The sequence below is a fragment of the Capra hircus genome, chromosome 1, assembly GCF_001704415.2.
Source record: "Capra hircus breed San Clemente chromosome 1, ASM170441v1, whole genome shotgun sequence".
Classification (NCBI taxonomy): domain Eukaryota; kingdom Metazoa; phylum Chordata; class Mammalia; order Artiodactyla; family Bovidae; genus Capra; species Capra hircus.
Window position 1 is genome coordinate 40,993,112 of NC_030808.1, and position 121,896 is coordinate 41,115,007.

The window sequence follows — 121,896 nt, forward strand, 5'->3', positions numbered from 1 at the left end:
TGGACCACTGCCACTGCAGAGGGTCCTGAGAGCAGATACGAGTTACTGTCCCCACATTCCTGGGAGCACAAGCAGCCCACCACCAACAAAGGTCCCATGATACAGCACTGATAACTGTCCTCATCTCCCTAGTGCAGCCAGCCGCCTGCACCAAGGGACCGCCAACTGGGAGCCAGCTGCTGCCCCAACCTTCCCAGGGGCATGCGCATGGGCCGTGCACCTGTGCACCCCTTATCAAGGGGATAACAGCCAGCACATGCTGAAAAAAGAGACAGCAAAACCAGCCCTCACCCCTCCAAAAAATTAAATCCACACATGCTACGAAGGGATGCTCCCACATATACACAGTCCTCCAAGACTACAGTAGATTGGTTTCTCCTAAACTCACAGAGGAAGAGAAATATAAAAATGAAGAAGCAGAGGAACCACTCTTAGTTAAAAGATCAAGAGAATTCCCCTGAAAGAACAATGAAACAGACTTCTTCAGTCTAATAATGGAAGTAATGAAATACTGAAAGAATTAAGAAAGGCTATCAACAGAAATGCAGATAACTGTAAAAAGGAACTAGAAACTATAAGGAAGAGCCAAGAAAAATTAGACAACTTATTTGCTGAGATGAAAACTGAGCTCATGAGAATGAATAGCAGGATGACAAATACAGAAGAAAGAATAAGTGATCTGGAAGATAGAATAATGGAAATTACCCAATCAAAATAGCAGACAATTACCCAATCAAAATAGCAGACAGAAAGTCAAATGAAAAGAAAAAAATGAAATATAAGAAACCTACAGGATGATGTGGGCTTCCCTCTGCCACTGCAGAGGGTCCTGAGAGCAGATACGAGTTGCTGCCCCCACGTTCCTGGGAGCATAAGCAGCCCACCAACAAGGGTCCCGTGACACAGCCCCGATCACTGTCCTCATCCCCCTGGTGCAGCCAGCCACCTTCACCAAGGGGCTGCCAACTGGGAGCCAACCACTGCCCCCACCTTCCCTGGTGGCTCAGACAGTAAAGAGTCCATCTGCAATGCAGAAGATCTGGGTTTGATCCCTGGATTCAAAGACCCCTGGAAAAGGGCATGGCAACACACTCCAGTATTCTTGCCTGGAGAATCCCCATGGACAGAGGAGCCTGGTGGGCTACAGTCCATGGGGTCACAAAGAGTTGGGCAAGACTTTGAGTGGCTAAGTACAGCACAGCATTTGGGATAATATAATACAGGGTAATCTACGCCAACAGGTATTCCAAAAGGAGAAGAAAGAGGAAAGGAGATTGAAAACATATTTCAAGAAATTCTGGCTGAAAACTTCCCAAACCTAAAGAAGGAAACAGATATCCAGAACAGGAAGCACAGAGGGTCCCAACAGACATCAAGACATAATAAAAATGGCAAAAGTTAAAGAGAGGATTCCAAACCCAGCAAGAGACAAGCAAACAGCTAATTACAAGGGAACCTCCATAAGGCTATCAGTGATTTCTCTATGGAAACACTGACAAAGATTTCTAGAGAAAAGGGAGCAGCAAAATATATTCAAAGCATTCAAAGAGAAAAATCTGCAACCTAGAATATTCTAGCCAGCAAGATTATCATTTAGAACAGGAAGAGAAATAATTTCTCAGACAAGCAAAAACTAAAAGAATACTAAGCCTATTCTAAAAGAAATATCAAAAGGTCATCTCTACAGAAAAAAGAAGCAAGATGATATTTGAAAGAGGAAATCACAATTGGGAAGGAAATTATTTAAATCAGCCAGTATACAAATCAAAAGCACTTCCCAGCTGGTGCTACTGGTAAAAAACCTGCCTGCCAGTGCAAGAGATATGAGACCTGGGGTCAAACCCTGGGTTGGAAAGTTCCCTTGGAGGGCATGGCAACCCACTCCAGAATTCATGCCTGGAGAATCCCATGGACAGAAGAGACTGGCAGGCTGCAGTCCATAGGGACATATAGTTGAACATGATCGAAGCAACTTAGCGCACACACACACACACACACACACACACACACACACACACACAAAGAAAAAAGAAAAAAAAAAGTATTTGTGAAAGCAATGATAACACAAGGACCAGCAAAAGGATAAACATGAAGATGTAAAATAGGGACATCATAATCATAAAATGTGAGCAAGGAGAATAAGAATATGCATATTCTTTTTCTTTTTTTAGAACATGTTTGAGCCGGTATGACTATCAGACTAAAGCAAGCGGATATAGGAAGGGGACCACCTGACCTGCCTCTTGAGAAACCTATATGCAGGTCAGGAAGCAACAGTTAGAACTGGACATGGAACAACAGGCTGATTCCAAATAGGAAAAGGAGTACGACCAGGCTGTATATTGTCACCCTGCTTATTTAAATTATATGCAGAGTACATCATGAGAAACGCTGGGCTGGAAGAAGCACAAGCTGGTATCAAGATTGCCAAGAGAAATGTCAATAACTTCAGATATGCAGATGACAGTACCCTTATGGCAGAAAGGGAAGAGGAATTAAAAAGCCTCTTGATGAAAGTGAAAGAGGAGAGTGAAAAAGTTGGCTTAAAAGTCAACATTCAGAAAACTAAGATCATGGCATCCAGTCCCATCACTTATGGCAAATAGTGGGGAAAAAGTGGAAACAGTGACAGGCTATTTTGGGGGGCTCCAACATCACTGCAGATGGTGACTGCAGCCATGAAATTAAAAGATGCTTGCTCCTTGGAAGACAAGGCATGACCAACCTAGACGGCATAATAAAAAGCAGAGATATTACTCTGCCAACAAAGGTTCATCTAGTCAAAGCTATGGTTTTTCCACTAGTCATGTATGGATGTGAGAGTTGGACTATAAAGAAAGCTGAGCACCATAGAGTTGATGCTTTTGAACTGCGGTGTTGGAGAAGACTCGAGAGTCCCTTGGACTGCAAGGAGATCCAACCAGTCCATCCTAAAGGAAATCAATCCTGAATACTCATTGGAAGGACTGATGCCAAAGCTAAATCTCCAATACATTGGCCACCCGATGCAAAGAACTGACCCACTAGAAAAGACCCTGATGCTGGGAAAGATTGAAGGCAGGAGGATAAGGGGACGACAGAGGATGAGATGGTTGGATGGCATCACCAACTCAATAGACATGAGTTGAAGTAAACTCCGGGAGTTGGTGATGGACAGAGAGGCCTGGCATGCTGCAGTCCACGGGGCTGCAAAGAGTCGGACATGACTGAGCAACTGAACTGAACTGAAACAATATGCTACTAAAAAACCAACGGGTCAACAAGAAAATCAAGAAGGAAATTACAAAGCAACAAGGTAGTACATATTAGGTTCATCCTGCCTCTTGAGAAGCATGTATGCAGGTCAGGAAGCAACAGTTAGAACTGGACATGGAGCAACAGACTGGTTCCAAATAGGAAAAGGAGTACGACAAGGCTGTATATTGTCACTCTGCTTATTTAACTTCTGTGCAGGGTACATCATGAGAAACGCTGGGCTGGAAGAAGCACCAAGTGGAATCAACATTGCCGGGAGAAATATCAATAACCTCAGATATGCAGATGACACCACCCTTATGGCAGAAAGGGAAGAGGAACGAAAAAGCCTCTTGGTAAAAGTGAAAGAGGAGAGTGAAAAAGTTGGCTTAAAATTCAACATTCAGAAAACAAAGATCATGGCATCTGATCCTATCACTTCATGGGAAATAGATGAGGAAACAGAGGAAACAGTGTCAGACTTAATTTTTTTGGGCTCCAACATCACTGCAGGTGGTGATTGCAGCCATGAAATTAAAAGACGCTTATGCCTTGGAAGGAAAGTTATGACCAACCTAGATCACATATTAAAAAGCAGAGACATTACTTTGTTAAAAAATGTCCATCTAGTCAAGGCTATGGTTTTTCCAGGAGTCATGTATGGACGTGAGAGATGGGGTGAGAGGTTGGGGTTGGCAGATATAAGCTATTACATACAAAATGGATAAATAAGAAGGTCCTACTACATAGCACAGAGAACCAGATTCTGGTATATCCTGGTATAAGCTATATTGAAAAGAATATTAAAAAGAATGTATCCAGTGACTGAATAACCAAACACATATATATACATATATATGTATAACTGAGTCACTTTGCTGTATGGCAGAAGTTAATACAGCATTAAAAACTAACTATACTTCAATTAAATAAAATAAAGATGATGGCCATATTAAAGCAACTAACCACACAGAAAAAAATTCTGCTTGGAAGTCAACAAAACCCACTTACCTCCTCAACAGGAATCCTGCTAAGACTCTCAAATTTCAAATTTGGAAATAATTAGAAAATTTAAACAAAATGCTAGCTCCAAGAATAACCCTTTTATTTTCCTTAAGGAAAACAAAACTTTAACCTGGGGTTGAAGGGTCCTATGATCTTCAGGATTCAGATCAATCCTCCTATCAATTTCTCTCTCTTCATCCCTTGCCAAGGTGCTAAGTCACTGCACACTTGATGCACCCAAAGTACTGTATCTCTGTGTGTTCCTGTGCTTAGTCAGTGAGCCATGGAAAGGCAGAAACAGGATTTAATGAGCGTTGTATCACTCAGCACTTAACATACTGTCTAGCACAATATGACTGCCCAGTGTATGTATGTGTGTGTATATATAAATATTTGTTAAATAAAGGAAATGTATTTTTCCTTTTTTCTAAAGCTGCCTGAAAGAACAATATTAATGAATGATAATCTTAATTATGGTGATACTTTCATTTTAGGAAAACAATATATGAAACGAGTGTTACCTATATAAGGAGGAAATAATTTCTCACCAACATTCAATTCACAAAAATTAAATAAAGAACTTTCTGATCCTTTTATTTCAGATTTTTTGGGTTATCATTGTGTGTGGTTTTAAACATTCCTAACTTAACCTACAAAATAACAGGAACAGAAAATTCGAAAAGGGAGAGCAAGCATGTAAAACATAGAGGAGGCCACTCTTAGGTAGAAGACTCGATAAATATAAGAGAGTCCATAGAAGAAACTTGAACTGTGGCCCGCCCAGCACACACACACACACACACACACATCCTGCCACCCAGACAGGTCAAGAGCCTGAAACCCCAGGTAAGGGAGATGGAGAAAGAGGGAGACAGACAGCAAGAGGACCACACAGGCTTCCCATCCCCGGCCTCCACACCCTGCCCCCTCCTTTCTGGGTATCCACCTGGCCCCAGTCGGCCGACCACACCCTCGCCCACCAACACACTCACCCTCTGGCCAAGGGGTGGGGGCTAGGTCTTGCCTTAAGTAGCAAAGCCGAAGGGAACCTTTGAGACCTCTGCTGTGAAAAAGTCTTGGGGACCCCACGGGTAACTGCCAGCCTCGCTGGGGCCGGGCCCAAGGCTGACTCCCCCTCCCTTGAAGAAGCTGCTTCTTCTGCATGGCCTCTCTCTGAGATGTGTCAAGATCTGCGCCAGTGTGTCTGTCTCGGATCGGATGCCATGCTCTCTCCCGTGTCCGTCTCCAGTTTTCTGTCAGTCGCTCTGTGTTTCTGCCTCTCCATCTGTGCCTCTCTGTGTGAGTATGCGTGTACGTGTGTGCACGCGGACATGTCTGTCTGCCTGCATCTCCCTCTCGCAGTCTTCGAGTCCGTCTCTGAACCTTCGTCTCTTTCTGCCTCTGCGTCTCCCGTCCCTTCCTCTGGCCCCGGCCTCTCACAGGTGCTAGGACTCTGGCTCTGGTTGATGAACTTGCCCCGGCCGGCTGCCTCACCTGGCGTGGGTGAGTGCGAGTGTCTGTGTGTCTGTCCGTGTGCCTGCCCGTCACTCATCTGCTCTCTCGGGAAGGTCCTGTACTTGGCAGGCGGCGTGGGCCCAGGGGGTCCTCGGTAGGGCGAAGGGGCGGGGCTGACGCTCTCCGGTCTACTGCGCTGGTAGCTCGGGTTGCATTTGGGCACCGAGCAGATTCTGGGCAGGATGGGCGCTCCAAGCCCGGGCTGGGCTGTGCCTAGGCCCGGAGGAAGCTCAGAGGACCGCGGGCCGCAGGCAGCAGCAGGCCCCGAAGCCAGGCACCTCCGGGGCCACATGGTCCTGAGCAGAGAACAGGATCGGGGGGTGGGGAGGAGGGAGCCGCCGAGCGAGGCGGGCCTGGATAGGCCCAGGGTGGGAGAGCGCCGAGACCTCCTCGACCCACACCCCAACCCCAAGCCCCGGCACGCACGCATGCCCGGGCGCCCGCCTGGGGTGCCGGGAGCCCTCCTGGGCCAGGCGAGTGCTGGCCAGGGGTGGCGGTGTGCAGGGGCGGGGCGGCGTCGGCCGGCCCCCGGGCGGCCGACCCTGGCCAGGCGGAGTCGGTCGCGGCTCTTGCGGCTCAGGTACAGTGCAAGGCCTGTTGAGAGGTGCGACCGGCTGGCCCAACCGGCTGGCAGATCTGAGCGAAAGGGAGGCGCAGAGCAGGGCTTTTAGGGCGCCTGGTGATAACCGCCTCCGTCTATGGCCATACCACCCTGAAGGCGCCTGATCTCAGAAGCTAAGCAGCGTCGGGACGGGTTAGTACTTGGATGGGAGACCGCCTGGGAATACCGGCTGCTGCAGGCCTTTTGCGTCCCCTCTCCTTTAGCCCCGGCCCCCCAGTGCGGCTGGCGCCTCAAGCCCCCACCAGTGCCTGGCCCCTAGCACCCCACCGCGCTCAGAGCGGTCGCCTGCCTTCCAGCCGGCGGCCCTCGCAGGCAGCGGCGTCCCAACTCTTGGGTCCTCGCAGCCCCAGCCCCTCCCCGGGTGGGTGGCCGAGCCGGACTCCCGCCGCAGACCTGGGTTGCCTCGGCGCGGCCAGCAAGCCCCTCCGCATTCAGCTTCCAGGAACCCAGATGACCATCTTGTCTCCGTCTGAGGCTTCCTTGGCAAGCCTCAGGCAATCCCGGAGGCTGCCCCACCCCCAGCCCCACCCCCAACCCCAGCACCATCCTCGCAGGCACACACACCCCGCCTCTGAGATAGGTCAAGAGCCCGAAACCCCAGGTAACGGAGGAGGAGAAAGAGGGAGAGACAGACAGCAAGAGGACCACACAGGCTTCCCGTCCCCCGACCTCCACACATTCCCCCCTCCATTCTGGGTATCCACCAGGCCCCTAGTCGACCCGACCACACCCTCGCCCACCGACACACTCACACACACACTCACACTCACACTCACACTCTGGCCTGGGGGCGGGGTCTGAGTCTTGCCTAAGGTAGCCAAGCCGAAGGGGACCTTGGAGACCTCGCCTGCTAAGAAGTCTTGGGGACCCCACAGGTGACTGCCAGCCCCAGGGCACCACATCCTGCCGGGGCCTGGCCCAAGGCTGATGCCCCCTACCTTGGGGAAGCTGCTACTTCCACATGGCCTCTCTCTGAGTTGTGTCACCGTCTGTGTCAGTGTGTCTGTCTCGGATCGGATGCCATCCTCTCTCCCGTGTCTGTCTCCCGTATTCTGTCTCTCTGTCACTCGCTCTGTGTCTCCCTGTCTCTGTCTCTACCTCCGAATGTGTGTGTGTGTACACACACGTGTGTGTGCACGTGCATGTCTGTCTACCTGTGAAAGGTTGTTGCTGAACGAAAAGACGCTGGAATTCTTGGCCTCAGGAGGAGAATAATTCAATTTGGGGCTAGAGACAAGGCTTGATCGCTCAGGGCATCTGTGTAATAAAGCTTTAATAAATATAAAAGAGGTAGAGAAAGCTTCTGACAGGCATCAGAAGGGGATAGAAAGAGTACCCCGCCCCCCCCCCCGCCCCGCTAGTCTTCAGCTGGATGTTATACAGTCACTAGCAGACTTTTAATGAAAGAAAGCAATGTCTTAAAACTCAAAATGGCACCAGGCCCCTCATCCATAAAATGTATTTTGGGATAATCTCAGCACCAGATGGTTCATCCTGGGCCATAAAACGATTGACTTGAAACTTGTAGAAGGGCAGATTACTATGCAAATAGTTTCTTTTACATAGATTAGGGGAACAATGTCAGAGTATAACATACTGGTTTGTCAAGTTTGCCATTAGGCAGAGCCGACTTGAAGACAGTCTGGGGTAAATGCATAGTACATTAACATAGCTTTAAGACAAACGTTTCCATAAGAAAAATGCATTGGTTAACTCAAGGTTTTGAGAATAGTTAACTTCAGGTGAAACCAGATGTCATTATGGCAACAGTATTTTAAGAGACACCTCCTTTTAAATTGGAATAGAGAAGGAAAAAAATATCGCTAGTTTGTTTCCTTCTGCCGCACTTGCAGGCTGTTTCCTCCCTTTGGAGACCCCTGGCCTTCCTGCCTGTTACTCTCTCACCTGCCTCTCCCTCTCGGTGCCTTCGAGTCTGTCTCTGAACCTTCCTCTCTTTCTACCTCTGTGTCTCCTCACACCCGGCCTCCCATCCCTTCCTCTGGCCTGGGCTCTCACAGGTGCTATGGATCTGGCTCTGGCTGAGGAGCTTGCGGCAGCCGGCTGTCTCACTTCGCGTGGGTGTGTGTGAGTGTCTGTGTGTCTGTCCAACTGCCTGCCTGTCGCTCCTCTGCTCTCTCACGAAAGTCCTATGCTTGGAGGGCGGCGTAGGGGCAAGTAGGTCCTCAGTAGGGTGAAGGGGCGGGGCTGACGCACTCTGTTCGACCTAACTTGTGGCTCCCGGTGGGTTAGAGCACTGGGTAGGTGCCCGGGCAGGAGGGGCGCTGAGGGCCCCGGCTAGGCTGTGCATAGGCCCGCAGGAGGCTCCAGGGACCATGGGTGGCGGGCAGCGGTGGGCCCCGAAGCCACAAAACTCCGAGGCCAACTGGCCCTGAGCAGCGAAACGGATGGGGGTTGGGTGCAGCCCAACGGGGGCCTGGCTCCAGAAGCCCAGGGTTGGAGAGCGCCTAGACCTCTGCAGCCCTCAACCCAACCAACAGCCCCCGCACGCACACACGCCCGGCAGGCCGCTCAGTGGTCCCGGAAGCCCTCCGGGCCGAGGCCGGGTCAGGCGGGTGCTGGCCACGGATGGTGGTGTGCGGGGGCGGGGCGGCTTCCATTGGCCGCTGCGCTGCCGGCCCTGCCTGGCCCGAGTGCAGTCGCTGCGCATGTACAGAGCTTGGTCTGGGGAGAAGTGCGCTCGGCTCTCCCAAGGGGCAGGCCAGAACCAAAAGGAGGGCTCTTAGGCGCCTGGCAGCAGCCCAAGCTAAGCAGGGTCGGGACTGGTTAGTAATTGGATGAGAGACCCCTTGGGAATTACGGGTGCTGTCATCTTTTTGCCTCCCCTCTCCTTTAGCCCCCGGCCCCCAGGCGTGGTTGGCGACGCCAACCCCACCTGCCCCTGACCATGGCACCCCACCACACTCAAAGTCGTCGCCTGCCTTTAGGTTGGCCAGCCAGCCAGCCGGCGGGCCTCTCAGGCACCGGCGTCAAAACTGTTGGGTCCCTGCAGCCCCTGCCCCTCCCTGGGTGAGTGGCAGGGGCCCTGGCTCCAGACAAAGACCTGGGTTGCCTCCAGGCAGCACACGAGCCCCTTCACATTCAGCTTCCAGGAACCCAGATGACCATCCAGTCTCTGTCTGAGGCTCCATTGGCAAGCCCCAGGCAATCCCGGAGGCTGCCCCACCCCCAGCCCCACCCCCAACCCCAGCACCATCCTCGCAGGCACACACACCCCGCCTCTGAGATAGGTCAAGAGCCCGAAACCCCAGGTAACAGAGGCGGAGAAAGAGGGAGAGGCAGACAGCAAGAGGACCACACAGGCTTCCCGTCCCCCGACCTCCACACATTCCCCCCTCCATTCTGGGTATCCACCAGGCCCCTAGTCGACCCGACCACACCCTCGCCCACCGACACACTCACACACACACTCACACTCACACTCACACTCTGGCCTGGGGGCGGGGTCTGAGTCTTGCCTAAGGTAGCCAAGCCGAAGGGGACCTTGGAGACCTCGCCTGCTAAGAAGTCTTGGGGACCCCACAGGTGACTGCCAGCCCCAGGGCACCACATCCTGCCGGGGCCTGGCCCAAGGCTGATGCCCCCTACCTTGGGGAAGCTGCTACTTCCACATGGCCTCTCTCTGAGTTGTGTCACGGTCTGTGCCAGTGGGTCTGTCTTTGATCGGATGCCATCCTCTCTCCCGTGTCTGCCTCCTGTTTTCCATCTGTCAGTCGGTCTGTGTCTCCCTCTGTCTGTCTATGCCTGCCTGTGTGTGTGTGTCTGTGTGCGTGTGTGTGCACGCGTGTCTGTCTCCCTCTGCCATCTTCGAGTCTGTCTCTGAACCTTCGTTTCTTTCTGGCTTTTTGTCTCCTGACACCGGGCCTCCCGTCCCTTCCTCTTGCCCCGGCCTCTCACAGGTGCTATGACTCTGGCTCTGGCTGACGAACGTGCTCTGGCTGGCTGTCTCACTTGGTGTGAGTGCGTGCGAGTGTCTGTGTGTCTGTCCGTGTGCCTGCCTGTCGCTCAACTGCACTCTCAGGAAGGTCCTGTGCTTGGCAGGTGGCATGGGGCAAGGGGGCCTGCTTAGGGCGAAGGGGCGGGGCTGACGCTCTCCAGTGGACCACGATGGTGGCTCCCTGTGCATTTGGGCACCGGGCAGGTGCCCGACAGGAAGGGCACTCTGGGACGCGGCTGGGCAGCGCCTAGGCCGGCAGAGGCTCACAAGACCTTGAGCCGCGGTCAGCTGCAGGCTGTCAAACCAGACACCTCGCGGCCTCATGGCCCTGAGCAGCGAATGGGAGGTGGGGGGCTGGCCTGCAGAGGCCCAGGGTGGGAGAGCGCCCAGATTTCCGTGCCCCTCACCCCATCCCCCAGCCCACGCAGGCGCGCACGCCCAGCCACCCGCTTGGGGTCCAGGAAGCCCTCCGGCCCTCGGACCAGGCTAGACGGATGCTGACCGGGGGTGGTGGTGTTGCAGGGCGGGCGGCATCGGCTGGCCACCGGGCTGCCGACCATGGCAGGCCGGATTCCGGTCGCGGGTTGTGCAGCTCAAGTACAGCGTGCGGCCCGTGGAGAGGTGCAGTCAGCTGGCCCGATCGGCAGGCAGGTCTGAGCAAAAGGGAGACGCAGCACAGGGCTCTTTAGGGCTGCAGCCACCTCCGTCTACGGCCATACCACACTTAACGCGACCGATCTCGTCTGATCTTGAAAACGAAGCAGGGTCAGGACTGGTTATTACGTGGATGGGACACCGCCTGGAAATACCAGGTGCTGTAGGCTTTTTGCCTCCCCTCTCCTTTAGCCCCCGGCCCCTGGCAAGGCTACCTCCGTAAGCCCCACCTACCCCTGGCTCCTCGCACCCCACCGCACTCAGAGCCTTCGCCTGCCTTCCAGCCAGTGGCCCTCGCAGGCAGCGGCGTCCCAAGTTTTGGGTCCCCGCAGCCACAGCCCCTCCCCGGGTGGGTGGCTGGGGCTCCAACTCCTGACGCGCGGCCCACGAGCCACTCTGTAAGCCATTCGGCTTACAGGGAACCAGATGACCTTCTGGTCTCCCTCCGAGGGTCTCGTGGCATGCCTCAGGCAATCCAGGGGGCTGCCCCACCCCTAGCCGCAACCCCAGCCCCAGCCCCATCCTCACATAGGACCGCATACTCTGGCGTGCACGCACTCACAGCCAGAGAAACACACACACACACCCAGAGAAACACAAACACACCAATCGGCGCCAAGACAGGTCAAGAGCCGGAAACCCCAGGTAAGGGAGATGGAGAAAGTGGGAGAGAGAGAGACATCAAGGGGACCACACAGGCTTCCCACCCCCGGCCTCGACACCCTTCCCCCTCCAGTCTCTGTATCCACCCGGCCCCCAGTCGACCGACCACACCCTCCACCTCGGACACACTCACACACACACACACTCTCACACACTCACCCTCTGGACTGGGGGCGGGAGCTGGGTCTTGCCTTAGGTAGCCAAGCCGAAGGGGACCTTTGAGACCTCGTCTGCGAAGAAATCTTGGGGACCCCACAGGTAACTGCCAGCCGCAGGGCACCACATCCAGCCGGGGCCCGGCCCAAGGCTGACGCCCCCTCGCTTGGGGAAGCTGCTTCATCCCCATGGCCTCTCTCTGAGGTGTGTCACAGTCTTTGCCAGTGTGTCTGTCTCGGATCAGATGCCATCCTCTCTGCCGCGTCTGTCTCCCGTTTTCCGTCTGTCAGTCACTCTGTGTCTCCCTCTCTCTGTCTATGCCTCCCTGTGTGTGTGCTCACGCGTGTCTGTCTCCCTCTCGCCATCTTCGAGCTTGTCTCTGAACCTTCGTCTCTTTCTGGCTCTGTGTCTCCTGGCAGCAGGGCCCCTTCCCTTCCTCTGGCCCCGGCCTCTCACAGGTGCTATGATTCTGGCTCTTGCTGGCTAACTTGCTCCGGCCAGCTGTGCTTCTTGGCGTGAGGGCGTGCGCAGGTCTGTGTGTCTGTCCGTGTCCCTGCCGGTCGATAGTCTGCTCTCCCAGGAAGGTCCTGTGCTTGCGGGCGGCGTGGGGCAAGGGGGACCTCGGTAAGGCGATGGGGCGGGGCTGACGCTCTCCAGTCGAACGCGCTGGTGGCTCCTCGTGCGTTTGGGCACCGGGCAGATGCCGGGCAGGATGGGCGCTCCAGGACCCGGCTGGGCTGCGCCTAGGCCCGCAGGAGGCTCAGGACCGAGGGCAGCTGCGGGCCCCCAAGCCAGACACCTCCGGGGCCAAGTGGCCCTGAGCACAGAATGGGGTGGTGGGGGGCGGAGCCGCCTGGCGGGGGCGGGCCTGGAGAGGCCCAGGGTGGGAGAGCACGGAGACCTCCGCGCCCCTCACCCAAGCCCCTAGCCGCCACAAGCACGCCCAGCCTCCCGCTCTGTGTCCCAGAAGCCCCCCGGGCCCGGGTGCTGGCCAGGGTAGAAGTGTACAGGGGCGGGGCGGCTTCGGCCGACCGCCGGGCTGCCGGCCCTGTCTGGATGGAGTCCATTCGCGGGTTGGGCGGCGCATGTGCAGCGCGCGGTCCGGGGAGAAGTGCGCCCGGCTCTCCCGACTGGCAGGCAGGTCAGAGCGAAAGGGAGGCGCAGCGCTGGGGTCTTAGGGCGCCTGGCGGCAGCCGTCTCTATCTGCAACCATACCACCCTGAACACGCCCGATCTCCTCTGATCTCCCAAGCGAAGCAGGGTCGGGCCTGTTTAATACTTGGATGGGAGACCGCTTGGGATTACCGCGTGCTGTCGTCTTTTTTGCCCCCTCTCTCCTTTAACCCCGGCCACCAGGCACTGTTGGCGCCGCCCACCCCACCTGCCCCTGTCCTCTGGCACCCCACCACACTCAGAGCCATCGCCTGTCGAGTCATATAGGCATTCCTGAAGCATTTGGTTGGAGTCACTAACAATTTGTTGAGGGGCTCACTGCAAAATGGAGGAAAATAAAGAAAATGCATTCAAATGATACTCAGTTGGCGGTATTTACTGTAAATTAAAGACAACTTGTCTGAAATATGAACATGACTGAGCACAATTAAGTCTCAGAACCCAAGCACCCACCTCACACAACTTCTGTAACAGTTCCAGCTTGCACCGAATTGAGCAAATGCTTTCTGAAAATGTGGACTGAAAAAGGATGCCAAAACACTCGCTCTGAAAAGTTGGGGATTAGTGACAGTTCATAAAGGAACCTAAGGAAATAATGCCAAGTTAAGAGGAAAAAGCTGGAAACAAGATTTCCAGGAGAAATATCAATAATCTCAGATATGCAGATGATACCACCCTTATGGAAGAAAGTGAAGAGGAGCTAAAGAGCCTCTTGATGAAAGTGAAAGAGGAGAGTGAAAAAGCTGGCTTAAAGCTTAACATTCAGAAACTAAGATCATGGCATCCGGTCCCATCACTTCATGGCAAATAGATGGGGAAACAGTGGAGACAGGGGCTGACTATTTTTCTTGGCTCCAAAATCACTGCAGATGGTGATTGCAGCTATGAAATTAAAAGATGCTTACTCCTTGGAAGGAAAGTTATGACCCACCTAGACAGCATATTAAAAAGCAGAGACATGACATTGTCAACAGAGGTCCTTCTAGTCAAGGCTATGGTTTTTTTCCAGTGGTTATGTATGGATGTGAGAGTTGGACTGTGAAGAACGCCGAAGAATTGATGCTTTTGAACTGTGGTGTTGGAGAAGACTCTTGAGAGTCCCTTGGACTGCAAGGAGATCCAACCAGTCCATCCTAAAGGAGCTCAGTCTTGGGTGTTCATTGGAAGGACTGATGTTGAAACTGAAACTCCAATACTTTGGCCACCTGATGCAGTGCTGACTCATTTGAAAAGACCCTGATGGTGGGAAAGATTGAGGGAAGGCGGAGAAGGGGACGACGGAGGATGAGATGGTTGGACAGCATCACCGACACAATGGACATGGGTTTGGGTAGACTCTGGGAGTTGGTGATGGACAGGGAGGCCTGGCATACTGAGGTTCATGGGGTCGCAAAGAGTTGGACACAACTGAGCAACTGAACTGAACTGAACTAAGAGGAAAAAGACGATGCACATAAGCATGTTCATCCTCACACCATTCATGACACTGATGCACAGAAGATACTTCATTTTCCCAATGGAAAGGGCCCCCTATGACCTGCATGCTGCCCATGGGGCCAACCGTGTGCTTACTTCTCAGCTTTGTCCAGAGACTTGGCGCTTTCCTTGTCTTTGGAGGACTGAATATGATTTTCACTTTTTTCCAGTTCAGCTGACTGTGCTCTCTGGAAAAATAAAAACCAAGCAGTTTTTAGATAATGATCTTAAATACAGCAAAACTCTACATATTTTCATATTTCTTAGCATCTGTTTGAGGTAAAGCTTGACTTTATTCATGAGGTATTTTAAAGTGCATATGTGTAATACAAACCACATCATCTCCAGGTCTTCCAAATATTATGCTATCAAAATGAAAGTAAACTCTCTGTGTTTGATCTTTTGACCATCTATACAGTCCATGAATCTCCAGCCAAATATTACTCTTCTAAGAAGAACCTCCGGCGATTCCCACTGAGCATCAGGACCATTATTTATTAAAATATTATTCTACATGTAAATCAATATAAACTTTTATAATACTTCCTCCTGGGAATGGCCAATAATTTTTACTCTTAAATAAATGGTATTTCTTATTCAGAAGTTAATCACATTAAATTTGGAAGGAATTTGATCCTAAAGATGGTATAAGATTTTTAATATAAATTTATTTATTTTAATTGGAGGTTAATTACTTTACAATATTGTATTGGTATAAGATTTTTAAAAGAAAAAGTACCTATTTACCCTATTGCAATCATTGTCTATGCCTATCTGCTTTGGAAGAAATAAAAATACAGTTGAATTATTAAGTCATGGAACAAAAAATAAAAGATTTTGATTCTCCTAAATTTTCTTTCTGATACAAAAATAGCTCCAGGCTTATTTTCTTCCCAAGTGTCTTCTTTTACCATTGAAAATCTCAAGCTAAACATTTGTAATTCTAAATTTCTGTCTTTATGGGAGAGGATTTTCTACATTTTGACATAATATAGAGAATTTTATGGGCTAACCAAAACACAAACTTATGCTTTATGGAGAATCTGGATGATTTTTATTTTTTATTTTAATGTCTCTATCATTCACAAAGATGTTTCAAAACAGCCTAAATACTTCATTTTCTAAGTGTATGAAGAAATTTGAGTAGATCACCCTTTCTTGGGTTTCAATCTAGTCCTCAGAAGGTAAAATCCCTTCAAGATTATTTGTTGTTTACACAGAAAAGCAGCCAGCCAAAAACTGCTGTACATGACAGAACCTGATCAACTTTTAAGCGAAGGGATGGTTCTGTTTTGAGCTCACTGATTATTCTGAGAGGCAGGTATTTCTGTTGATGGGATTAATTAGCCAAGACTAGTTCCTCCAAGAAAACTTCTTTTAGCAGGGAAAAATGATTTGATGACAGATTGGTCAATCTTGAGGGTTTGATAAATTTTGCTTTTGGAATATGATACAACAGAAGAATACTAACAAGTAAAGATACAACATCTGCTGCAAAGCCTATCTTGCCCATCTCAACCCCTACTCTAACCAGTCTCTCTCTAACCAACATAGAACCTTATATTTGCTCTGTATTGTGCCACACATACCACCATGTCTTACTGGTGATGTGCAGGCATGTTTACAACTTCTGTAAGAGAAGGGCCACGTCCTGTGTATCTCTGTGGTCCTGGTGACTGGTATGATTCATGATGTGGTCAGCCCTCTGCATCCTGGGCTCCAAATTCAAGGATTCAACCAAATGCAGATCCAAAATATTTGGGGGGAAAACTCCATAAAGTTCCCAAAGGTAAACTAGAATTCACTGCACTCCAGTAATCATTTATACAGCATTTCCATCATATTAGGCATTATAAGTAATTGAAGTGATTAAAAGTATACAAGAGGGTGGGGTGGGGTGTTCTATGCAAGAACTGTGTCATTTTATTTAAGGGACTTCAGCACCTTTTTTGTATCAATCCTCCCTCCTGTCCCCCTCCCTGCAGATATCCAGGGATGACTATAAAGCTGTTGTCCAGTTGCTAAACCATCCCCACCTCTCTGCGACCCATGGACTGCAGTATGCCAGGCTTCCTTCACTATCACCCTGAGTTTGCTTAAACTCATGTCCACTGAGTCAGTGATACCTTCCAACCATCTCATTATATGTCACCCTCTTCGCCTCTGGCCCTTAGGTTTTCCCACCATCAGGGTCTTTTCAAAAGAGTCAGCTCTTCACATAAAGGGGTGGAAGTATTAGAGCTTCAGCTTCAGCATCAGTCCTTCCAATGTATACTCAGGGTTGGTTTCCCTTATGATTGACTGGCTTGATCTCCTTGCATTTCAAGGGATTTTCAAGATTCCTCTAGCACCGCAATTCAAAAGCTTCAGTTCTTTAGCACTCAGCTTTCTTTATGGTCCATCTCTCACATCCATACATGACTACTGGAAAAACCATTGCTTTGACTAGATGGACCTTTGTTGGCAAAGTGATGTCTCTGTTTTTTAATATGCTGTCTAGGTTTGTCACAGCTTTTCTTCCAAGAAGCAGGCATCTTTGAATTCCGTGGCTGCAGTCACTGGCCACAGTGATTTTGGAGCCCAAGAGAGAATATCTGTCACAGTTTCCACCTTTTCCCCATCAGTTTGCCATGAAGTGATGGGACCAGATGCCATGATATTTGTTTTTTAAACGTTGAGTTTTAAGCCAGCTTTTTCACTCTCCTCTTTCACCTTCATCAAGAGGTTCTTTAGTTCCTCTTGGCTTTCTGCCGTTAAAGTGGTATCATCTGCATATTTGAGATTGTTGAATTTCTCCTGGCAATCTTGATTCCAACTTGTGATTCAACCAGCCCAGCATTTCGAATGATGTACTCTGCATAGAGGGCTTCCCAGGTGGTGCTAGTGGTAAAGAACCTGCCTGCCAATGCAGGTTATATGTAAGAGATATGGGTTTGATCCCTGGGTAGGGAAGATCCCCTGGGGGAGGGCATAGCATCCCACTCCAGTATTCTTGCCAGAGGAGAATCCCATGGACAGAGGAGCCTGGCAAGCTGCAGTCCACAGGATCACACAGAGTTGGACACGACTGAAGTGACTTAGCATGTATGCGTGCACTCTGCTAAGCAGGGTGACAATATACAGCCTTGACATACTACTTAGCAGTTAGTAAATTCTTAAAACATTGAAAAATTGAATCAGTCATCCGATAAGAAGAAAGAAGGCCTCCAAGTCCAGAGAGAAGACAGAGGCAAAAGGAGGAAAGATAATGACAGGGCACTGGAAACAAGAAATGGGACGCAACGGCATGCAGAACATGCCAGCTGTTTACTGTCACCTTAAGAGCACAGTGAGAGTCCACGTGAGGTAATGTGGATCCAAAATATACACCTGAGCATGCGTGAGACAAAACTAGTTATTTCAAGTGTTAGGACGCCAACAAGTAGATGAAGAAACAAGAAAGTTACACTCAGCAAAAGCACCTGTGAATTCACTCATCTGTATATTCATTCAACATCACTCTCTCATGCAGGAATCATCAGCCTGTTATGCAGGAATATGTGTATAAAGCTGTAAGGAGTAGGACTAAAAGGGATGGCCGGGTAGCACAGTGGTGAAGAACCTGCTTGCCAATACAGATGATGCAAGAGACGTGGGTTCAATCTCTCAGTTGGGAAGATCCCCTGAAGTAGGAAATGGCAACCGACTCCAGTATTCTTGCCTGGAAAATTCCATGGACAAAGAAGCCTGGCAGGCTAAGTCCACAGTGCGGCAAAGAATCAGACATGACTGAGTGCACGCGCGCGCACGCACATGCACTCAGGACTAAAACACCATAGATTTTTAAGCAGTATTCATCAAATCTACAAATTTTACTATTCATCATTAAACTAAGACCAACTGCTTCTTCTAGCCCATAATGCCAGTTTTCTCCTTGCAAAACTTGTGCAAAACTTAGAGTCAGTTATTTTCTACCTTTTTAGTTCAGTTCAGTTCAGTTCAGTTGCTCGGTCGTGTCCGACTCTTTGCGACCCCATGAATCGCAGCACGCCAGGCCTCCCTGTCCATCACCATCTCCCGGAGTTCACTCAGACTCACGTCCATAGAGTCCGTTATGCCATCCAGCCATCTCATCCTTGGTCGTCCCCTTCTCCGCCTGCCCCCAATCTCTCCCAGCATCAGAGTTTTTTCCAATGAGTCAACTCTTTGCATGAGGTGGCCAAAGTACTGGAGTTTCAGCTTTAGCATCATTTCTTCCAAAGAAATCCCAGGGTTGATCTCCTTCAGAATGGACTGGTTGGATCTCCTTGCAGTTCAAGGGACTCTCAAGAGTCTTCTTCAACACCGCAGTTCAAAAGCATCAATTCTTCAGCACTCAGCCTTCTTCACAGTCCAATTCTCACATCCATACATGACCACAGGAAAAACCACAGCCTTGACTAGACGGGCCTTAGTCGGCAAAGTAATGTCTCTGCTTTTGAATATGCTATCTAGGTTGGTCATAACTTTTCTTCCAAGGAGTAAGTGTCTTTTAATTTCATGGCTGCAGTCACCATCTGCAGTGATTCTGGAGCCGCCAAAAATAAAGTCTGACACTGTTTCTACTGTTTCCCCATCTATTTCCCATGAAGTGATGGGACCGGATGCCATGATCTTAGTTTTCTGAATGTTGAGCTTTAGGCCAACTTTTTCGCTCTCCTCTTTCATTTTCATCAAGAGCCTTTTTAGCTCCTCTTCACTTTCTGCCATAAGGGTGGTGTCATCTGCGTATCTGAGGTTATTGATATTTCTCCTGGCAATCTTGATTCCAGCTTGTGCTTCTTCCAGCCCAGCATTTCTCATGATGTACTCTGCATATAAGTTAAATAAGCAGGGTGACAATATACAGCCTTGATGTACTCCTTTTCCTATTTGGAAGCAGTGTGTTGTTCCATGTCCAGTTCTACTGTTGCTTCCTGACCTGCATACAGATTTCTCAAGAGGCAGGTCAGGTGGTCTGGTATTCCCATCTCTTTCAGAATTTTCCACAGTTAGGCCCCAAATTCTCTTTCTTATCCGCAACCATCAACTATGTCAGACTAGTGACTACCAATCTGTACAAGAACCTAAAGGTCATCCGGGTAATTCTGACTCTCTTTGACCCCCAAAGTGAAGTATCAAGGGTTCTTCACTGGTCCATCAGTTTAAAGTCAGGCTTTAAAGAGAACGAGTATTAGGGATTTATTCATCCACCTATTCAATTAAAGGCCGACCGATTACTAAGCGTTACACAAGATACTGGAGATAATATATATATATTGGGCTTCAAGTTCTAGGAAAATCCCACCACACTACATTCCGTGCTCCTCATAACACCATTCTTATTTGCTCAACCTGCTACAGCGATCTTCTGCTGCTTTTTTTTTTTTAATTTTTTTATTTTTTTTTTAATCTTTATTCTTACATGCGTTCCAACATGACCCCCCCCCCCTCCCCCACATCTCTCTGGTCATCCCATGCACCTGCCCAGCAGCTGCCCCTACGTCAGACATGACTGCGATTCAATTCTTACATGACAGTATACAATTAGAATTCCCATCTCCCATCATCCCCCCTCCCTCTCCCTCTGGTCCAAAGTCCTTATACATCTGTTTTTTTTCTGTTTGCTACATCTCATTCTTTTATTATATTTTTTTTTTTTTTTTTTCTTTCTTTCTTCATCTGTATATTGCTCGTTTCATTTCATCAACTGTTCAATGATTCTTTTTCTGTATATTTTGTATATGTACACTTTCTTATCCATTCATCTGCTGATGACATCTAGTTGTTTCCATGTCCTGCTATTATAAACAGTGCTGCGATGAACATTGGGGTACATGTGTCTCAGAGACCTCTTCCGCTGCTTTTAAAACTGCATGTAACTCTTTCTACATATGAAGGAGGTGCTAGTGAGCTCACTATCATTCCAGAGTTTCTGCTGAAATAGGTTCTTATGGCCAAACATATGGACAATGCAACTACACATTCACATATCAATTAACCACATAAAAGAATTTCCAAGTTTCAAACATTCAAATAACAAGCCCTCCCTCTCCTAGTCTCATGAGACCAAATTGTTTCAGTCTCCAACACAGGGACTGCGTACCCCTTCCTACTCCCACCCCAATTATCTGCAGGTTTGTTCCAGAATTTCTTTTTCCCATGATTTCCCATCTGCCTGAAGATGAACTAGACCTATTGCTGCTAAGTTAGAGGCTTTCACTAATTACTCACTAGTTTCACTAGTTTTCACTTTGCTACTCACTAAGACTCATGGCGCCTAACACCACAGACACAACTCTCACCCAACCACTGGCCAGAATAAATGGAATTCCTGGCTGCCAGGAATCACCAAGTATTCTGACCTCCACAGTCCTAAACCAACATACCCTGCAACTGATGGCTGCTCTTCCAACTCCTGAGAGAAACTGTAGCTCCCAGAGAGGAGAGGCGTGGGAGCAGGTACGCAGAGGGAGGGGAGGCTGTCGAGAGAGACCATGTGCTTTTCTGTGGCTAAGTCTATTGACAGTGCCCAGCCAGTGTTTCTCAAGTGGGGTTCCGGGGAACATTGACTTGTGTCCTGGGATTCATTAAGAATTGCTGGATGGTACATACTATAGTAATAAGGGGGTTTCCCAGGTGGCTCAGTGGTAAAGAATCCGCCTGTAATGGAGGAGACATGGGTTCAATCCCTGGCTTGGGAGGATCCCCTGGAGAAGAAAATGGCAACTTGCCCTGGTATCCTTGCCTGGTGACTCCTACGGGCAGAGGAGCCTGGCAGCTGGGGTAACAAAAGAGTCAGACACAACTTAGTGACTAAACAAAGACATGCTAAATAAATACTTTCAGAAGTATTACGTTGTTGAAAGAGCTATTTCATTTTAACAACAATCCTCATAATTAATTGATTATAAAAAAGTGTGTGTGTGTGTCAGAAGGAGACAGAGAAGATGTGATAGAATGCTCCTGAAGAGCCAGGTTTCCAAGGGATGCAGGTGGCAACACTGTGCAAGCCAGACTTTCACCAGCTCCCTCACTCAGTCTCTACCATTTTCTCAGTATTTTATACTCAATCTCATCTGTAAATCTTTGCCTTGATCCTCAAAGGGCATAAACTCTCACCCTCGTTTCTGCCGCCTAGTGTTGCTTCCTTCCATCACAGCATCACACCCTCGGCCCCTGGACTTCCCCTCACCCCCACCAACCCCCCTCACCAGACCTGCATGCACCCAACCACCCAGGACAAATCTCTTCAGCCTGTGTTTCTGTCATCAGCTCCAGTTTTCCCTCCACATCCACACAGGCAACTACTTTCTAGGCATTTTCATCTTAGACCAAAAAAGTCTAAAGATAAGCTCATGTCTTCTTCAGTGGTCCTGATGACAGTAAAGTGGGAACGAGTTGCCCAGCTGGAAGGTGATGAATTGCCAAGTCTCGGAGCTGCTCACTGTCCTCCACTCCCACTGCTCTGCCCTCTCCATACCAACAGCCTCCATCTACCCAAGACGCGAGGGTCCACCTGGTCCCCCACCATATCCAAGGCCTATACATGTCCTAAGTGGTGGGCAGCTTGGCTGTAAAGATATGGATCTGAGCCTGTGCTCCACATCGACCTCACTCTTACCTGTGTCACAGTATCCTGTGGAGGATTACTATCCTCACTCTTGGATCCACAGAGACCCTGGGCACATGTTAAGCTCCCAGTGCCTGCCCGCTTCCCTGCACCCGTGTCTGTGTCCTGCCCCCTCCTGCTGAGCAAGTCTGTCCTCACCAGCTTTCCTTCAGTTCCTCATCCACAAACGCCACATCCTTTGTCTAGAACATGCCGCACACATCTCACCCTGGCAGCACCCACAGCCACCTGGCTTCAGCTCTAGCCTCTCTGCTCTGGGGAGGCCTCCCTCACCCTCCACCAGCTGCATCCCCCCTGTATCATGGCAGCACTAGAGGAATGCGCATTTCCTTCCAGCACACATCACAGCTGTGAACAGATATGTGAGGCCCAGTGCCCAGAGCAGAAAGAAACTGACATAAGCACATGGATAATGTCCATTTTCTCCTCACTGCAACCAGAGCAAGTGCCTGAAATAAAGCAGATGGTTAATAAACACAAGATGAACTCATAATAAAAGAATGGAGCTTATTATGCATATAAATTACTGCAAACTCACTCCTTTCTTTCTAATCTCTTGTCTCCTTCCGTCTCTTTCCTCTTCTTTACACAGTGGAAACAGTAACCAGCCAGGAGTGGAAACAGTGGGTGTCTGATTTTGGAGAAGCAGAGGTCGCAGGATGTGGCGATGTCAGCCAGGCATGCAGTCCTGGGCTGCATTCGGCCTGAGGGGCGCCTGCACCGGCCTCGGGGTCAGTGTCTCTGGCTTTGCTCCTGTGCTACTCTGACAGCACCAGCCACGCTGTCCTCTCCCTGTGATTTGCCTGCATGTCTCCCTTCTCTCTCCTCCCCGTCAGCTTCTCCTCCTGTCCTGCCTGAGCTTCAGACTTCCTTCTCCCTCTTTCACAGGCCTCTCTCTCCTTCTCCAGCTCAGAATCTCAGAGGCAAACTGACTCCCCTCACCGAGTGCTTGGTAGTTGAATCCCCATCATCTGGCTTTTGTTCTTCCACTAAGCTCAGAAATGATCTCCCTGGAGCCAAGAGTCTCACCTATAGAAGAACAAGAGCTCCTGCTGTTGAGCCCTTAGTAACAGGCAGGCATCTGCAAGGTATCCCGTGTGTACAGTGTCATGGAACCCTGACAGACAGGCGTCATCACCAAGAGGGCCACCCCCAGTGTATGAAGACAATGCAGATCTCGGGCCTTGTCCACTGAGGACAGGCGCTGAGGCCCAGGCCCTCACCCGTCACCTCCTGACATCAAGGGCCAACATCAGTGTCTCTCCACAGGAGCTCTACTGAGCCCCAGGCTAGCTAATGAAGGGGTCTGGGGCCTTAGACACCAACAAATATAGGAAAGCCATGAAAAATGCAGGGAAGGTGACCAGGCAGGAACTTCACAACCTGAGGAATGATGTAAGCTCCTGGGTTTTCTTTCCTTCTTCATCCCTGATGGGGTGCTAGAGAGGCCTGGGCCCAGCACCAGCTCTACACAAAGGACTGGGGAAAGGATGTCTGGTAGGAAAAAACTTCATTTTTAATACTTGTTGACCAACCAAAAATGAAAAGGAAAACTGACCCCTCTTGGAATCAGTGTGTTAAAGTGGAGAACCAAACTTTCCCCCTGAGGAGGGGGCAGATGGCACTCCTACCTGCTCCCCCAGCAGCAACAAGACAGAATGAGGTGGCTCAGAGGGGTGATAGTGAGCCTACAATCTAACAAGAAAATGGGCAAAAGACAGAGACTTCACTGAGAGAACACACAGAAGATAAACATATGCAAAGATGGTCATTTTTCTTCCAGTAGTCATGTATGGATGTGAGAGTTGGACTATAAAGCAAGCTGAGCACCAAAGAATTGATGCTTTTGAACTGTGGTGTCGGAGAAGACTCTTGAGAGTCCCTTGGACTGTGAGATCCAACCTGTCCATCTTAAAGGAGATCAGTCCTGGGTGTTTATTGGAAGGACTGATGTTGAAGCTGAAACTCCAATAATTTGGCCACCTGATGTGAAGAGCTGACTCATTGGAAAAGCCCCTCATGCTGGGAAAGATTGAGGGCAGGAAGAGAAGGGGATGACAGAGGATGAGATGGTTGGATGGCATCACCAACTCAATGGACATGGGTTTGCGTGGACACTGGGAGTTGGTGATAGACGGGGAGGTCTGGCGTGCTATGGTTCATGTAGTTGCAAAAAGTAGGACATGACTGAGCAACTGAACTGAACTGAACTGAAGATTGCCTTTTACCATTAGAAAATTGCCCATTAAAATCACGAAGAGATATTGCCATACATCCATCTATTACAACAGCTAAAATTTTTAAATGGTGTTAGTAGCAGCGATGTAGCAAAATTAGATCTTTCACATATTGCCTCTGAGAGTATTAAAATGGTACAGCCATTCTGTAGTTTTCAGTCCGTTTGCCCTCTGATGGAGAAGGATAAGAGGCTTATGAAAGCTTCCTGATGGGATAGACTGACTGTGGGGGATACTGGGGATACTGGGTCTTGTTCTGATGGGCAGGGCCATGTTCCGTAAATCTTTAATCTAATTTTCTGTTGAGGGGTGGGGCTCTGTTCCCTCCCCGCTATTTACCTCAGGCCAAACTATGGTGGAATTAATGAATGGATGGATGGTATCACTGAATCAATAGACATGAGTCTCAATAAATTCTGGGAGTTGGTGATGGACAGGGAGGCCTGGCATGCTGCAGTCCATGGGGTCGCAAAGAGTTGGACATGACTGAGCGACTGAACAGAATTAAGATAATGGTGACCTCCCTCAAAAGATCCTATGCATGTACTGCTACAGTCCATGCCCCCAACCCCATAGCAGGCCACCACCAACCCATGCCTTTGCCGGAGACTCCCGGACATCCACAGGCAAGTCTCCTGTGGGGTCACTGTTTCTTTCTCCTGGGTCCTGGTGCTGACATCACCAGCTGAACTGAACTGAACAGCCATTCTGGAAAATAGTTTCAGTTCAGTTCAGTCGATCAGTCGTGTCCGACTCTTTGCCAGGCCTCCCTGTCCATCACCATCTCCCGGAGTTCACTCAGACTCAACGTCCATCGAGTCCGTGATGCCATCCAGCCATCTCATTCTTGGTCGTCCCTTTCTCCTCCTGCCCCCAATCTCTCCCAACATCAGAGTCTTTTCCAATGAGTCAACTTTTCACATGAGGTGGCCAAAGTACTGGAGTTTCAGCTTTAGCATCATTCCTTCCCAAGAAATCCCAGGGCTGATCTCCTTCAGAATGGACTGGTTGGATCTCCTTGCAGTCCAAGGGACTCTCAAGAGTCTTCTCCAACACCACAGTTCAAAAGCATCAATTCTTCAGCACTCAGCCTTCTTCACAGTCCAACTCTCACATCCATGCATGACCACAGGAAAACCCATAGCCTTCACTAGACAGATCTTAGTCGGCAAAGTGATGTCTCTATTTTTGAATATACTATCTAGGTTGGTCATAACTTTTCTTCCAAGGAGTAAGTGTCTTTTAATTTTATGGTTGCAGTCACCATCTGCAGTGATTTTGGAGCCCAAAAAAATAAAGTCTGACACTGTTTCCACTGTTTCCCCATTTATTTCCCATGAAGTGATGGGACCAGATGCCATGACCTTCGTTTTCTGTTCCCCTGGTATTTCTGATTTTCTTGAAGAGATCTCTAGCCTTTCCCATTCTGTTGTTTTCATCTATTTCTTTGCATTGTTCACTGATGAAGGCTTTCGTATCTCTCCTTGCTATTCTTTGGAACTCTGCATTCAGATGGATATATCTTTGTTTTTCTCCTTTGTCTTCAGCTTTGCTTCTTTTTCACCTATTTGTAAGGCCTCCTTAGACAGCCATTTTGCCTTTTAAACATCCCTCGTGTTGTTGGAAGATGATGTTTGCTATGATCAGTGTGTTCTCTTGGCAAAACTCTGTTAGCCTTTGTTCTACTTCATTTTGTACTCCAAGGCCTATTACAATTGTGTTTTCCATCTCTTTAATTTAGTCATTTTGAAAGCATTATATAAATGGAATCATATAGTATGTAACCCATAGCCTTTTGATACTGGCTTATTTTCACTCAGTATAATTCTGTTGCAATACCACCAAGTGTTGAGTGTATTGAAAGCTCATTTCTTTCCATTGCTGAGTAGTATTCCATGGTGTGAATGCCCCATGTCCAAGGGCAAAGGAGAAGCCCCAGAAAGATGATAGGAGGGGCAAAATCATGTTTAGAATCAAACCCCATACCCACCAGAGATGCTCAGATGGCTCAAACAAAGCCTTGTGCACACCAGGACCCAGAGACCCCACAGAGACTGAGCCAGACCTGCCTTTGAGTGAGTGAGTATCACCTGCAGAGCTATGGGTTAGCAGTGGCCAGCCATGGGGCCACGGACTCTGGCTGTAGCAGACCTGGGTCATGCAGTGTGTGGCATAAGCCCTCTTAGAGGAGGTCACCATTCACGCCAGCATAGAGCCGCTGAGCAGGTGACCCACAAACCGCAGAACAATTATACCCAAGAAAGTCTCACACCGTTAAGAAAGTTCTAGGACCCACAATAGATTTCCCAACCTGGGGATCTGGCAAAGGGCCTGAGAACCCACAGGGAATTCTCTTTGGAGGCCAGTGAGATTTGATTCCAGAACTTCCACAGGACTGGGGAAACAGATTTGGAGTACATGGCTGCTTGTACAAATAAAGTACAAAACCAGGAGCCAAGAGATAGGAGCAGTGTCCCCACAAGAGACTGGGCCAGACTTTCCTGTGAATGTCCAGGAGTCTCTGGTGGAGGCATGGGTTGACAGTGGCCTGCTGCGGGGTCCAGGCACTGAATACAACAGTGTGTGCACAAGTCCTTTTGAAGGTCACCATTACCACAATTACCCCTACCACAGTTTGCCTCAGGCCAAAAACAGGGAGAGAACACAGCCCCGCCCACGAACAGAGAGTTGGATTAAAGATTTACTGAGCATGGCTCCGCCCATCAGAATAAGACCTAGTTTCCCCCACAGTCAGTCTCTCCCATTAGGAAGAGCTTCTTATTCCAAGAGCTTATTCCAAGAGCTTCCTATCCTTATCCATCAGAGAGCAGACAGAATGAAAACCACAATCACAGAGAACTAACCAAACTGATCACATGGATCACAGCCTTGTCTAACTCAAAGAAACTATGAGCCATGCCATGTAGTTCACCCAAGACGGACGGGTCATGGCGGAGAGTTCTGACAAAATGTAGTCCACTGGAGAAGAGAATGGCAAAGCACTTCAGTATTCCTGCCTTGAGGACCCCATGAGCAGTAATGAGAAAACTTATATCAGCACACAAAAAATATGTATACCTATGGCTGATTCATGTTGAGGTTTGATTAAAAAAACAGTAAAACTCTGTAAAGCAATTATTCTTCATTAAAAAAAAAAAAACTAAAACAAAAACAACTTAATGTATGTAAATAGTCACAGGCCAAACTGTGGTAGGGGTAATTGTGGTAAAAGCACTTGTGCACACACGGTTGTGTTCAGGGCCTCTGGCCCCGCGCAGGCCACTGTCGACCCATGCCCCTGCCAGAGACCCCTGGGCACTCACAGGCAAGTGCGGCTCAGTCTCTGGTGGGGACACTGCTCCTATTTCCTGGCTCCTGGTGCTCACAAGGTTTTGTTTGTGCCTTTTGAGAGTTTGTTGGAGGAAGTCCTGCAGAAGTTCCATAATCACACTACAGAATCGGGCAGTAAATAGCCCAAACCTGAAAGCAACACAAATGTCCCTCAATGTATAAAGCAAATGTTAGAGCATTTACACCATGGATTATTATTCAGCAGTGGAAAGAAATGAGCTTTAGATACACTCAACACTTGGCTGGATCACAACAGAATTAATACTGAGTGAAAATAAGCCAGTATCAAAAGGCTATGGGTTACATACTATATGATTTCATTTATATAACACTTTCAGAATGACAAAATTAAGAGATGGAAAACAGAAAAATAACTGTCAGAGATTAGTAATGGGGAAAGGGATCTTTGCAGAGGTGGAACAATGTGGGTTTTTTTTTGTTGTTGTTGTTTTTGTTTTTTTTGTTTTTTTGTTTTTGTTTTTGTTTTCAGTTGGCTTCATGACTTGCAGCATCTGTCCCTATCAGGGATTGAACCTGGTCCCCGGAAGTGAAAGCTCTGAGTCCTAACCACTGGACCACCAGGGACTTTCCAACAATTCTGTCTCTTGATTGTAGTGATGTTTACACAAATCAGCACATGTGATAAAACTGTATACAACTACACACACAAACATGCATGCACATACCCTCATTCACATACACACATAAGTGCATGTGAAACCAGCAAAACTGAAAAAAAGGTCTCTAAAAAACACCAATGTCAGTTTTCAGGTTTTAACATTGTACTATACTTCAGTAAAAAGCAGAGACATTACTTTGCCGACTAAGGTCCACCTAGTCAAGGCTATGGTTTTTCCAGTGGTCATGTATGGATGTGAGAATTGGACTGTGAAGAAGGCTGAGCACCGAATAATTGATGCTTTTGAACTGTGGTGTTGGAGAAGACTCTTGAGAGTCCCTTGGACTGCAAGGAGATCCAATCAGTCCATTCTGAAGATCAGCCCTGGGATTTCCTTGGAAGGAATGACGCTAAAGCTGAAACTCCAGTGCTTTGGCCACCTCATGCGAAGAGCTGACTCATTAGAAAAGACTCTGATGCTGGGAGGGATTGGGCGCAGGAGAAGAAGGGGATGACAGAGGATAAGATGGCTGGATGGCATCACTGACTCGAAGGACGTGAGTCTGAGTGAACTCTGGGAGCTGGTGATGGACAGGGAGGCCTGGCGTGCTGCGATTCATGGGGTCACAAAGAGTCGGACACAACTGAGTGACTGAACTGAACTAAACTGATACTTCTGTAAGATGTTATCATTGTGGAAAACTGGGGAAAGGCTACACAGGATCTTTGTGTACTATGTATGCTGTTTCTTGTGAACCTGTAAAATAAAAACTTAAAAGAAAAAACAAATCAACAGGGCTCATTGGTCATCTGTTCCTTAATGTCCCCAAACATGTACCTCCTTTGAACACCCAACACTGGCACATGGCCATCTGGCCCAGACACTCAGGAAAGAAGCTGACTTCAGTCTCTCTCCTCCCGCATCCAGTTAGGTACCACTTCCTAGATCGATCAGCCCTGATAGAAATCTCAGGAGCAGATTTCCCCTCTCTTATCACTGCCGATCCAGAGTCATCTGACCACATCCATCCCTGTCAGTCTCAGCCTCACCCAAATCCAATTTCAACTCTCCTGTGGGTCAACTTCACCAACACAGAATTCCTCACCCCAAATATTGTAATGTTTCTCTCATCTGTGCCTTTCAGCAAACTTTATCCCGCCTGCTGGGAAAGTCCCCATATCCTCTCTTAAACTCATAAGAACTTTTACAAGTGGCTTCGAATCTTGCCTCATAATGAAGAGTACTCCAGGTCCCCCAAGACCAAGTAATTGTCACCTCTTCAGCAACTACCCTGTTCTTCTCACATAATTATATCCTAGCACTTGTCACCTTAACCTGTAATTACTTCGTTGTGTGTTTGAAACACACCTCCTAATTTTGCAGTCATCTCATCTTATTTGAATAAAAAATATGCATGTTGGACTTCCTGATGGTCTTGGGGTTAAGAATCCACCTGCCAATGCAGGAGACACAGGTTGATCCCTGGTCTGGGAAGGCTGCATGTGCCATGGAGCAACTAAATGCACTAGCCACCACTCCTGAAGCCCACGCACCCTGGAGCCTGTACTCTGCAACAGGAGAAGCTGCTGCAGTGGAGCCTCAGCGCTGAAGCTAGAGAGCAGCGCTTGCCTGCTGCAGTTAGAAAAAGCCCCCGCAAAGCAACAAAGACTTGGCACAGCCAAAGTTAAAAAATAAATACAACGCAAAAACGATGTGTGTTAAGTACATTATGAATGGAACAGCATTTTCTGTGTTGGACTGAGGACTTCTCAGCAATTTCAAGCAAAAATCTTTCTGTATTATTAAATGACTACTTAAATAGACCTTTAATACATCATACATTCCAGAGTTTATAGGTGGTCTCTATACTACTTGTTTGCCTGTGTTTCCTCTAAACTTGAAAACTGGCTTTTCAAGAAGTATATTCTTCATAGTCCGCAGACTAAGATACCACAGTCCCACAAATCTTTCCTCCCCAGGTAGAACGAACAACTGGAATGTTGTTAAATGAGAAGGGCTGAGGGGAATTTGCAAAATGGTAGTCATGCACACACAGCAATGGTGAACAGAGACACACAGCAATGGAGACACTGATAATAGCTATGGTGAACATATACGTATCGTGATGGTGGACACTGACACACAGCAATCTCAAACTGAATGGCTATTCAGGACTCCTGAAAATATCACAATCACATATTGGCAAATCATTGTATACTGGTGAGTAAACAAAAAGTTCAGAAGTGAATACAGATCTAAAATCATTCAATTTCCTAAATAAGTAATCGACTGGAAAAAAAAAAAAGCACAACCAGGATGTATAGAAGTTTTTGCTGAAAAACAAAACAAAAAACATGTAGTCAAATATCAAGATTACTGCTAATCACAAATAAGCCAAGATCTCAAGTTAATGATTATAGTTGCCTTTCTGTGTATGGGTAGATGCAAGAGTCTGGGCTCACTGAAATCATTCCTTTGATATGCATGTTAAAGGGGTTATGTCTGGGGCCTGCATCCTGTTTCTCTCCACCCCAGTCCCTTAGGTACACCCTTAGGGGCAGCTGCAGTGGCCAAGAGCTTAATGGCAAGCAACATTCTTTGTTTAGTAAAATGGCAGGCAACATTTTTTGTCCAACATTCAGTGAAGGAAAACATAGGAATTTTATATTCTTATAAAAGCATTTGACTATTCCCTTCATTGACTAATTGCCCAGCAAAACATTAGTTGTTGCAATCATGGGTGACAAGGAGGGGAGGGATGGATGATGCATCCCTCAAGAAGAATCTTAAAATCATCAAATGCTATTCCTGTTCATGAATAATTACCTGTCAGGACTTCGTTTTGGTAGTAGCTAAAGCCCTTAGCAAAATTCTCCAAGCCAGGCTTCAGCAATATGTGAACCATGAACTTCCAGGTGTTCAAGCTGGTTTTAGAAAAGGCAGAGGAGCCAGAGATCAAATTGCCAACATCCGCTGGATCATCAAAAAAGCAAGAGAGTTCCAGGAAAACATCTATTTCTGCTTTATTGACTATACCAAAGCCTTTGACTGTGTGGATCACAATAAACTGTGGAAAATTCTGAAAGAGATGGGAATACCAGACCACCTGACCTGCCTCTTGAGAAACCTATGTGCAGGTCAGGAAGGAAGAGTTAGAGCTGGACATGGAACAACAGACTGGTTCCAAATAGGAAAAAGAGTACATCAAGGCTGTATATTGTCACCCGGCTTATTTAATTTATATGCAGAGTACATCATGAGAAACGCTGAGCTGGAAGAAGCATAAGCTGGAATCGAGGTTGCCGGGAGAAATATCAATAACCTCAGAGACACAGATGACAGCACCCTTATGGCAGAAAGGGAAGAGGAGCTAAAAAGCGTCTTGATGAAAGTGAAAGAGGAGAGTGAAAAAGTTGGCTTAAAGCTCAACATTCATAAAACGAAGATCATGGCATCTCATCCCATCACTTCATGGGAAATAGATGGGGAAACAGTAGAAACAGTGTCAGACTTTATTTTGAGGGGCTCCAAAATCAATGCAGATGGTGACTGCAGCCATGAAATTAAAAGACGCTTATCCCTTGGAAGGAAAGTGATGGCCGACCTAGATAGCATATTAAAAAGCAGAGATATTACTTTGCCAACAAAGGTTCGTCTAGTCAAGGCTCTGGTTTTTCCAGTGGTTATGTATGGATGTGCGAGTTGGACTATGAAGAAAGCAGAGTGCCAAATAACTGATTCTTTCGAACTGTTGTGTTGGAGAAGACTCTTGACTGCAAGAAGATCCAACCAGTACATTCTAAAGGAGATCAGTCCTGGGTGTTCTTTGGAAGGACTGATGCGAAAACTGAAACTCCAATATTTTGGCCACCTCATGTGAAGAGTTGACTCATTGGAGAAGACTCTGATGCTGGGAGGGATTGAGGGCAGGAGGAGAAGGGGACGACAGAGGATGAGATGGCTGGCTGGCATCACCCACTCGATGGACGTTAGTTTGAGTGAACTCTGGGAGTTGGTGATGGACAGGGAAGCCTGGAGTGCTGCAATTCATGGGGTCACAAAGAATCAGACACGACTGAGGAACTGAACTCAACTGAAAGCCCTTAGCAGGTAGATGCAACCACAAATACTTGATTCCACAGAAATACCTCTGCCTTAGTCACAAGAAAAACCAGATGGTCGTCCACATAATCTATTACATTCCTGCATCATCAGCAGAATGGTGGTGGTGTTGGTGTAGCCACTAAGTCATGTCTGAGTCTTGCAACCCCATGAACTATAGCCCGCCAGGTTCCTCTGTCCATGGAATTTCTCAGGCAACGATACTGGAGTGAGTTTCCATTTTCTTCTCCAGGCGATATCCCTAATCCAAGATTTAACCTAAGTCTCCTGTATTGCAGGTAGATTCCTTACAAACTGAGCCACCAGGAAAGCTTTAAAGGGATTTAAAGAAGGTATAGTGAACATTCGTGGCACAAGGTTGGAAGCATTCATTTCACCTGCTAGCACCATTCCTCTAACGTCTGCCTGCTACCGTGGACAATTACTGTGGAAGGTTCAGTACATGTATGTCAGGAGAGACTGTCTGTCCAGGAGAGTGGAATATAGTTAATAAATAGGGGAAGGGCAAAAAGTACTTGCTGTACTCTATAATTTGTTAATGTTCCCAAAGAGAGAATCTAGAGGTAGATCACAGAACAGAATTTATATAAAAACAGTCACTGGTAGAAACAGACAAATATTCTAAACTACTCAACTCTACACACGAGGATGTGCAATTTGTGTTCTTCCAAGGTGAGACTTCCAGATTGATGGAAAGAAACTGCAAGAAAAGCAGAAGCAAACAAGTGTTCCCATCATCAAATATAGCTTAGGTTTAAAACTAAAACATGAGAAAAAAAATAACAGTAGGGATCAAAGCTGGTGTGAAACCAACATAAAGTCATTCCAAATTTTTAAAAAATTACTAAGGATTCATTCTCCATGGACTTTTAAAAATTTATTATAGTGCTCATTTTGTTCTCTATTTTGAGAAAAGTAATTATAATTTTCCCAAATCTTTCTTTATTTTAATTGAAATACAGTTTATTTATAATGTTGTGTTAGTTTCAGGTGTACAGCAAAGTGATTTAGTTACACACATGTATATGTACCTATTTGTTTCAGATTCTTTTCCCATATAGGTTATTACAGAATACTGAGAGGAGTCCCCTGTGCTGTACAGCATGTCTTTGAAGATAATCTATTTTATATATAGCAGTGAAAAGAAAGCAAAGTCGCTCAGTTGTGTCTGACTCTTTGCGACCCCATGGACTATAACCTACCAGGTTCCTCTGTCCATGGGATTTTCCCATATATGTGTACATGTTAATCCCAAACTCCTAATTAGCCTCTCCCCCTTTCCCTTTTGATAACCATAAGTTTGTTTTTTAGATCTGTAAGTCTATTTGCTTTGTAAATAAGTTAATTTGTATTGGTTTTTAGATTCCACATATAAGTGAAGAATTTGAGGACAGCAGTATTAGCAGATCTTTTTTCTTCTCTTTTGAGAAATCTTGGGTATTTTTTAATCACGTGATTACATATTAAAAGACAGCCCTGTGATTTATAAACAGGTCTGTGGTTGGAGCAGAATTTCTCAGGGAAGTGTGAACACTGGAAAGGCACAACAAAGCTCCATTTCGGCCTTTCGAGCGATGTCTGTGCTCCCAGCTCTAGACGGGTGCCACACATCCCCTCCACAAACCGACTGCCTTCACCATCTACTCCTTGTTTTAAGGGGATGGGACTTAGAGTGCGCTATGATATATTTTGTGTTAAATTATTATCTCATTGAATGTTATCCCATTGGAATACTTTCGTGATTATTAAAAATTTATGCATATTTTAACCTCCCAAAGTATATCCTCTTTGCAGGGGGTGGAGGGCAGAAACAGGCATCCAGGATATTTTCTAGAAGCATTGTATAGACAAAGCATAAATTGGAACATAAAACGTGTAAGTATAAATTATTTTTCAGAGCATTACTATTGTTGTTGTTCAGTCGCCAAGTCGTGTCTCTTTGGGAGACCATGGGCTGCAGCACGTCAGGCTTCCCTTTCCTTCACTATCTCTGAGTTTGCTCAAACTTACGTCCATTGAATTGGTGATGCCATCTGACCATCTCATCCTCTGCCACTCCCTTCTCCTCCCGCCCTCAGTTTCTTCCAGCATTAGGGTCTTTTCCAATGAGTCGAGTGTCCACATCCAGTGGTCGAAGTGTTGGAGCTTCAGTTTCAGCAACAGTCCTTCCAATGAATACTTAGGGTTGGCTTCCTTTTGGATCAACTAGTTTGATATCCTTGCTCTCCAAGGGAGTCTCAACAGTCTTCTCCAGCACCACAATTGAAAAGCATCAATTCTTCAGTGCTCAGCCTTCTTTACGGCCCTACTCTCACATCTGTACATGACTACTGGAAAAACCATAACTTTGACTAGATGGACCATTGTCAGCAAGTCATGTCTCTGCTTTTTAATATGCTGTCTAGGATTGTCAGAGTATATACTATTTCCATATATATTATTTTAAACATTTAATTAAATATCCAATACAATATTTTAACATGCACAATATACAGAGCTTTCCAGAAGTGGAATTACCAGTCACATCTAAGGAAAACCTTACCTCAACTTCACCAAGTGTTCACCACTTTGGAATATCTTATAAATGTATGTAGGTTTTTATCTATTAATTTCTTCTCAGAATGGTAAAGGAAATGTGGGCAAAGAATGTTGATGAAATTTCAGTAAACCAAGGATGTTGTTGCCTTCAGCCACTACAGCCACTTCCTGCGTGAGCCTTGAGAGGATCTGGGAGGGAGTGAAACAGGACGCTGGCCCTAAGTAGTTAAGGTGCACATCAAAGGGATGTTCCAGTGAACCCAGCCTCTTGCATCTTCCTATACACAGAACACCACTGAGGTCATTTACTTGAGATGTCTGTTTTTGTGATTAGAAGTCACCTTTTGATGTTCAACTACATGTTTTTGTTTTTGTTTTTTTCCCCTTTTATATATCCTTACCTCTTTGGGACAGTCACTCAGAGCTCTCTGAGAGGCTGTATCCCAGGCTTACATCCTCAGAATGTCTGCCAAGAAAAACATAGTTCTCAACTTACAGGCTGTACATATTTTTCAGCTGACAATAACATATTTCTTAGGAAAAGGAGGCATCGAATGGATAGGATTGAGAATTAGCAGTCTGGTCTAAGGATTATCCATCTGGGATGACTCATCCTTCTGCAGGAAGCTCACTCAATAAAGAGACTCCAAAAGGAAAGCAAAGTGGTAACACTGGAGCTTCAGAGGCAAATGTTGCAACATGGAATGATGCAGTCAACGTCCAGGGATTACTTCCTGAGGGTGCCTGGTCATTTAAAATGAGAGAGGGCAGGAGGGAAAAAGGAGAAGGTCTGGAGCAGAAGGAAGCTCCATAGAGCCAGGAGTACAGTCTCTCTTCAGGCCCCTTGGGGATGCACAAGGAAGCCAGTGATTGTGATGCACTGGAGAAACACAGCAGGTCAACCCAGGCAGCTCTCAGCTGTGCTTTATGTGGGGGACGTAGTGCCAGAGACCTGACTTCCTGTCATGATTATGAGAAAGTGGGAGTATTTCATTTGTCAAAGTAAAAACTGATCCTCAGATTACCTTTGTGGAACATCTGATCACAGTTCCTCTTTCTCCTTAAAGTATTTGTCATCACTTAAGTAATGATCAAAAGCTTGATGTTTTTAAAAACATTCTAATTAAGAGAACATGTCAAAGCTAGTGTTATGTTTACTATCAGTAAATGCATTTATTTGGTAAATATTTCTTTGGGATGCTTAGTGGGTTCCCAGTGGGAATATGCTACTAAGGAAAAGAAGCAGACATGGAACTTACATGATGTTGGAGGCGATGACAGTAAACGCTGGGGCTGTGTGTGGAACATCCAGGCTAAGTGCTCTAAGGGTGAGGTTGCTCTGAGTTTAAAATAGGGGGGTCTTTGACCTGGAAGAATGAATGAGGAGGAAGGAGGGAATGAGAAATGCTTCCGAGGAGGAGATGGTGAGCAGAAGCTTCCATCTGAGAGCAGCTTGTCAATGGAGTTCTAGGGGTGGACAAGGAGGTTCTGAGAAGCAGACACCAAGTGGCTAGAGGGCAGACAGCTGGGAGAGCTGTTCTCCAACATGCCTACCCTTGGATTTCACCAATCAAATTAGAATCTCAAGTTAAAATGAGGGAAAAAAGTATGTGAACATACCTATGTCATTCATTTTCAGTGAAGCCGGGTTATCATTCTAACTTTCATTTTCCAGGAATTCCCTGGAAGCCATTTATCTAAAAGAAGCACAGTTATCAAAACCTCAGTCACCACCTTCATTGCGTGGCAGGTGATGTCATGTCTCAGACGGAGTAGAGAGAAACGTAATGTCTGGATTTTACGAAGTCCACAGCATCGATATGTTAAGTGATCTGAGATCAACAGGCTTTCTGTTTTAATTCTGACATTAACTTTAATCACGTTCATACTTGAAAATGAGGAACACGGATTCCAGGAACCAACCCAAAAAGCAAAGAAAGGCAAGAGTGTAGTTTTCAAGAAGCTCTGTGGGGAATTTAATTTCCTTGGGCTCCAATATCACTGCAGGTGGTAGCTGCAGTCATGAGATTAAAAAAAAAAAAAAACGTTTGCTCCTTGGAAGGAAGGCTATGATGGACCTACATGGCATATTAGGAAGCAAAGACTACTTTGTCAACAAAGATCTGTCTTGTCAAAGCTATGGCTTCATATGGATGTGAGAGTTGGACCAGAAAGAAGGCTGAACACTGAAGAATTGATGCTTTTGGACTGTGGTGTTAGAGAAGACTCTTGAGAGTCCCTTGGACTGCAAGGAGATCAAACCAGTCAATCTTAAAGGAAATCAATCCTGAATATTCATTGGAAGGACTGATGCTGAAGCTCCAATACTTTGGCCACTTGATGCGAAGAGTTGACTCATTAGATAAGACCCTGATGCTGGGAAAGTTTGAAGGCAGGAGTAGAAGGGGATGACAGAGGTTGGATGGCATCACTGACTCAATGGACATGAATTTGAGCAAGCTCTGGAAGATGCTGAAGGATAGGGAAGCCTGGTATGCTGCAGTTCATGGTGTCACAAAGAGTTGGATGGGACTGAGTGATTTAACAACAACTATGGAGAACATCAGTAATCCTATTACACTTTTTTGAAGAAACTAGTGATTAAATGTTTCATAAAACATCAATCCAGTAAAGACCTCTAGGAAGTGATGGGAACAGATGGTCAATCTAGTTCATTTTTACTAAGGTACCACAGTGCACACCTTTGAGGATGCTCTGTCCTCTGCTTTGTGCTGGCTCCTTTTCCATACTGAGGTTTACAATCTGTCAATCAGGACACTAAGTAAAGATCACTCCAACTATGAAGGTTGCCTGTGAAATCCAATCTTGAAAAGTGTAAATTTAAACCTCTAATTCTTTCTACTTTCCCTTCTTTCCCCTCCTTCTAATTGGATTAGTTGTTTAATTACAAAGGGATCTAGATTTTTTTCCCTTTTCTTTTTAATATCTTTTCTTGGACTAAAATTCTAATAGGACTTACTTCCAAGGTTTGCTTTTGTCTTACTATTTAAGATTATTTCTGTTTCTTGAATATGAAATAAAGAAAACTGAACCATTCTCTGAAAAAAATATACAAGGACATTTTTACAGGCACATTTCTGACTTTATGTTAAGTATTTGATTCACTGAAAAAAAAAAAAAAAAAGATTCTACCTCAACTTCTCTCCCATTCTCCCAACCTCTGTCCACCACTTCTCACTGGGCCATATGAACAGTATGTACTAAGAATTAGAATCAATAGATATATTGAAGAAGAAGTGAAGTGAAGTCGCTCAGTCGTGTCTGACTCTTTGTGACCCCATAGACTGTACCCCACCAGGTTCCTCCGTCCATGGCATTCTCCAAGCAAGAATACTGGAGTGGGCTGCCATTTCCTTCTCCAGGTGAATCTTCCCAACCCAGGGATCGAACTCAGGTCTCCCGCATTGCAGGCAGACGCTTTAACCTCTGAGCCACCAGGGAAGCCCCAATATATACATTGAACCATCCATGAATACTGCACAGTTTATGAAGAGATATTACTCTCAGAACTCAATGGCAGTCAATAACCCAAAGTTAACTGTAAAGATTTTTGCTTTAAAAAAAGTCAATAGGATATACTGTATTTAGAATCTCTGGATTTGCTAGGATTTAATTCCTCAGGAAACAGGTATTGGGCCCTCAAGGCTGTGGCTTTTGAAATTGTGTCGTGTTTACATCTGGAGAGAAAGCTCCCTGCCAAACATATGCCATCAGGGGAAAACAAAGATTACATTCTCAGCAAGGCTGCATAACAAGAGCATCCGTCTGTTCCACAAAGGTCACACACAGCTGCTGCAAAACATGCCAATGATCTGGAAGCCTCTGGCAAAATGCAAACATGGATTTACAGCAAAGGATTCAGGCTGGCTATGGGTGCTGCTCTCAAGGACCGAGACTGCAAAGACAAGTAAGTGTTCCATGTACCCCTGAAACAAATATAAAAATGTAGGTCAATTATATTTCAATAAAAAATGAAAAGGAAAAAATAAACCACTAATTAAAAGATCATTTATCATATATTTAGTAGCAAAAAATGAGTTTAAACATTAGTCTATTTTCTACTAGAGAAAACTTAAATAGCACTTCAAAATACTGTTATTACCTGAGGGGAAGAACAAGATTGTGGAGGAGGAGGTGGGCGTGGAATACATCTCTCTCCATGGATACATCAGAATACACCTTCAGACACATAAGTGTATGCAGAACACCAGCTGAGAGCAGACAGGAATACATGACCAGTAATAAAGAATATATAGAACCATGCAAAACTCAAGATCAAGCCCTGAGCCTCTGCAGTGGGAGCACTGAATCTAAGATCCTAGGCTACCAGGGAACTAACCCTAGGGAGTATCAAATAGCAAGAACTTCCACAAAGGAAACTATTTGAATACAAGACCGACCAACACCCAACCACCAGTAGAACAACAAACAAAACAAAAATACAAACCCAATCATCAGCAGAGATTACCACCTCACTCAGCCTTGCCCACCAGAGGGAAAAAATAACTCAGCCCTAATCTCACCCTAAACAAAGCTTACACAAACCACTAGATCAAACTTAGGAGGGCAGAAACCAAAAGGAAGAAATAATTCAACCTTGAAGTCTGGAAAAAGGAGACCTCAAACACAGTAAGTTAAAAATAAACAAACAAACAAAAAGACGAAAAGGCAGAGAAATACTGCACAAATGAAGGAACTAGAAACACAAGTGCAAATAAATGAAGAGGAAACAGGAAAACTACCTGAAAAAGAATTCAGAATAATGATAGTAAAGATGATCAAAAATCTTGACGACAAAATGAAGAAAATGCAAGACTCAGTTAACAGAGACCTAGAAGAATTAAAGAACAAACCTACAGAGACAAACAACAAAATTACTGAAATTAAAAATACTCTAGAAATAATCAATAGCAGAATATCTGAAGCAGAAGAACAAATCAGTGAGCTGGAAGATAAAATGGTGGAAATAACATCTGAAGAGCAGAATAAAGTAAACAGAATGAAAGAACTGAGGATAGTCTCAGAGACCTCTGGGACAACATCAAATGCACCAGAATTCGAATTATAGGGGTCCCCGAAGAAGAATAGAAAAAGAAAGGGCATGAGAAATATTTTGAAGAGAATATAGCTGAAAATTTCCCCAACATGGAAAAGGAAATAGTCAATCCAGTCCAAGAGGTGCAAAGAGTCCCATACAGGATAAACCCAAGGAGAAACATGCCAAGATACATAATAATCAAACTAACAAAGACTAAATACTAAGAAAGAATATGAAAGGCAGCAAGGGAGAAGCAACAAGTAACATACAAGGGAAACCCCATCTGCTTAACAGCTGATCTTTCAGCAGAAACTGCAGGCCAGAGGAAATGGCAGGGTATATTTAAAGGGAAAAATCTACAACCAAGATTACTGTATCTGGAAAGTATCTCAATCAAAATTCATGGAGAAAGCAAAAGCTTTCCAGACAAGCAAAAGTTAAGAGAATTCAGTACCACCAAACCAGCTTTACAACAAATGTTAAACGGACTTATATAGTCAAGAAATATAAGAGAAGAAACAGGTATACAAAATCAAACCCCAAACAATTAAGAAAATGGCAATAGGAACAAATATATCAATAATTACTTGAAATGTAAATGGATTAAATGCTCCAACCAAAAGTCACAGACTGGCTAAATGAACACAAAAACAAGACCCATATATATTCTGTCTATAAGAAACCCACTTCAGGCCTAAAGACACATATACATTGAAAGTGAGAAGATGGAAAAATATATTCCATGCAAATGGAAAGCAAAAGAAAGCTGGAGTAGCAATCCTTATATCAGACAAAATTGACCTTAAATTAAAAGAATATTACAAGAGATAAGGAAGGACACTGCATAATGATCAAGGGATCAATCCATGAGGAAGACATGACAATTGTAAATATCTATGCACCCCACATAGGAGCACCTCAATACATAAGACAAACACTAACAGACATAAAAGGAGAAATTGACAGTAACACAATAATAGTAGGACACTTCAACACCCCACTCACACCAATGGACAGATCATCAAAACAGAAAATTAATAAGGAAACATGAGTCTTAAATGATACATTAGATGAGAAGGATCTCACTGATATCTTCAGGACATTTCATTCAAATGCAGAAGAATATACTTTCTTCTCAAGCACATACAATACATTCTCCAGGATAGACCACATCTTGGGTTACAAGTCAAACTTTGGTAAATTTAAGAATATTGAAATTATATAAAGCATCTTTTCTGACCACAATGCTATGAGACTAAGTATCAATTACAAGAAAAATAACTGTAAAAAACAAAAACACGTGGAGATTAACCAACATGTTTGTATATAACCAACAGGTTACTGAAGAAATCAAAAGGGAAATCAAAAAATTTCTAAAAACAAATGACGATGAAATCATGACAACTCAAAACCTATGGGATGCACCAAAAGCAGTTCTAAGAGGGAAGTTTATAGCAATGCACTCCTACCTCAAGAAACAAGAAAAGCATCGAATAGACAACCTAACTTTACACCTGAAACAACTGAAAAAGAATAAAAATCCCAAAAATTAGCATCAAGAAAGAAATCATAAAGATCCAAGCAGAAATAAATGAAAAAGAAATGAAAGAAAAATAGTAAAGATTAATAAAACTAAAAGCTGTTTTTTTTTGAGAAGAAAAACAAAATTGACAAATCTTTAACCAGACTCATTCAGAAAAAAAGACTGAAAATCAAATCAACAAAATCCGAAATGATAAATGAGAGGCTATTACAGACAATGCAGAGATACAAAGGCGTAAAAGGGACTATTACAAACAACTATATGGCAATAAAATGGAAAACCTTCAAGAAATGGACAGATGTTTAGAAAAGTTCAATCTTCCAAGACTGAGCCAGGAAGAAATAGAAATTATGAACCACCCAATTACAAGCACTGAAATTGAAGCTGTGATAAAAAATCTCAAAAGAACAAAAGCCCGGGACCAGATGGCTTCACAGGAGAATTCTATCCAACATTTAGAGAAGAGCTAAAGCCTATCCTTCTAAAACTCTTTCAAAAAATCGCAGAGGAAGGAAAATTTCCAAACTCATTCTATGAGGCCACCATCACCCTGATACCAAAACCAGACAAAGGCAACACAAAAAAGAAAACTACAGGCCAATATCACTGATGAATGTATATGCAAAAATCCTCAACAAAATTTTAGCAAACAGAATTCAGCAACACATCAAAAATTTCATACACCATGAGCAAGTTGGGTTTATACCAGGGATGCAAGAATTCTTCAATAAATGCAAATCAGTCAATGGGATACACCATGTTAACAAATTGAAAGATAAAAATCATATGATCATTTCAGTAGACGCAGAAAAAGCCTTTGACAAAATTCAGCACCCATTTATGATTGAAATTCTTTAAAAATGGGCATAAGAAGAAACATACCTCAACCTAGTAAAGGTCATACATGATAAGCCCACAGCAAGCATTATTCTCAGTGGTGAAAAACTGAAAGGATTCCCCTAAAATCAGGAACAAGACAAGGGTGTCCACTTTCACCGCTATTATTCAACATAGTTCTGGAAGTCCTAGCTACAGCAATCAGGGAAGAAAAAGAAATAAAAGGAATCCAGATCAGAAAAGAAGATGTTAAGTTCTCACTCTTTGCAGGTGACATGATACTGTACATAGAAAACCCTAAAGATAATATCAGAAAATTACGAGAGCTAATCAGTGAATTTAGCAAATTCGTAGGATGCACTATCAATACGCAGAAATAACTTACATTTCTATACAGTAACAATGAAGAATCAGAAAGAGAAATTAAAGAATCAATCCCATTCACCACTGCAACAAAAATAATTAAATATCTAGGAACAAACGTATCTAAGGAGACAAAAGAACTACACACAGAAAATTATAAGACACTGATGAAAGAAATCAAAGATGACATAAACAGATAGAGAGACAGTCCATGTTCCTGGGTAGAAAGAATCAATATTGTAAAAATGACTATACTACCAAACACAGTCTACAGATTCTGTGTGACCCCTATCAAATTACCGAAGGTATTTTTCTAGAACTAGAACAAAAAAATTCACAATTCATATGGAAACACAGAAGACCTCAAACGCCCCAAGCAGTCTTGAGAAAGAAGAATGGAGCTGGAGGAATCAACCTTCCCGACTTCAGATTATACTACAAAGCTACAGTCACCAACACAGTATGGTAGTGGTGCAAAAACAGAAATATAGACCAATGAAATAAGATATAAAGGAGGCAAGAATATACAATGGGGCAAAGACAGCCTCTTCCATAAATGGTGCTGGGAAAACTGGACAGCTACATGTATAAGAGTAAAATTCGAACACTTCCTAACACCATACAGAAAGATAATGGATTAAAGACCTAAATGTAGGGCCAGAAACTATAAAACTCTCAGAGGAAAACAGAGGCAGAACACTCAATGACATAAATCAAAGCAAGATCCTCTATGACCCACCCCTTAGAGTAATGGGAATTCAAAACAAAAGTAAACAAGTGTGACCTGATTACGCTTAGCTTTTGCACAGCAAAGGAAACTATCTGCAAGTTGAAATGGCAACTCTCAGAATGGGAGAAAATAATAGCAAATGAAACAACTGACAAAGAATTAATTTCCAAAATATACAAGCAGCTCATACAACTCAATATCAGAAAAACCAAACAACCAAATCAAAAACTGGGGGAAAGGCCTAAACAGATATTTCTCCAAAGAAGACATACAGATGGCTAACAAGCATATGAAAAGATGCTCAACATTGCTCATAATTAGAGAAATGCAAATGAAAACTACAATGAGATATCATCTCATACCAGTCAGAATGGCCATCATCAAAAAGGTCTACAAACAATAATTGCTGGAGAGGGTGTGGAGAAAAGGGAACACTCTTATACTGTTGGTGGGAATGTAAATTGATACAGCCACTATGGGAGATGGTATGGAGATTTCTTTAAAAACTAGTGTTAAAACCACCATATGACCCAGCAATCCCACTCCTAGGTATATACCCTGAGGAAACCAGAATTGAAAAAGACATGTGTGTCCCATTCATTGCAGCAATAGCTAGAACGTGGAAGCAACCTAGATGTCCATCAACAGATGAATGGATAAAGAAGCTACTCAGCCATAAAAATGAACATATTTGAGTCAGTTCTAATGAAGTGGATGAACCTAGAGACTATTATACAGAGTGAAGTAAGTCAGAAAGAGAAAGATAAATATGGTATACAAATGCACATATTCAGAATCTAGAAAAATGGTACTCAAGAATTTATTTGCAGGGCAGCAATGGAGAAACAGACATAGAGAACAGACTTATGGACAGGGGGAGAGGGGAGGAGAGGGTGAGATGAAGGGAGAGAATAACTTACACGACCACGTGTAAAATGGATATCCAGTGGGAAATTACTGTATGGCTCAGGTAACTCAAACAGGGGCTCTGTGTCAACCTAGAGGGGTGAGATGGGGAGGGAGATGGGAGGGAGGTTCAAAAGGGAGGGAATATTATGTATACCTATGGCTGATTCATGATGAGGTTTGACAGAAAACCACAAAATTCTGTAAAGCAATCATCCTTCAGTTAGAAAATAAATAAAATTTTTTAAAGTTCATTATTAAACATTATGGCAAATTTAAGGCTCTATTCAGATATATTTCCAATACTGTTTCAGACCTGAAATAAATATTTACAGTTATATCACACAATAAAGTTTGAAAGATTTCCAAGAAGATCCCAAGCCAGATCCAAGTGCACAGATAAATTTTTCCTTCCAGAGGCACCTTCATATGAGCAATGCTTGAGTCTTACAGAGTCACAAGTGACATGGGACTTATACGCAAGATAAGAACAAACCTTCCAAACCTCAACCCTCCCTACTGTCCATGCCAGTTATTGACTCTCAGCGCTCAATTTACCCCACTGACCCCATTCTTCACATAGTGGACAGGCCTTTCAGCATCTTGCCTTTTGCCCTGTGAACACAATGTTAAGCTCTGCCAGTAGCAGGCGCTGGAGGGACACAGCTGACAGAAAGGTGCTCTTCCTGATTCGGGCGCGCAGGGGTCGATCTATTCTTTCCCCACTGCTCAGGTGATTCGCTCAAGGGAGCCACCTGCACAGGTGATCCAAAATGCGGGTGTGTGAGAACATGGGGGTCCTCCGGCCTCAGCTGTAGCCACAAACCAGAGCACACAGAGCCCTTTCAAACTTCGCAGGCCTGACTGAGGCCCAGTGACCTCTTCAGCCCCATGCGGACGCCAGGCACTTGGCACCTGTGCCAGCCAGGGCTCACCTAATACTCCCTGGCATCTGCCTTGGCATCCTGCTCCATGACAACGGCCCCCAATGCTTCAGCGTCTTCGAGGAGCTGGTACTTCCCCACATCTCTGATGACCTCCAGCTATATTCCCCTCGCTCACACCGTTTCCTTTGAGCCTCCCTACTGGTCCTTGAACACATCAGGCTTGCTCATACCTCAGGCAGGAAATCATCCCTGAAATATCCACGTGGCTTCTCTTCTCCCTCTCCTGAAATTCCTACTTAAAATGCCATCTTTCACATGGTATTTATAATTGTACATATTATCCTAGGCAATCTTCATTCTCTTGAAGGACAACTTTGCTGGAGAGAGTATTTCTGGCTGACATTTTTTATCATTCAGTATTTTAAGAACGTCATTCTGCTCTTGCCTGGCCTGCATGGTTTCTGCTGAGAAATCTGATGATGGCCCAATGGGAGTTCCTTTGTAGAGTTCCTTTTTCTTTTTCTTGCTGCCTATAAAATTATTTGTCATTGACTTCTGACAGTTTTAAGATAATGTGTGTTGGAGAAAGTCTTTTTGTGTTGAAGTAATTAGGAGTTCTCTTAGCCTCATGGACTTGCTTATCCACTTCCTTCCCCTGTCTGGGATGTTCTCAGCTATTACTTCTTTAGACAGTTGCTCTACTCCCTTCTCTCTCTCTTCTCCTTCTGGGTACCCATCACTCTGTTGTCCCTTATAAAAGAATCGGAGAATTCTTGTAGGATTTCCTTACTTTCTAAAGATTTTAATTCTCTATTCTCTTCTATCTGAATCATTTCTAGATTTATATCTTCAAGCTCACTATTTCTTCCACACGGTCTGCTCTATTTCCAGTACTTTCTAACGAATTTTTCATCTTCTTAATCGAGTTCTTCAGCTCTAGAATTTTTGTTTGTTGGTTTTTTAGAGCTTCAGTCTCTTTGGTAAAGGATTCCTCCTGTACAATAATATTATTCTTGATCTCATTGTAATGCCTTTCTGAGTTTTCCTGTGCTTCTTCACAATGGCCATTTTGAATTGTCTTTCATTTGGATAATACTCCTTAAGTGTTTTGTTTTTTTTTTTCTGGAAGACTGTTGATTTCTTTTTGAAACACAATGTCGCCTGGTTTTTCATGGTGCTGGATGAGCTGTTCTTCTGCAGGCACATGTGAAGTAGGCAACACCTTTCTTCTTTAGGTAAAGATTTTTTTTTTTTCAACTTGATTCTAACATTTAAGGGAAGGGAATGTTGCTCAGTCATGTCTGATTCTTTGTGACCCCATGAGCTATACAGTCCATGGAATTCTCCAGGCCAGAATACTGGAGTGGGTAGCCTTCCCCTTCTTCTGGGGATCTTCCAAACCCAGGGGTTGAACCCAGGTCTGCCACATTGGCGGCAGATCCTTTACCAGCTGAGCCACCAAGGAAGTCCAAGAATACTGGAGTGGGTAGCCTATCCCTTCTTCAGGGGATCTTCCTGACCCAGGAATTGAACTGGGGTTTCCTGCATCACAGTCAGATTCTTCACCAGCTGAGCTGCTAAGAGCTAACATTTTAAAAGGTCTGTAATTAGAGCGCTGTCTTCGATTTCCAGTAGGTGGCGCTGTGGCATACATTTGTGTGTCTCCACCTGCGTGGCCTCTGCAAGTGCTGCAGGTGACCTGGGTACTGCTGCTGGTGTTACTGGGATGTGCGTCACTTCCACCACATTCCGGGGCCTCCTGCATATCCAGGGTGTGGGGTCCACAGGCACAATCCTGGGGGGTCAGGAGGCAGGTGGCTGGAGTCCCTGATGCCCAGCTCCCATGGCCCAAGTGTTTCAGTGGTCAGGAGGCTGGAGTCCTATACAAGCTGCCTGACCAGTGCTGCCAGGCTCCCCGGGAATGCGGGCTGAGCCCCCAGCCAGTCCAGGATCACAGGCAGGTGATCCAGGATCACCTTCTCTGTCTCAGGCTCCTCTTTCTCCACGTGCCCTACACACCCGCCTTCAGATGCACAGATCCAAGGAACTCTCCGGAGACCTGACATGCTGAGCAGAGGCATCTTTGTTGAGTTATGGATATTTTACTGATTATATATTGAAGGGGAAAGAGACAGAGATCATCTCATTCCACTCTGATGCTGGACATAGTTAAGATGCCATTTTCACATAATAATTCTTGGTAAAAAGAAACATAACTGGAAAAAGTTCAATTATTTTGTAACAGGTAAAGACTAACAATATTAATTTATAATTATATAATAGACACTTTCCTTGACATTTTATAACAGATAAATTTCTGAAAGCCTGGGTTTATTTCAACTGTAGCACAGTAGTATTTTCCAAAGTATATAATTTGTGTACTATCTGTTCTTTTTTATGGCTGAGTATAGAATTTTTTAGATAAAGAGGAAGTGGTGGTGATACAGCTGCGATGGGCTGGGCATGCTCCAGGAAAGGCGAGGGTTCGGGGGTGGACACACTACAAGGGCCAGGACGTGTCACTGAGCTGGCCTTGTTTAGCCTGCCCACTCGCCCTCCCCACACCTTCAATAGTGCAGAGGAGACATGAAATGTCCGCTGCAGTTCCACTGGGTTGGGGTGGGGCCCCTTATAATACATGATGAATGAGAAGTGCAGCTGGAACCCCGGTGCCCTGGGGACTGGCACGCATACTGGCCTCACGTGGCTGGAACCACACCTTCTGCTGTGCCTTGTGTGTAAGGGCAGGAGAAGAGGGTTGGTTCAGGAAAGTCACCTCATCTCAGGCAGAAACAAAACTTCAGCCTATTTAATGCAGCTCCACTCCACCTGTAAAGGCAGGAGGGGGAGGGACATGGGAAGGGCCCCAGAGGTCCACCCAGACACGTGGTCACGTGTCGGCCACCTCATTTCTGTGAGCCGTAGGTAAACACAGAGTCTTTAACAACTGAAAAAACGTGGAGAACTGTGTTCTGCACTGCGTACAAAATAAATAAACTACAACTGGGTTCAAGTCTTGGCTTCACCTTGGGATCAATGAACTGGGATGAGAAAGTTCGCACATCCAGTCAATCTACTTGGCATTCAAAGGTCAAGGCAACCTGGGAAAAGGGAAAACTTCCTCCAGCAGCTCCAACAGCTTCTGAGGTAAAAGCCTCTGAAACTGCATTAACAAGAAGGAAACGACCATACTGAGGCTGCCTAAGACAAAACGTCACTTACTAAATTTAAAACATTGAAAAAAAAAGCACACAAAAATCCGATGAAGTATTTCTGAGTTAGTAATGATTAACTTCTATTCAGGTAGTTATCAGTTCTGAATCTTTGAATACATATTTCTGAAATTATATTTAAGAAGGCAACATTACTTTTTACACTGATCTTTCAGAAAAGTACAGTATTTGAAATAGTGACATTTACCAATTTCATCTCCTTCATTGATGAAACCACGCCAAAAGCAAAAAATAATACAACTCTCAGATCATTCTTTAATTAACTAGTAATTATTATAATATACATAAACCATCACGCTAAGCATGGAATATGAAAATCCTACTGGCAAGGAATTTATAAGGAAAACAGTGGACACAGTGGCTGACTTTATTTTGGGGGGCTCCAAAATCACTGCAGATGGTGACTGTATCCATGAAATAAAAAGATGCTTGCTCCTTGGAAGGAAAGTTATGACCAACATATTGAAATATGTCATTTTAATTATTAAAATAATTTAAAAAGCAGAGACATTACTTTGCTAACAAAGGTCCATCTAGTCAAGGCTATGGTTTTTCCAGTAGTCACGTATGGATGCAAGAGTTGGACTACAAAGAAAGCTGAGCACTGAAGAATTGATGCTTTTGAACTGTGGTGTTGGAGAAGACTCAAGAGTCACTTGGACTGCAAGGAGATCCGACCAGTCCATCCTAAAGGAGATCAGTGCTGAGTGTTCATTGGAAGGACTGATGTTGAAGTTGAAACTCCAATACTCTGGCCACCTGATGTGAAGAGCTGACTCATTGGAAAAGGCCCTGATGCTGGGAAAGATTGAAGGCAGGAGGAGAAGGGGATGGAAGATGAGATGGTTGGATGGCATCACCAACTCAATGGACATGAGTTTGGGTAAACTCGGGGAGTTGGTGATGGACAGGGAGGCCTGGCGTGCTGTGGTCCATGGGGTCACAAACAGTCGGACATGACTGAGCAACTGAACTGAACTGAAGGAATTTATAGTTAAATTGAAACATAAGACATGTACACAAATGATAATATAAATCAAAAAAAGGCGTGTGACCAAGGAAAGGAAGACAGAAAGGACGTCATAAAGGAGGTTACTGGAACAACCATCAAAACAATGGGATCTGAGGATTAGATGACACTAATATATCAGTGTCAATTTCATGATATTGCTGGCTGTATTATGATTAAGTGTCTGCTACTTTGTATGAAATACACACTAAAGTATTCAGGGACAATCAGGCATAATGTTGACAATTTATTTGCAACCAATACAGAAAAAGAACAGTCGTGCATAGTGACCTGCAACTTCAGTGTATCTCTGAAAATGTTTTAAAAAATAAAATATAAATTTTAAAGTGAAGATTGTAAATAAAGTGGTATCATTCTAAATTTGACAATTTTTTTAAAAGAAGTATTCCCTATGAATTCATGTTGCCTATAAATACACAGATATTTATTCTCCTTCATTCAGCAAAATCTTCAGACCCTTGAGGAAAGGTCCAGTTTTAAGATCCATGGTGCACAACTTTCGCTATCTTCAATGCTACCAGTCTTAGACAGTCACTGTCGTTTGACAGTCTTAGTTATTTTCAGTTCTATGCTCATGCTTATTTTTATTTAAAAGAAAAGCATAATAGTATTGAATAGTCCAGAAAATTATCTTTATGTCCATTTGACAGTGACAAAAATTGATGTTTTTATAAATTATTAGACACCCCATTTAGAAATGGGGAAATGGAAGCTGAAGGAGCATCAATAAAACACTGGAGGCAACCATGAGCTTCTGCTGCTGAAACCTGGGCCACATTCTCACTTTTCACCCCGAGTTCCTGCCACTACACAGTGTGCCTCACCTCTTCCCAGAGGGTCCTGTCCAGTGCTCTTCAAGAATCAGGAAATTCTGTGCTTCAGAGGATGGTGCTCAGAGACCAGGGTCACACGCAGCAATGAGCTGACTACCTCTCTGGGTCAGTTTTCTCTTTTTCTAACAATAGTACTTCTTCTTTCTAAGTTGGATGTAAGTCACTTGCAGGATTAAATGAAGTAACACATGTAAGATGCTTAGAGTGGTATCTGGTACATAATATGCATTAAATTACTACTAGTCTAAAACTCAGATACCCTGATTTTTAAATGATCCTAGCTCTTTTAGGAACTTAAACAAGTCGAATGAAGATTTTGAACAAGTGTGTTTTTCACTCAGGGGATATATAGCTCAATTTTCTCTTCAGTTAGGGGGAGTTTCTTGCTTTGCTAAAAGTACATTCATCACCTAACTGGGGAAGCCTTCATCCACAACTGTTGTCTGACACCAAGAAAAAACAGACACAGCCTCAGCCCATATCCCTAGAAAACCAAAGAGCATCACATGCCAACAAGTCCCGGAAGTCTGACCCTAACGACCCAGAATTCCAAAAATATGTAACAAATCTACCTTTTTCATTTACCCTTTTCAAAGTTTCAGCCGTTCTGCTCCTCACCACGTTTTGTGCAGATCAGGTTACAGTAGGCTATCCACAGCCTCCCAGAAAGAGCCTCTCATTATCGTTCATGTGCAGTTTCATTATCAACAAAGTAAAGAGGGCAAGAATCAACGTTCAATATGGATCCTTATTCATGATGAGTATCAGTGTGAAGAGGCAAAATGGACCTGAAAACTATATGACAGAAAATCCAAGAGGTCATAAAACCAAGCCTACCAGCAGAGTTCACTCAGGAATTCATACATATATTCAAAAAAGATGTCCTTTTCATCATAGGGGACTGGAATGCAACAGTAGGAAGTCAAAAGATACCTGAAGTAACAGGCAACTTTGGCCTTGGAGTATGGAATGAAGCAGGGCAAAGGCCAACAGAGTTTTGCCAAGAGAATGCACTGGTCACAGCAAACACCCTCTTCCAACAACACAAGAGACAACTCTACACATGGACGTCACCGGATGGTGAATACCCAAATCAGACTGATTATATTCTTTGCAGCCAAAGATAAAGATGCTCTAAACAGTCAGCAAAAGCAAGACCGGGAGCTGACTGTGGGTCAGATCATGAACTCCTTACTGCAAAATTCAGACTTAAACTGAAGAAAGTAGGGAAAACCACTAGACCATTCAGGTATGACCTAAACCAAATCCCTTATGATATACAGTGGAAGAGACAAATAGATTCAAGGGATTAGATCTGATAGACTGTCTGGGGAACTATGGACAGAGGTTCATGACATCATACAGGAGGCAGGGATCAAGACCATCCCCATGGAAAAGAAAAGCAAGAAGAGCAAAATGGCTGTCTGAGGAGGCCTTACAAACAGCTGAGAAAAGAAAAGAAGCTAAAGGCAAAGGAGAAAAGCAAAGATATGCCCATCTGAATGCAGAGTTCCAAAGACTAGCAAGGAGAGATAAGAAAGCCTTCCTCAGGGATCAATGCAAAGAAATAGAGGAAAACAACAGAATGGGAAAGACTAGAGGTCTCTTCAAGAAAATATACATACCAAGGGAACATTTCATGCAAAGATAAGCACAATAAAGAACAGAAATGGTATGGACCTAACAGAAGCAGAAGATAATAAGAAGAGGTGGCAAGAATACACAGAAGAACTAGACAAACATATTTCAATGACCCAGATAGTCATGATGGTGTGATCACTCACCTAGAGCCAGACATTCTGGAATGCAAAGTCAAGTGGGCCTTAGGAAGCATCACTATGAACAAATCTAGTGAAGGTGATGGAATTCCAGTTGAGCTATTTCAAGTCCTAAAAGATGATGTTGTTAAAGTGCTGCACTCAATATGCCAGAAAATATGGAGAACTCAGCAGCAGCCACAGGACTGGAAAAGGTCAGGTTCAATTCCAATCCCAAAGAAAGGCAATGCCAAAGAATGCTCAAACTACCGCACAATTGCACTTGTCTCACATGCTAGCAAAGTAATGCTCAAAATTCTCAAAGTGAGCTTCAACAGTACATGAACTGAGAACTTCCAGATGTTCAAGTTGGATTTAGAAAAAGCAGAGGAACTAGAGATCAAATTGCCAATATCCACTGGATCATTGAAAAAGCAAGAGAGTTCCAGAAAAACATCTACTTTATTGACTGTGCCAAACTCTTTGACTGTGTGGATCACAACAAACTGTGGAAAAATTTTTAAGAGATGGGAATACCAGACCACCTGACCTGCCTCTTGAGAAATCTGTATGCAGTTCAAGGAGCGAGAGTTAGAACCGGATATGGAACAATGTTCTGGTTCCAAATAGGAATGGAGTATGTCAAGGCTGGATATTGTCACCCTGTTTATTTAACTTATATGAAGTGTACATCAAGCAAAATAACAGGCTGGATAAAGCACAAGATAGAATCAAGATTGCCATGAAAAATATCATTAACCTCAGATATGCAGATGACACCCCCTAGATGGCAAAAAGAGAAGAGGAACTAAAGAGCCTCTTGATGAAACTGAAAGAGGAGAGTGAAAAAGTTGGCTTAAAACTCAACATTCTGGTCATATCACTTCGTGGGAAATAGATGGGGAAACAATGGAAACGGTCACAGACTTTATTTTGGAGGGGGCTCCAAAATCACCGTGGATGGTGACTGCAGCCATGAAATTAAAGGATATTTGCTCCTTGGAAGAAAAGCTATGACCAAATGGACAGCATATTAAAAAGCAGAGACGTTATTTTGCCAGCAAAGGTCCATCTAGTCAAACCTATGGTTTTTGCAGTAGTCATGTATGGATGGGAGAGTTGGACCATAAGGAAAGTTGAGTGCTGAAGAATTGATGCTTTGAACTGTGGTGTTGGAGAAGACTCTTGAGAGTGCCTTGGACTGCAAGGAGATCAAACCAGTCAATTCTAAGGGAAATCAGTCTATTCATTCACTGAAGCGGAAGCTACAATATTTTGGCCACCTGATGTAAAGAACTGACACGTTGGAAAAGACCCTGATGCTGGGAAAGATTGAAGGCAGAAGGGGAGGACAGAGGATGAGATGGTTGGATAGCATCACCGACTTGATGGACATGAGTTTGAGCTAGCTCAGGGAGTTGGTGATGGACAAGGAAGCCTAGCGTGCTGCAGTCCATGGGGTTGCAAAGAGTCAGACATGACTGAGCAACTGAACTGACCGACTGATCCATTTAACATTTACTGAATATTTCCTATGTGCCCAGTACTACCTGAATCTAAGTGCTCTGGATGTTGCTGCGGATAAAAGAAATAGTTCTGCCTTCTTTGGCCTTGTATATTAATGGACATGACTCAGGAATTAGTATGAGTTCTGTTTGTATACAAGGCATATATTATTACACAAGGCATCTCTTATTCATACAGGGTGCCTTAAGTTCCTCTATTGAAGACAGTGATCAAAACAATCCAGAATATTCCCAACTAAACCAGTATCACTATGAACCACTCCTACCACAGACTGATTGTTTTCCTGACACAGTGAAAGTCTGAACCATCAGATTTAATGACATCAGCAATATAAAGAAAACCACAAATGTAACTAGTTCCAGTTGGTGCTGGTTCTCCTTTCATGGAGTACAATGGTAAGAAATTCTGGGTAGCTATCTGGCTTGTCTATAGTCAGAAATTTCTATTTTGTGAAGTTACTTTACTTTAAAGGCAAAAATCTCCCAAAGGAAATACTCTAAATCACTGCAAAATAAAGTCTCCTTATAAATACAGTTGTCCCCAATGTTGTTGTTGTTGTTGTTTTTCTGTATATGTTTATGCACATGGATATAGCAGCTTAAAATAAAACATTCATGCCTTCATATAATGTACAGACATATACACTATGTATCTGCAGAAAGACAGGTGCATAAGTACATTGAATATGTGCCTGAGACACAGTCACACATATACCAATAAGTCTGACATGGTTACAATCTGTTCAAGGCATTGTTCCCCCTGGTGCTTCTTTGTTTCTTCCACATGGTTCTTGGTTGAGAGCAAGTTAGCAGGAAGGATGAGGGAAATGAAAGCTCTGTATACCTCTAAACAGTTCCATTTTTTCCAAGTTTTCCATCATGTAGTGACCACCAGGTAACAAAACACTCATGCTTTCCTCTCCAGTTCATTAATGAGTCACACACCTGGGCCCACAGTGGGCACCAGGTGACAGCACTGCGTCCACCACAGCTGTATATTTCGCCTGTGGACTGGATGATGCTTCATGAGAAATACGTGCCCGATTCTAATATGCCGTCAAGGTTGAAAACCAACAATCAAGCCCACCACTGAGTTTTCAGATGAAAGACTTGAGACAGACAATCCTTAGCCACTCCCCTCTGCTTCCCAATCCCATCCATTCATTGCTACTGTCCAGCTTCTGATTCTCTGACTGGAACGTCAAGCTCTATCCAAATGGTACAAGGCCCATCGTCACCATGGTGGCCAGCATGCCCCACTCGTGACAGTGTGTGTGTGTGTGTGCTAAGTCTCTGCAGTCATGCTGGACTCTGCAACCCCATGGACTACAGTCCACCAGGCTCCTCTGTCCATGGGATTCCCTAGACAAGAATACTGGAGTGGGTTGCCACGCCCTCCTCCAAGGGATCTTCCCAAAACAGGAATCAAACTCAAGTCTCCTATGCCTCCTGTGCTGGCAGGCGGGTTCTTTACCACTAGTGCCACCTGGAAGAGAATCCAGGAAAGCCCCTCAAGGACCATGAGGCAAGAGGGCAGCCACCTTGCTGTGGTCACCATATCCACCTCAATTTCCAACACACACCCATGACCTATGGAACCACAAACTGGCCCAGGCTTTGTAAAGTGCTACCCAAACGCACTTGGTCACTTTATTGCATCATCCGTGGTAGCATCACCTCAGGAACCTGGTAAAAGTGTGCACTTTGCCCACTCGCCCATTTGCTTCCTATTACTCATGTTCTTAGGCATCTTTCTGCTGCTGTTCTATTTTGTCATTATCACTGCACAGTTTACAAAAGTAAGACATATTTTTTTCTTACTTTTTAATTTTTGTGTATTCTGGTATCACACCCAATACAACAAATTCTTTTTTCCCTTGCTTTAGCCAGAAAAAAAATGCCAAAATAGACACCAAAATGGCTTGCTCAACACCTGAACCAACACCAAATAACCCTAAGATTTGGGACCAGTCAGCTGCAAACAAAAGTTGAACAATTATGATGGAGGCAAAACATCCTGCTGCTCTGTCTCTCCTAGAATTCTAGGCACCTCTCTAATCCATTTCTCATTCCTCTTGTCTCCAATCTTGAGGGATCCCAAGATCAATAGGAAAAGGAACCCCACAAACAGGCCTCTACACCTCCGCCTTGTCAAAGATTTAAAATCAAGAAGCAAATAACCTTGGTAGAATAACCTGTGTGATTCTTTTGCTTAAGTGTAGTCCACACTGTTGGTAAATTACGTGCAAGTGTTTCAGAGACTCCTATGTACCTTTCAAATACGTTGGCATATGGTATGACCAGAAACAGGGCTTCCCAGGTGGCGCGAGTGATAAAGATCCTGCCTGCCAAGGCAGGAGTCATGAGAGATGCAGGTCTGATCCCAGGGCTGGGAAGATCCCCTGGAGGAGAGCGTGGCAACCACTCCAGTATTCCTGCCTGGAGATTTCCACAGACAGAGGAGCCTGGCGGGCTGCAGTCTTAGGGTCGCAGAGCTGGACACAACTGAAGCCACTTAGCACACGTGCACACGACCGGAACAGCCGGATGGGACAACCCTGCCCAGGGCTCAGCAGCAGGTCTGGGCTCTGGGCCTCCCCCCAGGTCACAAACCTCAACCCTGGGCATTTTGTGTGTGTGAAACTCAGTCATGTCTGACTCTTTGTGACCCCATGGATTGTAGCCTGCCAGGCTCCTCTGTCCATGGAATTCTCCAGGCCAGAATATTAAAGTGGGTAGTCATCATTCCCTTCTTCAGGGGATCTTTCCAACCCAGGGATCAAACTCAAGTCTCCCACATTGCAGGCAGATTCTTTACTGTCTGAGTTACCAGGGAAGCCCTAGCTGCAGCCAAACTCAGTTTTTGTGTCAGTTCTGTGGGCTTCCAGAAAGAATTCAGAACTATAACGTGAACAAACATCCTCTAACTGATCCACCTTAAGTAGCCAGGGTTTTGTGAATTACATGTTCTTAGGATGATGCACACCTTGGTTCTCTTAACTGTGAAAGAAAGGTTGGGGTTTTTTTTTCCAAAGCCTAATAGCGAACCACTGGAGGTGGGGAAGGAGACCTGTGGAATGTTGCCAAGAGTTTGTTTCTGTTCAGTTATCTGGTCAGTGAAGGAAGGAACCTGGACCTCACCGTACAAGTTGTGTGTGTGTGTGTGTGTGTGTGTGTGTGTGTGTGTGTGTGTGTGTGTGTGTGTGTGTGTGTGTGTGCACGCGCACATATATGGGTACATGAGTGAATGAGTGTGTGTGACTGTATTGCATGAGTGAGTATGCTTGTGTGTGTCTATGGGGATGTGCGTGAATGTTTGTGTGTTTGTGTTGCAGGAAGGGGGATCCCTTCCAGGCCATGAGAGTGGGCTCTCATTTACATTTCTGAGTCTAACACTCAGAAATGAATTGTCCAAGGAGAACAGGTGTGCTGACTAAGCAAGAGATTTTATTGGGAAGGGGTGCTCCAGTGGAGAGCAGCAGGGTAAGGGATCCAGAACTGTTCTGCCACATGGCTTGCAGTCTTGGGTTTTATGGTGATGGGATTAGTTTCTGGGTTGTCTTTGGCCAATCATTCTGACTCAGAGTCCTTGCTGGTGGCGCACACATTGCTCAGCCAACATGGACGCCAGTGAAAACGATTCTGGTAGGTGGTCAGATATATGGCATTTCCTTTTGACTTTGCCTGAATTCTTCTGATTGGTGGTGGCTTGTTAGTTCTGTGTTCCTCACCAGGACATCCTCTCATAAAATATCTCAAGCAGATGGTTACTGTGGTACCTGGTCAAGGGGGATGGTTTCAGTCAGTGTGTCTCTCCTAACATTTGAACAGGTGTGAAAGAGTTCTGTGAGCATGCTGTCAGTGTGTATGAACATATGTGAGTGTGTATGTACATTAGTGTATGTGTATGAAGTATGTGCATTTGTGTCTGTCTGTGGGGGCTTGGGCATATACTCAATTCCTGGGGATACTCCTGTAGTTCACAGCTAACCTGTTGAAACCACTGGTCTCAGAGGTTCGTTCCTGGGCTAAACAGGTTGCATCCTTGTTTGCTGGACCATGCCCAGAAAGTACACCTTTGTGGCACTCATATTCGTTTTCAGCCTACACTTGGAGATTCTGTATTCAGAAGTAAAGCCAATTTTTTCTGAATTGTCCAGCCTCTTGGACAACTAAAAGCAAGAACAGAATCTCCTTAGCCCAAGAACCTTCCCAGGATCAGCCTCAAAGGAGGGCTGCTCTCACGACTCGTATCTGCATCCCTGGTGACAGATGGTAGAGTCTGCCTGCAATGCAGGACACCTGTGTTTGACCCTGGGTGGGGAAGATCCCTTAGAGAAGGGAATTGCAACCCACTCCAGTATTCTTGCCTGGAGCATTCCATGGACAGAGGAGCCTGGTGGCCTATAGTCCATGGGGTCACAGAGTTGAACATGACTGAGCAACTAACACACACATATGGTATGTTTGCAAGAACAAATGCATTTTGTTTCAAAAATGCACGCCTGGAGAAGACTTCAAGGCAGGTGAACAACCCTGGGGTACTTCTCACATGCCAGCACAAGAGCAGCTTTTGAGGGCCCTGCAAAGGGGGTGTGGGGTCCCTGGGAGGGGAAGGCTGCCAGGAACCAAGAAATTTCCAACTACACTTAAAAATGGAGCTATCTGCAAGACCTGTATGTCAGCCACCTGGGCAAGCACAGGTCACATGCATTTTTTCGGACCTCTTTAAGGCTCCATGAAAATGTCTTTGAGTGTCACAATTCTAATACAGATAATTTCTAATTTAACTAATGATAACCAGTCAATCCTAAAGGAAGTCAACCCTGAACATTCATTGGAAGGACTGATGCTGAAGCTGAAGTTCCAATACTTTGGCCACCTGATGCAAAGAGCCAACTCATTGGAAAAGACCCTGATGCTGGGAAAGATTGAGGGCAGGAGAAGAGGAAGGCAAAGGATGAGTCGGTTGGATGGTATCACCGACTCAATGGACATGAACTTGAGCAAGCTCTGGGAGCTGGTGAAGGACAGGGGAGCCTGGTGTGCTGCAGTCCGTGGGGTCACAGATTCAGACACGACTTAGTGACTGAACAACAGCAGCAATACTTTCTAGTTCAAAGTTGCTATTGCAATTTTACTATTATCATTTCTTTGACCGCACTGCATGCGGGATGCCAGCTCCCCAACCAGGGATGGACTCTGCATGCCCTGCAGTAAAGCACAGTGTTGGCTTGTGGGCCACCAGGGAAGCCACACTCTCCTCACTTTAAAGGAAGCCCATCTCGGTTCACTTTCTCAGTGGGGGTCCCCTTCGAAAGTTCCTGTAAGTATTAGCTCCTATCCCACCTAATCTAACATTATTATTACTTTGGCTGCACTGGGTCATTTTGAGGGGCATGGGCTTCTCCAGCTGTGGCGCTTAGGCTCAGCAGTTGTGTTATATGGATCTAGTTGCCTGGTGGCTTGTGGGATCTTAGCTCCCCAACCAGGGATCAAACCCATGTTCCCTGTATTGGAAGGCCTCTTAACCATTGGACCACCAGGGAAATCCCATCCTACCTTTTTATTTTTAAAAATAGTGTAATATAGGGTTATCCCTAGGATAATGTGGGTCATTGTCATTTTAGTGGTGTCCTGGGGCAACTCACATCTTATAACTGACTTCCCATCTTTTTCCATCAGGCAAGGATCAGGTGAAGCAATACACACACACACACACACACACACACACACACACACCCCATCTCAGTGGAGGATGCAAAGCAAAATAAAGAAAGATTAAAGATATTGATTCCAAATAAATATTTTCATAATTTGTTTAATTTGTAAGGCACAAAGGGTTTACGTAGATCGCTTTAACTTCTAAAAATACAAACCTGGCACTAGTAGCAGCAATTCATTTACTAAATTTAAATGTAACATGGTAAAACTCATCTTTAGAATCTGATTCCTAAACAGATGTGAGACAGGAATCACCACGACACATGCCAGAGACAACTTCCTAAATAAATGGCTAACAAAGTGAGTGGAGGGCTGGGAGTTTGGCTGCCCCTGGTTAAACCATTGGATCCAGTACGAGGGAAGAGAAAGCGGCCACCGTTTGAAGGGCTTTGTTCCTCTTACTAGACATCTTTTTCTAAATCCCAGAAATCTCAGAATGTTAATGCATCTCCCTTTCTTCCAAATGAATCACCCAGTGAACAGGTATATACTTTTTTTCTAACGTTTTTAACATCAATCACATGCTGTCTCCAACTCCACAAGCGAGTTTTCTGGAAGGTGTGTGCCAATGTCAAAAGGACACAGCCTGGCGGATAACACTGGAACCCTGGGAGTTTAGATGAGCATGGAAGGAGTCTCCTATTCTGTCCTCCAATCCTTGGGTAGGAACCCAGCCCCCACACACAGCTGTCGCTGTGAAGCTGGCTCAGGGTGGGGGAGGGGAAGGCACAGATGAACCAGAACACTCTTTTGACTCAGTACTTTCTACTTCCTCCCCATATCGCCTATTTACCACAACTGCCCAAGAGGAGTCACCAAGAATTTAATCTCCCTGGATTTTCCCTGCCCGACCTTGAAACGATGCTAGAGAGCGCAGAGATCCAGCAGGATCCAGGCCAGCCCAACATGACATCATGGGCAGAAAGGTGCGGTGTTAGGCCATCTGAAGAATCGAGATGTGCTTGGTCCACGTTTCAACAGGGGGCAAGGAGATTCTGCCACACAGATGATGTTAAGAGTCCTCCCGCAGGCGTGATGTCTGAGAGGGAGGGAGTAAGAGGCCTCTGAAAGAGAGCCAGGAGAGACACAGAGAGGCACCCTCCGCCATGCCTTCCCTGGAACCAGGGACAGAGGCATCATGGAGGTAGGAAAAAGGTGGGTGGGGGTGGGGGTGGGGGTGGGGCCCGGGCCGGGCCCGGGCCATCCCACTGCTTGCGGTCCCCGCTGGTCTTCGCAAGTCCTCACATCTCTGTGGACCCCGAGGTTCTCCATCCCTCTGAAACTTGGCCACAAGCGCTCTCTCGAGGTCTGTGGTGCCGAATCGCTGTTTTAGGTCCTCTAGGGCTGACCATCAAGGTATCACCAAGGGGGGTCAGTCCCTTCACCAGTCCTTGAAAATAAACTAACACAATACCACAGAGGCAAGAAATTACATGTGGTGTGAATGCGAGTGTGTGAAAGAGTCTGAAGACTTGGAAGATACTCACTGATACACTATCAGTAGTTACATAAGTGTAGTGAAATTCTCGGTGACTTTTGTCTTTATTTTTTATACCTTCTGACTTTGTTTCAAATATTAAAATAAGCGAGTATCATTTTGTAATTATAAAAATTATTTTGTTTTAAAATAGTTGAACTACCATTTTAGAGCAGAAAAATAGGTTATGCATGATTTTGAGAACTATCAGAGAAAAACACATTTTTAAAAAAACAAAGGAGGTTAGTAATAAGTAAGGTTTGAATTCAAACCTTATTTGCTTTGAAATGTAAACTGCACAACACAGGCCCTAAATATCATGGATTACAAGGTCCCAGAATGCCAAAGATATAAATGAACATAAACCAGACAACTGGAGTGTATAACAACAGACACTGGTATTATTCAGATACACAAGTGAGCTGACAAATTACAAGGCTAGGAATGATTTCCTGTTGAGTGGATCATGCTATGGTATCCACATAGCTAAAGTATGGGCATTATTTTGCAAAGAATGGTCACTGGGAGGAAAACACAAAGGAGACACTCGTTTCACAGTCTAGCTCACACAGCTTAGAAATGAGACAGAAAACAGACCAGCTTTACTTCATTCTTTTGGCAACATCTGAATATGCGTGTTCAATCTCCTGGTCGGCAGGACACGTGTTTGTGAACTCATCCCGAGCATATGCATTGTTCAAGTACCTCCAGATGCCAGTCATTTCAGGAGGAAATTCAAAATCTCTGTATCTCTTGGCCACGATCTGAAAACGAAGAGGAAACAGTCAAGAAGGGAAAACCCACAAACGTAGGCAGTTACATCAGACAATCCATTCTTCTGAGGCATGTAATATATTCTTTCTCAAGTTCCCATGTCATTCTACAGCCTTTCAAGCTGCCCAAAGTGAGCGTGGGACTCAAAACAGAAGTACTACACACCTGTACCCCACCCATTCATCACAGATGGTCCTCGTGACCCGCTGGCATGAATTTGCTCTATTGTCTTGTCGCTCAGTCATGTCCAGCTCTTTTGTGACCCCATGGACTGTAGCCCACCAGGCTCCTCTGTCCATGAGATTTCCCTGGCAAGAATATTGGAGTGGGCCACCATTTCCTTCTGCAGGGGATCTTCCTGACCCAGGGATTAAACCCAAATCTCCTGCACTAGTGGGCAGATTCTTTACCATCTGAGCCACCAGGGAAGCCCTGAGCTTGCTCTTTGTGCTTCCAGCAGTTTTCTCTCCCTGTGTTCTGCTGCTGAGTTATTTGGTGCCAAAGATTCAGATGGCTCAGATGATAAAGAGTCTGCCTGCAATACAGGAGGCCCAGGTTCAATCCCTGGGTCAGGAAGATCCCCTGGAGAAGGAAATGTCAACTTATTCCATTATTCTTGCCTAGAGAATCCCATAAACAGAGGAGACAATTCATGGGATCGCATAAATTTGGACATGACTAAGCAACTAACACTTTCACTTTCAAGGGTTCAGGATGGATTTTCAGTGCCAGGATCACTTTGTAGTGCCCTCTCTTTTTCTTATTTGCTGAGCCTCACCTCCTGAAACCCCAAGTAACCATGTATGTTACACCTGTGAATTTCCATCATTCTGCCCAAGAGTATCATTTCACTGTAGGTCTGCTGTGTGCAGAGGGCAGATTCATGAACTGAAAAATCCTTATCCTCAAGGAAACAGTGGATATAAGGATGGGGTAGCAGAGAATGAATATCATGAAAACACAGTGGTATGAGATGTCTCCTCTGGCTGGAGGGTGTCACTGGGAATTCATCACAAAGGAGGGTGTACCCTCTTTGCAGGTGGTATGGGTTCTCTGCGGTTGCCTTAACAAAGCACTACAACCGTGGGTGGCTTAAACAACAGAAATGTCTTCTACCACAGCCCGGGAGGCCCAGAGTCCAAGATCATGGTGTCAGCAGGGCCGGGTTCCCTCTGAAGCCTCCAGGGAAGGATCTGTTCCAGGTCTCTCCCTGTCTCTGGCTCATGGGAGTACAGCTCCAGTCTTCACCTGGCATTTACCCTGTGTTGGCCCTCTGGATCTAAGCTCCCTTTTATAGGAACATCTGTCATGTTGGATTAGGAGCCCACTCTACTGCTCCTAATCAATTAACATGACCCCATCTTAACTAATTACATCTGTTAAAACTCTATTTCTAAATAAGGTCAGTTTTGAGATATTGGGAGTTAGGACTTGGTCTAGTTTAGATACAAATTCGGGGGGACAAATATTTGGAAAGCTATGACAAACCTAGACAGTTTACTAAAAGGCAGAGACATCACTTTGCCAACAAAAGTGCATATAGTCAAAGCTGTGGTTTTTCCAGTAGTCATGTATGGATGTGAGAGCTGGACTGTAAAGAAGGCTGACCACTAAAGAACTGATGCTTTTGAACTATGGTGCTGGAGAAGACTCTTGAGGGTCCCTTGGACTGCAAGATCAAACCAGTCAATCCTAAAGGAAATGAACCTCGAATATTCATTAGGAGAACTGACACTAAAGTTCCAATACTTTGACCACGTGATGCAAAGGGCTGACTCAATGGAAAAGACCCTGATGCTGGGAAAGATTGAAGGCAGGAGGAAAAGGGGATGACAGAGGATGAGATGGTTGGATGGCATCACGGACTCAATGGACATAAGTGTGAGCAAGCTCTGGGAGTTGGTACTGGACAGGGAAGCCTGGCATTCTGTAGTCCATGGGGTCCCAAAGAGTCAGACACGACTGAGCAACAACACTTGGAAGGGCTAATATTTCCCATTGTATTGGCTCCTGGGATGTTTGGATGACGTGAGCATGGAATTTGTCACCAATTAGAAGATCTTAATGACTTATTTCTCAGATTTTGGAAGCTGCGAGCTAATGATGCAGCAAGACAGGACCACATAACTTTCCAAAGAACCTCCTAAATTAATATCTTCTACTTGAATTCAATCTTACTAGAGATTAGTGTCAAGACTCCTGCTTTTCTTTTATTTGCATTTCCCTGCTTTTGCTTTACCCAAACATTCTGGGTAAATTTATTATGTATGTGCCTCTCATAAATGTAAACTTGTTTTATATCATATCTTACTAATGTTATACTTTGTTTTCCAACTTCCTATATTTTTGCATTTGTGTACATGTGTTTCCCTCTCTGGTGGTTTGGAAGGTTTACGGTCTGTTTTAACTCTTCCAGTGGTGGTGGTGGTTTAGTTGCTAAGCCATGTCTGACTCTTTGTGGCTCCATGGACTATAACCTCCCAGGCTCCTCTGTTTATGGGATTTCCCAGGCAAGAATACTGGAGTGGGTCCAGTGGTCTCCATATAACTAAAAAACAAGAATTCTTTATTTCTTGATTATCAACTATCTAACTGATCTCTACTTACTCCTGATAATAAGCAAGGAAATGATCTACTATGCTCCTTCCAGTGGTGTGAAAATAGAAGTTTACTATATTTGATTCAGTTCTGTATCTGTAATTCCCACTGCTCTTGAGTTTTAGTTCTGGTTTAATATCTAAAGAGGTTCTATGTCTCTATCACTAATCCTTTTATACCACACACCTTCTCTGTTCCTGGATCCTTATTTTATTATCCTTTTTTATTATGTCATCATACAGAAATTTTATTTTTACAAAATGGCTCAGGGGTGCTTATTCCATCAAGACCAGAAGTCTAGGTGAAAGCAACAATTTACTTGGATATAAAATTCTTACATCACACATCCTTTCCTTTAATCCTTTACCTACTGGCCGTGCTGGGTCTTCACTGCGGCACGCAGGCTTCTCTAGTTGCGGAGCATCGGCTTAGTTGCCCCAAAGCATATGGGCTCTTAGTTCCCCGACCAGGCGTAGAACCTGCATCCCCTGCTCTGGAAGGCAGAGTCTTAACCACTAGGCCACCAGGGAAGTCCCTAATCCCTTAACCATGACACCACTGTTTTCTGGCTTTTAATGTGATTCTAGAATCCCACGGAGAAGGGAATGGCAACCCACTCCAGTACTCTTTTCCTTTTTTACTTAATTTATTTTTTTAATCAAAGGATAATTGCTTACAGAATTTTGTTGTTTTCTGTCAAACCTCAACATGAACCAGCCATCAGTTCAGTTCAGTTGCTCAGTCCTGTCCGACTCTTTGTGACCCCATGAACCACAGCATACCAGGCCTCCCTGTCCATCACCAACTGCCAGAGTTTACCCAAACTCATGTCCACTGAGTCACTGATGCCATCTAACCATCACATCCTCTGTTGTCCCCTTCTCCTCCTGCCTTCAATCTTTCCCAACATGAGGGTCTTTTCAAATGAGTCAACTTTTTGCATCAGGTGGCCAAAATATTGGAGTTTCAGCTTCAAATCAGTCCTTTCAATGAACACTCAGGACTGATCTCCTTTAGGATGGACTGGTTGGAACTCCTTGCAGGCCAAGGGACTTTCAAGTGTCTTCTCCAACACCACAGTCCAAAAGCATCCATTCTTTAGCACTCAGCTTTCTTTATAGTCCAACTCTCACATCCATAAATGACCACCTTGACTAGACGGACCGTTGTTGACAAAGTAATGTCTCTGCTTTTTAATATGCTGTCTAGGTTGGTCATAACTTTGCTTACAAGGAGTAAGCATCTTTTAATTTATTGCCATCGGTATACATATATCCCCTCCCTTTTGAACCTCCCTCCCATCTCCCACCCCATCCCACTCCTCTAGGTTGATACAGAGCCCGTTTGAGTTTTCTGAAACATACAGCAAATTCCCATTGGCTATCTATTTTATATAGGGTAATGTAAGTTTCCATGTTATCCTTTCCATACATCTCGCCTTCTCCTCCCCTCTCCCATGTCCATAAGTCTATTCTCTACGTCTGTTTCTCCATTGCTGCCCTGTAAATAAATTCTTCAGTACCAGGATTCCATATATATGCATTAGAATACAATATTTATCTTTCTCTTTCTGATTTACTTCACTCTATATAATATGTTCTAGGTTCATCCACCTCATTAGAACTGACTCAAATGCATTCATTTATGGCTGAGTAATATTCCATTGTGTATACGTACAACTTTTTTATCCATTCATCTGTCGATGGACATCTAGGTTACTTTCATGCTCTAGGTATTGTAAATAGTGCTGCATTGAACAATGGGATACATGTGTCTTTTTCAATTTTGGTTTCCTCAGGGTATATATATAGGAGTGGGAATGGAAGAAGCACAAGCTGGAATAAAGATTGTGGGGAGAAATATCAATAACTTCAGATATACAGATGATACCACCCTTATGGCAGAAAATGAAGAGGAACTAAACAGCCTCTTGATGAAAGTGAAAGAGTAAAGTAAAAATGTTGGCTTAAAGCTCAACATTCAGAAAACTAAGATCATGGCATCTGGTCCCATCACTTCATGGGAAATAGATGGGGAAACAGTGGAAACAGTGTCAGACTTTATTTTTGGGCTCCAAAATCACTACAGATGGTGACTGCAGCCATGAAATTAAAAGACACTTACTCCCTGGAAGGAAAGTTATGACCAACCTAGATAGCATATTCAAAAGCAGAGACATTACTTTGCCGACAAAGGTCCATCTAGTCAAGCCTATGGTTTTTCCAGTGGTCATGTATGGATGTGAGAGTTGGACTGTGAAGAAAGCTGAGCGCCAAAGAATTGATGCTTTTGAACTGTGGTGTTGGAGAAGACTCTTGAGAGTCCCTTGGACTGCAAGGAGATCCAACCAGTCCATTCTAAAGGAGATCAACCCTGGGATTTCTTCAGAAGGAATGATGCTAAAGCTGAAACTCCAGTACTTTGGCCACCTCATGAGAAGAGTTGACTCATTGGAAAAGACTCTGCATCAGAGTCTAGGAGGGATTGGGGGCAGGAGGAGAAGGGGACGACAGAGGATGAGATGGCTGGATGGCATCACTGACTCAATGGATGTGAGTCTGAGTGAACTCCAGGAGTCGGTGATGGACAGGAAGGCCTGGTGTGCTGCAGTTCTTGGGGTCGCAAAGAGTCGGACACAACTGAGCGACTTAACTGAACTGAACTGATGGTGCTTTTATTCCTAGTTTTTTAAGGAATCTCCATACCATCTTCCATAGTGGCTATACCAGTTCATATTCCCACCAACAGTACAACAGTGTTCCCTTTTCTCCACACCCTCTCCAGCATTTATTGTTTGTAGACTTTTCGATGACGGCCATTCTGACCTGTGTATGTGATGGCTCACTGTAGTTTTGTTTTGCATTTCTCTGATAATGAGCAATATTGAGCATCTTTTCATGTGTTTGTTAGTCTTCTTTGGAGAAATGTCTGTTTAGGTCTTTTCCCCACTTTTTGACTGGCTTGTTTGTTTCCCTGGTATTGAGTTATATGAGCTGCTTGTATCCTTTGTCAATTGTTTCATTTGCTATTAGTTTCTCCCATTCTGAGGGTTATCGTTTCACCTTGCTTATAGCTTCCTTTGCTGTGCAAAAGCTTTTAAGTTTAATAAGATGTCACTTGTTTCCTTTTGTTTTTATTGCTATTACTCTAGGAGGTGGGTCATAGAGGATCTTGCTTTGATTTATGTCAGTGCCACTCCAGTATTCTTGCCTGGAGAATTCCAGAGGAGCCTGACAGGGGGTTGCAAAGAATCAGACACGACTGAGCTACTAACACTTTCACCTCACTTTAGAGACAGATGAGGCTAGTCTGAATTTCTTCGTTGTGTAGGTACACTTACCTTTTATTATTATTACTATTATCATTATCATCTGGGCACCCAAAGGGGTGATTTTTTTTATCATCAAAGTTCAAATATAATTTACCAGCTATATCACAGTGTGTTGACTGTTCAGGACAATATTTTTCTAATCATGGATGGCTATTTAAAGTAAATGCTCAGGTCATCCTTTAATTCAAAACACTTTCCCTTTGAGTCTTCTTTTTCCTTTTTTTCTTTCCTCTTCTTTTTCCTGATTAGGTTTACCTTTACCTCTTGCTTCTTCTCCATTTGATTTGAGGTCATTTCCTCAGGCTCTCTTCCAAATCCTTGATGGATTTCTGCAATGTCATTTTCCACCTCTTGCTACTCCTAATACAACTTCTAAACAATTTCTGAAATTGTTTTGTCTTTAAGGTTTTTTTCAGTTCTACCAGTTTCATTTTCATCCTCTTTGTGAGATTATATTTTTTGACACTTTGTTACTTGTCTTCGAGCACTTTCTCCAAAGGTTCATGTGCTATGCTAAGCAGCTCAGTCATGTCCAACTCTTCTGAGACCCCATGGACTGTGGCCCACCAGGCTTCTCTGTCTATGGGATTTTCCACCTAAGAATACTGGAATGGGCTGTTATTTCCTACTCCAGGGCATGTTCCCAACTCAGGGATCAAACCCATGTCTCCTGTGTCTTCTGCATTGCACCTGGGTTTTTTACCCACTAAGCCATCAGGGAAGGGTTCGTGTTCTCTTTCATTTTTTTGAGGCTGTAGAGAAGTAACTGTCTGAAAAGTTGAGATCTTTTCAGTTACTGAAACCAATCTTAACCAGAGAGGTGTTTCTCATCTGCCTTTTTCTCTTTTGTTCTATTTAACACATCCCCCTCTTCTTTGTGATCATCTTTATCCACATAGAGGTCCCACTTAGATTCCTTTTGGTTACTAACCATCCTTTAATGGGCAGACCAGCTGGACCTACTATTTGCTTAAAAACAAGGTGGAGAGCAATGGGAGGAAGGCCAGGCAACAAGCAGACCAATTTGGACATTTATCCTCAAACACCTATTAATCAAGGGGCTTCCCTGGTGGCTCAAATGGTAAAGAAACTGCCTGCATTGCAGAAGACCCAGGTTCAACTCCTGGTCAGGAAGATCTCCTGGAGAAGGAAATGATAGCCCACTCCAATATTCTTGCCTAGAGAATTCCATGGACGGAGGAGCCTGGCAGGCTAGATTTCATGGGTGGCAGAATCAGACAAAACTGAGCAACTGACACTCTAACTTTTTTCACCTGCTCTTCAAACTCTACCCTATACTCTGCCCCAGGGACACATGAGGGTCAAGGTCAAAATCAGGGTTAGTGCCTCCTCCACTCTGAAGCTCATGGATTAGGAGGAGGTCACCCTGGCTAAAAGTGATGCTGAGGTCATCTACAGTCTCTCTTCTGAATGATTCCAAGCTTATTTCTTTTCTCTGCTCAGCAGTCACAAAGCAGAATGCCTCTTTCCTTCTCTCCTCCCCTCCATGTTCCTTTGGGTCAGGGGACAGTGGCAGAACACACAGGGGACACCTCTGAACAGTTTCACCTTCAGCTCTGCCTCCACAGAGATCTCATCTCCGTAGGGCTTGTCCCTGCCTCTCTTGGCCCACTCGGTGCTCTGTCCTCAAACAAAGAAGCTTAGGTTGGGCACTTCAAGTCTGTATTATGTACTTTTACAGACATCCAAACCTTGCTGAAGATCTAGAGAAGCTAGTGTCTAAGCCTTTGAGTTGGTGGTCCTTCCTTTTCTAATTTTACATAAGGTGGAGAGGGACTTCCCTGGTGGTCCAGTGGCTAAGACTCTGAGCTTCCAATGCAGGAGGTGCATATTCAATCCCTGGATGGGGAACCGAGGTCCCAGGTGCTACCCAATGCAGCCAAAAAGAAATTAAAGGTGGAGATAATGCTTTAGATTTTCAGAATGTTTTTGCTGGTTTCAGGATGTGAATAGATTATAAAGTCCTCTATTTTCTCATTGTCTTACCATAAATTCCTATAGACTGATTCTCATTGCCTTTCAAAAGTGCTGCATCCTGGAAGATTATTAAGCTGCTGGGTATTTTGAGTGCTAAGTGGCTTTGAAGACTTTGCAGTTAGGTCTTCCATTGGAGCCGTGGAGTGCTTTATTTTACTCTGAAGTTTACACCCTCTACTGACATAATAAAGAGTCTTTTTTTATAGGAACTAAACAAGTGGCAACTGATCTGTATATGTATGCATGTGTGTGTATACGTGTGTCTTTTACTTGCCTTCCCTAAACTCCATGTGCTTCTGTGATGTTACATTAGTCAGAGCAATAATGAGAATATGTTTAATAAAGGGACTAACCCAGACACAATGACATAAATAATCTGTTGGAAAATGGCTCCCAAATATACAGTTTGGATTATCACCAATGTGGCAGGTTTGAGTGGCAGGTTTGAAGGATTGAGTTGCTGTCATGAAACTTTACATCAGAACACTGGCAGCTATTAAAAATCACTTGGAGGATCAGCAGCATCCTCAAGGCTTAGCTTTCAGGTTGGTGCCCCTTGAACACATCAGGGAAGAGAGAAGAAAGATTAGTGGGGCAAGGCTGGGAATGGAGTCGGAAAGGAAAAGAAAGGCGAAGAATGACTGGAGTAACGGGGTGGCCAGTCGCCCACAGGATAGCCATGCCACAGATGGTGGGAACCTAATTTGTAAATTTCTAAATGCCAGATTAGTCATGTATGGATATGAGAGTTGGACTATAAAGAAAGCTGAGTACTGAAGAATTGATGCTTTTGAACTATAGTATTGGAGAAGACTCTTGAGAGTCCCATGGACTGCAAGGAGATCCAACTAGTCCATCCTAAAGGAAATCAGTCCTGAATATTCATTGAAAGGACTGATGCTGAAGCTGAAACTCCAATACTTTGGCCACCTGATTCGAAGAGCCAATTCCTTGGAAAAGACCCTGATGCTGGGAAAGACTGAAGGCTGGAGGAGAAGGGGACAACAGAGGATGAGATGGTTGGATGGCATCACTGATTTGATGGACATGAGTTTGAGGAAGCTCTGGGAGTTGGTGATGGACAGGGAAGCCTAGAGTGCTGCAGTCCAATTCAGTTCAGTTCAGTCGCTCAGCCGTGTCTGACTCTTTGCGACCCCACGAACCTGCAGTCCATGGGGTTGCAAAGAGTCGGACACAACTGAGTGACTGAACTGAAATAAAATGCCAAATAAATGCATTATTGAACAAAAGGTTGTTGACTTGTATTTCCCTATGTCTTCTCTCCCATCTCCCTATCCTATACCAAGGACCTAGTTCTGGACCTGGTATGATCTGAATACTAAGGATGCCCCAGAACAAGGGTTGGGCTTCTTCCTGGGGCCTCTAGGGCTACTGAGGACCAAGGGCATAGCAACAGTGATAATGACACAACAACTAACAGCTGTGAGTAACAGCCAGACCGGGGCACCCTGGAGAGCAGCCGTAACTACGGGGACCAAGAGGGGGTCACCTGCTTCTGAATTTCAGAGTCACCCCCAGAAGCTCTGCTTTTAGTAAGTCAGGAGCTGAACTGCTGGGTTTACATTTCTAAAAGGGCTTCCCTGGTGCCTCAGTGGTAAAGAATCTACTTGCATTGCAGGAGACGTGGGTGCATTCCCCGGGTCAGGAAGATTCCCTGGAGGAGGGCATGGTAACCCACTCCAGTAAACTTGCTGGGAAAATCCCATGGACAGAGGAGTCTGGTGGGCTATAGTCCACGGGGTCACAAAGAGTCAGACACAACTGGAGCCCCTGAGCAGGCACCGTTCTAAATTAGTAGGCATCTTTAAACCCTAATTACACATGACCAGCGACCCTTATTTCATGTTTGATCACCTGGAAAAACAGGCTGCTGCATGCGGTCCAGCCGAGGGGCTGTCAGCAGCTTACCAGCTGTTAAGGGGTCTGTGTTAAGAGCCAACCTCCTCCCTTATCCCAGGGTTAGGCTTACTCTTCCCATCACCAACAATTGACTGAGTTAACTTTTTTTTTCCGAAGGTTGGCTTAGTTTTTTGGTTGTTATTTTTGTTTTTAGACTGCACTGCTCAGCTTGTAGGATCTTAGTTCCCCACCCACGGATTGAACCCAGGCCACCCCAGTGAAAGCGCTGAGTCCCAACCACTGGACCACCACCAGGGAATTTCTCAAGTTCACATTTTAATCCTTGCAGATTCCACACACCATCCCTAAGGCTGGAGTGTGAAATACCAGCTATAAGCAATGTATTCCCTTAAGTTGCTTTCACAGAGCTTGTCTTTAGGCTGTGAGGGTTAAGACTGGAAAAAATAAGCTGTGAGGATGGAGGGATGAGAGCCAAGCTCTCAGATGCTTCATGAGAACCTCCAAGGAACACCTGATAATAACATCCACAGATCTCAGACTTGGGGCTTGGCTGCTGCAAACAGAAACGAGCTAGACTTTTAAATTCATTTTAGATTGTCTTGGCAAAAAAAAAAAAAAAAAACACCGCAAGTCAAAACCAAATGGAACAAAGCCCCATTCATGTATTCAGCACCTGACGTACAAGGAAGGACAAACCTTAATAATGTGGAGCTTGGGTAAGAGGTTGCAGTCAGCCAGCGTGAGCTCATTGCCATCCAGGAACTTCCTTCCAGAAACAGCAGCTTCCTCGGTACTGTAGGCATCTATCTCATCAGGCAGGGGGCTGTTCAAATAACTATCCAGCTTCTTCAGGGCCTTTAACAGGTTCCTTTCATAAACTAAAATGGGAAGGCAGAAAACAACTGCGATGAGCCATGGAAGTCCACGTCTCCTCTGTCTTTGTCGTTGCTCAGTGGCTCAGTCATGTCCAGCTCTTTGCGACCCCGTGGACTGCAGCATGCCAGGCTCCCCTGTCCTTCACCAACTCCCAGAGCTTGCTCAAACTCATGTCCATTGAGTTGATGATGCCATCCAATCATCTCATCCTCTGTTATCCCCTTCTCCTCCTGCCCTCCTCTCTCTAGATATCAAAAAAAAAGGAGTTTGTCCCTTCCCTCCTGAGGCATGGCCAGTGAGTGTTAAGAGTCAGGAAGGAGACAGATGGGTTTATGAGATCTAAATAAAAGACTCACTTCTCCTTGGAAAATATTTCTGCTCTCTACACAACACTGCTGCTTCTAGAACTCATTCATTTATTCAAAAACCTATATGGAAAAACTTTCATGGTGGGCATCACCAACTCAATGTACGTAAGTTTGAGTAAACTCTGAGAGTTGGTGATGGATAGGGAGGCCTAGCGTGCTGCAGTCCGTGGGATTGCAAAGAGTCAGACGCGACTGAGTGACTGAACTGAACTGAATGATTAAGACTCTGTGCTTTCCAGGTGGGATGGGAGGTTGGAGGGAGCCTCAAGAGGGAGGGGATGGGTATATACCCATCGCTGATGCATGTTGATGTATGGCAGAAACCAACACAATATGCTAAAGGAATTATATTCCAACTAAAAATAAATAAACTAAAAACGACTCTGCATTTCCAATGCAGGGTCAAGGAACTAAGATCCCACACGCTACACCATACGACCAAAACATTTTTTTAAAAATTAAAAATTAAAAAAAAATCTTTATGGAAATCATATAATGAAGGAAGCACCAATAGAAGGTTCATTCACCCTGAATCCCATGGGAGAGCAAGGAACTACTGGCGGTGATGATTTTCTCCTAAAAATCTCCTTTTCTGGACAATCTCTAGAAAAGCACTCGGTCCCTGAAACCCATGTGCAGGCTCAGAGTAGGAGGTGCTTTTTCTTTATTTCTATACACAGGTCCCTCCCCGCTGTGCAGTGAGTCAGAATTCCCCGAATCTTATAAGAAGCCACACCAGAGGTGGAATAGAGGTCCATGAAGAAAACAGAAAACAGGAAGATGGGAGGGACTCACTCTCGTTTGCATCCTTCTTGGTGTTTTTTATAAATGCTGAGAACTTGGCAAACACATCATTTCCAGCAGAGTTAGATTCAGGGTGCTGGGTCCCCAGCTTAGGGTACCTTGAAAAGTTCAAAGTGAGAGTATCATAGATCAGCAATGTTTGAGTTAGAAGAATACAAAGCAGGAGGGGAAGAAATGCCTTTCTTTGAGCAGATATAAAGATGAAAACTGCTCCTTAAGTGTTTTCCTATTCTATCCATCTTCAAAGTTGGGAGTAACACCAGCCAAGAGTAAAGCACTGGATGGACTGTTCTCATCCTGGGATGGAGTGCCCCCTCGCCTTGCTGGTCTCAGTTCTCTCCCTCCTGAAATAAAGGTGATGAGCTAGAAGGCTCCCTTGCAGGCCCAGCCTGCTGCGATGTTGCGTGTAACACACATTCCCAACAGGCCATCTAAACAGGCCACCCACGTGACATCAGCCCACTTCCTGCCACCAAACCCTAATTGCCAAATGCAGAGTAGAGAAATCCAAGCCACCTAGACTCAGGGCTTCTGATCTCTCTGTGCTTCCTGTGGCACACCACAGGTGCAGCTCAGGAGGTAAGCCACAGGAAACCAACACAGCGCCAAGAGCTTTAGAACGGTCTGTGAACGGGCAAAGCTGACGACCAAGTTGCCGACACTCATCTGGCGAGGCCCACCTTGGGGGAGCCAGTTTCTCCTCCAAAAACTCCTCGATCTTATTCACGTCTGTCTTGACTTCGCCGTCAAAAGTCATGAAAGGTGGGTTGGTGCCGGGAGCCAAGTTCTGCAGGTCTGCGGGTTTCCTGGGCAGGGGGGAAGGGCAGTGCCAGGGTTGGGATCATTGCCTAGGCTTAAGCAGGCCCTCACACACACACACATGCACACACCAGTGGAAGAGAAACCACCCTTGAGAATTTCAAAGGCAACTGGCGTTTACAAACTGTCCTACTGGCAAGGAGAGTGTGGCCCTTTATCTGGAGATGGGGCTGAAAAGTTGACCCTTCCCAGTGTTATCAGCCAGGAGCGGGGCTCAGGCAGGCTCCAGAGAGAGTCACGGCTGACCAGTCATGGGGTGGGCAGGCTCCTCCCAGTTCCCCTCCTCCTACTCCTTCCAGGTTACATCTGACCCCATCCTGTAATGACTCTGTGGCCCACGTACACCCACCCCAATCCAGGGTCCTGACCCAGGGAGGATATGCCCAGAACAGGGCCCACGGGTCCTGACCCAGGGTGGATATGCCCAGAACAGGGCCCACGGGTCCTGACCCAGGGTGGATGTGCCCAGAACAGGGCCCACGGGTCCTGACCCAGGGTGGACGTGCCCAGAACAGGGCCCACGGGTCCTGACCCAGGGTGGACGTGCCCAGAACAGGGCCCACGGATCCTAGGAGTGTGTATGTGTGTACCTGTGTGTTTCTGTCTCAGTGTGTCTCCGTCTGTGTGCGTGTGTGTGTGTGTGTCTGTGTCTATGTATGCGCCTGTCTCCATCTGTGCGTGTGCATCTGTGTCTGTGTCTGTGCCTCTGTGCGTGTCTGTCTCTGTGTGTGTCTGTGTGTGTGTCTGTGTATGTGCCTATGTCTATGTGTCTGTGTGTCTCCATCTGTGTGTGTGCACGCCTGTGTGTCTGCATCTCTGTGTGCCTATGTGCGTGTCTGTCTGTGTGTGTCTCTGTCTGTGTGTGTGTGTGTGTGTCTGTGTCTGTATTGGGTCTGTGTATGCACTGTGTCTGCGTGTCTGTGTGGATGCGTGTCTCCATCTCTGTGTGTGCGTGCACCTGTTTGTCTGTGTCCCTCTGTGCCTCTGTGCATGTCTGTCTGTCTGTCTGAGTGTGTGTGTGTCTGTGTCTATATTGGGTCTGTGTATGCACTGTGTCTGTGTGTCTGTGTGGACGCGTGTCTCCATCTCTGTGTGTGTGCCTGTGTCTGTGTGTCTGTCTGTGTCCGCCCGGGTGTCTCTCTGTGTGCCTGCGTGTATAGGGAACTGGGGATGTTTATTTCAATACTGCAGAAACTAGGTCTTACCTTTTCAAGTCCACTGTTGTCACATTAAATATAACGCCCTTCAGCCAGAGAATCATAAAGAGACGCTGAGAAAATGGGCAATTGCCAATACTCTCACCATCACAGCCAGCCTGCAAAAGGAAGAGGAGATCATCATCAGAGCCAGCCTCACAGTTACAAATGCCAGACTCCGCTCTGCACGCACACAAAATCATGGTGAATGTTTATTAACAGTGATGATACTGTAAGTAGCCTTCTGAGGTCCCTTCCCCCAGCCTCCAAGTGGGAGGTGTGGGCGGGGAGGACACACGCACTCACTGAGCCTTCTGCCTTCCTTCCATCTCCTCACCACGTCCTGCCATTTGGGGCCTCTGAATAGTGGTTCTCAGAGGGGAAAGAGCAGCCAGAGGGAACCCCCTTTATTACTAAAGGCAAAAAAGAAAGACATACTTTTCCCCTCCCTCCATCTCTTGATCCTCTTTAGAGACACAGCTCTCTTGCCAGGATGATCATTTGTGAAAAAGACCAGCAGGCTCTCCCACTGGGACTCAATGCCCAGCATTCTCTACTGTTTCCATCTCTGGAATAAGGGCTAGTTCCTATGAGTTCTAGGACCCTGGGACACTAAAATGTTTAGGTCCCCTCCTCCATTTGGGAGCATTTGTACTTAGATGGCAGATTGTTCACAGTTGATATGGAGGGTAGGAAAACAGGTAGAAACAATGTCTCCCTGATAACCTGAGAGGGTCACATCCACACACAGGTACCCGGACGCAGGCACAGAAGAACACTCAGCAGACATCCTCCCTTCTGTGGGCTTGCGGGAGAAAAGAATGGCAGATATAAGAGAAGAGAAGGGAGCCGCAGACTTCGTCCTCTTGAGGCAGTTCCCAATCTCTTCCTTCTCTTCCCAACAAAGTTATAGCGCTAACAAAATGCTGCTGGAAAGACCAGGAGACTCAGCCGGGCTCTGATGACAGAAATGGCCATATTTAGGCCAGAAGTCCATTTATTCCACCTGCGGTCCAAACGGAATTGACAGGAAAGCACTGAAACTATAACCTGAACAACAGAAAGGGAGAAAGTTAATTGCTGGTTTGAGAATTGAAGAAAGGAAAAAAGATGCTTCGAGAAAATTGGGCATCTTAAGAAATTCTTCAGAGGTGGTTCTCTGGCATGAAGTTCTTAAGTCACCTGGAGAGGTGGTTAATAACAAGCTGTTCCTACAAATGTAGAGTTGATAAGAGACCCCAAACTCAGTTTTAAAAGACACTCGATCAGCCTCTTCACAAAGACAAAGCCCAGATGGCCAACAAGCACATGAAAAAGTTCTTAACAGCTGACAGGGCAATGCAATTTATAACCGCAAATAAATTCGATGACACACCTACTAGAATGGCTAAAATGAAAAGCCCAGACAATATCAAGTGTGGACAGGAATGTGGAGCAGCGGACTCCCCATCCACTGTTGGTGAGAGTGCAAATTGGTGCAACCACTCTGGAAAACTGTTTGGCGATTATTTACCCGAAATAAACATGCATTCATGCTATGACATAGCAATTCCACTCCCAACAGAAATGAGTGTTAGGGGCACAAAAAGCACTTAAATGAATATTCCTAGCAGCTTTAGTGTCATAGCCAAAACCTGGAAACAACTCAGACACCACCAAGAGTAGAATGAATAAATAAATGGTAGTGAGAGAGTCATTTCCTAGGAAGGTTGATAAGAAGTCTAGGGGTCCCCAAGGAGAGAGGGGTCTGGAATTCTCAAGGAGGAAGAAAGGACAAACTTTCTTTTTTCCTCCACATTCCTTAGGATTATGTATCCTGCCTGAGGACAGTCTCTGGATTAAACCTTCTGGCTAATTCTGTTATCTTATAATGTAAATTATGGGAGTAGGTCTGGTGAGAACTTTACAACCTCCAGACATTCTTTGGATTCATTAGAGAGTATACAACTCCATTGCTAACATTAGCAAGTGAGTACTCTTTCTGCTCCCTTCTGATGTCTATGTCAGAAGCTTTCTCTATCTCCTTTATACTTTAATAATAAACTTTATTACACAAAAGGACCCCATGCACGAGGAGCGGCAGCCAAGATGAGCTACACCGCGTCCGAGGTCAGGGGCAGCGGCCAAGAATGCCAGGCTGTGACGGCACAGGAACAGCCAAGAGGAGCTACCCCGCATCTGAGGTCAGGGGCGGCAGCCAAGAGGAGCAACCCTACGTCCAACAAGTGATGGCTGCGCGGGTGCAGGAGGGCCTAGAGGAGCTACTCCATGTTCAAGTTCAGGAGGGGTGGCGGTGAGGAGATACCTCTCGTCCAAGGTAAGGAGCAGTGGCTGCGCTTTGCTGCAGCAGCCGTGAAGAGATACCCCACGTCCAAGGTAAGAGAAACCCAAGATGGTAGGTGTTGCAAGAAAGCATCAGAGAGCAGACACACTGAAACCATATTCACAGAAAACTAGTCAATTTAATCACACTAGGACCTCAGCCTTGTCTAATTCAATGAAACAAAGCTATACCCTGTGGGGCCACCCAAGAGGAGAGGGTCATGGTGGAGAGGTCTGACAGAATGTGGTCCACCGGAGAAGGGAATGGCAAGCCACTTCAGTATTCTTGCCTTGAGAACCCCATGAACAGTATGAAAAGGCAAAATGATAGGATACCAAAAGAGGAACTCCCCAGGTCATTAGGTGCCCAATATGCTACTGGAGATCAGTGGAGAAATAACTCCAGAAAGAATGAAGGGATGGAGCCAAAGCAAAAACAATACCCAGCTGTGGATGTGACTGGTGATAGAAGCAAGGTCCGATGCTGTAAAGAGCAATATTGCATAGGAACATGGAATGTCAGGTCCATGAATCAAGGCAAATTGGAAGTGGTCAAACAAGAGATGGCAAGAGTGAATGTCGACATTCTGGGAATCAGCGAACTAAAATGGACTGGAATGGGTGAATTTAACTCAGATGGCCATTATATCTACTACTGTGGACAGGAATCCCTCAGAAGAAATGGAGTAGCCATCACGGTCAACAAAAGAGTCTGAAATGCAGTACTTGGATGCAATCTCAAAAACGACAGAATGATCTTTGTTTGTTTCCAAGACAAACCATTCAGTATCACAGTAATCCAAGTCTATGCCCCAACCAGTAACACTGAAGAAGCTGAAGTTGAACGGTTTTATGAAGACCTACAAGACCTTTTAGAACTAACACCCAAAAAAGATGTCTTTTTCATTATAGGGGACTGGAATGCAAAAGTAGGAAGTCAAGAAACACCTGGAGTCACAGGCAAATTTGGCCTTGGAATATGGAATGAAGCGGGACAAAGGCTAATAGAGTTTTGCCAAGAGAAGGCACTGGTCGTAGCAAACATCCTCTTCCAACAACACAAGAGAAGACTCTACACATGGACATCACCAGATGGTCAACACAGAAATCAGACTGATTATATTCTTTGCAGCCAAAGATGGAAAAGCTCTATACAGTCAGAGAAAACAAGACCGGGAGCTGGCTGAGGCTCAGATCATGAGCTCCTTATTGCCAAATTCAGACTTAAATTGAAGAAAGTAGGGAAAACTGCTAGACCATTCAGGTATGACCTAAATCAAATCCCTTATGATTATGCAGTGGAAGTGAGAAATAGATTTAAGGGCCTAGATCTGATAGATAGAGTGCCTGATGAACTATGGACTGAGGTTCGTGACACTGTACAGGAGACAGGGATCTAGACCATCCCCATGGAAAAGAAATGCAAAAAAGCAAAATGGCTGTCTGGGGAGGCCTTACAAATAGCTGTGAAAAGAAGAGAAATGAAAAGCAAAGGAGAAAAGGAAAGATATAAGCATCTGAAAGCAGAGTTTCAAAGAATAGCAAGAAGAGATAAGAAAGCCTTCCTCAGTAATCAGTGCAAAGAAATAGAGGCAAACAACAGAATGGGAAAGACTAGAGATCTCTTTAAGAAAATTAGAGATACCAAGGGAAAATTTCATGCAAAGATGGGCTTGAAAAAGGAGTGAAATGGCATGGACCTAACAGAAGCAGAAAATATTAAGAAGAGGTGGCAAGAATACATGGAAGAACTGTACAAAAAAGATCTTCACGATCCAGATAATCATGATGGTGTGGTCACTCACCTAGAGCAGACATCCTGGAATGTGAAGTCAAGGGGGCCTTAGAAACCATCACTACGAACAAAGCTAGTGGAGGTGATGGAATTCCAGTGGAGCTATTTGAAATCCTGAAAGATGATGCTGTGAAAGTACTGCATTCAATATGCCATCAAATTTGGAAAACTCAGCAGTGGCCACAGGACTGGAAAAGGTCAGTTTTCATTCCAATACCAAAGAAAGGCAATGCCAAAGAATGCTCAAACTACCGCACAATTACACTCATCTCACACGCTAACAAAGTAATGCTCAGGATTTTCCAAGCCAGGCTTCAGCAATACGTGAACCGTGAACTTCCAGATGTGCAAGCTGGTTTTAGAAATGGCAGAGGAACCAGAGATCAAGTTGCCAACATCTGCTGGATCATAGGAAAAGCAAGAGAGTTCCAGAAAAACATCTATTTCTGCTTTATTGACTATGCCAAAGCCTTTGACTGTGTGGATCACAACAAACTGTGGAAAATTCTGAAAGAGATGGAAATACCAGACCACCTGACCTGCTTTTTCAGAAACCTATATGCAGGTCAGGAAGCAACAGTTAGAACTGGACATGGAACAACAGACTGGTTCCAAACAGGAAAAGGAGTATGTCAAGACTGTATATTGTCACCCTGCTTATTTAACTTCTATGCAGAGTACATCATGAGAAACGCTGGGCTGGAAGAAGCACAAGCTGGAATCATGATTGCCGGGAGAAATATCAATAACCTCAGATATGCAGATGACACCACCCTTATGGCAGAAAGTGAAGAGGAACTAAAAAGCCTCTTCATGAAAGTGAAAGAGGAGAGTGAAAAAGCTGGCTTAAAGCTCAACATTCAGAAAACGAAGATCATGGCATCTGGTCCCATCACTTTATGGGAAATAGATGAGGAAACAGTGGAAACAAATGTCAGACTTTATTTTTTTGGGCTCCAAAATCAATGCAGATGGTGACTGCAGCCATGAAATTAAAAGACGTTTACTCCTTGGAAGAAAAGTTATGACCAACCTAGATAGTGTATTGAAAAGCAGAGACCTTAATTTGCCAACAAAAATCCATCTAGTCAAGGCTATGGTTTTTCCAGTGGTCATGTATGGATGTGAGAGTTGGACTGTGAAGAAAGCTGAGCACCAAATAATTGATGCTTTTGAACTCTGGTGTTGGAGAAGACTCTTGACCCTTGGACTGCAAGGAGATCCAACCAGTCTATTCTGAAGATCAACCCTGGGTGTTCTTTGGAAGGAATGATGCTAAAGCTGAAACTCCAGTACTTTGGCCACCTCATGCAAAGAGTTGACTCATTGGAAAAGACTCTGATGCTGGGAGGGATTGGGGGCAGGAGGAGAAGGGGACGACTGAGGATGAGATGGGTGGATGGCATCACCGACTCGATGAACCTGAGTCTGAGTGAACTCCGGGAGATGACGATGGACAGGGAGGCCTGGCGTGCTGCGATTCATGGGGTCACAATGAGTCAGACACGACTGAGCGACTGAACTGACTGACTGACACAGAAGCTCTGAGAGATGAAGCCTTGTCTCTGACCCTGGACTGAATTCTCCTCAGGAGGCCAAGGATCCCGGCATCTTTGCGTGATTCAGCAACAACCTTCCAGTAGTATACTCATATACGGGCTTCCCAGATGGCACTGGGGGTTAAGAACCTGCCTGCCAATGCAGGAGACATAAGGGATGTGGCTTCGATCCCTAGATTGGGAAGATCCCCTAAAGGGCACGGCAACCCACCCCAGTCCTCCTGCCTGGAGAATCCCATGGACAGAGGAGCCTTGCAGGCTACAGTCCATGGAGTCACAAAGGGTCAGACACGCCTGAAGCAACTTAGCATGCAGACTCATATACTACCCTACACTACACCACATACACTGCACCATACACTCATACCACAGTGGAAAACAACAGCCATTACTACAACCGCAATGTGGATAAATCTCACACACCTGATATGGAGGGAAAGAAACCAGACTCAAGAGTCCTTTAGGAGAGTCCAACGTAGATGAAGTTCAAACACAGGAAAACTGTGTGTTGGGAGTCAGAAGAACTGCCTTTGGAAGCTGGGTATTGTCTGGAAAGGGCGGAAGGAGCCCTTAGGATGGTGGAAATATTCTATAGCTTGAGTGGGGTGGTGGCACATGGTGGGTATACTCACCTTGACAAAGTCTTAATTAAGGTTTGTTTCCTTTACTGCATGCTTTACTCCAGTTTAAAAAAAAAAAAAAGAAGCAAAAGTATTAATTTAAAAAATACAGAGTCAGATTCAATAGGCATTGTATGGGGTCCAGAGATCTGAATTTTTAACAAAGTTTGCCAAGGTAACATAATGCTGGCAGTCCAGGGCCTCAGCCCCACCTTGAACAAGAGATAAGACTGGTGCAGCGCCCTGGTTAATGCATAAGACAGAATGGCTTGAACCACACCCCAATGGATGATCAGTTGATGAGAAGGTTCCTACAAGAACTTCAAGCTGATAAATCTAGCTGCATAAGTGTAAAGATAATAGGTGAATTTAATATACATGAAGAGGCACCAATAGACTCAGATAAGTGACCTCAGAGTTCCCTAAGCTGTGAAGCTCTGGCTTCACAGACCCCAACTCCTCCAGCTCTCCCTTCTCGCTTCTAGCATTTATGGGCAGGCCCACCTGGTGTTTCCAGTAGTTGGACCATAAAGAAGGCTGAGCACTGAAGAACTGATGCTTTCGAAGTGTAGTGCTAGAGAAGATGCTTGAGAGTCCCTTGGACTGCAAGGAGATCACACCAGTCCATCCTAAAGGAAATAGTCATTGGAAGGACTGATACTGAAGCTGAAGCTCCAATACTTCGGCCACCTGATGCAAAGAGCCAACTCACTGAAAAAGACCCTGATGCTGAGAAAGATTGAAGGCAGCAGGAGAAGGAGGTGACAGAGGATGAGATGGTTGGATGGCATCACCAACTCACTGGACATGAGTTTTGTTTTTTGAGTAAACTCTGGGAGACAGTGAAGGACAGGGAAGCCTGGTGTGCTGCAATCCTCGGAGTAGCAAAGAGTCAGACATGACTGAGCGACTGAACAGCCTGGTGTCTGTGACAGATTAGGAGTGTGACAGTCAGGACCCCTGCAGATGCCCATGTGGCTGCCTGAGGCCACTCCCCGCCAGGGGGCCCCAGAGCCTTTTGGCCACTTTGAAGACTGCCCAGTCTCCTCTCAGCTGTGTACAGAGCTCAGCTACATAAAACTCTGAACAGCTTGTTGCTGGAGACCCCTCCTAAATCATGGTGCTTTCTTAACTACTGCAGGTTTGGGCAGAGTCACACAAGAAAAGGGGGCAAAGGAAGAGATGAAAGTTCAGGGACACAAAGGCATGTATTTTGGCCAGTCCTGACTTGTTCCACAGCTTCTAAACCTCTTATTTTTATAGTGGTTACACTAAGCTCAGTCAAGCCTGAGGTAAGTTTTGCAGAGTCAGGCCATTTTGTTTTCCTTCTCTCTTGTGTCTCTAACCTCCAGAATCCTCTTATAACTCTATGCTGAACGGGGCCAAGATCCCCAAGGAAATGCACTTTGACCAAGAGCCCTGTGCCTGGGACCCACCGCTTCCTATGGCATCTGGAGAACAGCTACCCTGAACAGGTCTCTCTGCCTCGCTGCTCTGTCTCTTTCATGGTCTCAAACTCAGGCCAGTGTTTTCCCTTGAAATTGTTCTCTGTTTTTCCTGAACCCTGGAAGCTCCTTCTTAAGGAGAAACAAAAAGGGAGAGAGGAGCAACACATCTTTTAAAACCTAAAAATGGCCTGTGTCATCCAGCCAGGTAAACACTTCACCTTCTTAACAGGTTCCTTCCCAGAACTGGAACTGGGACTTAACACAGGACCTGGAAGGTGGAATGATGGTCTGCAAGGCACAATGCCCACAGCCCAGAAGGTAGTGATGAAAGCCGCCTTTGTACATTGCCCACCCATGTGATCATCAAACAGAATTGTTCCGACGCAGCTTGGGCGCTGATCTAAGGCTGTCAGGCATTTTAGAAGAATCAACCAGCTGCCACGACTGCCCATAAAAGATTTTTGCATATCCAGTGTTGCCTCACCTTAAATTGCTCTAAAAAAAAAAAATTTTTTTTTCTGTCTCGGTCTGTTGTAAATGAGGGGTTTACAGGAACATGGCGGGAGTGACTAGGATGCCTTGCTGCCTGATTTTATTACTTTAATGTGCTTCAATGCCAGTATGTGCCAGCAAAAATAAAGGCAAAGATACGCCATGTCTACCGCCCATTACTGGGCAACACCAAGGGAATATCGCCCCGATCATGGTCATTATCAGACGAGATGATGGGATCAACACAGGCATTAGGGGTGAAAACCTGACACGGCTGCCATAATTAGGACATTTTATCATATGCAGTTTTATTTTCCAATGCTGATAATTCTCTCAGGCTAATTACACACTGGGCTAAGTTTTCTCAGCAGAGTTCTCAGCCTACAGGGAAATTTTTGTATGCATAAATTGCTGATAAAATCAAATTAGGCAGTTTGAGAGATCAGAGTGTCTTTTTGTTTCCAGTGAAGACCCAAGCACTTGGATAACCCAGATTCATAGGTCCGCCTTTTGAAATACAACATTTCTGAGTGCCTACGATGATGGTCATTCTCAAAAGAAAAGCACTGATGCCTCTGACATGTTCTGAGAAATCTCGTCTGCCCCGGAACCTGTTTGCGGCATTGGAGGATGTTAGTAATTCTGCTGAGTCCTGGCCTAGGCCCACCTCCCACCTCAGAGCCCGAGCTGTAAAGGTTCAAATGTCGCTACAAAGGTCAGCAGGTCTTCAGACCGGAACCTACTCTCACCTACTCTTTGCACACTTAACTCCATTTAGAATTTGTGGAGGAGCATTTTGTTAAATTTCCTTTCAGTGCTTTTTGCTTCCGGCCAATGACCTTTCCAAGGCTGGGCTGGAGGGACACGTAAGGAACACCAGTCACCCCCACCTGCCACTAAAGTCACTCCTACTCCCCACGGCCTGTGAGGGACTGCCCCCCAACCCCTGACAAATGGGTGATGACCCTCTGGTGGCTCCAGATTACCCTTACCGGACCCTCCAGCTGAAACCCACCTTCAGGGTCTCTTTCTAGAAAATTCCATGAGGGCCTAAATGGTAAACACATTCTGCAAAGGAAGCATTTTTCCTTACTCCATGTAAAGATCATGAAAAAACAATTGGAGGAGACTTCCCTGGTGGGACAATGGATGAGAATCCACCTGCCAATGCAGGGGGACATGGGTTTGATCCCTGGTCCAGTAAGATCCCACATGCTTCAGAGCAACTCAGTTCGTGTGCTACAGCTACTGAGCCCATGTGCAGCAACTACTGAAGCCCGTGCACCTAGGACTGTGCTCTACAACAAAGAGTAGCCCCTACTCGTCGCACCTAGAGAGAGCCTGCCCACAGCAACGAAGACCTAGTGCAGCCAAAATCAATTAACTATTAAAAGAAAAAAAGAAAAAAAAAAACAGTTCGACGGTGGAGGGAAGATAAAGGAAGAGGCAATAAACTGGAAGTACTCTGCCCCTTTCCGACCACTGGTTTCCAACCAAGAAGATGAGAGTGAAAAGTGTCAGTTGCTCAATCATGTCTAACTCTCTGTGACCCCATGGACAGTAGAGCCCACCTGGTTCCTCTGTCCATGGAGTTCTCCAGACAAGAAGAGAATTTTCATCCCATGTGCAGGAAAGTGTTCTTGTCCCTGTAGAAACGCGGGAGGGATCCGGGGGGTCAAAGAGCTAATGTAATCAACTCCATCCCAGGGATCCAGAGAAAATCAGTGAGTAATGATGGACGGTGTTCCCAACATTCTGGGGGAGGTCTTGCTGTTTAGTTGCTCAGTCATGCTCAGCTCTTCGCGACCCCATGGACTATAGCCCACCAGGCTGAATAAAAGAGCTGCTGATCTGAGGAGGTGAAGGTCAGAAGACAGTTTGATGTGGGAGGCCACAGGCAACCACGAAGAACAACGCTCACCCAAGAAGAACGATGTGGTCAAAGGGCTGGTCAGGACTCTCCTCTGTTGGCAGCTGCCCCCGTGGAAGGCTGGAGACAACACAGCCAGAGGAACAGCTGCAGCCAGCCGGATGAGAGCTGACTCTCCGCTCCAAGACCTGCCTGCACACTCCCACGAACTCCTCCAGGGTCCTCTGCAGGAAGCCTGATGGCCCCATGTGCTTTGGGGCCTGGCAATCAAACCCACCTTGCAAGGCCAATGGCAGAGATCCTGCCTCAGAGCTGGACAGGCAGCCCTCCCATGTCCACGGTTCCTGCACACACACCATCTTATGACTGACGCCAGGGGTGGCTGAGCACCCCTCCTGGAAGGTGGGAGCTATAAACTCAACCCCAGGAGGGTGGGAGGGTGAGCTTGGGGTGCTGGTAAAGAGAAACGTGGGTGCAGTTCTGCATGTGCACCCCTAGAGCCCAGCCTGAACCCACCATGTCCACCTGCCACTAGGAGTGACAGGTGGGAGATGCTCCTCCTAGGTCTTTCCTTGCTCCCAGGGAAGTAGGTGGGAGCTCCAGGATCTCCCTAACCATCCACACAGCCAGTGTCTACAGCCAGGGACCTGTCTTCCTTCAGCCAAGGGTCCCGCAGGACATGGCGGAGTTCCAGGCCCACAGTAAACACTCCATGTGTGAAACACTAAGGGCCTGAATCCCATGGCTCCAAGCACCTGAAGCCTGGACCACTTCACAAAGTGCCTCCCAGGCCTGCCTTCCTCTTTCTTCTCAAGGCCAGTGTCCATGAACTCTTGATTTTTTTAAAAAGCTCACAAAGACAAGGTGCTGAAATGGAAGACCTTGTGTACTCCTGAATCTTCAGAGCTTCCTAAGGGACAAATTTTCTTCTTAGGAATGGAGGAAAATTCTCCCATTTTTGAGCCATACTTTTATGACTATTCTACAAAATTGCATGTAACTTTATATTTTAAAAAGATACAGTTTTGCAAATATTTGTAAGTACATATATTACAAATATTCTGCTTGCTTGATTTTGAATTATAGATGTCTAATATTTTGGTTTTGGGGGGTTATGTTTTATACTTTGTTAAAAAAGGAAAAATTGTACATTTTTAGAATGTTTGTATGAATAAATTTATGTACTGGAAATAAAAATTTTAAAAAGGAAAAGAAGCTCACAATGTCTCGCGATTAAGAGATCACCCAAGGAGAGCAGCATTCAACAGGAGCAGAACAGAAGAAAAGGAGAGGTGGGAAGGGGGAGGGGAGACAGAGAGGAGGGAGGGGTGGGGGAGAAAGAAGGAAAAAGACAGGGGAGGGAAGTGGGAGAGGATCAGAACAGGAGGCACTCAGGTCATGGGCAGCAAAGTCTTCCCAAAGCCTCTTGGACTTGAGGTTTGACTTAGAATGCAAAATTTAAATCAATCTGAAACTTCTTGGTTTTGAATAATCTGTACGTTTGACAAAATGTATATACAATTCTTCCTGTTTGCCAGACACCTTGAAGTTTCTGTTTTGAGCAACATGAAATCTCTCAGAGGCAATGCAGTCCAGGAGGACGGGTGTGGGGCCAGGAAAGGCCAGTGTGAACTTGGGCCCCACTCCTTACTAATCGAGTGGCCTCAGGCAAACCATTTGTTCTCCCCAAGTCTCATTTTCTCCATTTAAAGGCCAAGATGAGAATTCCTGCGCCCTGGAGGATCTCTGGGTGCTACACACTGGAGTCTCCTGGGCGCCCAATAAAGGCGGCTATTAAAATTATTACTACTGTCATCATTCCTCTTCTAGATCTGCAGGGCCCAGAACAATTAGGGAATTTAGGGTACTTTATAACAAGACTCAATTAGTGCGGTTTTCATGCCAAACTGTATAGGCCTTAAAGAAGTACTGATTTTTTTTTGCGCCCCCCAAATCTAACGCCTCCTATATCTATTCCAAGTGAAAATTAACAACTGAAGTTGCTTTCTTAATTGCAAAAACAAACAGATCCTCAGCCAGGAGGCAAAACAGCAGAGCCCCTGCCTGGCATTTGCATCTGGGAGTTACCCCAGCCTCTTAGGGAAAAGTCCAGAGGAAAAGGTATGTGGTGAGCTGGGGGCACCTGACTGACAGCAGGGCTGATAAGCCCAGGGAAACTGCATCCTTTTCAAGAAATAATGCCGCAGGCCTCCGTCATTTATCCACCATCATCTGGGCTTCCCTGGTGGCTCAGAGGGTAATCAATCTGCCTGCCATGCAGGAGACCTGGGTTCGATCCCTGGGTCCAGAAGATCCCCTGGAAAAGGAAATGGCAACCCACTCCAGTATTCTTGCCTGGAGAATCCCATGGACAGAGAAGCCTGGTGGGCTACAGCCCATGGGGTCGCAAAGAGTCAGATACTAATGAGCAGCTAACACTTTCATCTGAGGGAGGATGAGTTTCATACAATGAGGGAAGAAGGCAATCCCTCCCCCATCAGGACTTGGTGTTCAACATGCTGGAACTGCAGATCCATGTGGAAAAAGGCTATTTTAACCAAGCAGAGGAGAAACAAGGAAGTCCATCTCTTCCTTATCAAACTAGAATGTTTTGGAAGCAAAAAGTAAGTAAGTAAAGTCACTCAACGTGTCCGACTCTGCAACCCCAGGGACTGTAGCCCGCCAGGCTCCTCTGTCCATGGGATTTTCCAGGCAAGAATACTGGAGGGGTTGCCATTTCCTTCTCCAGGGGATCTTCCCAACCCAGGGATCAAACCCAGGTCTCCAGCATTGTAGGCAGACGCTTTACCATCTGAGCCACCAGGGAAGCCCTTTGGAAGCAAATGTGCCGCCCCCAAATCAGCAATTTTGAAGGTGATCTCTACAAAGTAACACTTTTTAAAGCCCTATTCTGACTTCAAGTCTTTCCAAACTATTTATAGACATGGGCTTCAATCCTCTCAATGGAAACAGTGACAGGTTTTATTTTCTTGGGCTCTAAAATCACTGTGGATGGTGACTGCAGCCAAGAAATTAGAAGATGCTTGCTCCTTGGAAGAAAAGCTATGACAAACCTAGACAAGCGTATTAAAAAGCAGAGATGTCACTCTGCAGGCAAAGGTCCGTCTAGTCAAAGCTATGGTTTTTCCAAAAGTCATGTACGGATGTACGTGTTAAAACATAAAGAAGGCTGAGCACTGAAAAACTGATGCTTTGAAACTGTGGTGCTGGAGAAGACTGAGAGTCCCTTGGACTGCAAGATCAAATCAGTCAATGCTAAAGGTAACCTATTCATTGGAAGGACTGATGGTGAAGCTGAAGCTTCAATACTTCGGCCACCTGATACTAAGGGCCAACGCATTAGAAAAGACCTTGATGCTGGGAAAGATTGAGGGCAAGAGAAGAGAGTAACAGAAGATGAGATGCTTGGATGGCATCACCGACTCAATGGACATGAGTCTGAGCAAACTCCAAGAGACGGTGAAGGACAAGAAGCCTGGCATGCTGCAGTCCATGGGGTCACAAAGAGTCGGACACGATTGAGCAACTGAACAACAGATCCTCTCAAACTCCTGTAAGATGTCCTATTTCTACTCCCATTTCACAGATGAAGAAACCAAGGCTCAGAGGGACTAATAAACAACCTGCCCAAAGACCCAAACACAATTAGGTGAATAAAGATCACTCACGTTCTTGTAAACTAGATCCAGTTAACGATCACAACTCCTCTCCAAGCCCTCAAGATGGAAACCAGACCCCCCAACACCACCCTTTTCCTGAACATCACTAGACCCCAACACAGCTTTCTCCTTTGAAATCCTTTTTGCCCAGGTCTCCTAGCCTCCCACCCAGATTCCTGCAGCAGTCTCCAGATGGGTCTCTCCTTCCTGGGATTTCTAGCCCCTCTGATCTTTACTGTATCCTGGACAAGACGAACCCAGATAAAATGCCACTGTCTGGGCTCATTCTGCCGGAATGTTGCCCAAGTGCAGACTCCAGTCATGTTGCTCTCAATAGTGTGTGACACGGGCAGAGCACCTGACCTCCCAGGGTAGCTCTTCGCTCGTTTACAACAGAGGGTTAATTGCACCTGCCCCTCCGTGTCGGGTGAGAATGAATGAGATGTTATACAGAACACACAGGGCAGTGCCAGACATGAGGAAACAATTGATAATCTGTTATGCCTCCCTTCTTTCCTCCTTCGCCTTCCTTCCCTTCTCCTTCCTCCTCTCCACGGTCTAACAGATGCCGGCCAGTGGAGTCAATCATTCCCCTTAAATGCTGTCCTTCAACATCCCACGTCACCTTCCTGTCCATCCCACTACCACCTCTCTCCCACTCAAGTCAGTAAGTTCTCCCAAGCTCTGGACCCTTTTCTGTGACTCTCTGGTCAGTATTTCATTTTGCCTTTTCTGAAGTCCGCTGACCATACTATCCTCGGCTCTGCCTGGTGTTACACCAAACTGTTCCTTCATTATTTCCTATTGGTTCCATTCCTTTCGGGGAAAACCATGCCAGACTCTGTGGAACCAATGATTAACGACAGTGCGTGGGACAGGTTCTTCCCACCCACCACTGACAGCATCCACTGCACACGGTCAGGCTGTGGAAGCCATTCCAGGAAAACTCACGTTGAGGAGCCAGTGATCACTGTACTCAGATGTTCTAGGAAGCTCCTTATCACAAGGAGTTCATTGAAATACAGGGGAACCAGTCTCACCCCTGGAAAGGGTTATCAGCAAGCCCAGCCTCACCACCCCTAGTTCTCTCCCCAGGCTGTCTGTCCTGGGGCTTCTTTCTCCTACCACCCAAAAGGCCAAGGGCTGAGTGATCTGGTTTGTTTGGGACTGTGATGATTTTAAAGTTGGAAATCCCTCATCAGCCCCCTCACCAAGTCTCAGGAGTGCTAGGATGGCTGGTCACCCCATTGTCCACTCAGATGACAGCTTTATTTTTTGAGTGGGTCAAAAAAAAGCATTAGTAACAACTTTCGAGTAACCCAGAAGAAGGAAAAGGAGGAGAAGGGGATGACAGAGGATGAGATGGTTGGATGGTATCTTTGACTCGATGGACATGAGTTTGAGCAAGTTCTGGGAGTTGGTGATGGACAGGGAAGCCTAGTGTGCTGCATGCAGTCCATGGGGTCGCAAAGAGTTGGACACAACTGAACTGAGTAAACTAGAAGTGGGGCTTTGTTCCTCCCGAACCAGAAAAACTTCAGCACAGATGAACGTAACCCATTGATCAGATTAGGCAGCTGATCCTTGAAAGGTGAGGATCCAAGACTATAGGTCCCTGGAAGGGAGAACAGATGAAGAGAGGCTGAAGTCCATGAGGGGTGGGGAAGGGAGGTGGGAACTTAAGACAATCTTGGCAAACTCCGCAGCAGCGCAGGGTCAGCTATTAAAGAAACGGCCTTCCTCCTCCCAGCTGTCAGACCACCTTCGGGAAAGAGAAGCAGTTAAAAATCAAGAGTGCAGTGCAGGTAACAAATATTCCCCCAGAACTGCCCATCTCTGAATGTGATCAGTGCAGAAACACTAACTAGAAAAAGCTATATGCATCCCCACGTTCATAACCAAGATATGGAGACAACCAAGTGTCCACTGGCAGATGAACGGATAAAGCAATGTGATATGTATATATTGCGCTCAGTGTGTCCAACTCTTTGTGACCCCAGGGACTCCAGATACATTCCCTTCTCCAGCTACATATATCTTCAGGTGTGTGTGTATATATATATCTTTAGGTAAGTATATCTAGAGAAGGAAATGGCAGCCCACTCCAGTATTCTTGCCTGGAAAATCCCATGGACAGAGGACCCTGGACGGCTACATACAATCCATGGGGTCACAAGAGTCGGACACGATTGAACGACTATACCACCACTACTATCTCTCTCTATATATACACACACACAATTTAATATTATTAATCTATAAAAAAGATTGAAATCTTGCCATTAGTGACAATGGAGATACTTGCCATTACAGACAAAGGAGAGACCTTGAGGGCTTTTGAGGACACAAGAAGACAAACACCGTAAGATCTCATTTCTACATGGGATCTGAAAAAGAAAAACCTCATAGGTTAGTGTTTGGTTGCCAGAGATGGGGAGGGAGGGAGGTGAAATGGGTGAAGGAGGTTGAAAGGTACAAACTTCCATGTATTAAATAAGTCATGGGAATGTAATGAACAGCATGGCAATTATGGCTAATGATACTCTATTGAATATTTGAAAGTTGTTAAGAGAGTAGATCTTAAAAGTTCTCACCACAAGAAAGAAGAAAAATGTTGTAACTCTGTAAGATGATTTATGTTAACTACACTTGTTGGGGCGATCACTTTAAAAAATACACAAATGTCATTTCATGGTGTTGTACACCTGAAGCTGTATAATGTATGTCAATTATATCTCAATTTTAAAAAATTTAAGAAATAAAACTAAAAAGTAATTAAATCATGGGACTTCCCCAGTGGTCCAGTGGTTAGGAATCCGCCTTGCAATGCAGGGGACGTGTGTTCAATTCCTAGTCTGGAACTATGACCCCACATCCCACAGAACAACTAAGCCTGCATGCCACAACTAGACAGTCTGTGCACCACAAGGAAAGATCCCACATGCCGCAACTAAGACTTGACACAGTCAAATAAATAAATACATTTTTTTTAAATAAAATAAGATAAAATAAAAATAAAAAGTAATTAAATCAACAGATCATTGAAAAAACTGCCCTCCATCATGGACACCCTGGATACTGAGTTAAGCCTACATTAAACCACAGCCCCTGGAAGAGTCGTTTGTTCAGCATTTCAGTCAGGATCTTCCAGACTCTCAGGTTTAGCCTCTGAAGTTCCAGGTAATTGAGGAAATAGCAAATTGAAATGAAATCAGAACACTCCCACATAAGGATGCTAAGACTCACCTTTCCACAGCATGACATATTACTATATATGAACCTCCTATTTCCTTCTAACGGTGCTTGGTTCAGTAAACTGAGGGGAACTTCCCTGGCAGTCCATTGGTTAAGACTCAGTGCTTCAGCTTCATGGGGCACAGGTTCGACCCCTGGTTGAGAGAGGAAGACCCTGCATGCCACTCGATGAGGCCAAAAAATAATAAAAAAATTATTTTTTAAAAAATGTGCCAGCAGGTCTTGGGCCTACTGAAGTAATTAAAAGAAGAAGAAGAAGAAGAAGAAGAAGAGAACTGAGGGGCCGCTGAGAGACTGGACACTAGCAAAAGGTGCTATTCCTTCCTCTTAAATTAGAGGATGAAAACCTTGAATTATTTTCAACATTCTTGCTTAATTGAGGGCTTATTTTTTTTTCCTATAAGATGACCTACCTTATTTGAGAATCATCAGGAAAGAGTTGAGATTGGGAAAAAAAAACTGTAGTGCAGATATATTTATATTGGCATAGTGGTTTCTTAAGATTAACAATCATAACCACCAGGTGCACAAAGAGAGGGAAGTGGGTGGAGTATCACTGAGATCTAAGAAATAAAATAATGAAAACCATTTTAAACAGGCAGTGAAAGTCAGGTGACAAATCGACCCCAGAACAGCCCATCTCTGGGTGTGACAGACACTCCAGACTAAAGGGCACCACACAGAGGAGACAGAAACCATCACCCGCTCATTCTTAAATCCATAAATTAAGCTCAGCAAAGGCCACGGTTTCTCTTTGACCCTCCATATGACCTTTTGGGTCAAAAAGAATAGCAAAAACTTCTGTCCCAAACAGGAAAGTCTTCTAGGTACCCCTCCCCTTCTCAGGTCAGCAGCTGGAAGAAACCCTGGCAAACCTGAGTGTCCATCTCCCCTGGGGAATTTGGGGCTGAAGTGTTCATCACTCTGTCGTGTCCAACTCTTTGTGACCCCTGGAGACTTGCCTGGGGAATTCTCCAGGCAAGATACTGGAGTGGGTTGGCATTCCCTTCTCCAGGGAATCTTTCCAACCTAGGGATCAAACCTGGGTCTCTTGCATTGCAGGCAGATTCTACCATCTGAGTTACCAGGGAAGCCCCTGGGCCTGAAAAGATCAGTATAATTAGTGAGTGGCAGCTTGGAACTCAGCTCCCATCTCTCACTGTAAAAAAGAAGACATATAACTAGAGGCATCTTCTCAAGACAGTTCACCCAAGGCCCTAAGAGATTCACAGATTCCCAATCTGTCTTTTGTCAATGTTATTACAAACAAAATAGTTGTGTTATGAAATGATGATGTTGATGGTGATGACAGCGGTCTGATAAGATGGTGGTGACGGAAATGGTGATGATTATAGCAACTAACACAGAGCCTTTACTCTTTGCAAGTCCTAGTTCTAAACACTCTACTGATATTAACGCAATACATCCTGACAGCAACTCTATTAGATACATACACTATTACTATCTCAATTAGTTGGTGTGGAAATTGAGATACAGAAAGGATAGCGTAACCTGTCCAAGGTCACACAGCAGGCCTTGAACCCAAGAGTCATCTAGAGTCCATCCTCTTCATCCCATTCTGGACACTGGCTCATGTCCAAATGGAGAGGCTCTAGCTCCCTGGGTCGGCAAGATCCCCGGAGAAGGAAATGACAACCCACTCCAGTATTCCTGCCTGGAGAATCCCATGGACAGCGGAGCCTGGTGGGCTACAGTCCATGGGGTCATAAAGAGTCGGACACAATGGAGCAACTAACACTTTCACTTTCTTTCCAGCTCCAGCAAGACCCCTCCCCAGGATTAATGCCTCTAGGGCCCTGGCTGGGTTACCTGCTTGTTTATCTTATCCCACGTCCTTTCAGGAAGGTGATTTGCAGGAACCCATTATGAAACACACAGCAGAGGGCTGCCCTGGTGGCTCCTGGTACCTGCCTGCCAATGCAGGAATTCGATCCCTGGTCCGGGAAGACCCCACATGCCTCGGGGCAACTAAACCCGTGCACAACTGCTGAGCCTGAGCTCTAGAACCTAGGGGGGGACCCCAACAATTGAGCCCAGGGGCCACAATTACTGAAGCCCTCACGCCCTAGAGCTCGTGCTCCACAACAGGAGAAGTCACTGCAATGAGAAACCCAGGGACCACAACCAGAGAAAAAGCCTGCGTGACAACAAAGACCCAGCACAGCCAAAGATTAAATAAATACATAAAATCTTAAAAACACACAGCAGAACAAGTGCAAAGTGCAGAAGGCAAACAGTGTTGGGACACTGGATAGTCCTGGGGGGACAACTTTGGTGGCCAAGTGGGCTGGGGTGTTGGAGAAACGTCTGGCTGTGTGCTACAACCCTCTCCAGGAAACTTCTGCAAGAAGTCAGCGTGACAATGGGTTTGACACTGCGCGCCCCAGCCCACAAGTGGAGCGCAAACCATCTTTCTGCTTCTGAACAACAGAGGTCTCCCTCCTTAGACACACAGCCGTGCAAGGCTGGCATCAACCTGCGAAAACTGAGGAGTCAAGTCCTGCAAAGCTGTGCTGCAAAGCCCTTCCAGAAGGGCAGGCAGAGCCAAGGTGTGTTGAATCGACTCTAATCCAGCTCATCACAGTCCCTGCAGCATGCTTCATGTCAGTTGGCCAAGAGTTTGGCTCTGGAATTTTCAAGGCAAGTAAAACCAAATGCCTATTCTTGGCCATAAATAGCTTTCTGTAAACCCACCAGTCCATCCTAAAGAAGATCAGTCCTGAGTGTTCATTGGAAGGACTGATGCTAAAGCTGAAACTCCAATACTTTGGCCACCTGATGCATAGAACTGAGTCACTGGAAAAGAGCCTGATGCTGGGAAACATTGAGGGCAGGAGGAGAAGGAGACAACAGAGGATGAGATGGTTGGATGGCATCATCGACTCAATGGACATGAGTTTGAGTAAACTCTGGGAGTTAGTGATGGACAGGGAGGCCTGGCATGCTGCAGTCCATGGGGTCACAAAGAGTTGGACACGACTGAGTGACTGAACTGAACTGAAACACAACAGAAAGTGCTGAACACAAAGCATGACACTGCCTACTGTAGAAAAATGATTTTTTTAGACTTGTCTTTCCCATGTCAGAGTCCAAGAAGGCACTGGTTAAGGAGGACCAGTAGGCAATCGCAGAAAAAGGCAGGAAAATAACCACCAATTCACTTTCCAAGTGGGTCTTTTGCTGTTGTCGCTGTTATTGCTGCTTGGTCACAAAGTCGTGTCCAACTCTTTTGCAGCCCCATGGACTGCGGTCTGCTAGGCTCCTCCATCCACGGGATTTCCCGGGCTGGGCTGCCATTTCCTTCTCCAGGGGGTCTCCCCAGTTCAGGGATGCAGCCCGTGTCTCCTGCACTGGCGGGTGGGTTCTCTACCACTGAGCCACGAGGGAAGCTCAAGCAGGTCTAGGCTTGACCACAAGTCAACCCAGCCACGGCCTGCGGTGACAATGGCGGAATATGAGGAACAAACCTGAAGACTATCTGCTGCTCCAGTAGGCTGGATAACGACCCCTCAAAGATGTCCACATCCTAACACTCAGAACCGGTGAATGGCAACAAGGTTATGAATTTGAGATGGGGAGGTTTCCCTGAGCTGTCAGGTAGGTGGGCCCACTCTGATCACATCCATCCTTAAAAGTGAGAACCTTTTCCAGCTGCTGTCAGCGAAGATTTGACTAGGGAACAGTGGTCAGAGAGATAAACTCGCTGGCTTTGAAGACGGAGGAAGGGGGCCCGAAGTCGAGGAAGGCAGGTGACCTGCAGAAACTGGAAAAAGCACAGATGTGGATTCTCCCCTGAGCCTCCAGAAAGGAGGTCCAGAAGGCACCACCAGTGCCTTAGTTTTAGCCCAGGGAGATGTGTGTCAAACTTTTGACCAATGGAACTGTCAAATAATACATCTGAGTTGGTTAAAGCCACCAAGTGTGTGGTCATTTGTTACAGCAGAAATAGGAAACTAACACAATTGATGATGATTCCGTACAGGAATCCTGAACCTTTTCCTAAGACGATTCGGTGGATCAACCACACGCCAGTCACGCAGAAGGACCCTGAAGCAGGCAGCATGTGGCCTATTTCTGGAAACTTCCTGCATGAGCCTCTCCTCACTGCCAAGGATTTACAAGGTTGACAAACAGCCAAGCTAAGACCATAGCCCCTCTGTGCGGGCTTGCGGATACAATGACCCCTTTGACCTGAAATATCAGGAGGCTTGCTCATTCCTCCACACCACCCTTTAGGGCCGCATGGTCTAGCAGACCAGCTCCTCAAACAGCTTTCTACTTGACTCTGCTATATACTTTGCTCTAATTTCTTAAACTAGTAAAAGCAATCTGAGGATCCATCTGGCCAAAAGCTAGGAAGGCACAGTCCCAGATCATCCTCTCAAGAGGATGAGGAGGTCCGCTGTGATATTCTGCTCTTTTTATTCTTGTTTCCTCCCAGTGGTTTTTCTAGAATCTGCCTTCTCAAAGAAGAGCTTTATAACTTGAAGCCATGGAACGTGTTCAATAGAGCTGGCGCCCCCTAGTGATCCTGAGATGCACTTTCTGGCTCATCACCTTCCCTTTAGACATACCCATACAGTCCATCCTATAGGAAATCAGTCCTGAAGATTCGTTGGAAGGACTGATGCTGAAGCTGAAACTCCAATCCTTTGGCCACCTGATGCAAAGAACCGACTCACTGGAAAAGCCCCTGATGCTGGGAAAGAGTGAAGGCAGGGGGAGAAGGGGACAACTGACCTGAACTGAACTGACTGAAACACAGTTGTGACCCAAACAGTGGTGGCTTTACTGATGCATCTCAAGTTGAGATCAGCAGCTGATGTGTGCACACTTTGCTCGTGATAGGAAAATAGCAACTGAAGATTTGTAAACTACTTAGGAGCAAGGAAGTGTGAAGAGTGGAAGAGTAGGGTCACCCCATGTGCGAGGCAGAACCGATCGTGAAAAGGAAATTCCGGTTTTCTCTAAGAGGATTCAGATGCGATTTGTTCACAAGTCTCTAGCCCTTTTGCATAATTATTTAGAAACAAGGGCTTCCCCAGAGGCTCAGTGGTGAAGAGTCCGCCTGCCAATGTAGGAGACCTGAGTTCAGTCCCTGGGTCAAAGAGCCCTGGAGGAGGAAATGGCAACCCACTCATTTCCCAACATGGCCTGGGAAATCCCATGGACAGAGAAGCCTGGTAGGCTACATATAGATAGCTGTATGGGGTCACAAAGAGTCAGACAGAACTTGGCCACCACACAACAACAACTTAGAAACAGGCAGCATCCTGAAAACTTTAAAAAAAATAAATCCCTCTTTATTTTTCTTTGCGATGTCTGTAAGTTTTAAAGACACCAAAGGTCTGAAACTATCTGTTTACGAACAGGAAAGTCAATTGCCTTAAAGACACGTTAGTTTTGATGACCAACTTATGAAAGTTGTTTGGATCGGAGTCAGGAAGGGAGGGGACTGGAAATTTCATATTTTTTGTTCTAACTGAAACTAGTCAGTTAATCAGAAACATCTTAAAGGTTACTGAGAGAAGTGCTGTGACCAGTGCTTTTAAGATTTTAGAATGTGTTCCCTTCAATGCTTAAAGATGGCAGAAATCAGAGGCTTTAAGCTTACTTTTTTCAGGTAGAAAGGAGGAATCACCTATGTGGTATGATATGTGAGTTCTGGAAGAATCCACATGTCTAAAACTGCCCACACCAGCCCTCCGTGAAGCCTGAATCTCAAAGAATTGTCTAGAAAAAGCCACTGTCTGTTAAGAGGTAGCAGTGGTTAGTCTTATCTTCCCCAGGACTAACACAGGAAAAGACACCAGTCCCAGAAACCTCTAACCTTTCCACAAGTTGACACTGTCTATTTGCATGGAAGGGTCCATTTTGGTGAAATTTTCTACATCTTCTTACAGGTGTTTGATGAAGTGGCGAAGCCATTAAATTCGTTTTGTAAAGGTATGCTTGTCATATCTCATTCTACAAGATTCAAGGCACTTTTGAGAAGCCACATTAATTATTGCAGCTGGTCACTATAGTGATGAAAAGATATTCAAAATGTAAAACTAAATCCCAAAGACTTTTAATAGCCAAAAGAAATCTTGAGAAAGAAGATCAACATTGGAAGCTCACGCTTCCTGATTTCAAACTACATTACAAAGATATAATAATCAAATAGTATGGTATTGGCATAAAAATGGACACATAGATCAATACCAAATAGAGAGCCCAGAAATAAACCCATGCATGTATTTATAGTCAGTTAATTCACAACAGAGGAGCCAAGAATATACAATGGGGGAAAGGACAGTCTCTTCAATAAATGATGTTTCTTAAACTGGACAGCAACATACAAAAAGATGAAACCAGACCACTATTCAGTTCAGTTCAGTCGCTCAGTCGTGTCCGACTCTTTGCCACCCTGTGAATTGCAGCACGCCAGGCCTCCCTGTCCATCACCATCTCCCGGAGTTCACTCAAACTCAGGTGCATTGAGTTGGTGATGGCATCCAGCCATCTCATCCTCTGTCGTCCCCTTTTCCTCCTGCCCCCCAATCCGACCCAGCATCAGAGTCTTTTCCAATGAGTCAACTCTTTGCATGAGGTGGCCAAAGTACTGGAGTTTCAGCTTTAGCATCATTCCTTCCAAAGAAATCCCAGGGCTGATCTCCTTCAGAATGGACTGGTTGGATCTCCTTGCAGTCCAAGAGACTCTCAAGCGTCTTCTCCAACACCACAGTTCAAAAGCAACATTTCTTCTGCGCTCAGCCTTCTTCACAGTCCAACTCTCACATCCATACATGACTACTGGAAAAACCATAGCCTTGACTAGGTGGACCTTTGTCGGCAAAGTAATATCTCTGCTTTTGAATATGCTATCGAGGTTGGTCATAACTTTTCTTCCAAGGAGTAAGCATCTTTTAATTTCATGGCTGCAATCACCATCTGCAGTGATTTTGGAGCCCCGAAAAATAAAGTCTGACACTGTTTCCACTGTTGCCCCATCTATTTCCCATGAAGTTATGGGACCAGATGCCATGATCTTTGTTTTCTGAATGTTGAGCTTTAAGCCAACTTTTTCACTCTCTTCTTTCACTTTCATCAAGAGGCTTTTTAGCTCCTCTTCACTTTCTGCCATAAGGGTGGTATCACCTGCATATCTGAGGTTATTGATATTTCTCCCGGCAATCTGGATTCCACCTTGTGCTTCCTCCAGCCCAGCGTTTCTCATGATGTACTCTGCATGGAAGTTAAACAAGCAGGGTGACAATATACAGCCTTGATGTACTCCTTTTCCTATTTGGAACCAGTCTGTTGTTCCATGTCCAGTTCTAACTGTTGCTTCCTGACCTGCATATATAGGTTTCTCAAGAGGCAGGTCAGGTGGTCTGGTATTCCCATCTCTTTCAGAATTTTCCACAGTTTCTTGTGATCCACACAGTCAAAGGCTTTGGCACAGTCAATAAAGCAGAAATAGATGTTTTTCTGGAACTCTCTTGCTTTTTCCACGATCCAGCGGATGTTGGCAATTTGATCTCTGGTTCCTCTGCCTTTTCTAAAATCAGCTTGAACATCTGGAAGTTCACAGTTCACGTATTGCTGAAGGCTGGCTTGGATAACGTTGAGCATTACTTTACTAGCGTGTGAGATGAGTGCAATTGTGCGGTAGTTTACATTATACAAAAAAATTATTCAAAATGGATTAAAGACTTGAATGCAAGACCTGAAACCACAAAACTCCTAGAAGAAAACATATGCAGTAAGCTCCTTGACATCAGTCTTGGTGACAACTTTTTTTCTACTTGACACCGAAAGGCAACAAAGTCAAAAATAAACAAATAGAATTACATCAAACTGAATAGCTTCTGACCAGCAAAGGAAACCATCATCCAAATAAAGAAACAGTTTACTGAATGGCAGAAAATATTTTCTAATCATATACTGATAAGGGACTAATATCCAAAATGCATTAAAAAAACATGTACAAACTAACAGCAAAAACCCAACAATCTAATTTTTAAATGAGCAGAGGTTCTGAACAGACATTTTCCAAAGAAGGCATATAGATGGTCAACAGGCACATGAAAAGATGCTCAACATCCCTCTTCAGAGACACACGAGATCAAAACCACCATGAGATATCACCTCACACCTGTTTTAGAATAGCTATTATCAAAAAGGGCTTCCCAGTTGGCACAGAGGTAAAGGACCCACCTGTCAATGCAGGAGACACAAGAGACACAGCTTTGATCCCTGGGTGGGGAAGATCCCCTGGAGTAGGAAATAGCAACCCACTCCAGTATCTTGCCTGGAAAAGTCCATGAACAGAGGAGCCTGGCAGGCCACAGTACAAGGGGTCACCAAGAGTCAGACACCACTGAGCGACTGAGCCCGGAAGTCACATTATCAAAAAGATAAAAATATAACAAGTGTTGTAGAGGATGTGGAGAAAAGGGAACCCTAGTGCACTGTTGGTGAGAATGTAACATGGAGCAGCCCTGTGGAAAACAGTACTAAAGTTTCTCAAAAAATTAAAAACAGAATACCATTAGATCCAGCAATTTCATTCCTGGGTATTTATCCAAAGAAAATGAAAAAACTATCTGCTGCTCACAGGGCAGAGACCAGTGGTTCCAGCTGTGCCCTTCTTCTCTTCTCTAACTTTTCTGCAGGGCAGAGAGAGTGCTAATAAGACAGGAAACTACCCCGCTGGCCCGCTGGACCTTGGTCCCTTCTCGTCCCTTTTCTGCCCTCTAGTGGAGCGACAAAACAGGACGGCAGGACAGCAACAACTAAGAGATGACTCTGCACACCCAACCGGTGGCTCGAGTCATCTGTCCCCAGTGGAGGGGAAGCCTTGGCTCATGGTCTGTCTGTACTTTATCAGTAAAATGTGTTCATTAGGGTCCTCGAGCCACGTCACCAAGGGGACTATGCCCTATTTTAAAGCATGGTCCTCACTCCATAATCTTAGAACATAGGGATGGCTTCATTCCTCTTTACACTCAGATTCTAAGAAATATATTTTAGATTCTAAGACTTGAAAACAGATCTGAACCCTAAATGTATCCCCACGTACCAGTTCAGTTCTTGCTCAGTCATGTCCGACTCTTTGCAACCCCATGGACTGCAGCACGTCAGGTCTCCCTGTCCATCACCAACTCCCGGCGTTCACTCAAACTCATGTCCATTGAGTCGGTGATGCCATCCAACCATCTCATCCTCCGTCGTCCCCTTCTCCTCCTGCCCTCAATCTTTCCCGGCATCGGCCTTTTCAAATGAGTCAGCTCTTCGCATCAGGTGGCCAAAGGATTGGAGTTTCAGCTTCAACATCAGTCATTCCAATGAAGTGATGGGACCGGGTGCCCACTTCAGACATGCAACTTAGGACTCTCCTAAGCTGGTAAAATCCGAGTGGGTGAAAGATGGCCAAGGGGAGAGGTCCAGAGTGGGTGAGAGCAGTGCCGAGGGGCTATGGGGCAGTATAGATGACAGGATGGCTGTATGTGACCAGGTCTTGTGTTTTGTGCCTACGTTTCCCCTTTGAGTTACTCTACGAAACGCTCAGTCATTCAAGAAAGTAAACCCCCAAGGTATAGCAAAATGGGCTGCTTTATTAAGCTGGCTTTCCAGAACAAGATGTTCCTTTGTTGTAATAATTCCTTGTGAGAATTTTACAAGGAAATAGGCTTTTCATCTCTGTGTGAAAGCTTCAGTTGTTATCAGGCCATATTATTAAATAAGGATTAAAAATAGCCCTGGAGTTTTTAAAGCATAATTCATATAGGAGGATAAATAGCGAGTTTCATTGTGTTGGTCCACATACTTCTTATGAATTGATTCCACCTGCTGTGACCATACAGACTGACACACAACCTAGCCTTTCGTCAGAATTTAAAGCTAAAAGCAACTGGGTTCAGTGATTAAGCTTTGTGGATCAATGGTGGTCACCCAACTACTCTACCTAATAAGACATTGATTGTTACTACAGTTGAAAAGAGAGTTGGACTATAAAGAAACCTGAGAGCCAAAGAACTGATGCTTTTGAACTGTGCTGTTGGAGAAGACTGTTGAGAGTCCCTTGGACTGCAAGGAGACCCAACCAGTCCATCCTAAAGAAGATTAGTCCTGAATATTCATTGGAAAGACTGATGCTGAAGCTGAAACTCCAGTGCTTTGGCCACCTGATGTGAAGAGCTGACTCACTAGAAAAGACCCTGATGCTATGAGGGATTGAAGGCAGAAGAAGGAGTCGACAGAGGATGAGATGGTTGGATGGCATCACCGACTCAATGGACATGAGTTTGAGTAAACTATGGGAGTTGGTGATGGACAGGGAGGCCTGCCATGCTGCGATTCATGGGGTCGCAGAGTCGGACACAACTGAACGACTGAACTGAACTGAAGTTGCATGACTCAGGAAAACATCACTTCATATTTAACAGCCTCAGTTCAGTTCAGTCGCTCAGTTGTGTCCGACTCTTGGCGACCCCATGAATCGCACCACGCCAGGCCTCCCTGTCCATCACCAACTCCCGGAGTTCACTCAGACTCACATCCATCAGGTCAGTGATGCCATCCAGCCATCTCATCCTCTGTTGTACCCTTTTCCTCCTGCCCCCAATCCCTCCCAGCATCAGAGTCTTTTCCAATGAGTCAACTCTTCGCATGAGGTGGCCAAAGTACTGGAGTTTCAGCTTTAGCATCATTCCTTCCAAAGAAATTCCAGGGATGATTTCCCTCAGAATGAACTGGTTGGATCTCTTGCAGTTCAAGGGACTCTCAAGAGTCCTCTCCAACACCACAGTTCAAAAGCATCAATTCTTCTGTGCTCAACTTTCTTCACAATCCAACTCTCACATCCATACATGACCACTGGAAAAACCATAGCCTTAATTAGAAAGACATTTGTTGGCAAAGTAATGTCGTTGCTTTTCAATATGCTATCTAGGTTGGTCATAACTTTTCTTCCAAGGAGTAAGCAACTTTTATGTAGCAACTTCATGGCTGCAATCACCATCTGCAGTGATTTTGGAGCCCAAAAAAATAAAGTCTGACATTTGTTTCCACTGTTTCCTCATCTATTTCCCATGAAGTGATGGGACCAGATGCCATGATCTTCATTTTCTGAATGCTGAACTTTAAGCCAACTCTTTCACTCTCCTCTTTCACTTTCATCAAGAGACTCTTTAGTTCCTCTTCATTTTCTGCCATAAGGGTGGTGTCATCTGCATATCTGAGGTTACTGATATTTCTCCCAGCAATCTTGATTCCAGCTTGTGCTTCTTCCAGCCCAGCGTTTCTCATGATGTAGTCTGCATAGAAGTTAAAAAAGCAGGGTGACAATATACAGCCTTGATGTATTCCTTTTCCTATTTGGAACCAGTCTGTTGTTCCATGTCCAGTTCTAACTGTTGCTTCCTGACTTGCATACAGATTTCTCAAGAGGCAGGTCAGGTGGTCTGGTATTCCCATCTCTTTCAGAATTTTCCACAGTTTATTGTGATCCACACAGTCAAAGGCTTTAGCATAGTCAATAAAGCAGAAAGAGATGTTTTTCTGGAACTCTCTTGCTTTTTCCATGATACAGCAGATGCTGGCAATTTGATCTCTGGTTCCTCTGCCTTTTGTAAAACCAGCTTGCACATCTGGAAGTTCACGGTTCACGCATTGCTGAAGTCTGGCTTGGAGAATTTTAAGCATTACTTTACTAGCATGTGAGATGAGTGCAATTGTTCAGTAGTTTGAGCATTCTTTGGCATTGCCTTTCTTTGGGATTGGAATGAAAACTGACATTTTCCAGTCCTGTGGCCACTGCTGAGTTTTCCAAATTTGCTGGCATATTGAGTGCAGCACTTTCACAGCATCATCTTTCAGGATTTCAAATAGCTCCACTGGAATTCCATCACCTCCACTAGCTTTTTGTTCGTAGTGATGCTTTCTAAGGCCCACTTGACTTCACATTCCAGGATGTCTGCTCTAGGTGAGTGATCACACCATCGTGATTAGCTGGGTCGTGAAGATCTTTTCTGTACAGTTCTTCCGTGTATTCTTGCCACCTCTTCTTAATATTTTCTGCTTCTGTTAGGTCCATACCATTTCTGTCCTTTATCGAGTCCATCTTTGCATGAAATGTTCCCTTGGTATCTCTAATTTTCTTGAAGATGTCTCTAGTCTTTCCCATTCTGTTCTTTTCCTCTATTTCTTTCCACTGATCACCGAGGAAGGCTTTCTTATCTCTTCTTGCTATCCTTTGGAACTCTGCTTTCAGATGCTTATATCTTTCCTTTTCTCCTTTGCTTTTCGCTTCTCTTCCTTTCACAGCTATTTGTAAGGCCTCCCCAGACAGCCATTTTGCTTTTTTGCATTTCTTTTCCATGGGGATGGTCTTGATCCCTGTCTCCTGTACAGTGTCACAAACCTCCTTCCATAGTTCTTCATCAGGCACTCTATCTATCAGATCTAGGCACTTAAATCTATTCCTCACTTCCACTGTATAATAAGGGATTTGATTTAGGTCATACCTGAATGGTCTAGTGGTTTTCCCTACAAGTCTGAATTTGGCAATAAGGAGCTCATGATCTGAGCCACAGTCAGTTCCCAGTCTTGTTTTTGTTGACTGTATAGAGCTTCTCCATCTTTGGCTGTAAAGAATATAATCAATCTGATTTCTGTGTTGACCATCTGGTGATGTTCATGTGTAGAGTCTTCTCTTGTGTTGTTGGAAGAGGGTGTTTGCTATGACCAGTGCATTTTCTCCACATTCAAGGCCAAATTTGCCTGTTACTCCAGGTGTTTCTTGACTTCCTACTTTTGCATTCCAGTCCCCTATAATGAAAAGGACATCTTTTTGGGGTTTAGTTCTAAAAGGTCTTGTAGGTCTTCATAGAACCATTCAACTTCAGCTTCTTCAGTGTTACTGATTGGGGCATAGACTTGGATTACTGTGACACTGAATGGTTTGCCTTGGAGACAAACAGAGATCATTCTGTCGTTTTTAAGATTGCATCTAAGTACTGCATTTTGGACTATTTTTTTGACCATGATGGCTACTCCATTTCTTCTGAGGGATTCCTGCCCGCATTAGTAGATATAATGGTCATCTGAGTTAAATTCACCCATTCCAGTTCATTTTAGTTTGCTGATTCCTAGAATATCGACATTCACTCTTGCCATCTCGTTTGACCACTTCCAATTTGCCTTGATTCATGGACCTGACATTCCAGGTTCCTATGCAATATTGCTCTTTACAGCATCGGACCTTGCTTCTATCACCAGTCACATCCACAGCTGGGTATTGTTTTTGCTTTGGCTCCATCCCTTCATTCTTTCTGGAGTTATTTCTCCACTGATCTCCAGTAGCATTTGGGCACCTAATGACCTGGGGAGTTCCTCTTTCAGTATCCTATCATTTTGCCTTTCATACTGTTCGTGGGGTTCTCAAGGCAAGAATACTGAAGTGGTTTGCCATTCCCTTCTCCAGTGGACCACATTCTGTCAGACCTCTGCACCATGACCCGCCCGTCTTGGGTGGCCCCAGAGGCATGGCTTAGTTTCACTGAGTTAGACAAGGCTGTGGTCCTAGTGTGATTAGATTGACTAGTTTTCTGTGAGTATGGTTTCAGTGTGTCTGCCCTCTGATGCCCTCTTGCAACACCTACCATCTTACTTGGGTTTATTGAGGGTTTAACAGCCTCAGTTGTCTGTTTTATTATATATCATGATTTGGTGAGTAAGGAATTTGGGGAAGGCTTGCCTGAATGATGCTTCTGTTTCATGCGACATTGACCAGGTCACTCAGTGGTGTTCAGCTGGTGAACCAGGTCCATGACAGCATCACACACCTGTCAGGTGTTTTGGCGGAATAGCCAGAAAGCCGTCCTCAGCTGGGACTGTCAAGTGAAGCACCTACAGGCAGCCCCCAGCGTGCTGGCCTTGTGGGGTGGGGGGTGGGGGGGTCAGTGGACAAGGCAGAAGCTGCATGGCCCTTTGAAGTGAGAGCCACACAGCATCACTCCCACCGTATTTTCTTGGTTACCAAGTAGTCACCAAGGTCAGGCCACATTCAGAAGGAGGAGAATCAGAGCCCACTTCCCAAGGGTCTGATGGGATGTCCAAGAGGAGGCTCAAAGAATTTGGAGCCATCTTGAATTCACCACCCTATCTGATTTCAGAGTGTGCTGAAATACTCAAACTATTTACTTATAGATTCAGGTATTTACTAAAGTTGCTCAATCATGTCTGACCCCTGTGACCCCAGGGACTGTGGCCCACCAGGCACCCCTGTCCATGGGATTTTCCAGGCAAGAGTTCCAGAGTAGGTTGCCATTTCCTTCTCCACGGGATCTTCCCGACCCAGGGATTGAACCCGGGTCTCCAGCATTGTAGGCAGACACTTTTACCATCTGAGCCACCAGGGAAGTCCAAGCCTTTACTAACTTGAACAAATTTTTAAAAAAAATTTTAGCAGGGCATAAAAGCAATGTTGTTGTTTCATATTATCCAGTGATGAGCAGGGCACTGCACCTGTACTACTTTCTACAGCAAGTCTCACTAGCTGGAGAGTGACAGACCAACCTTCCTTTCTTGTTGCTGCTTACAATCCAAAGAACCATAATATACTGGTTAAAATGACATTAACCAAAAATCATCCTCCTCCGTTTCTGATGTGTCAGTACCTCTAAGTTTCCTTTTTTTTTTTCCCCATGGAAAGCAAAAGTGACCTTTATTCAAATGGTAAAAAAGAATGCTTTCTGCCTGATGTCCAAAGGTGATACGAATTTTAGAAATACATTTTTCCATGAGAGTCCAAAAAAAAAAAAAAAAAAAAAACCACACACACAATAAAGGACAGAGATTAAGATTAAGGGTTAGAAATCTGTATCACAGGTGATTAATTATCACTAACAAATATGCAGGAATACATTCACTGTCATTTTTTAAACCAAGTAATTTCAAGTGGAGAATATTACAATAAAGGCTCAATTCTTTCAGTTAAAAAAATTTAAAAGGCAGTGGACAGAACATCGTATGACTGACCAAACAAACTTTTTATATTGTCAAACTTTCTCACAAATATGTCTATACACACACAAAGTAACTAAATGGCAAGCAACTAGGGGAAAGAAAACAAAGCCTCCAACTCTTTTTGAATAATGTGATGAAAGACAAATAAGAGCACTCTACTTGCAGGATACAAAGGGTTCTCTCAGACAAGTTTTGATGAACAGAGCAGGTGCCTAATACAGAGACAAATACGTGTACGTGTGCGGGCATGTGCACGCACTCAGTCACTTAGTTGTGTCCAACCATTTGCCACCCCATGGGCTACTATAGCCCACCGGGCTCCTCAGTCCATGCAATTTTCCAGGCAAGAATACTGGAGTGGGTTGCCATTTCCTACTCCAGACCTCTAAGTTTTCTTAAGCATGGAATTCTCTGCTCAGAGAGTTAAATGACACCAAAAAGCCACTGAGTGCAACCCAAACTTCATCTTGTCGGGTAATTTATGGGAAGAGAGTTGAAGGCATCCAGCCTGGATGAAGTTCAAACGAAAGGGACAAAGTAGAGGAGAGGTAAAGGCTTTCAAAGATTCTTTGACTCCACCGCATCCAAGGACCTGACACCAAAGGAACCGAGAAAACAAAGCGTTAACTGTCGTCATTTAGGGAGAAAGCGTGAAGTCTCTGGCTCTCCAATCGCACCTTCATGCTGGGTGACCTTCACAGCACATGGCAGCTGAGCTGTGCTAGGTGTCTTGGCCACGCCCGTGGCCATTGTCCTAAGGGCCCCATCCGACTTCCTGGTGCGCCCCACCCAGGGTGCCTCCCTGTCCTGATTTCTCATCCCCACAGTGCATGGTGGTTGGAGGTGGACTGGGGAACTGGGGTGGGCGGCTAGGGGTGCACAGCGAGGGTCTTCCTACTGGATCGCCAAGAGCCTCACGGGCCACAGGCAGAGTCCCGCAGATTCAAAAAATGGAACCAAATCTCTGGCTTCCCAGGACAGCCCTAAACTTGCACACTCTAAGTGAAAAGGGGGTATTGAGGCTAGTAGCTCCTTAACCAGCACATACTGCTTCTCCTGGATAAGAATAAATGGCTGCCTCTTAGACATGACAAAGAAGTGACTATAAAAAGGGCCTATGGGGACTTCCCTGGTGGTCCAGCGGGTGGGGCTCCACGCTCCCAATGCAGGGGGCGCCGAGGTTCAGCCCCTGGCTGGGAAACAAGATCCCACATGCCTGCCACACCTTAGAAGTTCACATGCCACGGGCGGCGGGGAGGGGCTCTCTTGGGCCCTGGCTAAGGCCCAGTGCAGCCAAAATAAGTAGATAAATAAGTATTTTGTAAAGGGCATACGAAGTGGCCCACCCAATTTCTTCCACATGATGTAACAGCCATGTTTGTCATCCATCCATCCACTGAGTACAACTGGTGCCTGAGACAGTCAAGAAACCTCCTGCAATGCAGGAGACCGAGGTTCAATCCCTGGGTCGGGAAGATTCCCTGGAGAAGGGCATGGCTACCCACTCCAGCAATTCTTGCCTGGACAATCCCATGGACACAGGAGCCTGGCGCTACACTCCATGGGGTCGAAACGAGTCGGACACAGCTGAGCGACTTTCACTTACTTTTCAACACAAGGGCGGAGCCCTCACTGTTTGAGATCTAGAGACCACACGTCTCCTTTCTGTTGGTCGTTGCCCAGGCTACCATCCTGCTCATCCCACCTGTCCCAGCTAACTCCGGCCCCAGTGCTCTCCTGCCTCATAAAAAATTGAAGTCATTTCCCCTCAGATCACCCTCTAAGGCTGAAGGCTCCAAAAAAGCAGGTTTTGTGTTCATCAACACTGGCCTCAAACAGTGTTACATGGTGTGTACTCCTTACTCAACTTTAAATAGGCTTCTTGTTGTTGATCAGTCACTAAGTCATGTCCAACTCTACGACCCCATGAACTGCAGCACGCCAGGCTTCCCTGTCCTTCACCATATCCCGGAGTTTGCTCAAACTCATGTCCATTGAGTCCGTGATGTCATCCGACCATCTCATACTCTGCAGCCCTCCTCTCCTTTTGCTTTCTATCTTTCCTGGCATCAGGGTCTTTTGAGTTGGCTCTTTACTTGGGTCCAAAATACCACTTGGTAGTTAGAAAGACTGAAAAGCAGCTTTTCTGTTGCCCTACATCAAGATTCGGCTTTCACACAGATGACCAACTACAGAAGGACAGAGAAAGAGTTGAAATAGAGCCCATAAAACTAGTAAAAATGGAGAATTTTTGTTTTTTTTCCTGGCTTTCAACTTTTTATTTCATATTAGGGAATAGTCAATTAACATGTTGTGGTAGTTTCAGGTGAACAGCAAAGGGACTCAGCCATACATGTATGTGTACCCCCCAAAACGCCTTCAAAAAATGGAGAATATTTTTAATCTCATGATCATGCAGGCATATTTAAGATCAGACTTCCCTTGAAGACTGAGGAAGTATGTGCCCACATGGTCTGCATTTCTTCACAGAGCTACACTTTCAGAAGCTTCAAAATTATCTTTTCAAACAATCTTTGGTATTTGTGTATTTCCAGCCTCTCTCTCATCTGACATAAGCCACAGGCAGGCCTCCGCAATTCCCTGGTCCTCTGCAAACAGGATTTGTCATCCATCTCTACATTGTGGTCAATTCTTTCAACAGATGGAATCCAAAAAAGAACATCTGGCTCGGAGGCACAATCCTAGAAACAGTACTTCACCACAGATAATTATCTGTCATGAATTCATTTCAGGAGATGGCAAGAGCAAAGGGATATATCTTTACATTTTCAGGTGGAGCAGTGTGGGTGTGAAATGATGCTGAGCTCTATACATTTTAAACTTTGTTTGAACAGGAATTCTAACAATGTAGGCAAGAGTTTGATCCTGAAAGGATGTGTGCTTGATCAAATGTAACCTACTAATTAAAAAGGAAGGGAGAAAGGCAAGATTTGAAATACCTAATCCTTCAGGACTTAAGAAGCTAGAAAATAAAAAGCAAAACAGAGCATTTAAACATTTCAGGAAATGAAGTTTCTAAGAGTGCTGTCACAGCCGCTGCTTTGTTCTCCCAAGTATCCATTACAAGAAATTACTAAAGCAAAAAGGATAAATTACTCCAGTACAAATGGTCAAAACAGACAGGGGTCTAACTTCCTTAATATAAAAATCAGGAAGAACAAGACCAAAAGGCAATTTGAAAAATGAGCAAAGGACATAAACAACAAAGGATAGATAACAGAAAAATAGATACTAATGGTTTTTAAATGTGTCAAATTAAACTCAGTCTCATGTATACTAAGAGAAATGTGCGTTAAATGACAATGGGTCTCATTTTCCACTTCTCAGATTCAAAACGTTAGGGAACACACTGAACAGGCAAAGATGGGGAGGCAGACGCAGCATTCACGGCGGGTCAGGGGAGCACTGTTTGGCATACCTCTTTGGAGAGCAAATTTAATAAGTTATCAGAATCTTAAATACGCACATCCTTCCTCTTAGCAATATCATTCCCAAGAGTTTAGGTTCCATATATGATTTTCACTACAGCACTGCTTATCATATGAGAAAGGGGAAACTACCTAAATATCCAACAGTGGCAAACTGATAGTAGAATACACCCACTATGAGAAAAATGCAAAATGTTAACAAGAATGTGAGGGAGCTACAGGCACCAATGGGGAATGATTTACAAGACACGATGTTAAGCAAAGACAGCAAAATGCAACCAAATGTATTTCCAGTGCACTACCTTTCATGGCATCTGGTCCCATCACTTCATGGCAAATAGATGGGGAAACAGTGACTGACTTTATATTTGGGGGCTCCAAAATCACTGCAGATGCTGACTGCAGCCATAAAATTAAAAGACATCTGCTCCTTGGAAGAAAAGTTATAAGCAACCTAGACAGCATATTAAAAAGCAGAGACATTACTTTGCCAACAAAGATCAGTCTAGTCAAGGCTACGGTTTTTCCAGTGGTCATGTATGGATGTGAGAGCTGGACTATAAAGAAAGCTGAGTGCTAAAGAACGGATGCTGTTGAACTGTGGTGTTGGGGAAGATTCTTGAGAGTCCCTTGGACTGCAAGGAGATCCAATCAGTCCATCTTAAAGGAAATCAGTCCTGAATATTCATTGGAAGGACTGATGCTGAAGCTGAAACTCCAATCGTTTGGCCACCTGATGTGAAGAACTGATTCATTTGAAAAGACCCTGATACTTGGAAAGATTGAGGACAGGAGGAGAAGGGGACAGCAGAGGATGAGATGGTTGGATGGCATCACTGACTCAATGGACAAGAGTTTGAGTAAACTCCGGGAGTTGGTGATAGACAGGGAGGCCTGCGGTCCGTGGGGGTCACAATGAGTTGGACATGACTGAGTGACTGAACTGAACTTTTTGTGGAAAAAAAAAAAAAGGTGTGGTATTTTAAAATATTTTAAAAACATCTTTGGCCTTCTCTTTAAAAAGTGGAGTTGAGGTACTTCCTGGTGGTCCAGCAGTTAAGACTCTGTGCTTCCAGTGAAGGGGGTGTGGGTTTGACCCCCTGGTTGGGGAACTAAGATCCCACATGCGATGTGAGCAAAAAAATATCTTCTAAAAAATAAGTGAATAAATAATAAAAGGTAAAGTTGAATTCCACTCTCCTTGAAGGCTAGACTTAGACTACAGTATAAGACAGAAATTACAGCATGTGATTTCTCAGTTGCTGTGCTCAGTCAGTCAGTCATGTCCAGCTCTTTATCTGTCCGTGGGATTTTCCCAGGCAAGAATACCAGAGTGGGTTGCCATTCCCATCTCCAGGGGATCTTCCTGACCCAAGGACTGAACTCACATCTGTTTCATCTCCTGCACTGGCTTCTGACACAATGTCATGAAAGGCTTCCTGTCTTGGATCCGTGCTCTGGGGAGAGCCAAAACGTGACAAGGACACTAAAGCAGCACTGTGGAGAGTCCAGGTGATGGACAAGTGAACCTCTTCACAACTAACAGGAGTCAACCAACCCCACGGAAGTGGATCCTCCAGCCGCAATCGGTCCTTCAGATGAGACCAGGGCCTTGGCCAACATCCTGGCTACAACCTCATGAAGGAGAACTACCCAGCTTAAGCCACTCTCAAGCTTCTGACACACAGAAACCTTGAATAGTAAGCGTTTGTTGTTTTACGGTGTTAAGTCTTGGAGTCATATATCACACAGCACTCAGTAACCAACGCAGCGAAGACATTCACATATATGCTTGAATATTTGCAGAACATCTCTAGAGAGAAAATGGAGAGACTGGGCCTCAGGGGTGGGAGGAAACATTTTTGGTCACACTGTGTCTTTTTATACTTGCGTTTTTATTTTCCTAATGTATTACCTTTTCTTTAAAAAGACACATGTAACAAAAGAACCTCACAGATTCCATGAATGGCTGAACTGTGCATAAACATCTTTAACCTCCCTATTTTAACTCTTAAAAAATTTAATTTGTTCCACTTGTGAAATAAAACTGAAGTAAATAGTAAAATACAAGTTGAAATATTTTAGAAAATATCTCCCCCCAACTCTGCCCAGATACAGAGCCCACTGTATAAATCAGCACTCTGTCAGAAAGAGAGCAGAGAAAATTAATGATGGAAACAGAGAAGCTTAGGAGATTTAAATAACCACCTCCCTGATTCTCAGAGAAGACTTTTCTTGGCTGAATATCACAGGAGCTCAGAGAATGGTTAGGGCAAAGCCAGCCTATTTTAGAAAATCTTGACGAATCTGTGCTAGGGATTATCCAAGGGTCCCACTCTCTGTGTCTCCTCAAATACAGTTAAGTCCATAACTCTTTAGAGACCACTCGACATGCAGGTCCTCTGTACCTGCTTGTATAGCCCCCACTCAACAGGATCCCACTTTCCCTTCCTCCCCAGGTGACTATTATGTGCCAGACTATAGTGCCTTCATGGAAAAGGCTGACTCTGGCCCTTGAGCAAGGGACCCTGGACTGAGCAGTGGGGAACAGAGCTCGAATCCAGCAAGGCACCTTGAACCAATCATCCATCCATCTGACTTATTTACTTTCCATTACCAAGAAGAAAGCTGAGCACCAAAGAACTGATGCTTTTGAACTGTGGTGTTGGAGAAGACTCTTGAGAGTCCCTTGGACTGTAAGGAGATCCAACCAGTCCATCCTAAAGGACAGCCCTGAATATTCATTGGAAAGACTGATGCTAAAGCTAAAACTCCAATACTTCAGTCACCTGATGCGAAGAACTGACTCATTTGAAAAGACCCTGATGCTGGGCAAGATTGAAGGAGGGAAGAGAAGGGGATAACAGACGATGAGATGGTTGGATGGCATCACCAACTCAATAGACATGAGTTTGAGTAAACTCCAGGAGTTGGTGATGGACAGGGAAGCCTGGAGTACTGTGGTCTATGGGGTCACAAAGAGCCAGACACGACTTGAGCGACTGAACTGAAGTGAACCAAGAACAGATGGAGGGCCTCCCACAATCCCTCTGCTGTGCCAGGTGGTGAGGACACCCCATGAATCTCACTCAAGGGCATGTGCCGTGTCGTGTGTGCACATGTGTGTAAGAGGTTAGCAAAGCACCTCTGTTCCCACCCCAACTAACCTTGTATGATTTCAAAAATGTAATGTGAAAGCGGACAACAGAGGACAAGATGGTTGATGGCATCCATTGATGACTCAATGGACATGAGTTTGAGCAAATTCTGGGAGATAGTGAAGGACAGGGAAGTCTGGCGTGCTGCAGTACACAGGTTGCAAAGAATCGGACACAACTGAGCAACTGAACAATCACAAAATGTGTAAGCAAGTGGCATAGACACTCAGAAAACAATGACCAAAAAAATGTCATTTGGGGGGAAAAATTAAAGTTACAGAACTGCATTTTTGCTCATTTCCCTTTTGAACACAAAATTCATATTTGGTTATGGAAATAACATCTCCCTTTTAAGCTCTTCAGACACCAAACCAAAGAGGTCTCAGCCTGCTTGCTCCTGGAGAAAGACGCACAGAGAGTCCACCAGATGTTGGTCCCAGCAGACCCCGTCGCCACTCCCAACCCCCATTCAGTGTGACAATGTTAGGACAACTCAGTTAATGTACTTATCTATTTAGGGAGGCAGCATCTCTCGGAGACAATGCTTATTCAAAGGCCATGACTTGACTTCTACTTTGTTGTACTCAGTTCCACCTCCCTGGAGAGTCTAAACATAATGGCAAATACAAGCCTTCGAGTTCAGCAGCAGCTGCGTATTATGGTTAAATGCATGGTGTCCAAAACACAGTTTAAGAAATTATTAGATTCTGGTCCAGGACTAGTCACTTGTCACATACATTATGCTTTTTCTAATTAAGTCACGTGGAATTTGCTAGGAAATCCATTTTTCAGACTCTTCCACCCCTGCTGCCCGTGTGCTCAGCCCTGTCCGGCCCTTTGCCATCCCATGGACTGTAGCCTGCCAAGCTCCTCTGTCCACGGGCTTCTCCAGGCAAGAGTACTGGAGTTTCCTTCTCCAGGGGATCTTCCCAACCAGGGATTGAACCCATATCTCCTGCATTGGCAGGCAGATCTTTCAGCAACGCGCCACCTGGGAAGACCTATCCCACCCCTGGACCCTGCCTGAAAGTATTAGAAGAACCGAACCTGTAAGCAAGACTTCCTTAGCCACTAAATCCTTGTGTCTCAGGCCCTTACTTTACTCCATGGTGTCAGCATCTTGTTTGTCGTTTGTTCTCACTGTGGTGGTGTGTCATCATGTTGTCATCCTTTACTTTGTAACGAAGAGAAGATTTTTGTTTCTAAAGACACTGCAGGGTTACCCTATAATTTGATAAATAATTATCACTTCTTTGAGAAAACAAAACTAAAAATGACATGATCAGCAATTCCCTTACCATACAATAATTCAAGGAGGTTTTCCAGTGGACTGCTTTATACATTCATGGCTCTTTTACAACCAAGAATACATTCTTGCATGTGCACAGAATAAAATAAAGTGACAAAGTAACAGAATGACAATTCTCACCAAGATAGATAATATGAACTACCAGGTGGCTAAATTTCGAAGCACATCTTATTATTACATTTTACTGTGTCATATGTCATTACTTTCTGATAATCAATACATTTATTTGTCACCTATACATTTTAAAAATAGGAATAAATATAAAAAATTTCCCCAATAGAATGAGACCTAATTAACTTAAAACTTCATTTAAAAAAAAGAAGAAAAAAAAAAAACTGTGTTTACTAGGCTGTCATGAAGGCTAGGTAGTTAGAGGAACATTGCAGTATTATCCTTAAAGAACAGCTCTGTGAAATTTACACTCCAGTCATGGCATCAAAAACACACCAAGATACACTGGCCCCTGACATGTTTAAAAAACCTAGATGGTCAGACGTCCACTACAGCATACAGCGTCCAGATAAAGTGCAGCCCAAATAAGGAGCTTAGAAATGGTTAAATTTGGCAAAGAAATCCTATTCTGAACTAATTTAAGGATTCTACATCAAGTATCACAAAGTCAAGAGATAAAATAGGCTAAAGGGCTTTTGCTTGAGTTTTGCTTTGCGATTCTTCTGTTTTTCAAGACAATGATTAGAAGCATGAGAAGAAAGTGAGATGCCTTAACAATCCTATGGGACACATCCTAAGTGACCCTTAAGAAGTTGCATCAGGCAGCAGTTGCTTCAAAACCAGTTTCACTGTTTGGAGGTCCATTTGTTACTTTAACAAAAGGAAAAGGACTGAGCACCCTGCCAATCATCGGAGTCAAACATTATGGCTAAGCCACTCAGGACATGCCCCCTTGCCTCTGCCCACACACACTACTCTAAGCAGAATCTGAGAAAACAACTTGTTTTTACTTTTCATAATATTCTTCTCCCCCAGAGAATGGAAGTAATTGGGTATATAGAGGTATTTTCCCTAAAATAAAATAAAATGGCAAGGATGGAATGGAAAAGGGACTACCCCCATGCAAAAATCAATGAAAGTTGATCAGAACTAGCAGATGTAACAAGAATTCACACTTATACCAGGCTTCTTTCAAGTCAGGTACTGTTCTAAGTAGAATCTTATCTTGAATCCCAACAACCTCATAGAGTAAGTACTATGGTTGTTCTGTTTTATCCATAAGCAACAAAAGGCACAAAAAGGCTAAGTAACTTGCCCAAGGTCACACAGCAAGAAAGAACAAAGCCAGGATTTGGCCCCAGCTCACTGGCTCTAAAGTCTGTGCTACTGATCATTACAATATACCACCTCCTATAGGCAGCCACCAGTTCACATACATCATCCATTTCCAGACCTGTGCTCCACACTGGAGACAGCATACAGAGGGTGGTGTGAGTGGAGTTTGGGGGGGTACCCAAGCCAAATCAGGGTTGGGAAAGCCTCCCTGGAGGAGACGATGGCCACGCGGAACCTTGGACACAAGCAGATAGCCAGGCAAGGGAGGACGAGAGGGATGAAGGGGAAGAAACTTGATTTGGGTAGAGCACATGGAAAATTTCAAGGCAGAAAAGAATGTGGTTCTCCCAAGGACCAGTAAGTAGTTTAACTTGGCGGCACAGTGGTATCAAAAGGGGGGGGGCGGTGAGGGGGCACCCAGGCAATGCCAAGGAGACAGGAATCACATCCCAGAGAGCCTCGTGATCTGGCTAAGGAGTGGGGATTTATCTGCCATAAACAACTGAAGAATTTTATACTAGGAAACAAAAAGATCAGGTCATTTCCTCCTTAGCTCACTGGCTATGACGAAAGACTAGATTGGAGAAAACCAAGGATGGAAGCAGAGTCCAGTTAGGAAGCTGTTTCCAAGCTGTAATGAGAGACTGGTATCCCATAGCCCAGAGACCAGAGCCAGGGGAAATTTCTTAAACCAAGGGGCGGAGCTAGAACACGCACAGCAGCGCCATATTCAGGTTCCCCCTCCCCTAACTCCCCTGAAGTCTTCCTGCTCCAGGGACCCTCCTTGGGGTTTGTACCCTCAGATTAGGTCCCAATACATGGTCTGAAAAGTCTCAGCATCTTTAAAATTGCCCCGAACAACACAGTGAAGAAAAGCAAGCCCGTTCTTCTCGAACTCTTGCCACTCAAAGGATTCTTGAAATTCTGATCTTAATCATGTTGGGAACTTTTTTTTCCTTATTTCCTTTTTTTTTTTTTTTTCCAGTTATTAAAATTTGCTTACATTTCTGTCAAAGAGGTTGGGTCATAACTGGCCTCTATAAGCCTGGAAATATTTTGCAAGGATTATGACTTAACATACAATGCACATTCTTGACCTTATTATCTGCTGCTTTCCCAGTCTGGCCAAAGGTCTTTGGGAAGAGCTTTTTCAACAAAAAACCTGCTCCTGGACCTTGGTCCTTATTTGTGATGCCTCATAGGAATCCCTATTTAAACTCAAAACTACCTCACTTGTATCTCTACAGAATCTTTGTCCTCTTTGACTCTTTGAAGTAAGGCTGAAAATATGACAAAGAAGCAGATGATGGTTATCAGCATATGGCATGCTTCTTTAAAAAAAAGCTAAAATGTTCCATAAATGTTACCATATTTAAATAAACTTCCATTTTCCTCCCAAACATACGTTATTGATTCTCCCAAAATGAAAGAGGTTTTGGGAGTTAAAAATTTGGGCCAGCTCTGGGCCTCTGAGCTTTGAGTCCTAGTATACAGTTTCACTTTACAACCAACCTGTTGGCATTTTTTCACTTTAAGTATTAGTGTTTCCTTTGGCAGAAACTGTTCGGAACATCAATAGGGCTTGTCAGGGTTTTGCTTTTGTTCTGTAGGTTCTTTGAGAATCTCCAGACTAGAAGGGCCAGTTAGGATTTTCAGGACAAAGGCCAGTGGGATGCTGGACTTACCTCCCACCACCCTCATCCCAACCTCTTTGTTTCCAAACCCTCAATTCTTCCCTGTCACATTCCTTTGGATTTCCCCGACTCGGTGGAAAAAAAAAAAATTCCGCCTGCCAAAGCAGGAGACGTGGGTTCGATCCCTGGGTGGGGAAGATCCCCTGGAGAAGAATAGCAACCCATTCCAGGAGTCTTCCCTGGGACATTCCATGGACCGAGGACCCTGGAGGGCTAGAGTCCATGGGGTCGCAAAGAGTCGGACACGACTGAGCGACTTAACAACCACGCTCCTTTAACTCTTCTCGTTGAAACGTAGGCTGTCCTGCCTGGCTCTTGCGGACAGAGGGCTCGGTGACCATCCGGCGCAGAGAGCATGACCCCTGCGCGTCCCTCTGGGATCAGATCTGAAAAGACACCACTGAGGGTGCTGTGAGGGGGCGTCCCGGGAGTTGCGGGAAGCCAGGTTTACCTTCACGAAGAGGGTGATGTCGTGGTCCTGCCCCGGGGCCCCCTCCTCGGACGCCTCGCCGCCCTCCTGGCCGCCGTTCTCGGGCACTGTCCCGCCGCCGCGTTCAGCGCTGCGCTCGTCCGCCAGGTGGTTGCTCAGGTCGGCCTGGGGCTCCCCGACCTCCGCCGGCCGGATCGCCTCTCCAGCCGCGGTGCCCTCCTCCTCGCCCCCGGCCGTGGCCTCCTCGCTTGGCCCCTGGAGACCCCGCTCCGGCCTCTCCTCTTCGGCCTCCTCCGCCTGCCCCGGGGGCCCACCCTGGTCCGCGTCCTCACCGGCCTCTGCCCTCGCGTCCCCTGGGGCCGCTTCCCCCGACTCCCCTCCCTCGGGGTCGCCCGTCTCCTCCGCTGAGCCCCGAGGCCCCCGCGCAAGCTCGCCGGGGGTGGACCCCACGCTCTCCGCCGCTGGGGCCTCAATCGCCTCTGCCTCGGACTGGGATGTGCGGTCCCCTCCGTCCCGGGGCTCACCCTCCGCGCCCTGCGCTCCTGCCGTCGGCACCCCGACATCCGTGCTGGCCCCTGCTGGCCCCCCGACATCTGTGCTATCCGCCACCGAATCCTCGGCTCCCACGCTCTCCCCCGCCGGCCCCTCGGCGTCCACGCGGGCCCCCACCGACCCCTCGGCGTCCACGCTGTTCCCCACCGACTCCGGGGCGTCCACGCGGGCCCCCATCGACCCCTCAGCTGCCACGCTTTCCCCCACCGACTCCGGGGCGTCCACGAGCGCCCCAGACGCCCCAGGCGCGCTGCCGGCCGGCTCCCTCGGCCCGCTCCCCGCTTCTTCCTTGGCGTTCAGGGCAGCGGGGTCCCCGCGCCCCGCCTGAGCCTCCCCCGGCTCCTCGCCCTGCACACCTGGCCCGGGGCTCGCCTCCTCCTCCGGCTCCGCGCCGCTCGTCGGCCCCTCTCCCCCGCGGACGTCCTCCCCTGCCTCGGCCTGGCCCTGCGCCCCGCTCCCGCCCCGCGTCTCGGCTCCCGGGCCCCCGCCGGAGCACGGTTCCAGCCCGCCCGTTCGCCCTCCGGCCGCCCCCGGGCCTTCCCCCTCGGGCCCCGCGGCCGTCGCGGCTGCGCCCGCCCCGTCGCCCCCCGGCGCCTCGGCGGGGCCCTCTCTAGCCTCCTCTCGCTGAGCCTTCGGGCCCGCGGCCTCCGGCTCGCCCCGCCTCTCTGCCTGAAGCTCCGAGCCCCCGGACGGGCTCCGAGGACGCGGGGCGCCCCCCTCCAGCTCCGCGACCTCGGCCATGGCTGTAGATCCCTGTCTTGGACCCGAGACCCTTCCTGGACTCTGCTGAGGAGCCGGCTGGCACTAGGCGAAGGGCACGGCGCGGGGGGACCGTGGCAGCCCCTCGGAGAGGACCCCCCTGCTCCGGGCTCTGGCGGCGCCCGAGCGGTGCGCTGGGCGCGCGGGGCGAAATCCTGTAGCCACAAGACGCCGCGCCCCTTCTCCCGAGCTTAAACTCTCTGGTTCTTTCACCGCTCCTGTTTCTCCCTGGTTCCGTGTCTGCTTCCCACCTGGACCCCTAATTCCGACCTTGGTTCCCTGGAAAGGCGCCCGCGAGGGTGCAGTGCGCGGCTGGGGAGGGCCGCTCGGCGTTCGGAGGTTGACCAGGAGTGCCCGGTGCCGCCTCCATCCCCCCTGGGGCTTGGGCGGGGTTTGCATCCTCCTCGGTTCCCCCTACGTGGGTGGCCTGAGAGCCTGGCCAATGACAGCCTTTCTTGCGGCCTTTGTGGATATCAGTGAAAATATCGTGATCCTGCCGGCAGCTTGGGAGCTTTCTGGAACAGCTTCAAGTTCCAGAGCCATTAAAATCACCCCCAGACGCCCAAACACCTAATCCCCACTTTCCCAGGAGTCAAGTGTTAAACTTCAGCAGCTGCTCAATTGCAGGCGCCCCTGAAATGCCTCAGTGCCCACGAGCAAGGTGGATACCTCCTGGAAGAAGGAAGGCAAGGCGGCACTCCTTCCTTCCAATTTCTGCCGGGGCCTACTGAGAAGTTCCAGGGGCCTCGATATAGAAGGAAGAGGAGCTGTATCATGTAATCAATCGTATAATTCTGCATCTTTCTTTGATTTTCTGTAATTTAAAATGCAATATTTCTAGCTCTGGTGGTTCAGATGGTAAAGAATCTGCATGGAATGTGAGAGACCAGGGTTTGATCCCTGGCTTGGAAAGATTCCCCTGGAGAAGGAAATAGCAATCCACTCTAGTATTCTTGCCTAGAGAATACCATGGACCAAGAGCCTGGCGGGCTACAGTCCATGGGGTTGCAAAGAGTCTGAGCACGACTAAAGCACACATTTTAAAATGAATACAGGCTCAATGCTGAAAATAGGGTAGCTAGAAAATAACAGAGCTCTTGAAAATTTTTCTGTTATCTCATTACCCATGTTAAATGAAGATATCTCCTGCCACGTCAATAAACAAGAAATGTCACAGCCATCAGTGACTTCTGGCCTCCAAATGTGATTGAGGGCTCCCAAAACTGCAATCCAGGGGATGCCACCACCCTCCATGGTGATTGCTGAGGATCCGAGGGAATACGAGAAGCAGCCATCTACTGCTGTTTAAGGAGAACAAGGAAACTGGATTTGGCCCCAGATAGTGAGGTGCATATGAAAGGAATGAATTCTGTAAGCCCAGAGGCTTGCATCTTCCCAGGCTTAGAATGCTAAATTCCTGAACTTGATACCAGATCTTTGATGCTCAGACTACCTAGTCCCTTTGTTACAAACTTGTTCATAGCCTGACTCCCCCTCCGGCCTCCTTGGAGCGGTCTCTCAGATTTAACTAAGGTGCTGTCTCCAGGGCTGCAGTCTTCCCTTTGCCCCAAATAAAACTGAACTCAAAAGTCTCAAGTTGGCTTCCCTGGTGGCTCAGAGGTTAAAGAGTCTGCCTGGAATGCGGGAGACCCGAGTTCGACCCCTGGGTCGGGAAGATCC

The 121,896-nt window shown here is 45.5% G+C and overlaps 1 protein-coding gene across 1 annotated transcript; it reads right to left on the minus strand.

Moving 5' to 3' along the window:
• CLIC6 (chloride intracellular channel 6) lies at window positions 59,461–120,198 on the minus strand. The gene is made up of 6 exons (XM_013964117.2): window positions 118,927–120,198; window positions 75,511–75,620; window positions 74,167–74,292; window positions 73,478–73,584; window positions 72,135–72,316; window positions 59,461–61,620 (listed from the first exon to the last, which is right to left on the minus strand). Exons 1-6 carry the CDS (start codon window positions 120,196–120,198, stop codon window positions 61,459–61,461), a joined length of 1,959 nt encoding a protein of 652 aa, XP_013819571.2. The 3' UTR covers window positions 59,461–61,458.

Coding starts and splice junctions, on each gene's coding strand:
- CLIC6 (XM_013964117.2), bottom strand. CDS start 120,198: ATGGCCGAGGTCGCGGAGCTGGAGGGGGGCGCCCCGCGTCCTCGGAGC. Junction 75,621..118,926: donor ACATCACCCTCTTCGTGAAG/GTAAACCTGGCT, acceptor TTCCTTTTGCAG/GCTGGCTGTGATGGTGAGAG. Junction 73,585..74,166: donor GAGAAACTGGCTCCCCCAAG/GTGGGCCTCGCC, acceptor GAACTTTTCAAG/GTACCCTAAGCTGGGGACCC.